Here is a 144,179-nt window from a genome sequence, read left to right as displayed (position 1 = left end):
CAAGGAATTGATATTCACAGGCAATTTATTGCAAAGCCATGATGAAATACTGTAAGCTGATTTTCTTTAAATGGAAATAAGGTCATGAGTTACGGTGTTAGAAATATTGTAGGGTAAGTCTTTCAATGATCTAATTCGACTGAAAACCATATTAAATGGTCTCATGCAAACATGCCTGAAATATTATTTGCAGAGTTATAGATATGCTCTCCTTTTGTGACAAGCTAGCACACGTGTATACCAGGCCCGGGTTTAAAAACCCGCAGGGAATAAATAAAAATTCTAAGTGACATTATTATATATACAACTTCTGAGATGGTCATTATTCTTATTTGACTGTTCACTGACTTCACCTAAACCAGAAGACTTTTTCAGACCCAAAAAGCCACATAGCTTAGTTATGATGGGGTACCAGATTTCTTAATTCATAAAACTTTGTAGTTGTTGTAACATTAAATATCCCACCAGACCTAAGCCAAGTCATTAGCCTGAGTGTGGTATGATATATTCAGCTTGAAAGTATATTAATATGTTTGAAAACGTTAATTGCTTGTAGTTCAGATCCAGAAGCTAACTTTCTATGAGAAAAGCAATGCCAGTTTTTTGTGGTAGGAGAATGACATCAGTACTTTCAGCCAAGCGTGACATAGGAAGTTCTGTGTTGCCTCATTTCTTAAGCAAAAGTTAAAGCCGCTGGTATGTTGCACATAAAGGGCCACATTATATTCCATCTTCTGGTGCATAACCTTCCACTGACACCCCCTCCTTCTGTACACGGGGTCAGGCTGTGTTCACTTTGAAACTGGTCGGGTTCATGAAGGATATTTTTCCTTCTATACAGGATTACCAAAGGGTAAAGTGGAATCAAAGCAGTTCTGTTTTGAAAATCTTCCATAAAGAGTGCTATGAAGTTCAGTACTACACTGGTTTTTTTACTGTTTATGTCACTCCAATTGTCTGTTTTAGGATGTTCCAGTCTGTCAGTTAATGCATTGGACAGGTAATTTTTATGACTCTTTTACCCTAGTAGGCAGTGACTTGTTTAGAGTTATTATACCGTACATTCAACTGATCAATAAAACACACTGATTCATTCAGGAACAAAAGAGTCTTCATGAGTGAATCGTAGATTTATTCACTCAGCTACAGTTGTTACAAACACGCCAGGTTCCACCTCCACACAATCACAACGCACACCCTCACCGGAGTTCTAAATCACATCCAGCTGATCCTCTTCACCAGCCTATCACTGCAGCACCATAAAAGCCACACACATGCACTCAAACATTGTCCGATCACATTCGCGACAAGATCATTCCTGTATGCTTACTATAAGGACTAACTCCTCTTCTACACTCTCCAGTGATTCTCTCCGAAGACCCAGTTCCCCAAGTGTGCGTGCGTGTGTGTGGCTCACCGTCCCTCCAAGAAGTCTTCACCCTACCTTCACGGATCCATCCTCATTGTCACTCATCACTACCCGCTCCTCTGCTTGTGTCTGTGTATAATAAACATCTTCATTCTGTTACTCCTCAGCTTCCTGAGTGATCCGTAACAGATGACTGGACCACCACCGCCAGGCACAAGCATGAGCCTCACGGACCCCTTTCAAGATCTGGTTGATGCACTCCGAGGAACACTCATGGCAACACCAGCACCTCCTACACCAGCGAGCACTTCCGCCGACCCTGTCATCACTTCCTCACCTGCCGTTCATGCCAGTCCCATGGCCAGGCCGGCGCCCTACTCTGGTTCGGCAGAGGAATGCAGCAGACCAGCTTGGGACTCTTCCATTGGTGAGAAGCTGTATAATCTAAAACAAGGAAAAATGTCTGTCAATGAATATGCCCTTCAGTTTAGGACTCTGGCGGCCTCCAGTGGATGGAACGAACAGGCTTTACTGACGACCTACCGTCAAGGATTGGAACCCCGAGTGCGGTTGCATCTCGCTGCATACGAGGATACCATCGGACTCGAGCGATTCATCCAGTTATCCATCTGTGTCGCCACTCGTATGCAGTCATGCTTAGAAGAGCACCAGGGCCAGTCGCATTCCTCCACACCACTCTGCCGACCAGAAAACGTCAGCCCCCCAGAACCAGCCAGCGAGCCTATGATCCTCGACTCCTACCGCCTCACTATGGCGGAGTGTCAGAGACGGCTGGCCCAGAATCTGTGCCTCTACTGTGCAGCCCCGGGGCATGCTATAGCAGTGTGCCCCGTCCTCCTCATCCTATGGTGAGTGCCATTCTCCCTTCAAGATACCAAATGAAACCACTCACCACTATTGTGACATTTACTGCAGCTGACATGTCTCTTCCAGTTTCCGCCCTCCTTGATTCTGGGTCAGCTGGCAACTTCATTTCCGGCGCCCTCTGCCGTCAGCTCAAACTCCCTACCATGGCCACGCCGTCAGCCTACCAGGTCCACACAATCACCGGCAGGCCGCTAAGCAGGAAGTGCGTGCGCCATAGTGAGGGCCCCATATCCTGCCAAACTGGACTACTCCATCACGAGGAGATCCATCTGCTGGTTCTGGAGGAATCCACCGCTGAAGTTATTCTAGGGCGCCCGTGGCTGGAGCAGCACAACTCCGTGATTTCCTGGAAGACGGGCGAGATCCTGAAGTGGGGCGACGCTTGTTTCCAATCATGCATCTCCGGTTGTCCAGTTCCAGTCACACCGTCCCCTGAACCTCTCCCAGTGTACTCCACGTCTATTGAGAGCCCAGTTGAAAATCAGTCCATTACCATTCCTCAATGCTACGCCCCCTTCAGCGACGTCTTCTGCCCTAAACGGGCCTCCAAGCTGCCTTCACACCGGCCGTGGGACTGCGCCATCGACTACTGGTTCCGGGAGAGCGAGAGGGTCTGGGACGCGGCACATCACCAACTTCAGCGGGCACTTCGCAGACGCAGGACGACAGCCGACCTTCGCCGATCCGAGGCTCCTAATTACCAACCCGGTCAGAAGGTCTGGCTGTCCACCCGGATTCACCCCACATTCCATGTGTCACTCCTGAAACCTCACCATCCTTCTGTCTCTCCCTCCACAGAACCTGGCGAAGCCGAAGCCTCTCCTCCTAGATGCCTACACAGTCAAGGACATCCTGGACTCCCGGCGGCGTGATGGGCAGCTGGAATACCTAGTGGACTGGGAAGGTTACGGTCTAGAGGAACATTCCTGGGTCCCACGCAACGACATCCTGGATCCCACCTTACTCGATACCTTCCACTCCAATCATCCCTCAGGAGCGGGCCGTGGGGAGGGGGGTACTGTTACAAACACGCCAGGTTCGCACACCCTCACCGGAGTTCTAAATCACATCCACCTGATCCTCATCACCAGCCTATCACCGCAGCACCATAAAAGCCACACACACGCACTCAAACATTGTCCGGTCACGTTCGCGACAAGACTATTCCTTTATGCTTACTATAAGGACTAACTCCTCTTCTACTCTCTCCAGCGATTCTCTCCGAAGACCCTGTTCCCCAAGTGTGTGTGGCTCACCGTCCCTCCAAGAAGTCTTCACCCTACCTTCACGGATCCATCCTCATTGTCACTCATCACTACCTGCTCCTCTGCTTGTGTCTGTGTATAATAAACATCTTCATTCTGTTACTCCTCAGCTTCCTTAGTGATCCGTAACAACAGTATCTTGTTTAGAGACATTGATTCATTGAGGAAGAAAAAAAAGTCTGTGAGTTAGTCATTGAATTATTCACTCAAACAATTCATTCAAAAGCAATTCAATCAGAAATTCCTCTGTGTGCTGCTCAGAAATAGGTTTTGTTTGGAAATATTTTTAGTAGTAAATATACAGTAGATTAAGAAACAATATTGTATCTAGACTATAATGTACTCAATATTTTTGATTATGAGGTTTAAAAAAAACAATATGGTGTGAATTAGATGTTGCTTAGATCTAATGTGTGTGTCTTGGATCAAATAGTTCTAAAAAATTTTAGGATTTCTTATTAATTTTAGTTTTTTTTTTTTGGTGTTAATTAATGGCAGAGTTTGGCTTTATGCCTGTAACTGTATAATGTTCATAGGAAGGATTCAGAGGTCAGGGCATGTGCGTCAATTGTTTCTCTTATAGTCTGTTGAATTCTGACAGTTAAATGGTCCTCAGTTGTTATTTGTCCCATTTTTCTCAAGAAGACATTGTTCTACATATGATAGAGCTTATCCATTCTTTTCCCTGAGGCTGTAATTACAGTCACAAGTGAACTGATGATTGAGTTAATCGATTCCACATGCTGAATTAAATCTTCCTGGGCCTCTCCAAGCACAAATCACATGTTGTTCTTGCCTATTTGTATTTAGTTTTTCATATTTGCACCCCGTTTCATCATTAGTCATCTCTGGTGTCACAAGAAGAACGATCGCACAGGAATCAAAAGTAGATTTTCTCATGAACATCAGATTTGAAATGAGTACAAGCCTAATTCCTTCAGTCTTTGTCATTTCTAAAATGATCCACAAGACATTTTATAATCGGAAACCATCTTTCTGACATTACACCAGAAGATATAATTTGAGTCTGTGTTGTGTTAGACAGGGCTTGGAATCACATTGTGTTCGCACAACTAGTCCCACTGTGTCAGCTACAGGTCTGTGATCAATGTGAAATGAAAAACCCTATATGTGAGGCAATAGCTATATATAATAGCCAGGCAATATATTATTTAAATTAAGCATCAAGCTGAGATGTAAAGAGGTCTACTCTTTTACTTATTTACTTCTTCTAGTCCAAAAATCTGGAACAACTAATACATTGTTTCTAACTTAACAGTTTACAGTTGCAAAGTGTATCATTTTGACAATTTGAGTGAAAAGGTGAAAATTACTGTAACTATTTTAATTTTATTTTTAGTGTCCCTTTTTGCTTTAATGACAGCAGCACTCGAGCTGCTCAAAAAGTTATATAAAACCTGATGATCATGTTCTCATGGTTTGAGAGTGATTCATAGAGCATCTTGTGCTTGTGCAATGGAAGCAAGGACATCTGACCATCTGTTCAAAACAGTTTACATGGTCTGTATCACAATATTTGACATGGAAACCTAAATAATTGATATCTTTTAAAAAATTCAAAACCTTAAACCTTCTTTAAATTTAGTTTTCTCAATGGGGTCTCAGGCTTAGATTTTATTGTGGACTGCTGTTCAATGGTTTGATCGTAATTTTTTTTAAAGATTTTATTCAGCAAGATTCATAATCATTAAATTGATTAAATGTGACTGTACAGACTTGTTACAAAATATTTCTTTTTTAAATAAAGACTGTTCTATTTAAATTTTAATTAAAGAATCTTTAAACCATAAGCATAAGATGATCATAATAGACTTCCAAAAACATTCATGAATTCTTTGCAGTAAAGCTTGGAAAACATAGCCTATTTATTTTTGAATGCTTTTCTGCATCGCCAAAGAGAGCAAACTTGTGCATGTAGCGTGAGGTCACGTTACAGATGTTTACTTTGTTTTTGCTGAATTAATGTTGTTGGGCAGTCTGCACGTGCCTCCAGTGCTCATCTCTTCTGAACATAGACTGTGAATTTAGAATTTAGTTCGGGACCATACTTTCATATCTCAAGGAAATTCTGAAAAACTGTTTTTGAAAGGTTAGTTCACCCCAAAATTAAAATTCTGTAATCATTTATTCACCCTAATGTTGTTTCAGACTTTATGTCTTGAGAAGAACACAAAAGGCTCATAAAGCAGAATATCTGAGCTGCTCTTTTCCATACAGTAAATGTGAATGGTAATCTTCAAACAAGTGTTTTTCTGTATGTTGTAACCTCCACTTTTCTAAAGATTCTGGATGTGTAAAGTATAAGATTTAGTGCTGTAACAGTCTGAAAGAGTTGTGCCTCTGTATTTTTCCAATCACGTGAGGCCGAATTCTCCACACGTGTCTCAAAGAGTGTTTTCCCTCTTTTAAGAGTTTCTATGACTCCAGTCATTATTGTATATTATGGTCTTACCTCAAAAATAAATGCTGATGATGATGTTGTTGGAAAAGCTCCATTGAAGTTCAGGGAAAAGTAAAAGTTGCATCTGATTTGGGAGCTATCATCCATACACTAAAGAGCAGGTTCTTAGGTCTGTCTCGATCATGAACCACACGACTGTCAAAACATCAAGTAGGTTTGCCATCAGGGTGGATCTGATCACTCTACAGCCCACCAGCTCTTGATATTTACATAACAGGATTCTGGAGAAATCTTTTTAGTTATATATGTATTTGAACTTGGTTAAACAAACCTCATGTGAGGCCCTCAAATCATCATCCGGACCTCCTTCAACCACCTGGCAAAGTCAAGACGGAAATGGTAACTTATATAATGGCAGAATATTACAGCCCATGTGTTTTAGTCTAAGAGCTTTAACATTGCCCTAGTGTTGGTGTCCAGCCTATATGGTGCTGCCAAGCTCTTCATCAATATTCAGTAGAGGAACTCTTGTGGTGGCTTAACAGCATTTCAACACATTAAAATTAATTTCATGCATGTGAAAGACTGACTGTAAGCAATTAAACTCATGAAATATTTGAAAATGCTAAATGAAGTTCTGAAGCTGTTGTTTACTTTAACATCAATTGTTGAGGCATAGACAAAGTTGAATGATTCAGTATGGAAGGCATGTTTTAATTCACGATCTATAATAATCTATTGTGCTAAAGTTTTTTGCTAGCTAAATGGCATTATGTCTTGTTTGGCTTTTAAAAATATATACTTTTCCTCTCAGCTCTTTTAAAGCCTAAGAAAATTCAAGTTTCTATTTTGAGGAGAGTTTTATATTTTGCACAATATTATATTAAGTGTCGGTCCCTTTAAACCTAAGACTATTTATTGACTATATATTGTGTATAGAATTTTCAAAATTTCATTTATTTATTTATTTTTTATTATTTATATATTTTTTGACAGTTTGGGCAATCATGCCTGGAAAAGCAGTTTTGAGTAGAGATTGAACAGTACTGCTTTATAACTAATACCTGTATGTATTAATATTTTGATATTAAATAAGTTTATTTCCATGTTAATGCCGTTCATCAATGGACCAGATATTGAAGGGCTATTAATTGTGAATGTCTGTAAGAAAAAAAAGTCATTCCAGTCTGTTTTGTTTTTCTTTTCTTCATTTTGGTCACATTTCCTCATGCTTTTATAGGAAACATATGCACTTTTTTACTTTCCTGCTAATTTTCTTCATGAACTGCCCTTGTGTTTTCAATCCATGAGGAGCGATTGGCTCAATAAACAGAGTTTCCTATGTGCCGTGACCGGCCAAACACAGGCACTCTGTGGCTGTGTGTTTATCTGCAGCTCTCAGTGCATTTCCACTGACATACCGTGTGTGTCTCCACAGGTGCGGATCGGTGCGTGAAATGCATAAAGAAGTGTCTGTGAGGATACTTCCACCAGCTTAACCACAAAATTCTCCCTGCCTTTTCATCGTTAAAGTCAGATGATGAAAAAATTAAGTGATGAGGACTTCAAAGTTTACAAATGTTATGAAGCACCTTTCATACATGAGGGCCCTCCTCTCTCTCCAAAATAATACTTCACTGTCTGGTTTCTCTGCACTGGCTCTTTGCCTGAAGCCTGGGACTCATCCTCAGAGTCATCCATCTGAACTTCTATAAACCTATCTACATTTATCCATCTCTGTAAGTAAGTTTCTTGTCTTATAAACTTAAGCAAACTCCAGTATCCCTCAGCCCTTTCCACAGAAAAAACACTTCCATAGATTGTGCCAGGATTCATTACTTCGAATGTAGTGCTGAGAGCGAAGAAAACTGCCCCCAGGAAGTTGAACTGAAGCGATGTGGAAATATTTACATGTCCACTGTCTAATACCTTCCATGGGCATTCCTGAACCTCCTCTGTAGTACAGAATGAGACCTTTGTGTGGTTGCAGTTAGGCAGCATCTCGACACAGCAGCTGCAACTATGCTGGATGACTCGGTTGCTGTGGCCTGCATTAATACAGTAAACACTGGCTACTTCATCTGAGGGTCACACTGATTTTTGGTAACAAGGTTTATAGTCTTTTGGCCTTTTGGTTTGTGTTGGGGAATTAAATTGTGAATTGTCTTGGGCATTGTTATGAAGTCAATGTCAAAGAACAGGGAGCCAGTAATGCCATGCATTTTAAGGTTGATTAAAATACTCATGGACTATTAAATAATTGTATATTGAATGTGCACTGTATGTGTCAACAGCTGTATTATTGTTTTGGAATTTTTATGTATTGCAACAGCATTATATTATATATATATATATATATATATATATATATATATATATATATATATATATATATATATATATATATATATATAAAAAAAATTTCATTTAACAAGTTTTCCACTGGAAACTAAAGGTGACTGCAATTGCTTTCACTTCCACAATCCAAAAAATATACATACAGGCCTACTGTGTATTTATATAACTTGGTATGCTTTGTAAAAACAATATAAAGGACTATGGAATTCTGTTAAAAGCCTGTTTTAAGTACAGACACTATTTATGTAACTAGAACAAAATGAGAAAAGCTCTTTATATGTATTTATATGATATTTTAGGATGTATTAAGAATTTTGATATTTTAAGTTGGCACATTAGTTGGTTTATAAATAGTTCAGGCCAAATATACACTTGATGATTTATAGCTGTCATCTAAATTCAAGCGTTTTATACTTATGACCATTTCACAGGAAATACCCCAAAGCCCATCGCTGACAGACAGCTTTATCTTGGCTGAAAGTATTTACTGTCACTGAAAGGTACTGAAAATTATTCTGAAGCCCTCCGAGCTGCTGTGAGTGTTGCATAACTCTGGTTCTTCAGCAGGTGGGACTATGTTTACGAAATGTCTATAAAATTTGTGAAAATGGACCTGAAAAAAGAATCACTACGTTGTTAGATGATATCAATATCAACCACCTAAGCCAGAGAGGAAGCTTGGGGCACATCTGGTCATTCTCATGATGCAAAAGTTCTAGAAAGAAATTCAAAAATGCAATAAAATTGATTGAGGTTGTTCTTTTTATAACAGAGGAATTAGCATGTCATTTTCTTGCTTGTGCAATGCAATATTTCAGTGAATGAAAACACACATATTTCAGCAAAGAATACTGTCCATAAAATTAGTTTTCTGATTGAAAATGTTTACATGAACCTTGTGGCTACTTTGGTGATTATGAGATGGATTTTGGTCCATTTGATGTTGTTTCCCAGTGTGTTCTCGATCCATTACAAACAAATGTTTTTTTTGTCTCCGTCTATGCAGAGGATCTTTTTTTAACTCCTCCTGTTTGAGATGTCAGCACTCCGTCTGCTTCTGTGTAGCTGTGCTTTGATCCTGACTCTATTTTAAACTGAAATATGTGTATTTTTCCCAAATAGTTCTCTGCAAATGTACCCAAATAACATTGCAATGTAACCTTTTGCACTTTCACGTTTCCATTTGAACATACCTTAGCCATACCACTCTTCCTTGTGCTCTGACATGTTGTGTTCGCAGTGTGTGTGTGTGTGTGTGTGTGTGTGTGTGCTCTCCCTCATTCCCCTGAACTCAGTGGCTCTCTGCATAAAGGTATCTTTGTGATAGCCTAAGGTCTAAAGTCATGCAAGGGGGGCCAGCAGTTGCAGCTGTGTTACTTTCCTTGGCTGGCCTGATTTTTCAGACCCTCTAACACCACAGACAGCCCAGTTATGCAAACACGTCTATCAAAAGACTCCTGCCCCTGTGGAAAAACAGACTGCTCTAAAAAGTCATGTTATCTCTTCCCAAAGGCACTGTGAGTATCAAGCCAAGAAAAAAGGGCAAAGTCTGAAGTTTCAGTACCAGTTAATTTTTTTTTAAATACTACTAGAACTGAATTATTTTCCAAGCGACCAGTGTAGTTTGATTACAGATAAAATGATTCATACGAGCCGGCCTTTTTTAACGAATAAAAAGAATAGGAGCATAACCAGTGTAGTACAATTCTTGAGCAAATTACTCTAATTACTACTATGAGTTGTTTGGTTGCTTTAGTGAATTAAACACATACAATGAAATCAGTGTTGTCTGATTCCCAAATGCATTAATCAGTGAATTTCAGTCAGTCAAAAACACACGCACGGCCAGTGTAGTCTGACTGCTCAACAAATGACACTGAAGCGGTTCTTTTTTAGTGAATCAAAAACATACATCACAAACGGTGTAGTCTGATTACAGGGAAAATGAGTCTTATGGACGATACATTTTAGTGTATTGAAAATATACAGTGTTATCATTGTAGTTCAAGCTTGAGTGAATGACACTATGAGTTGGGTGGATTTTATCAAACACATAATGTACAGTGAAATGTTGTATGATTACTAATCAAATGATTTTAATAAATTGGTTCTTTTTAAGGGAATCAAAAGCATTACCAGTGTTCAAAATGTTCTAATATTCTGTTCCACTGACAAAATAACACACAGGCATAACGGTATGACAGGATTTTCAATTTTGGTTGACATATTCCTTTAATGCCAAACACACAAATCACAGAACAAGGTCAGTCAAAGGATTTCAGACAGAGGATGTGGTTAAGATTATACTATATTGGCGTGAGAAATTGGTCAAAGGGTTTGGTTTTTAGATTGGTATCCAGATTTTGGTCTTAGTCTTTAATATTAGCTCATTCTTATGTGACAGCAGCTCTGCAGCCAGTTTGTTTCCATAGCATTGATCCTACAATCCTGAGAGACAGCGAGTGTCTCCGCTTCTCCTCCAGATGCGTGCTAAGAATCAATAGACAAGAGAACTCTTTTCATCTAATTGTAGTCAATAACAAGTGAGGAATGTTTCTCCAGTTTTTGAAGTCTTTCGTCAAAAGCTCACTGGATCTACAGGGGCCACCGTAGCATCTCTTTAGGGCTGCAGTAATCTGGCCTCATGGGGCAGAGGGGAGAAAACATTCCAGACATTTTTCTCAGTGACAATGATAATGACCCTAAGATTGAAATTTGTGTATGGGTACATGCTGTTCAGGGACTGTGGGCTGATATCCTCATACAAATCCTGCATGAAACGGCCAAGGAAAACCCCTCTGCTGTCCGTAAACGATACCTCCTTTGGTAGGTTTGACTGTTTCGATTGGTTGTCCTGCCAAGATGTACTGCCAGGAAAGGATTTGTGTGTATAATTAAATCTTTCCAGATTGCAGCGCTGCACAAACCTACAAGAGCCTGAAGAGTTTACATCATACAGATCAAAACCTAACATGCAAAAAACAGTATCCAATACGTCTTGCACTTGCTAGTGTTTTTTCATCTCTTCCAACTCCTTAAATGGTATACCACACTGTGATTATTCTGCGTGCGTTTCAGCCTTGTTTTTACTTCTTCAGCCTTTGAATTGCATTACAAATATTCTCAACTAATTATTCCTGCCTACATAGATGTTTTGGTATTTGAAGAAACATCTAAAGAGACACAAAATCCCTGGCTTAAGTTTAACACGCAAGCGCTGCATTCCTGCAAAGGTTGACGTCCCAAACGAATTCATTTCATCACCTGATCTTGTTCTGTTGAAACAGCTTGGACCCTCATATCACAAATACTTCCAGTTTTACTCCCATTTGAGGCCTGTGGGTGCCTCTTCAATCTGTAACCTCGCCATAGACCACATGTTAGATTGACTCCCTTGCTTTCCTTTTCTCCAGGCTTTCAGACAAATCTCTGTGCAAGTGTCAGGTTGTGTATACCTCAGCTGCTCTGTGGGCAAGACAAGCAGATCCCTGTTGACACTTGCTGTAGTCAATGGATTCAAGCTGACAGTCTAATGTGCTGGATTAATGGGTGCACTGGAATAAAAATATGGAGAGAAGGATGGATGCATGATGCTAGGGGTGTATACGTATAAAGGTTTTGTCTCCAGTTCCCCATCTTCCTTTATGCATCTTGCATGAATTGTAGAATCCTTTATACATTTCTTAAGATGGGCTTGAATGGTAGACCATGCTACATAAAATACACAGTAAAAAGTGTTTTTCTTACCTAGTGTTGTTTTCTTGTTTCCCCATTATGAATATATGTATAAAAAATTGTCCAAAAAAAGAATACAAATTAAGCAATAATCCAAAACAAGATATGTCAATGGGAAATCTTGTTGACAGATACTTGTTTTAAGCATAAACTCAATTTTGAAACATTTCTCAGAAAAATATAAACAAAACAAACAAAAGTAGTAAAAAAAAATCACTTTGGCGGTGTATTTGTATTTGAGTACAGTGTATTTACAGTATCTTTATTTCTTTAGCTTAGTCATTCTTAGTTATTTGATAGTATAGTATTTTTATAGGATTTATACACTTAAGAAACTTATTGTAAAAGGATTGTTTAAAAACACAATTTTGTTTAAAATATCTACAAAAAACATTTACATTCTTCTTTAAAAAATCAGGGTTCAAATTACACATTTGGATTTTATATATATATATATATATATATTATGAATAAAGCATCTTTTTCATTGTTTACAGCTAGAACATTTAGATGTAACATATAGAGAGTGAATTTCTTGTTTGTCATCCAACAGCTACAGATTTCTTAAGAGGATTTGTCAGGAGCACAGCTTTACTGTCGGCCTCAGTGGTGACGTCTGACCCAAATGTTCAACGGTGCAACAATTTGCGAAGGTGGCAGAATCATGCCTTTGATTTCACTCTACCCTGCAATCTATGGGAGCTTCATATTTGGTCTAAGGTCAGTAAGTGGATGGGAACAAGTCTCCCCTTGTGCCTGGCTTCAGCTTTGAACAGTCTCAGACTCCTACAGGCAGTGCCAGAGCAAAGGAGGTGCCAGTCACCCTGACCCGTCTGGCTGATGAAAGCGATGATCACATGCCAAGCGGGACTTCCAAACATCATATTAATGGAAAACGTTGGCACCTAATAGCTGTACCACAGTCCTGAAGAGCGGGCACTTAGAAACACCATAAACTAGAGCTACAAACTGCAACATAAAACAGGATTTATGAGACTGAACAAATGTTTACAAGCCCTTTGAGTTATTATGAATATTTATATGAAATTAAAAGCTAAATAAATATGTAGTAAGCTTAAAATGATGATGTGATCTTTCCATAGACCTCACTATTGGAGGTTTTCCTTGATAGTTTTGGAGACCTTAAGGAGCAGGGAGGACACTCTGTTTCATTACTCCCTTAATACCAGGAAACGGCTTCAAATACTTTAGCTTACAGTGAAAGAACTGAGTGAAGTACACTGTAAGCCTCACTAGATAATCACTGTCTGTCAAAATGGCAGAATAATGGGCCATTAAAACATCCTTCCTTTATTAAAGCATACATTTGATGATCTTAAAGCATTTATATCCTAAAGTCTTGAAATTACCAAAAAGGGGAGAAACTTGCGAGCCTGTTTTCACTTCAGAATAAAAAAAAGAAAAATTTACAACTAAAAAAAAAAATAAAATAAAAAAATGTCTCACAATGTAATTTTTACAACGGTACAACTGACTTTAAGGGGTAGTTCACCCAAAAATGAAAATTCTGTCTTTAATTACTCACCTTTACGTTTACTCCAAACTCATAAGACCTTTGTTCATCTTTGCAACACAAATTAAGATATTTTGGATGAAATCCAAGAGCTTTCTGACCCTCTATAGACAGCAATGCAATTACCATGTTACTTTTGTGAATGCACATCAAAGACTGACAAGGAAGAGAAGAAATTGTTCAGTAAAGTGGTTATTTTTGTTTTCTTTGCACACAAAACGTATTCTTGTAGCTTAACAAAATTACAGTTGAACCACTGATGCCATATGGACTATTTTAACAATGTTCTTAGTATGTTTCTGGGCTTTGAACGTGGTAGTTCCCTTGCTGTCAGAAAGCTCTCAGATTTCTTCAAACATACAGGTCATATAATTAGAATATCATCAAAATGTTTATTTATTTCACTAATTCCGTTCAAAAAGTGAAACTTGTATATTATATTCATTCATTACACTTAGACTGATATATTTCAAATGTTTATTTCTTTTAATTTTGATGATTATAACTGACAACTAAGGAAAATCCCAAATTCAGTATCTCAGAAAATTAGAATATAACTTAAGACCAATACAAAGAATTATGAATAAGACCAATTAAAGGATTTTTAGAAATATTGGCCAACTAAAAAGTATGAAAATGAAAAGTATGAGCATGTACAGCACTCAATAGTTGGGGCTCCTTTTGCCTGAATTACTGCAGCAATGCGGCATGGCATGGAGTCGATCAGTCTGTGGCACTGCTCAGGTGTTATGAGAGCCCAGGTTGCTCTGATAGTGGCCTTCAGCTCTTCTGCATTCTTGGGTCTGGCATATCGCATCTTCCTCTTCACAATACCCCATAGATGTTCTATGAGGTTAAGGTCAGGCGAGTTTGCTGGCCAATTAAGAACAGGGATACCATGGTCCTTAAACCAGGTACTGGAAGCTTTGGCACTGTGTGCAGGTGCCAAGTCCTGTTGAAAAATGAAATCTGCAACTCCATAAAGTTGGTCTGCAGCAGGAAGCATGAAGTGCTGTAAAACTTCCTGGTATACGGCTGCATTGACCTTGGACCTCAAAAAATACAGTGGACCAACACCAGCAGATGACATGGCACCCCAAACCATCGATGACTGTGGAAACTTTACACTGGACCTCAAGCAACGTGGATTGTGTGCCTCTCCTCTCTTCCTCCAGACTCTGGGACCCTGATATCCAAAGGAAATGCAAAATTTACTTTCATCAGAGAACATTACTTTGGACCACTCAGCAGCAGTCCAATCCTTTTTGTCTTTGGCGCTTCTGGTGCTGTCTGTTGTTCAAGAGTGGCTTGACACAAGGAATGCGACAGCTGAAACCCATGTCTTGCATAAGTTTGTGCATAGTGGTTCTTGAAGCACTGACTCCAGCTGCAGTCCACTCTTTGTGAATCTCCTCCACATTTTTAAATGGGTTTTGTTTCACAATCCTCTCCAGGGTGCAGTTATCCCTATTGCTTGCACACTTTTTTCTACCACATCTTTTCTTTACCTTCACCTCTCTATTAATGTCCTTGGACACAGTGCTCTATGAACAGCCAGCCTCTTTTGCAATGACCTTTTGTGTTTTGCGCTCCTTGTGCAAGGTGTCAATGGTCGTCTTTTGGACAACTGTCAAGTCAGCAGTCATCCCCATAATTCTGTAGCTGAGAGATCATTTAAAGGCCTTTGCAGGTGTTTTGAGTTAATTAGCTGATTAGAGTGTGGCACCAGGTGTCTTCAATATTGAACCTTTTTACAATATTCTTATTTTCTGAGATACTGAATTTGGGATTTTACTTAGTTGTCAGTTATAATCATCAAAATTAAAAGAAAGAAACATTTGAAATATATCTGTCTGTGTGTAATGAATGCATATAATATACAAGTTTCACTTTTTGAATGGAATTAGTGAAATAAATCTACTTTTTGATAATATTCTAATTATATGACCAGCACCTGTATCTTAATTTGTGTTACGAAGATGAGCAAAGATCTTGTGGGATTGGAACAACATGAGGGTGAGTAATTAATGACAGAATTTTCATTTTTGGGTGAATTATCCCCAGTTCACTCCCACTCCCTATCATTCCCAATTCTGAATTTATTTCTAATAATACAAAAGCATAGTGTGGAGGTGGCGGTTAGTCCCCACCTCCGGCATCCGATAATTTTGGGAACGAATTGACCCGTGTTTACGGTTTTATTGGGGTTGTTATGTGCGGATGCCTCTTGGGGAAATAAGGCACGGAAGGAGGCCGCGAGGGTGCAGGTGGGAGAAACTGAGCCAGGACCGCTGGGTTCTGCTTCAGAGGAACCGAGCGAAATCGGGAGACTTATTCTCTCGGAGCATGATGACTTTCCTCTGGAGCAGTCTCAGGATGAGACATTAAAACACGCATTTCAACAGGTCCGCTCCAGCGATGGCCAGCCTCTCCAACCTGCCCACCCGCTCACCTATCCGTATTTTGCCATTTTAAGAGATCGGTTGTATCGAGTGACCCAAGACGCTCGGACAAAAGTGAATACAACCCAGTTGTTGATTCTGAAGAGCCGCAGGGAAATGCTTTTCCATGCGGCTCATTCTAATCCTATGGCGGGCCATTTGGGACAGGGAGCAACACTGAATCGCCTCATGACCCGTTTCTTTTGGCCGGGCATTCACGACAACGTGCGCAGGTGGTGCGCGTCTTGTCTGGAATGTCAGTTGGTGAACCCACCGGCTGCCCCAAAAGCGCCTTTGCGCCCTCTTCCCTTAATGCAGGTCCCCTTCGAGAGAATTGGTATGGACCTCATCGGGCCATTAGAGCGATCTGCACGGGGACATCGCTTTGCATTAGTCATAGTTGACTATGCAACACGATATCCTGAAGCAGTGGCCCTCCGCAACATTTCTACTAAGAGTGTTGCGGATGCCCTGTTTGGTCTTATCTCCCGGGTGGGGGTTCTGAAAGAGATCCTCACCGATCAGGGCATGGCGTTTATGTCACGTGTCACATGCTAGGTGTACTGTGTTAACCTAACTGAGACTTGTTATAGCACTTATATATCATTGCTCTTTTTGTTGTTTTTGCTTCCACTGTCCTCTTCTGTAAGTCGCTTTGGATAAAAGCGTCTGCTAAATGAATAAATGTAAATGTAAATGTAATAAATTCGTCAGCAGTCCAGCCGACCCCTTTGTCCTCTTCCCTTCCTCTCATGAACTTACTACACATACATACATAAATATCAGACTGGAGAACAGAAAAACATTTAAATAGTAAGACTTAACATGACTGACACAGTAAGACTTTAAATAGAGAAGACTTGTGGCTGACACAGAAGAGCGTACGCTGCTTGCGTTCAGTTCATATTCTCCAAAATGGCGCTAAGGTGATGCGGAGAGACACAGAGAAGACGAACTGTTGAATAAAATTCATTATTTTTGTTTTCTTCGTATACAAAAAGAATTGTCATTACTTCATAACGTTGCGGTTGAACCACTGATGGCAGATTGACTATTCTAACGATGTCTTTAATATTTTTCTGGACCTTCACAGTGTAATTTACTTGGCAGTTAATGTGACAGTCACAAGCCACCCCGGTTTCTTCCAAAATATCTTAAATTGTGTTCTGAAGACGAACAAAGCTTTTCATTGTTTGGAACGACATGGGGATAAGTGATTAATGACAAAACTTTCATTTTGGGATGGAGTATCCCTTTAAGGCAGGACAAACAAACAAAATGTACAAGTACCAGGGAGCAACAAACCGTAGTTGCCATCTGCAGTGCCATCATAACCAGCTGCCATGAGCATTTTCATTTTATCACTATGTCCAGCCATGCATATGACTCCCACAGACTTTACTTACTGACATTACTGTCAGTACAGCCATGCATATGACTCCCATTGTGGGAATCTTACTAATGCATAGAGTCTATAAAAATTGTTTTTTATTATTAATGAGAGATGATGTTTATGAGGGGTGCATGCTTTTCCACAGAGTTCTTTCCTGGTGCGTGTCAGTCAATCCCACCCGACAGCTCAATGAGGTGTTAATGCAGCAGTTGATCTGATTGGACCGGGGACCTTCCAGTGGCTCTGAGGCCCACTGTGGTGGTAATGTTTTTATGTGTTGTTGGGTTTCATATGTCAAACACTTAAGTAACACCCTTTCGGGATCAAGCCACATCATGTGGAGAGGATACTGCTGGGTACAAAGGATTGCCTTGTTGTTGTCCCTGCATTTTATTGCTTCTTGCAATAAATTCTTTACCTTCTTGTGGTGTTGATGGGATATACTTGAAAGCACTGGGGTACACTATATACTTGAAAGCACTGGTTTCCTTCTCATGCAATCCCAACGGTTTCCTGTGCTAGCTTAAGGTACATAAGTGGCATTTGTGTGTGAATAGAGTTTAATCTCCTGCGCTTTTATTTATTCACCCTTATGTTGATACAATACTTGAATGAAGACTAGGTCTGTCAAGCATTGGAATATCAAAAAAAAGGATCATAAACGTATCATAAAAGTGCTCTGTATGATTTGTGTATTATACTGTAAGTGTTTTGAAGTTATACTACCATCAACCTCCATTCTGTCATTCAGCAGTAATGTCAGTAAGTAATGTCTGTAATGAAAAGAACCATTCACATAAATAAAAAAAATATCTATAAAGTTAGCATTCAAATTATATTGGAAAGAGAAGTTTACACCCCACCTATAACAAAAACAACATAGAGGAACAATATTTTTTTAAATTGCTTTCAAAACATTCAAAATGTGTTCCAGCTGATGAATGATAAAAACAGTGACAGCCAATCAGAATCCTTGCTTAAAGAGCCCCATATAATACAGTAACTGCAGTGTGCTCATAATACACAGAAAGTTATCATGCATTGAAGTGGATGCTAATATACATACGGTTCTTGGTGTGAACGGGCATTCAATCCAAAAAAATGCTATGTTTAACTCAAAGGGCTTCTCTACACTGCAACGAGTGTTCAGTATGCAAATGTTTATGCCTTGTAAGCCACTTATGAATAATGAATAAATAAATAATTTGTACTTCTGTGAGTTCCCAAAAAATGCTCTTCAACCTGTTTTGTCAAAGGTAAAAGGTTCACACATTACTTGCTGTCATTCCTCACACAGATTAAGGACACTGTTCAAAAGACCTAAATCCTTGCAGTACTGAACACTCTGGCTGAACACTCTCAGCTTACATATTAATACTTTATTTATTGTATTATTGTATTGCATTTTATGTAATTAATTGATTTTTATTTATTTTTTTGCAGACCACTGGAGGCGTGAGACCCCAGTTTCTAAACCTATTCATTTTTTTTTCTTTCCAAGAATAATTTTTGTCTTATTTTTATGCCGTTCATTTGTATTGATTTTATATAAATGTTTTTCAAAAGATCCCTTGAGCCTCATTCACTGTGGTGCCCTTTGAAAGCTGTGGCTGAGTGAAACCACAGGCTAATTGTCTGTTATATAACTGTGGGCTGAAGAGATGCACACTTTCAAAATGATCATGCTGCTTTATGCGCTGGTAAACCTCTTCATTTAGTAAGTCAAACACATTTCCATGCTGCTCAATCAAAAGAGCGAGTTTCATTTGAAGCCAAAGTACAAGAGTCTCCACCTCAGAGTGGAATCAGATGCTTCTCTGAACAAAACTCTTCAGGTGGGGGACACTCAGCCATGTTATTTCCAAAAGCCTAGAAGAAAAGAGTAATCTTATATGTTGATGGTGGCTCTGAATGTGGCTAACAATGTTGGCAGAAGGGCAGAACCTAAACCTAAGGTCTAGTCTCAGCTGCAAAAGTCAAACACCGGCTAAAATAACACCACCTAACAGTGCAAAATCAGACACCACTTTCTAGCACCATGGGGGCCCCTCTGTTCTCAGATTCACTCATCGAGGCCAATTGACCTACCCAGCTGGCAATGAAGGTGATATGTTTTGATGTTAATTTATTAGTGGAAGAGGTCAGCAGTGTATCTGTGGACCTGTGTCATGGAGAAAGAAAATGAAAGGGAAATATACAAGACCCATTGCATATCCGCTGGACAGGAATGAAATGTCTAAGTTCGGGGTTGTTTTTCATTTTTTCTTTTTTGAGCACAGTGGCCAAAAGAGATGTATTGTGCAAGGAAGCCTCGCCAGTCTAAGCAGAAAGTTCAATAAATTATGAGCAAAAACCTTATTGCTTTTTGCCTGATAAAGCAAAAAAAAAAGAAAAGGAAAAAAAAAAGCAATGCAGTAACAACAGTACTCGTTCATAGCAATATTATTAGGGTCAGAGACAAGATTCTTTTTTTTCTATTCTATTTGTCCTATAAAATTAATAACTAACAATTAAAATACATTTACAGCAGCTATTAATCTCCGTTAATTTCAGCATTTACTAATGCATTATTAAAATCAAAAGTTGTATATTTTAATACTATTTAATGGACCTGAACTAACATGAACTAACTTTTTAATAATTTTGTTAACTAACATAAATGAAGATTAATAAATACTGAAGCAAATATTTAGCTCATTGTTAACATTAGTTGATGCATTAACTAATTGGATGTTGTTGTAAAGTGTTACCAATAAAGTAAAAAAAAAAAGTGATTGACAAAGACCCATTAAGGGAATAAAATTCCTGAAAATAGTTTTTATTATAATTTTATTATTTTCCTATTCCCCTGAAACATTTGTGCATCAGTAGACATCCTGTTAACTTCACGTTCTGTTTGCTCCACTGCTGGTGGGATGGTTTTTGAAACAGATCCTTCGAGACACCAGCAGGAACTCTTTGTAGTGGAGTTTCCCCAACAATGTGGCACGTTGAGAACGAAGAGGACGAAGAGTGCCTGGATTGATGGGATTCCAAATCAGCACTTGAAAGAGAGTAAAATCTGCAAGCAACATTTTTCCTTTTTACCAAAGCCAGCTCATTAAGACAGACTGAGCTTCCAGGAAGAGCAAGTTTATGGAAGACTATTTGCTCTTCAATAAAGTCTTCTTGATCCCTACTCTATCAAACAACACAAATTAATGCCATCTCAGGGGAGTTTTCCAGCTGGTGAGAGTTCTGGTGAAGATAGGATAAGCAAGTTCTAAACACGGATTTGCCATGTGGATCTTTCCTACTGTTTGGAATCTCTTTTGATGACAGTGTTGTTTCTGGCTAAGCATTTTAGAAGAGGTGTTTATATTTTGCAAGATGACCTGTTTTATCTCCATGGACATGCTTCAGCACAGCCTAACTTTTAGAGAGTGTTTTGTTTTAGAAATGGCATATATTTGATTGTTAATATGGAATTTGTGTTTACAGTGTTTGCTTTCTTTTGTGACAGATCTCTTGTCCAAGTCCTGGAGATGAAGAAACATAGAGGAGTGTTCATTATATTTTATGCCAAATATGTGTGGGAAAAGAATAGGATCAACAACATTATGCATATGCACATCCGACACAAATTATGTATACATTTACTTAGAGATTAGGCCACCTGCGATATACTAAAAGTTGCTAAAATAGATTAGATGTATCTTCCAGTAATATGATAAATAATCAGTAAAAATAACTAATTGCATATATTCTGTATTAGGAACAGTATAGATTTTTATCTTGTTTCATTTTTAAGTATTTATTTATTTATTGTACTTTTTTATTTTTCCCTGTATTCTCAAATACTCTGGGGGAAGTCGTGGCCTGGTGGTTAGAGAATCGGACTCCCAATCGAAAGGTTGTGAGTTCGAGTCCCGGGCAGGCAGGAATTGTGGGTGGGGGGAGTGCATGTACAGTTCTCTCTGCACCCTCAATACCACGACTTAGGTGCCTTTGAGCAAGGCACCGAACCCCCAACTGCTCCCTGGGCGCCGCAGCATAAATGGCTGCCCACTGCTCTGGGTGTGTGTTCACAGTGTGTGTGTGTGTTCACTGCTCTGTGTGTGTGCACTTCGGATGGGTTAAATGCAGAGCACAAATTCTGAGTATGGGTCACCATACTTGGCCGAATGTCACTTCACTTCACTTCAAATACCAGGCACCAGATATGGATAAATTCATTATATTCAGGTGTCAACAAATTGCAAATGGGGTCATGAACAGAGAAATCAAAATTCCCTTCAACTCTTTTGATATATAAGAGGTCACTGTGCTATAAAAACCTCATCTAGGTTCCAGAATGCAAAACATTCCTATTAGTCTAAAAACTTATTGTATATATACAATATAAAACTTAAAAGCTTATTGTAGCAACAGGTTTAGGAATGTGCCACTTTCTGGAGTAATAGTGTCACTAAACACCGTTTTCAAAGAAGAAGATAATCTCATGTTTCTACATCACTGCCTGTTTAGCCCCGCCCACCGATTCAGGCATGTAGGTAAATGACAAGAGCATAACCAAAACCAAAAAACAATTACTATTGCTTTGTCTGTTATTACAGATTGTTTGATATAAACTGTTGCATTGTGTTTATGCATTTTTACCTAAATCACAGAATCGTCTGTCGGTGAGGGACATAGGCTGTCAAACATACAAAACTATTAGCCGCTCCAACCTGTCCTCCAACCAATACGCTCGTATAAGTCGTTTGTCCAAATCCCTGAAATACGACCCATAAGAGCGTATCCTACAATCCTCAGTTGATAGATTATTGCGTTATACCTTGATATGTAATCATGCTATCATGGGTTCGATCCCAGGGAACGGATATGCACGAAAATGTATATGCTCAATAAATCATAATTTAGCATGATTTCTGTGAGGGTTAGGTTTAGGGGTGGGGTTAGGTGTGGTCATTCGAACGAATAAGCAACCTAGTAAAATATGTAGGAAAAACTGTGAGATCGTGTGTAAAAAGCTCTCACATTGCATTTAAATAAACGTACGTTTTGATTGGTAATGACGTGATACGTCATTTCATGACGACAGACGCAACACGATACTGTCATTATTTTTACGCCTGCTAGAGGGCGCTTAACTTTAAAACGTAAATATAGGTCGTAATAAGGTGCTTGCACAAACGACCTATATGGTCGTTTTTTTGTTGGAGGACAGGCCCAGCCAATCATAGCAGTTATTTCAAGTCTACAATCCGCCACACCTATTCCAACAGAGCGTTATGATGAGGAGAGCCAAAAACAGGACAGAAAATAGCCTATTAATTCTAAACTTATAAAAATTTATAAGTGGGCCTCAAAGAACAGTGCAAAATAAAAAACGAAAGCAGTTCATGACCCCTTTAAATGCATATTTTTTCTTTGTTACAATTAGGTAAGTTTGACCAAATGAATAATGGTGGATCAGGTCATTATTCATAATGTTATGAGGAATAAAATGTCTTTATTTGAACCGTCATGTAATATATATGCCCTTGCACCCAGTTAATGAAGTTGTTGTGTAGGCTAACCCTTCTTGAGCCCTCTGCTTGAAATATTGCCTTGCAGGAAGGGGGTGATCTCTGCTTCAGGAGGAATTTGAAATCTGAACTTCAGAGAGGTGAACTGGATACTGTTTCAGACAGTTTATAATCATTTCATCTTAATGTTTAAAGTGTGTAAAAGGCCCAGAAATTCCAGTTTGGCAAGAGCAGCATAAATTAAAAAGGGTATTTTTATTAACCTAGGTAAGTATAGTTCGGATGTATTTCTTATGCCCAAATCATTCATAATTTTGCAAAAAGGTACATTGTGTGTTTCATCTTTCTGATTTATGTTACTAAACATGTTACTAAACTGTTCTCATGCTGAAATTTTTCTTTCCAGACATGTTTAACACATATGCTTTGTATTCGGCCATACATTGCTCTTTTGCTGCCAAAAGGATTCCCTCCATTCCACTCATGCTTTGAATCTTTTTATAATCCCTGATCTTAATGGACAGATGCAGCAGTAGAGGGTCAAAGGACAAGGAATTGTTGGTGTTTAAATTTTATGACTTAAAGTCAGTCCCTCTGTAACAACAAAGCTTGGGCTTTGCAGCTAAATCAATACAAGCAGTTTGTATGGCACACAGCCCTGAAATGTAATGCGTTTACTGGACATTTCAGATAATGTACACTACTATATTTTATTTTTAAAGATATTAATACTTTTACTCTGCATGGATGTATTACATTTATCGACAGTGACAGTGAAGACTTTCTACTCATTAAAGAATCCTGAAAAAATATATAGCACTTTTCTGCAAACATTAAGTAGCACGATTGTTTTCAACATTGATAATAATAAAAAAAAACATCACAATTTCTCACTTGATAGTTCTAGAACTTTGTGATTGTGAATTATTGTGTGGTAAGCGATGACAACAAGGATGCAGTGTCTCCTTTTTATTGAGATTTTACAACACAGTTACAGGCGGTGTTATCCTGGAACAGCCATAATTATATCCGCATCTAGGCTATATTCATAAATCACACACATCATGTCTGTGAGCAGAGGGAGATCAGCTTTCCACACGTGTTCTGCCTCTTTTTCACAGCGTTCTAACATTCAGTGGCTCATTCTACATTTTCCACATTAGATGTTTGTAACTCCACGGGGATTTGTAGCCATGCCGAACTGTTCTGGGAAACAAAAATGCCTTTGAGGTTCAGGCTATTAGCACGTAGCATGTGGCGATTGTTCTCATCACTCTATCGGACTGAGCTGCGTTTGTTCTAAGTTGTGTTTGTGTTTACAGGCCACTTGACAGCTGTTTCATGTCATTAAATGCCCTTAACTTTGAATAGCAAATATAAATGTTACCGTCCATGCCAACCCCTTAAAATTAATTACAATGAAGTAATGAAACACTCTAAACCTATCCTACTTATTTTTCTTCAGAACATTGATGTAAACTTTGGCAGACTCTGCATGAATGTGACCGAGTCCCTGCAGCCACAACACAGACAATTTACTGCACAAAATATGTAATTAAGTTAAGCATCTGATTCCATGTATTTTCTGATTCAAGTTAGGTAGGCATAATCATTCAATTGGTGTCATTACCATTAAGAAGGTACATAAAGCATTTCAGTGTTGCTTCCACTTAAACGAACATGGTCCTTTTCTTGGGGAATATGGAGGCAGCAGCTGCTCTATGATGTCAGTGACAGGAATTGGTCAAAATGAGAAACCTCTTCTGTTTGGAACAACAATGCAAGTCAGCTCTGAAGTCTCTGGTTGAGCTTTAAACCCAGGGCAGTAAACATGTGTTACATTTTATGAAAGAGGTTTTTTGTATTCACCAAGGCTACAATTATTTACTCAAAAATGCTGTAAATTTAACAGTAATATTGTTAAATATAATTACAATTCAAAGTAACTTTTTACATTTTAATATGTAATTTATTCTAGTGATGGCAAAGCTGAATTTTTTTGAAGCCATTACTCAAGTTTTAAGTGTCACATGATCATTCAGAAATCATTCTAATATGATTTGGTCCCCAGTGGATATATAATAATGAATAATAAAATAATAATTTATTATTATGATACATTTTCAGTTTTGTGAGGATCCTTTGATGAATAGAAAGTCTGAAAACAGAATTTATTTGAAATGGAAATCTTTTGTAAAATTATAAATGTCAGTACTGTCACTTTTTATCAATGTAATAAAAGTTAGAATAAAAGTATCAAATCCTTCCCCCCAAAAAAGAATAGAACCTCTCCCAGACGGTGTCATTGCATGTATGAGGGTCCAAGTTTACGTCTGTGTGTAATCAGAATGGAATCAGCCAACAGCTTCCACTTTGGCTCTGAGCGTGTGTGGGAGTTTAGTGTTAGTCAATATTTGTCCCAGTGTGTGAATTACGTGCATTGCTGTGTTTACATTGCCTCAAACATTTACAAGTAGCCTCAAACATTCTGTCGTTACAGTATTTTCCCATGCGCCTGTTTGTCTATCCGCCCTGATCACATTAACCTCAATGACAGACATGAAGGAAAATGGCTTGATTGTGCTGATCAAAATCATCTGTCAAAGCTAATTGGAAGTGTTTTTATGTAAATTTGTCACAGTGATGAGAAAAGAATGGTCTTTTAACATATCTTGGAGCATATTTGGACTAAAAGCTGAGGAAAAATGAACAGTTAGTGAATGGACAGAGGCAAAGTTTTGTTTTTCAGAGTAATTTTTTTGAGTATGTTCCAGAGTCAGGCTGCACGTGATCACTAGACAAGATCCTTCCCTCCTCTCATGGATAATCAAACAATTATTTACAAAAGCAGAGTTTGAAAGCTCTCATTCAAACAATAGCAGCAGTAGCTCTTCTTCTTCGATGACCCTAGATCCATGTCCCTGTTTGAACTTAAGAATTACATGGATTCAATAACAACTTCAAAGTGTTTTTTGGAGAGCAAAATTGATCAGCCTTTGCTACTGTCAGACTTGTGTTCCTGTTTCGTTGTGTTTCTGTCCCCATGTGCTCCCTGTGACCCAGTTTCTACCTTGTTTGATTGTGTTCATTTGATTCAGGTGCATGTGTCTTGTCAATTTCACTTGTTTCATCCTGTGTTTAAAGTGTTGTTTTCCCTATGTTCCCTGTCCAGTATTGTCCATCTCCTGAGGGTGCTACGTGTGTCTCCTGCATACCCTGTGAAAGCCCTTTGCTTGTCTATTAAAGAATATTATTCCTACAACTCCTACGTCTCCGTGTTCCTCGCTCCAACTCAGTACACATCGTGGCAGCTGCCTTCAAGTTGAACCTAGAAAGCCAAGTAATTTTTTATCACCTCAGTGAACAATTTACAGTAATATTAAATTATGTTTATTGTATCGCAAACAGAACTGTTATTTTGACTTGTTTAAAGGAATAGTTCACCTATAAATGACATTTCTGTTATCATTTACTCACCCCATACTTTATATCCAAACCTGTATTATCTTCATTGGAACATAAAAAATATTTGACACATTTCTTAGTGTTCTTTGTCCATTATGGAATACAATGGCAACCAAAAATCTGTAGTTACCAGTGTTCTCCAAAAAGTCATACACGTTTAGAACAACAAGAGCAAATAAGGAAATGTCGCTTTAATTTCCCAAATTATTCTTCTAATTGTACTGAAATGTGTTAAAACTTGAAATGTTTGCATTACCCAGATGTCTCTTTTGTCTGCTAGGCATGCAAACAACCAACAAAAAATACTGCAGAGCTGTGACTCTGGTTCTCATCTATTGGAAGTTCTGAACTTCAAGGCTTATACTCGCTCTGTCATTTTAGTTTCTGTATGAAATATGACAGTGAAGTCATGAGCAGCAAGCCAAAAGGTGACTCAGTGCCTGGATGCCCATGAAAAAGGAAGAAGAGATGAACTGATGCTGGGCTAGAGCCTCACTGCTTAGCGTGTGGCCTCAGGGCTTGTTGACAATTTGGTGGCCCTTTATAAATCTGTTATGGATTTATTGGTCTGAATGTGTCTGAAATTCTGAAAGTACGCCCAGAGTGATTCTGGTATCACTCAGACTACAGCTGGATCGTGTGTGCGGTCGTCGTGACTCCTATAACCATGTGGTAAAGATTTCACACTTTTAACCAACCTACACACAATACACAGGTTGGTGCATTAGGATGTAAGGATTATTAGTCTTATTACTTGAAAAAGTTGTCCTTCTTGTTACTGATAACAGTTTTTGACTGCTTTATAGTTGTTTCTGTAGCTAAATGGATAAAGCAGAGCACTAATAATGCTGAGCGGCCATAGGTTTGATTCCCAGAGAACACACTGACTTTTAAAATGTATATCAAATGAAGTTGCTTTAGTTAAGTGTCTTCCAAATGCAAGTCAATCAGCATTCTTAGCTCATCTGATATCCCACTCCTAAGTCCGTGCTGCATCATGCGTCAAAGGGTGGACTGCAAAAAAGCCAAATGGAAACTATTTTCTCTAAGTTTGTGGTAAATGTAATTTGTTGTGAAAAGGCACATTCGCGCGATCATATAAAAATGTGTGGCTGTTTGATGTCAGGGTCCTCTGAGGAACTTTGGCACAGTCAGGAAGTAACCCATCTTGTGAAAATCTACAGTACATTATCAATTCACTACACAAGGGAAACCGTACATTAAACAGAACAGCCTGCGTAATACATACGCAGATCTGCACGTGATTCAAAATGCTGGCATATGTGCTATTTGGCCAGACCCTAGTGTTTAGGTTGCACAAAAAGATGAAAGAAAGAAAGCATCTTTTGTATTAGATACCATTCACAGGGCTATACAAGCGTTAAAGCGATAGTTCACTCAATAGTTCACTCAGATTCTGTTTGTCAAAGTTTTTATTGTTTGTCAAAATCACATTTTGAAAGTGATTTAACAATGTTGTTGTGCTCATAGTCATTATCATTGTGGTCTTTCACTTCCCTATTCTCCAAAAATTAGATCAATCAGCAAACACTTAATCATAGTTATTGTCCTTGGCATGAACAGGCTTTTATGATAATCTGAATGTTTTCATCTATAAATGGTGTGAACAAGCCTCATTTTGTTCCAAACCTGTAACTTTCATAATGTGAGGTAAGTATCATGATTAAGTTATCACACTAAAGTCGCAATTACCTTTTGTTTATTTTTAAGGCAGTGTTCATACATTACTTATTGCTGCATTAAAATAATGTTGATCAATCTCTTTCAGGCGAAGTAAGTCTTGACACAGGCTTCCTGCTGAGGCAGGTTTCAATCAATGGGTAACTTTAAGATGAATTTATCGCTTCTGCAAGTTGGCAGATGAACTCTAAATTTGCATTCAAGGTTTATACACCACTCAAGATATCATCTTACCTCCCTGCAGAGAGGAGAGAGTCCGGCCAGCCTGTTCGGATCTGGAATCCCAGCCCTGTCAATCTTCTCTGACTGACTGACCTGGCTGAAAAACAACGGATTGTTTTCCTTCTCTCAATGCTGTTTTTTCCAGCACTTCCTCTTCAAATTTCTTCGCACAGCATTGTTTTGTCTCGTCTTAGCTCGTATGTGTGTTTATTTATTCAAACATGCCGTGAGTTGTAAGATTTTGAAAGAGCTGATCACATCTTAAGAGTTTTCAAATGTTTTTTCAGACCTCATTCCCTCTAACAAGTCAAAACAGATTTAAGTAAGGACCATGGATCATATTTGTAAAAACTTGTCTTGATTAATGCCTTTTGTTTTACCTTCTATGATGTTCCACATCCAAATGATTTTTCCCCCTGTGGAACACAAAAGATAAATTCTTGTAAAATATTTCGCCCACAATTCTTTAGTAAATGATGGAGGATGTCACATTTACAAAATGAGAAACGAACTCCTTAACATTTATGGAACATTTATGCAAAAAAAAAAAAAACAAGATTTTATAGTGGGTAAGGGTTCTGTAGATAATAATTTTTTTTTTTTTAAAGAAATGGTTTTCATACTAGTAAAAGTTGGTTCTTATATGTGTACTGTACTCTTAGGAGAACCAAAAAATTGTTCTTTTTTTTTTTTTTTTTTTAAACTTTATTTTTAAGAGAGTTTGCCATTTATTTGTTAAACCATATATTGTTGTCAAAAATCTTCTGAAGCCATATGCCATTTAGACAGACAGGATGCCAGTTGAAGAAAATATTGTTCTTATTGCGTGATAACAACATGCTTGACATGAGCACTAAAGTGTCAGTAATCGTGCACTTACTGAATTCAAAATATAAATGGAAAATGGGGAAAATTTAACCCTGTCTGACATTACTTGCAGAGAAATATGGCTTTTTGTTTAATTTTGAATCTGGTTTCTTCTAGGACACCTGTAAGATAAGTTTGAACTTTGAGATGTGACTAGGTGGATATTATAGAGGAAAGCTAAACAGTTGTGTTGAACATAATCTCATAAGTGTATTTATTCTAAGTCAGGTTTAATGTCAGGTTAACCAAACAGAGATGAGTTCAGAGGTCAAAGTTTATTTTAGGGTTGGTCAGAGGGTTTCTATGACAAAGAATGACTGGTTAAACTATCACTAAGGCTAATTTGAGATTTGAATTTGAGGTTCTCTTGTTTAAACAAATTGCAACATGTTCAAAAAATTATGGTTAGGCCACAAAAAATGTTTTAAGATGTGCTTAAAACACATCTCTTCTATCTTTATTTGAACCTCTAACTTTAACACTCACTATTCTAATTCTATTCTTTAAAAAAATCTAACAACCTTTCTAATCTTTTTATATTCTATTTTCTTTTCATTAATTATGCAATTGTATGTGTGTGTGTGTGTGTGTGTGTGTGTGTGTATGTGTAAAGACCTCTAACACTAGCTTGCTCTATTCTTTTTTTATTCTATCTGTTTTCTTCATATTATATTATTTAAAATCCCATGCTCGGTGTACTGTGTTAACCTAACTGAGACTTGTTATAGCACTTATATCATTGCTCTTTTTGTTGTTTTTGATTGCTTCCACTGTCCTCATCTGTAAGTCGCTTTGGATAAAAGCGTCTGCTAAATGAATAAATGTAAATGTAAATGTACAAAAGAACGTTTGAGATGGAGTTGTGACAGCTTATAAATAAGAGGTCATCTTTATACACTTCAGTTTCCTCAGCTTCACATCGCCATCTGCTGGATAAACAAAGTGTGGCGTTTTGGAAGCCGTCCAGAAGACACTCAAACTGAATTATCCTAGATCAGCTTTTGTCAGTTTTGAACATTCTGTACCTTATGGAACAAGAAAAAAGACAGTTGAAAGATTATCTTAAAATATAATGACTAATATTTATTTTGTCAATGTCAATCGTACAAGTAAGCACAAGGAACCATCCTGTAAATGACTGATACATAACTAAATAATTAATTCATATATTACTCTCTCTGGAGTCTCTAAGATGTAAGTGCTCAGATATCATAATACCCGAGCATCATAATATGTATGCTTTAAATGCAGCTAATCTTTCATATTTTTGATATATTTCACATAAGCAGAATCCTTCAGCCCATCAGCCTGATTCCAGGTTTTGCCATTAGAGGTGAAATAAAAGACCTCATACCAAAACCTCAGAGATCTCAACAATCTGATGAAGAGGAGAGCAGATGAGCAATACAGGAAAAGACAGATGGTAACTTGGTGTGTCAAAAACCCTCTTTACTTTTCATTTAATATGTTATATCACAGGTGGAGGTCTGCCTAGTCATGCTAATATAAAAGTCAGATTTGATATCCATTTAAGGAACAAAATTTTACAAGCCTGAATTGTTTCTATATCAAATGTCAGTTTGAATGCTTATACCTGCTGCAAAAGAAATATGAACTGGGACAGAAACTCGGCCTCCCTCACAGATATTATATAATCACGTGCAAATATCACATGTGTCTATAACATCTGTAAAACAGAGTATCTATGTGTTTATACTCTGTTCTTTAATTAAGTGGTAAGACAGACTGGCAGAAGGAACATAATGCTTTTATTCAGCAAACATGGATTAAATTGATCAAAAGCGACAGACATTTATAATGCCACAAAAGAATCTGAATCTGATGAAAATTCAGTTTTGCCATAAGAATAAAATACATTTTAAAACATATTTATTTAAATTGCACTAATATTTCACAACAGCATTATTTACAGTATTTTTTTTATCAAATCAGTGCAGCTTTGGTGAGCATGAGAGACTTTATTCAAAAAAAAAAAAAAAAAATGATACAGACCCCAGATGTTTGAACCGTAGTGTATATTTGAATCTTTTCACATTAATGCTGTAAAGTAAACGAAATCTCACATAAGTCAGTCAAATGTAATTCCAATATTTTGTTTTAAACTAGTGCAGTGAAAAAATCATTTTTGTTTCCTGTCTGCCATTTTCATTCCAGAAACTGAAAGTCTGTTTATCTTTTTTTGGTAAGACTATTTTTACACACATTGAAATAGTAGCTATGATTGCAGTCTAATAGTGACTCTTGAAAGAGTAACTATTATTATTATTTTTATTGAAAGACTTGTGCAACCCAAATAAGGGTGGAACTGGATGGTGAATTTTTGTGGCTGTCTGAATATGAGTCTTAATATCAGCTATTTTATTCAGTTTTCCCCATCAGTTCAACAGCTTTTTATTTGAACTGTGGTCAGATTTGTCTTCCATGAGACATTCTTTAAGATATGGCAATGCCTTTTTTGGCTTAACTTCAGAAATTATTTTAGAACAGAGAAGAAGAAAAAAAAAATTAAACATTGTCAGTGTCTGTGTGTTCAAATATATTTCAGTTCAGTATTTCAGTTCAAATATTCCTGCATTCACCGGTAGATCCTTCCAAGATGTAGTTTAATGACAATAATCACTGTATTTAAATCTGTATTTATAATAAATGAGTGATAGTCAGAGAACATCGGTGAAGGATAAATGAAGGATAATTCATAACTGAAAATTGCCTCTGCTTTCACGTGGGTTCTGTATGATGTCAACCTCAAACCTAAGTGCTATATCACAGTAATTATATGTCACATTACTGCAGTTTGTGGTTTCATGAAGCATTTCATGACCTAGTAATTACATCAGCACTACCATGATAGTCATCACCTTTGATCACACCTTTGAACTTAAGGTCAAGAGATGCCAAAGGATGTTACCAATAACAAAGAAGAAGTGTGAAGTGAAGTGAAGTGAAGTGAAGTGAAGTGAAGTGACATTCAGCCAAGTATGGTGACCCATACTCAGAATTTGTGCTCTGCATTTAACCCATCCGAAATGCACACACACAGAGCAGTGAACACACACACACACACTGTGAGCACACACCCGGAGCAGTGGGCAGCCATTTATGCTGCGGCACCCGGGGAGCAGTTGGGGGTCCGATGCCTTGCTCAAGGGCACCTAAGTCGTGGTCTTGAGGGTGGAGAGAGAACTGTACATGCACTCCCCCCACCCACAATTCCTGCCGGCCTGGGACTCGAACTCACAACCTTTCGATTGGGAGTCCGACTCTCTAACCATTAGGTTAAAGAATTTCATTTAGAATTTCATTCTAAAAAGATTCTTACTGAAAATTAAAGCACTATTAAATTACAATGAAATTATTATTATTAAGGCCCATTATTTGTGATATTCTTATTTTTTCTGTTCTGCGTCAAAAGACCTTTTTTTTCATCTAAAGACTTATGCTTTTCTTTTAAATAATATAAAACAGAGGTAGTCAACCAGAGGGCCAGGGCCCACTAGGGGCCTTAGCAAACCTCCAGAGGGGTTGCAGGTTGACTTCAAAGTATTTTAACTGATATATTATCATATTTATTTATATATATATATATATATATATATATATATATATATATATATATATATATATATATATATATATATTTAAATTAATTATATACATTTATTTTAATATTGTTTCATTCCAGAAACTTCTATAACTGTATAGAAAAATATTATATAGAAAAAAGCATTCCAGGATACTCCCCGTGACATTGGTTGAGAAATTTCTAAGAGAGTGCAATTTTAGCTGATGTTTCATGGAAAAACTAGTGGAATGTTTTTTTTTCCCTAAGCCAAGCATTTCCATTAATGCTCCATCAGATGTCGCTAAACCCTCAATCTTCTGGTGCTTCACCCATCCCAGCATTTCAAGTTTGTATTTATTTGAATGGTCCTTCCTTTCCTCTGAAATCTACTCAAATTACCGTTTCTTCCTGGTGGTGCATGGAAGCGCTCTCGGATATATAACGTGCTTTAGGATGCATAGACAACTTTACACAACGTTATGGTGGGTGCTTGCGAAATACGCGAGGTTTGACAGCGTTGTACAAGTTATCGATTTTGTACGTGCTAAGTCCTTGTTTGCTAGCTGGTGATTAGCCTGACTTGTTTGTTTAGCAGCTAGCTATCTGGTGTGTTTTCATCACATGCTTTGATATGCACAGGCCATTGTGAGTGTGGACTCATCTCTATACTTGTCTTTTTCAATTTAGTCAAAGATTATTGACTGTCTGTTTAAGTGTAACTTAGTTGACTTAATTAGCTCGCAGGGCTAACAGATCCTAAACCTAAACAGCAGCGTCACATCATTGGAGGCCTCGAGCTCCGTCTGACAGATGTCTAACGTTAGATGTTTACCAGGCAAGTTAGATTGTTAATCTAAAATGTATTCGTTTGGTTTGATTCAAACGATTCATAGATTCATTCTCTTCCTCTGACTCAGCGTAACGTGCTACGTGGTAAGACGTCCGTCTGAAAAATTACGAAGCATGTCTTGTGTATTTGGTAATGAATTATGTGATCTTCTTTACACTGACATATGGATGCCATGACTTGTACATAGCATATATGATATAGTATTGTCTAGATAGGTTTTGAAACAGCCCTTAGGAACCGATTTTATTCTAGCAATCCCAGAACTTCTCTTAACGTTAGCATATGGTCTCCGTTAGGTTATTTTTTGGAACCCAGTTAACGTTACCTTTTTTGGAACCCGGAGAAAACCTATAACGTTCTTTAGTGGTTATTTGGTTATTCTATAACCAAAACTACCGTTCACTGAACGTTCTGGATAGCAAAATATTATATAATCTGATAATGTGCCAGCCTTTCTAACAATAGCAAAAGCTTCACATTTAAATATTCCACGAAGATCAATTTGACTCGTTTTAGTACGAATTTGATTATATGATTCTTATCTCTAAAGGAGAGGCTACACAATGGAGGCTTTGAACAAACAAACCACAGCTATTTGCTTTAACAACATCATGAGCCGGCTAATGTGTTTTTTGTCATTGTGTTTTAGAGTGCCTTATTATGGCCACTGGAAGTCATGTTGGAAGTAATGCAGAAGTCCACAGGCTCAAGCAGGCCCAGCCCCACCATCTTCCCAAACAAATGGTTTGTTCTGGAGATGAGAAGAACATGAGGGAGGTAAGGAAAAATCGCCTTAGAAAAATATTTGTAAGGTTTGTGCTGTGTGGGATCAATAGGGGATAATTTTCAGTTTACAAATACAATATTAAATATTTTAAAGAGGTCATGTGATGATGCTAAAATTTTGTGTATTTGGTGTAATGCAATCTGTTTACACGGTTTAAGGTTATAAAACATTATTTTCCACATAACGTACATTTATTATTGTTCCTCTCTGCCTCACCTTTCTGAAACGCATCAAGTTTTTACAAAGATTTTAGTCTTTGCAACTTTCTGTATCTTTTATATGGACAAAAAGCTTGTAACGCTCCCAAGGAAAAACAAACTTGAATGCATCACATAACCCCTTTAATTCTGGAATGCACTACACAATATTTGCCCCACTTTTGCAGTTTGGACGTGTCAACAGCAAAACCACATATTATATGATGGATGTATCAGTGTGTGATGATCCTCAGGCATGTAGTGTATGATGAACAGTTTTTCTGTTATCATTTACAAAATGGGCAAGTGTATGATGTCTAGTGTTTTAAAATCTGACAGATTTAAAATGCTAGCTTCTAACTGTTGTCTCTTTTCAGGTGGATTATTCATTTAAGGAAGAAACCGATCAAGAGAGGTATGTTTTTGGTCCATGGCGATGCAAACTTAATGACCTTTCATATTATTCCTTGTTTTGACAAGCTGGGCGTGCATTATTCTCCATCCCACAGATTTCCAGTGGGCCATTGTGTGCACAAATACAGCAAAGCGAAGCGAGTGGTGGTTAGCAAGAAGAAAACGCGTCACTCTGGGGTGGGATCAAGAGCATGTCGGAGATCGCCCACCGCAAGCAGGACATCTGACATGGCAAACAAAGAAAATGAACTGACCTGTGCTGATGACGTGCAGGCTATTCTTTACAGTGACAACTGTGGGTTCCCTGTGAACTCTACAGACTCCTCAAAAATGGCAGGAGCTGGCTCCAAATACAGTGATTATTTCACTGAGGTGAGATATGCTGCACGCATGTGCTTGTGTTGACTATGTTCTTGTCATTCTGAGCTTAAGCTTTCCTGTGTTTATTCTTATTCCTGATTGTCCACATGTGAAAATGTATATAGTGATCAACTCCTCTATTTCTACAGAATCAATCATGGCAAAATAGTGATATATCATCATATTATAATATTTGCACTAACCTAATCATTTGTTGAATTTCAGTTATCAAAGGACCATGATGCAATGACTCATGTGCTCTTTGGAAGAAATCTGAGACTGAATGTTGCATTGACTCTTTGGCAGAAAAACGCAAGTGAACTTGTGGCATACTTGAACAGGTTAGCATTTTGAAGTTTGACATTAATATTTCACAATATTACTGTTTTTGGTATTTTGGTATTTTGATCAAATAAATGAAGTATTGGATGAGCATAGGAGACTTCTTTCAAAAACATTAAATCTTAGATTCAGTTTTTGAAAAGTAATGTAAATATTGCAAGTATAAATAGATTTGTGTTTACAGCTTGTTGAATCATTTCAAATCACATTTTTTGGCATAATTGATGCTTTCAATTCTACATTTTATTAATACGTTAACCAACTTTTCCCCCAGAATACAAGACACAGGGGTGGTTGTTGACTGTCTGCCTATACTCACTAAAAGGTATCCTTTTTAAGATCTGTTTAAAATTCTGAGTTTGTCATTGTTGTCACATTGTAGATTTGATGGATATGTTTCATACCAGTTTCTCCTTCTATAGTCTTCAGGAAGAACAGCCATGTATTTCAATAGGCTGTTGTGTTGACCTTTTACCACAAGTGAAAATGATTCTTAACACTAAATATGAAGAGTAAGTATTTAGTCCTGTATTTGCTATCGTTGTTTATTGTCATTTATACATTTTGCTCAAGTTTAAATTAATCTTTTAAATGGTTGTTCTTTTCCAGACACCTCATCGTAGCTTTACACTGGGTTCAAACTATCATTAAAAAATGGTGGTCTGAGCTCTCCGCAAACAACAAAAGCATGCACGATGGCTTTCCAAATGACAGGTGCTTCATTTTTATATGAATACACAGAAATTAAATGACAGAACATCTTATAAATGTTAGCTGGAAGCTGTAATTGAATATGTTTGCATCCAGCAGGAATGTTCAGGTAATGAAGACCACGCTTCTTGAACTGTGGGAGGGGAAGAAACACTTAAGCTCAGTTCCAGGAACTGTAGGAGAAACAGCGAAGGTGTTTTATTTTTTCCTAGTCAAATGAAGAATTGCAATTGTTCACAAAAATCTGTCTTAACTTATTTCCTTTATCATCCTCTCTTCTGCAGATTATAGAATCATACGTTTCACAACTGCGCTGATGTATTGTTATAGCACACTATGGAGATAACCACTACAAACCCTTGGTGCATTTTAAGCTTTTGATTGGCTTGGAGCTGGTGAATCTGAAGCTCGGTAGGCTATGGTGAATTGGGGATAGATGAACTAAACAATTCAGACACTCCGAAATCAGCACTGGAGGAGGAACTCTTCCAGCAGGCACTGAATGACTGCTTCACATTGAAGTGGACTTGCTTAGGGGCACATAATCAACTCCATGAGACTGGAATCAGGCAACTCACTGAAGTGCCAAGCAGAAGTTTTAACTGTTGCACTTGTAGTGCTGTGGTGTGAATCTGCTTAAGTGGATGTGATTGTGTAAGTGTATCTTTATCAGATGTGTTTTTTTTTTTTCTTTCAGTCATGCACTTGAATTGCAGGAGTTTTAAGTTATTAGTGTGTTGTTGTCCATTGCCTGATCATGAATGGATATTTGAGTGTAATGTGTACATAGTGATTTTTCTTTTAATCCACTTTCAAATAAACCTACATAAACAAAAAGTTTTTTGAAGTTTAAATGAATATTTACGTTTTATTCACGTTGAATAAGATTTTAAAAATACCATAACAATAATGTGCATGCACAACCCCAGTCATAAGTGATATGACGTCCGAAAAGTTTCTGAATGATTAAGACTGAAAAACAACCTGTGCTAAGTTTGCAGAGAAAAGGCAATGTCAATGCAATGTCCAGTAGACATGCAACTATAATTCACAAAACCAGTCTGAACTCAAGTCTGACGGAACCGTTCCAAGTCGACTCGCTTGACTCATTAAGCTGAGAACGGATTTTTGAGTTGACCCCATACATACAGTGTGTAGGTTGACACGTGTGTAACGTAAATATAAAATAAAGACAATTCGTATCAATTCGTATTTATATATATATATATATATATATATATATATATATTTACTGTACCGGACTGATGTAAAGGATATTTTAATTTAAACCATTCATTCAACACGATATATTTCAAAGAACCGATTCAAAAAGAAGACTCGGAATACTATTCGAACCCCCCGCCCATAGAAATAGACCCGCCTCAAAGATAATCACGTGGTGTAACATGTTCTTCCGGTCTTTGCGAACTGAGTTCCGTTTACCGTTCACTTCCTTTAGCTGAGTCCTATTCCCGTGGTCCGGTTCGACGCAGAGTGAAAAATTGTTCATTTTAAACGTTATATATATCGTGTGCCCAAACGCGATGCAACAAATGAAACGTCTGTTAGATGTATATGTGGCGCTGCAGGCTCTGTTTGCGTTGTCATGTTGTTTTTCCGACGCAGAGCCGGGGCCTGTAGCAGGTTCTCAGTCAAACGGAGACCGCTTCAGAATCGAAGGACGAGCGATCGTTCCCGGAGTGAAAACACAAGACTGGATCTCCACAGCCCGAATCCTGTTGGAAGGAGAAGAATATGTTGGTTTTCTCAAGTGAGTTATCACCAGCAATGCTAACGTCAAAAAGCGATATAAATATTCAATTGTGTATGTCAGTCCTCGATTTACTGAAGCTTTCTCTTGTATAACAACGTTATACAGCGTTCATAACGAGCCATTAAACGTTTTGCCAAGATTACACAATTAACCACATACATTTCTCTTACAGGACTGATGGGAGCTTTACTGTCAACGATGTGCCTTCTGGCTCATATGTGGTTGAAATCGTATCACCGTCTTTCAGATTTGATCCTGTTCGTGTGGATATTACCTCCAAAGGGAAAATGAGGTAGCTAACATTCCCATATCTTACCTTCTTCTAATATGTGATTTCAAGAGCACTAAGTTAATATCTGAATGTTATTGAACCATAGGGCACGCTTGGTGAATTACATCAAAACCTCTGAAGTTGTTAGACAGCCATACCCTCTTCAGATCAGATCCAGTGGTCCACACACGTACTTCATGAAGCGAGAAACCTGGGGCTGGACTGATTTTCTGATGAACCCAATGGTATGATCATATAATTGTTTTTTTCAAATGCATGCGGATGGACTTCATTCACTGGAAATTAATCATTTATTCTTAAACTAAATTTTTAATGTCCTCTAGTTTAGATTAGCTAAAGTATTAAGGCACATTTTCAGAGCCATTTATAATAATGATTTAGTTATGACATAAGTGTTATTGAAGGTTTCTTATAGCTGTTGTGACTTATTTTGTCGTCCGTAGGTCATGATGATGGTTCTTCCCTTATTAATCATCGTCCTGCTCCCAAAGGTGGTAAATACGAATGATCCTGAGATGAGAAAGGTAATGCAAAACAAGAAGTCGTATCTATAAGTATTACATCCTGAACAGACAGTCTCATCCACTGTATATTGCTTTATTTATACAATTTAATGTCTGTTTTTTCCCTCAGGAAATGGAGCAATCTATGAACATGTTGAACCCTAACCCAGAATTGCCAGATGTTTCTGAATTCATGACTAAATTGTTCTCCAAGGGCTCCAGTAAGTCTAGCGGAGGCAACAAAGGCAGCAGAAGTGTTGCTCCGAAGAGGAGGTAGTGCCGTGTATTTTGTCGGTTTTCTTTAACACTGTTTTACTGGGTTTCCTCTTTTATATATATGAACAGTTTCTTTTTCAACTGAAACGCTTGACGAAGCAAGACTGGGTTTGCACTGTACTACTTTTCCATGCTTAATTGTCTTCTTTGGATGCATTGTTAATATTTAGATCATTTTAGTCATTGTGGTGATACTCTGAAAACTATATATAAAATGTATTAATGGATAAAACCAATACAGATCAAGCAAGGCATGAATGTCTTTTTTTGTTTTAGAGCACAATTAGGATGTTTTAACTTTAAAAGTAGAATGAGTGAGAGCAAGAGGAGACGATTGCAGAGATATTCAGTTTTGCTATAACATTTCAATACCATGTAATGCAATTAACATGATAGTAGTCTATGCTTTTACTGCTGCTGCGCAAAAGATCACACAGATATGATTCCTTCACAGAATTGAAGTCAATGCAGTTTCACCTCAGTTAGGACTTGAATAAAAGTGAGAATTAAATCTTCAAAGGTAAAATTTAGCATGTTGTTGATTGGTTGTTTAGTTCTTTGGGTTGATGCAATAGCTGCATTAAGGCTGAATAAGAAGCCAAAATCAGATGCAGAAGTTAGTACTTACTGTATGTAGTTGTTTTGCTCAGTTTGTTTCAAGCAATTTGGGATATTTCCAAAACACACAAGTTTAAGGGTGAAGATAGATGCAAAATATATATGAGGGTCCATCTTTGCAGTGATTCCATGTGTATTTCCAGATCAGTCCAAGGAGGTGATGTTGACCCCAATTTTGTTTAATAACTACTTGAAATAAAGCTTTTAGGTTATAACATTTACTATATCTTGTTGGGTTTGTACAAGACTGTGAATGAAGATGAGAAATGCATAAGATTTAAGCTATGAAGTATAATCTTATTTAATTGCATGGTAAAATGTATAGACATCAACGTTTAATAGCACATTTCATAAGTAACTGGTAAACAGATGCTAGTATGCCAGTGGGTGGCTTTAAATCTTTAGTTTGACTGAAGACAATAAAAGATGGAACCCCTGCCAAATCCAGATTGATGTTTCAATTAGTTGGGTTAATTTCATCTTAAAACATTTATTTCACATTAAATTAAATGGCATGTCATCACAAGAGAAGGAGCAGAGACTTATTAATATGAATGGAAAACAGCCAGGCAACATTTAGAAATGAGTTTATATGATGTGTTAATGTTGAAGTAAGTTCAGATCTAATTCACAACAATTATGAAAGTTTTTTTTAGAACTGTAAAATGTTATTGAATCTCTGCCATAAATGAATTTAACATCCAGAGGGAAGCTACAATCTTTTTGTGTGTTTCTCTACAGTGATACTGTAATACTGTCCAATTCTGCAAACGTAATACGTCAACATTGCTTTGCACACCAGATATTTCGATAAACGTTTCTATGCATGCAGTGTCACTGACATGAACAAGGCTTACAATATATAAAAAATAATTTTATCACATAATGTTAAGTAAAATTATGTGTTAGGTATTTATATTTTCACAATCCATATATTTATTTAATGTCCTCATCATCCCTAGCCTTAAGGCATTTGACAATATAACAATATTGTGTAAACATGTTAAGTGATCTTTAAACTTTGAAAACAGAATCTAAATTAAATACTATTAATAAATTCTATAACTTTTTCAAATCAACTTGGCAATATAAACAATATGTACACACAAATATTGCCAAGAACATGGCAACGAATAAGGTCTGTGGCACTGTATGCACATCATAAGCTCAAATATAATTTTAATGCCCATTTAATATAACACTTGTTCTTGAACATTCATCATGCTCTACAGTCTGCGATTTCTGCTAATTAATGGTTTCTGTTAATTAATAGTTTCGGCCACACCAATACAGTTTCTCCTCTCCTCTGTTCTTCTTCCACTTGCAGAGGACTAACATCCTAAAGGTCTTCTGGAAGGTTTTGTTGCATAGGGCATAACACATGGGGTTGACGGTGCTGTTGACATAGCAGAGCCAGTAGCCCAGATGCCAGAGGGACACTGGAATGCATTCAGAACAGAAGGTGGAGATGAGCACCATGATGTTGTATGGGGTCCAGGTGAGGAGGAATGCCAGAAGAATGGCACTGAGAGTCTGAGCAGCCTTTTTCTCCTTGATAAGGACCATTCGTTTCCGCTTGGTCATCTGGATCTTCAAGTTTGGATCTTCTGGTTTGGTAGAAGAGGATGTGGATGAAGAAGCCTGTGGCTCTGAGGACTGACAATGATCTGTGTTTGTGTGATTGGCTTCGGTACTACCTTGCAAAGCAGTGATGTCGCTAAGGATTGGCTTGAACTTATATGACATACATTTTTTATTGTTTGTCTGAGAGCATTTTACAAGATCACGTAGGTATTTGCTGTCTTCACAACAGACCAGCTGTCCATTTTTATTGACTGTCGATTCTTGGTTCTTGAATGATTCACGTGGGGTTGATTCAGAGACTGACCGCTCGTCATCCTCTGATGATGTGTAACTGTTCAGGGTGGTGACCTGCTCTGATTTTGTCCACAAGTCTTCAGACTGCAAAGTTGTCTTAGTTACGTAACTCTGGTTGGATGAGGACCATGATGCTTGAGTCCCGTCCCTCTTGCTTTGAAAGCTAAAGCATCTTAGTATTGGCTTTCGTACTTTAGGGTCTTCATGGCTATCCAGCGATGGATATCCTTGGAGTTCTGCTAAGTTCTTAGTACGTTTTTCTGTTTCTTTGTAGATTTTGCAATATAAGATTGTCATTATGGATACCGGTACATAAAAGGCTGCTATGGCTGTACCAAATGTGATTATGGGTTCTGAGAAAAACTGGATCTGGCATTGGTCAGGAGGAACCTTTCTCTCTCCAACAAAGTACTGCCAGCACAGAATGGGTGGAGCCCATAATATAAACGATATCAACCATGCTAAGCCAATCATGATGCCTGCACGTTTCGGGGTCCGTTTAGCCCTGTAGGTAAGTGGTCTTGTAATAGAAAAATATCTGTCAAAGCTGATGACCAGCAAGTTCATCACAGATGCGTTACTTGCAACATAGTCAAGTGCCAACCACAGATCACATGCTATATTTCCTAAAGACCAGTATCCCATAAGAATGTAGGATGTGTACAGGTTCATTGAGAACACGCCGATAATGAGGTCTGCAAAAGCTAAACTGAGTAAGTAGTAATTATTAACAGTCTTAAGTTGGCTGTTGACCTTGAAAGAGAGCATCACCAGTACATTCCCCACTATTGTGATGAGACTCACGACTGCTGATACTGTTGCAATGATTATGACTTCCAAAAGACTGTATGAGGTAGGCAGGATAGCGAAGCCATTTCCACTTGCGGTTACATTTTGAATATCCATGTTCATTCTGTTACTGTTGATCGGTTAGAAAACTGATGAAATTTTCATGGTATTCTTCGTGTTTTCTTGGCAATGGATAGTCTGAAAACACAATAAAGGGAATGAATACTTCAAAAACAGAAAAATTTAACAGAGAAAAATGCATGTTTTGTGTGTGATGCCTTCATCAATTTTCTAAAAGGTTTAAGAAGAGGTTTGCATATATATATAGGACAGACCAAAAGTTTGGACACACCTCATTCAAAGAGTTTTCTTTATTTTCATGACTATGAAAATTGTAGAGTCACACTGAAGGCATCAAGGGCTGTTTGACCAAGAAGGAGAGTGATGGGGTGCTGCGCCAGATGACCTGGCCTCCACAGTCACCGGACCTGAACCCAATCGAGATGGTTTAGGGGTGAGCTGGACCGCAGACAGAAGGCAAAAGGGCCAACAAGTGCCAAGCATCTCTCGGGGAACTCCTTCAAGACTGTTGGAAGACCATTTCAGGTGACTACCTCTTGAAGCTCATCAAGAGAACCCCAAGAGTGTGCAAAGCAGTAATCAAAGCAAAAGGTGGCTACTTTGAAGAACCTAGAATATGATATATTTTCAGTTGTTTCACACTTTTTTGTTATGTATATAATTCCATAATAATTCCACGTGTGTTGATCCATAGTTTTGATGCCTTCAGTGTGAATCTACAATTTTCATAGTCATGAAAATAAAGAAAACTCTTTGAATGAGAAGGTGTGTCCAAACTTTTGGTCTGTACTGTATATATATATATATATATATAAACCTTTAACTCTTAATATGTCAACTTATTCCATATTCAGATTTCAGAAATATATGCAGATTAGTTCACTGGCCTATCTAATGAGCGCATCATTTGCGTATTTAAACATAAACATAAAAAAACATGTAATACACAAATATTTCCTTAATGTACTGTGATTGATCAACTATAAGTACGGTGATATCTATTGATATAAGCTTTTTACTTATTATTGTTTTTTGTTGTTGTTTGCAATATGTCAATATTTAAGTCCTGATATTAAATAATATATATTTGAATATTTGAAGTTAATCCTTCAGAATACATTCTCTTAAGCAAAGGAATAAGCACCAAGCCAGATCTCACATTACCCACACAACGTTGCTTCTACTGCTTGCTTCTACTGCTACTAATCATGCTCATACTGTTTTCATTTCCTAGTTTGACTAGCTTAAACTTTGGATTTGATGCACATTTGTCAATCGATAAACTCGCATTTATGATTGGGCATAACTAGTTAAACGGGCAAAATGTTTCCCCATTGAAAAGGGTTCTCTTTTAAGTAACAACAGTGTTTTTATACAGTCTATGGGTGTTACACGATTACAGTCTGGGCATTAGTTCAAATTTTCATGTTGAGCTATGAAAGGCAGACACAGTCGGGGAGGTGATGCTGAGACCGGCAGACCGGGAGAGCACCGGGGTCGCGGAAGAGGGGGACACCACCATTGTTGAAGAGGCAAACGGGATCATCGTAGAGGAAGAGGACAAGAGTTTGGACCTCTTGCAGATTTTCGACGAGTAAGTGTTAACCATGTAAAACTCTGCTAACTTAGTACGAGGCACAAATAGCATTTAAATAAATACGAGAAATATGAAAATGGAATAAAGTGACAAGCATTTATAGAGACTCCCCACACTCTTTTAATGAGTTTAATTTATAATAATCAATTTATTGTATTAACGTAAGTATTGTACAACATTGTTTCCCCTTTTTTTATAAAGGTTTTCATTGTTTCTAATAAACTTTCACAGTAAAACAATTGTATTGTGTCATGCTTGGTCACTGTCATCTTTTTTTTTTTGACTGCTTTCCAGAATCAAGATGACAATGAAAACAAAGAAAACTTTGAGAAAGAGGAAGAGGACAACATCTTCTCTAGGCAAAAGCTTGAGTCCATCTGGGACTGTTATGAGGAAGCTGAGAAATAAGAAATGAATGAAGATGCTCCGGCACAGACTATCATGTCCTGCTCACTTCAGCTGGCGAGACATGACCACCCACTTAAATCTGTGTCATATCCCCGTGTCATATCGCATCATCCAAGTGGATGCTGGACACTGGTGGTGGTTGAGGAGAGACCCTCCACATGATTGTAAAGCACTTTGGGTATACAAAAATACCAAATAAAGTGCTATATAAATGCATCATTCATTCATTCATTCATTTATACAGGGTTGAATCTGATTAATGGAGGACTCATCTCATGAGCAACAGTTTTTGCTAAACTACCATTACCATGAAGGTTGATTTCAAGCTGCCTGAATGAGAAGTTTAAAGTCAGTATAATTTTTTTTTCAAATTACAGTAATATTCTAATTCTAAATGAACCCCTGTGTGGTGTTCGTATTTTGTTATTCAGCCAGTGTTCATGGGTCTTTTGGACCTTTTTTGGGTTTTTAATTCAACACAAACATTTTATGTTGAAATACTCAACAGATGTTTACATCATCCAAATTACAAGCAATATAAACCGGCATATATGGTTCATATTTGCCCTTTACCTTTGTTAGATCACATTTATTAACTGAAGTGTTACAACCTTGAGTGGGAATGGCAGGGCTAGAAACCACTGATCTTTATATAATGATTGTAGGTCAGTGGCAGAAACGCAAAACTCACTCACACTCTCACAGACTCTCTCTCTCTTACACACACTCACACACACACACACATTTGTTTTTGTGAAAAGTGGGGACATCCCATGGGTGTAATGGTTTTTATACTGTACAAACTGTATATTCTATGGCTCTACACCAACCCTACACCTAACCCTCACAGGGAACTTTTTGCATTTTTACTTTCTCAAAAAAACTCATTCTGTATGATTTATAAGCGTTTTGAAAAATGGGGACATGGGTTATGTCCTCATAAGTCACCCTCTCCTTGTAATACCTGTATCATACCCATGTCATTATACAGAGTTGTGTCCTGATATGTCACAAAAACAAGAGCACACACAAACACACACATAAACACAAACTAATACCAGGCCCCGACAATAGGAGGACAGAGTGAAGGTACACAGGACCTAAATTTTCCACACTTTTATTAAAGTCGGGTCACCTTAGTGGACCCGAACATCCTGTATGTAATATAAATGTGTAGGTGGGTGTACAGTCCGTGGTCATTGAAAATTTGCTCTGATAAATGTTCTTCACGGAAAATTAGCCAAGGCCAATGAATCTGAGTTTGAAAAAGAATATTAATCGTATTTTGTTCTTTTGACAAAAGTGAAATGGACCCCATTACCATACAAGGGTTAATGTATATATATATATATATGTTCAGCAAGGGTGTGTTAAATCAAAAACCAAAAGTGACAGTCAAAATAGTTGTGTAATGTTACAAAAGATTTATATTTCCCATAAATGCTGTTCTCTTGAACTTTCTATTCAAAGAATCGTAAAAAAAAAAAAATTATTACATGTCCACAAAAAAATTAAGCAGAACAACTGTTTTTGATATTATGACGACAAGAAATGTTTCTTAAGCAATGAATCAATATAATAAAATGATTTCTGAAGGATTATTTGACACTGAAGACTGCAGTAATGGCTGCTGAAAATGCAGCTTTGCCATCACAGCATTAAATTACATTTTAAAATGTAAACTGTAGAAAACAGTTACCAAGAACTAATATTTCACAGTATTGCAGTTTTCGCTGTATTTTGAACAAATCAGTGCAACCTTGGTGAGCATAAAATAATTCTTTTAATACAATTTTAAAAAATCTATCACCTCCAAACATTTGATTAAAAGTGTAAGCAAGTTAAAATAGTTCAAAATTTGAGTTAAGTTCTTTTTTTAATAACCATGGAAATTCATGTAATGGATAGTCAGGAAATACCCATAGCCAAAAGAATACAAGTTTTTATTTAATATGTCATGTTGATGCAGAGAGTTTACATGTTCAAGGGTAGGTCATTAACACAACTGTTAATGTTCAAAAATGAACCATCACAGAAGCATTTGTTCCTCAAGTTTAATGAGCCTAAATCCAGTGTAAGTGCAGAATACGTTTCCATTACGCTCTTCTCTTGAGGGAATTTTCTTTGCTCAATTTGCCTCCCATTTCCCTTATCTGCTTCCTCAAAAGCCACATTGATATTCATGAGATATATTTGTGTCATCTAATTTTACGACAGCGAAGTACTGTAGGACTGCTCTGCCTCTTGTGGTATTGCAAGAGAAAGACTTTATATATCACTGATGAATCTCTTGGCAAACAAACATAGCAGAAATGTCATTTGTAACAATCTGTTTCTGTTGGTTGTAGTACAAACCATTAAAGTTGTACTCCACACAAAATTAGAGCACTTAATCTGTTTTGTTGCGCTCCACTTTTTTTCCTGTACATTTGCGATTAGTCATCAGAGGTTCAAACTCGCTGATCCCTGTGAATGTGGGTGGAAAGCGTATCTGTTCTCCAGAGCAAGAATTGTATCCATGACTTCAGGAATTGTGTAGGACAGCTTGTCCATCAAAATGATGTGGTTGTGCAGCACCACTATGGACACTTTGTCATATGACAACAACAAAAGAAGGTTGGTGCTTATTATAGGACTTAAAAATTATTCAGTGCTTTAGCTTGACTGCTTTGAAGAAGAATCTTTTCTGTCTTTCATATTTTTAACCATGAAAAAATATCTTTAAATGTTTTATTTGACTTTGCAAGATATATACGGTAAATATGGTCACACCTCATGGTCAAATATTGCTATATAATGACTTCAGGCTGTTCCGGTTTGTTCAGTTTTTCAGAGTTGCCCAACCTCCCCTGCGATACTCGACATACTGTCCTTTATTGCATTATGATCCTGCCAGCAGGCTCTGATTAGTGTTGTGGTGGTAATGGACTGATTAGGTACAAAATAAGTGTAATTCAGCTTTCACCAGGGAGTGGAATAAAGTGGAGGAACATCCTTCCCTTACCCTTGAGGTTTCTCACAAATTACCTAAATCATAACTTAATCTGCATTCTTTAAAGGGTTTGTGTGCCTAAAAATAAAAATTGTCATCATTTAGTCACCCTCAAATTCCTACAGGCTTCAAACTACATGCTGACGCAATTTTTATCATTCTTTTAAAAACGTTTTTAATAATTGTATTCCCACTTTTGACATTTTCATTTCCATAGCTCTCGTGTAACTTGCAGTTACACCTACATCCTTATTGCTTTATTCAAATAACAAGAGAAACCGATTCATTAGCAGATGAGTTTCCTTCTTCATCATAGCAGGTGCTTGCACAGGGTAGTTAGTTTAATCAGTGAGTTCGTGTAAGGAAATCCTTATGCGATTCATAGAAACCGCATTCTGGCGGTTAAGCATTCCTTGCCACATACAGTAAGACTGGTGTAGAGAGCTGAGACCGTGTTTCATAAGGTATGAATTTGCATACAGCAGCAAGATTTCTGTTATCTGTTGACTTGCTCTGATCTGTTATTGTGCATGTCAAATTATGGTCTCCAGCAGCCCTATCTCTTAAGCTGTCAATGTAGAGAAAACTACATCTTTCAGATAACTTAAAATCATATTACTTTCACACAAATGGGTAATTTCATTTAGACTAATCTCATATCTGTTTGCAGATTAATCTGTCAGACACTCTCAATAACATCTTTGAATTTGGATGGCATCATCCAATCCTTGTCACTATGTTGGTGAATTTGTTTGCTAAACCCAGCATCATAGGGCAGTGCTTAAGCACTGGGGCCCTTTTTTCATTTTTTAAAATGAACCTGAAACTCACATTGGTTTGAAGACACACTATGAGGACGAGTGTAGTAGTTGATATATTGTAATATAAGGTAATAATGATCTCCTTCAGATGAAAATGATGTGGAGCTCCCTCAGAAGGCGGCACAATTTCCCATTTAAGGTGGTTGAATATTTAAAAAGGCTGTAAGCACAGCCATATTAGCTTTGCATTGATTTCTGGTTTCGGTAAAGAGTGTATTTTAAACATAATGCAGAAAATTGTATGTACAGGTAATAAAAAATAAGAGTGCATGCAGATAAAATGTTTATGATCTAATATTTATAATTAATATATTTATATTTAATATTTAACACAAAGGTTAATTTTTTTTTATCATTGATCCATTGTACCATGGACATTTTTACTGCCTTTGTCAGTCACATTACATGAACTAATATTGATTTATACAACTCAAGTGTTTAATTATTAGTAAATGAAAAAAAAAACTAAACATAAAAACATTAACCTATAAACAGATGCAAAATTATTGGTAATGGTCTGTTTATGAAAGCTATTGCATTCATGTATGTATGTACTTATTTATCACCCAAAAATGAAAACATTATTTTTTCTCCCTTCAGTATGACTTTCTTAAAAAACATATAAGTAGATATTATGAGAAATCTCTCAAATTACATTAAACCTTATCGTCTTACTTTGGATGGACAAAAAACAGAATGTCTGCTTTTGTGTTCCACAGGTCTGAAACAACATGTGGGTGAGAAAATGATGACAGAATTTTTTCAAACCTTTAAAATGAAACATAATGAATTCTTTAAAATGTCAGTCAGTGATATCTATTGTCTTTCTTTAATAATGTTGACCTAATATTCACCGACACTAGAAATTACTACCTTGTCTTTTTATCAATCATATAAGATGTATGTCTTCAGTACTCACTGTTTTCATCGCTCAGCCTTGAACTCCATCTACAGATCTGTCCTGGTCAGACTGTCACTCCTCCCAAACCTTTTCCTCTCTTGAAGACTCAGGATGCGTGTCTAGATGCTTCTTCTACATCCACTCACTAGCCTGGTCTTAAATTATATAATCCTCAAAGTAGTAGTAACATGTTCTCCATTGTTTTTGGATGGTTTTCTTAAGGAAGAATCAAAGTAAAAAGGCTCAAATTGTGACAGTCATACTAAAGTCCATAACATTCAATGGTAAGCACCTCCTTTTCTCTCGGTGGTGGAGGATGATGGTTAAATGCTGCTGCTGCTGTTTCTCTGGATGATTATGTGCTGCTGCCTGTGGATGCACTGACAGACACAGATGTGAATGGCTGGGAGGAGGTCATTCCCACTGGGCTGGGATGATCGTCATGATTTGGGGCAGTGAACAACAGGCAGACGCCAAGAATGGGAGGAGGAAGAGGTGAAGAGCGGGGGCCGAGCCAAAGCAGAAGTGAGGGGATGAAGGTTAGACCATTTATACTCATATTATAGACAGTGTGTGTGTGTGAAGGGGCGGCATTATGCTTACTAAAACATTGTGGAGGCAATAATTACTCTCTTTTGACACAAATATCATGCCTGCGAGCAAATAAGTAGGTGGAAAGGATGGGTTAACTGGAAATACAGACGTGAGAGGGTCATTTCATGACATTTTGGTATATCCGTGGAAGCTACTTTAGTTTAAATCAAAGTAAAATGGTCATGTAAAATATTACAAGCTATTAAGGTTCCTAGTGAATTGTTTATATATATATATATATATATATATATGTATGGTATGTATGTGTGTATATATATATATATATATATATATATATATATATATATATATATATATATATATATATATATATATATATATATATATATATATATATATATATATATATATAAAAAGTATATATTTCAGCATTTAGGTGCTTTAACATTTTTTATTCATAATAGCATTCAAAGGTTTTAAAGTTTTTGAAAGAAATTAATACTTATGTATTAAATTGATTCACAAGTGACATTAAAGATGTACAGTGTGTAGATTTACACTTGTTTTCAACATTGATAATAATGAGAAATATTTCTTGAGCAGTAAAGCAGCATATCTGAATGATTTCTGAAACATCATGTGACCCTGAAGACTGGAATAATGCTGCTGAAAATTCAGCTTTGCCATCACAGGAATAAATTAAATATTAAAATATATTAAATATATACAATTTTTATTATAACTTGTAATCAAATTACACAAACATTACTTTATTTACTGTATTTTTATCAAATTGTATTCTATTTTGTATTCAAAAATCACTTTTTTAAGGGTTGGCCTCAATACATTTTCCTATAAATTGTCTGGATGACTGGACTCTATAGAAGTGTGGTTTGATCTCTCTAATTCTACTCTCACAGCTGCATGGGTATAATTAGTTACATCATGACTAATCAAACATGAAGTTTGTATTGAGTGTGTTAAGGGTTGTCTGAGCTGGGATTAAGTACAGATCGACCAATTCAGGATTGTTTCTTTTCACGCATTTCCTTTTGTCAGAAGCAGCACAGTATCACTTGTTCATGTCGTCCAGTCAGGTTGACAGGAAATGGCTTATATAAGATATTACCATATAGGGCAGGATTTCCAGGCCTCCAAGTTTATTGATTATAATGAGATCATAATGGAGGATATGAGCCATATCACATACCCTGGAGGAGGACTAATAACGAAGGGCATAGATATAGAGTGACAGCTCCGCTGTGTTTGCCTGCATCTGTGTGTCTGTCGTAACGTAGTATGTCTCCTCTGGGTCTCAGATGGCCAGCAGACACAACTCAGCCCTACACGCCACATACTCGGGTTACACTTGACGGTGAGAGCAGACTAAATGTTGCCTGAATTTCATGACCTTGTTTAGCTATTGACTGCACTCCAGTATGTCTGTGTCCCTGCAGAGAGGGAAAGACATGCTAATTCATTACCCATTTATTTACCTGCACCTGTAGGAAACCGACACCCCCCCCCCCCCCCCCCCCCCCCCCAGACATTTTCTCCTTTATTTCAGTTCCTTGGGTCTCCACTTGTGGCCCTGGTAATGTCAGTTTCACCAGCTGGACCCTCCAAAAATGACTACACCCTGTTGGGCCAAAGCACTCTATATTGTCTCTCTTTTTATAGCTCTTGTTGGAAAGTAGCAGTCTTATCTTGCACAAACTCAGCCATTGAAATGTAACTTGCTAAATATTATTGTCTTATCCTGTAGCTCAATTGGTATAGCTTTGCGTTATCAAGCGCAAGGTTGGGGGTTTGATTCCCTGGGAACACATGATAAGTAAAAATTGATAGCCTGAATGCACTGTAAGTCGCTTTGGATAAAAGCGTCTGCTAAATGCATACATTTAATTTAATTTAGTAAGGGTGGGTGATATACTGGTAGACACGATTAACCGGTAAAATTGTCAACTGGTAAAGATTTTTTGTATCTTTTGTATCATTTTTTGGGTGCGATTGTAGTACTAGACTACATAGTAGGGTCTTACCAGCACAACTACTTCTTCTACTTCTTCTTATTGTTTTATGGTGGGTGGCATCCAACGTTAAGGTGCATTACTGCCACCTTTTATACTGGAGTATGGACCATAGTGACTAACAGAACTTTAATAATAATAATAATAATAATAATAATAATAAAAACTATGGTGTATTGTGAAGAGGAAAATGCGATATACCAGACCCAAGAATGCAGAAGAGCTGAAGGCCACTATCAGAGCCACCTGGGCTCTCATAACACCTGAGCAGTGCCACAGACTGATCGACTCCATGCCATGCCGCATTGCTGCAGTAATTCAGGCAAAAGGAACCCCAACTAAGTATTGAGTGCTGTACATGCTCATACTTTTCATGTTCATACTTTTCATTTGGCCAAGCTTTCTAAAAATCCTTTCTTTGTATTGGTCTTAAGTAATATTCTAATTTTCTGAGATACTGAATTTGGGATTTTCCTTAGTTGTCAGTTATAATCATCAAAATTAAAAGAAATAAACATTTGAAATATATTGGTCTGTGTGTAATGAATGAATATAATATACAAGTTTCACTTTTTGAATGGAATTAGTGAAATAAATCAATTTTCTGATGATATTCTAATTATATGACCAGCACCTGTATATCATTACTGTGAAATAAAATTACTCATATTGTGGTATAAGGTTTTGGTCATATCGCCCACCCCTAATAGTTAGGATATTCATTTTACACCTTATTTTTTCTGAATATGAGCCTAGTTGATTCAAGCACGTGTGCTACAGAATAGATCATACTCAAAATGTGTAGCTACAGAATTTTGCCAAGCCGTATAGAAGTTATGCTTTTTCAAAAGGCATATTGAATTCAGTATGTTTGTATGATCCCATAAATCTTTTTTTTTCAGCACTAACTGGTGTTTATGAAAGAACACTGGATCTTTCTTCCCTTAAATGCTCAGCACCTGTGCGTGTGTGCCATTGTTTTTGATCACACATACTGTGACTATAGTCCCTGGCATGAAGCATTGGACAGTAATTATGATGCGGGGGGGTGTTTTCACCCACACAGAGCATAGAATGTCATCTCATCAATAATGTGTAACAGTAACAGCCACTGTGTTAATGACTTGCTCTCTTCTCTCTCTGCTGTTGTTACCATAACACCTGTGCAATTTGCATGAGGCTCATTATTTTAAACAATTTTGTATCCTTTAGACACCTTTATGAATGCTTGGAAGTGCAACAGAGGCCACTTGTTTCTAATAATTTACATATTGGCTTTCACTATCTTTTCATCTGTCCACCATAACTTACTCCTTGTGAATTTCCTGTGGTAGAGAGACAATTGTTCCCTTTTTGCCACATCACTGAAATGTGCCAGGTTTTTTCAAATCATATTTACAGGTTAAAGGTTCAAGTTACATTTTTGCATTAATATATGATTGTGTAATGATAGATTTTAGTTATAAATAGGCTGAATGGTCTAATATTATGTCCCCAATGAACCTGTTTTGTAATGCTGCCAGGAAATGGTCCCCTGATTGTCCCTTCGAGTTCATGTTTGCCCAGAGATGCATTATTTGGGGCAGTGTTGATATTTGGGGCATGAAGTCCTTTGGTATTTGGTTGCAAGTGGATGTTTTTAACGGGCGTTGTCATTGAAATGCCTCAGTTTATTCCTCTGTAATTTGAATTCTAGATTGGGAAGTCTATCATTAGAGATGAAAGAGAAATATTTCAAGATATTTTCAACAGGTTTTTTTGTATGCCATGTATTTGGTACACTCACTTAGATCTGTCTTGAAATTCATTACAGTCCAAGTCAAGTCAAGTCTGCTTTATTGTCAATTCTTCCACATGTACAGTACATACATACAGAGAATTGAAATTGCATTACTCTCAGACCCTTGGTGCGTACAGATAACACTACTGCGGGTCAGAGTTCATTGGGGCATGGGGAAATAGACGAGTGGGGGGGCAAGGATGGGAGGGAGTTCAGCTTCCTGACAGCCTGATGGATGAAGCTGTCCTTCAGTCTGCTGGTCCTGGCCTGTAGTCTCCTTCCTGATGGCAGCAGACTGAAGAAGATGTGTGAAGGCTGGGTGGGATCACCTGCGATGCAGAGGGCTTTATAGGTGAGACAGGTTCCATAAATGCCCTGGAGGGAGGGGAGAGAGACACCAACAATCTTCTCAGCTGCTCTCACTATGCGTTGAAGAGTCTTCTGGCAGGACGCATTGCAGGCGCCATACCACACAGTGATGCAGCTCGTCAGGATGCTCTCGATGGTGCCTCTGTAGAAGGTGCACTTGATGGGGGCCAGGGCTCTGGATCTTCTCAGTTTGTGGAGGAAGTAGAGATGCTACTGTGCTTTATTGGCCAGTGCTGTGGTGTTGTCAGTCCAGGAAAGATCCTCTGTGATGTGCACACCCAGGAACTTGGTGCTGCTCACTCTCTCAACAGACGTACCATTGATGGTCAGAGGAGCATGTTGAGTGTGCGCTCTCCTGAACTCAACAACAATCTCCTTCGTCTTCTTCACATTCAGAGAGAGATTGTTGTCACTACACCACCCGGCCTGGCGGCTAACCTCGCTCCTGTAGTTTGTCTCATCTCTGTTGCTAATGAGACCCACCACAGTCGTGTCATCTGCAAACAGGCTCCGAGCGTCTCTTAGCCTCTCTGATGCCGCAGGATAGGTTGGCCCTAGCTGTCCTCAGGCCCACCTCATCTCCAGCTTTGAAGGCAGCGTTCCGAGCCTTCAGGAGTCTGTAGACCTCCCCTGTCATCCACGGCTTCTGGTTGGCCTGGACAGTGATGGTCTTTGTGACAGTTACATCATCAGTACACTTGGTGATGTAGGCAGTGACAGTCTCTGAGTACTCTTGGAGGTCTGTGACGTTATTGTATGTGGCAGCCTCCTTAAACATATTCCAGTCAGTGGTGTCAAAACAGTCTTGAAAAGTCTCTGATGACACTTCCGGCCACACTGAACTGTTTGGGCAACTTTAATGAGCGTTCTGTATGCAGGCATTAGCATGACAGTGGTCGAAGGCACCGAGATGGAGGAGGGGAAGGGCTTTGTAAGCTCCGTTATGGGAGGTGTAAACAAAATCCAAAATGTTTTTACCTCGTCTTGGAAATTTAATGTGTTGGTGTATTTTTGGGAACACACTCTTCAAGTCTGCATGGTTGAAATCTCCAGCTATGATGAGAAAAGCATCAGGGTGGGCTGTCTGCTGCTCACTGATGTGCGGTACAGTTCATTTAGTACATCGTTCCTGTTGTTGCTGTTGGAGCTGAAAGGAATGTAAACAGCAATGAGCAGTATGCTTGAATATTCCCTCGGCATATAGAATGGCTGGCACTTAATAATCATAAGCTCCACCAGGGATGAGCAGTTTTTGCAGACAGCATCGGGGCACCACGCATCATTGATGTAAACACAAAGCCTGCCGCTGCGTTATTTACCTCCCACGACGAGGACTCTGTCCGCTCGATAGCATGTCAGCTGATCGAACTGAAAAATATGTATTTTGGTTTTAAATGATCCAAAACTAACAGAATTTATTTATTTATTTTGTATAAATTTTGTACTGTTTTAGGATCCCCCACCCCCCACACACATCTTTATTACACTTTTGGTGTTTCTGGTCAAAAATGGCCAACCTACAAATAAAATATTATGCTATATAATTAAAAATACTTGTTTTATTGAGTGTCTGTGAGAGTGGAAAACTCATCTCTCATGAGACTCTTTGCCTGCTGATCACTGATTCAACATCAACTTTCCCAATTTCAAAATGAGAGTTTATTTGTTCTTTATGCCTCGATGATGCCATATGATTAACAAGCTCTAGTTCCAGCCAGTTCAAATGCGAATTATCTTTTTATCATTTCTGGTTTAGGAAGCTCAGATCACTTTATAAACATAATGATTTGAAGGTTACACAACAGTTTATTCAGTATCCCACTTACTGATCAGAAATGAAAGCAGAGCGTAGACCTTTAATGATTTGAAGGTAAACATTTTTACTTTGTTTACTTTTTTTTTTTGTTTTTTTTTTTTGTGTGCAAATTTCATATTTAAAGATGTGTTTTTAAATGAACCATGTGTGTGGACTTTACAGTTCTTTCCTTTCAAGTCTAGACACTAATTGTTAAACTCTTGGTGTTCTGCATGGCAGCGGTGACGTATAATAAATAATCTTATTGTTTGGAATTTTCAGCTTGAAATGTTTTAATTGCAATCATAACAGACTGATTTATTTTGATGGTTCAGTTCGTTATGGAGTTGCTTTGTGTTAATTGGCTTAGCAATGATTTTGCTCAAGAGCCGTGACGACAAAGCAAATTAGCAGCTTCTTTCAAAGGGCTGTAGCCCCCCTGCATTAAGTGGCATTTAATGACTAGCAGTGGATGGCCTGTGCTCTTTTTAATACGGTTGGGCTTGTAGGTCCACAGCATTCCATGGTCCTGGTGTCAGTGTTTTATAGGGCCCTTAAAAAAGCAACGAACGGTGGCCAGATTTGGGTTGGCAGGCTGCATACATAATGCCACTCTCTGAGGGGAAATGACCTGTACTTGTAGCGCTGCTTCCTGTGGTACTGCTCTCCCACATTCAGAGAACGCCAGCCTGCAGAGAGACACACATCTGCCACACTGACTTTCTTCCACTGCACCAGAGATGCTACTGTACACTTATTTTTCGTTCACATCAGCCTTTTTTACCTGTATGCCTATTTGCTATTAGGTTGTGTAAAAAGTAGGAATGCACATTGCAAATATCGACCAATTATTAATAGGACAGTACTGAAAGCAGCTTCAAGCCATCTGTGCACTAGTATCGTACACTAGTTTTGTGTGAGGTGGCCTATTTATTGCTTATTGTTTTTGATGAACTGAATTCAGCTTATTTAATTCATGTTTAATCAATGAAAATAATTATTCAGTATTTTTAAATGTTACATTTAAACGATATATCGTTTTATACTCAATTTAAAATGTAAATAATTTACATTTTTATGAAAGTAAAATTATTTGCAATATGGATTAAGATAAAGAATTGGCCAGTGACTACGGTGGCCCTGTAGTGCACAATACAATAAAATCGCCACAGCACATAGGACTAATTCATTGTGCTGTGCTAACTTCATTGTGCTGCGACTTGTTTCCATTGTTTTGTGATAATTTTTCTGGTTATGCGGTCCTGGGTCGCACATAGTTTGTTTCTTATTAAGATATTTAATTACAGTTTAAAAAGTGAAAAAAAATATATTTTTTTTTAAATGAAAAACCTTGATTGATTATATATATTTTAACTGTATACTTATTTTATTGTAATTTGAATTAATAATTAAAGAAAAATTATTGTTAACATTTGTTTGTAATTCTCATTATGCTTAGAGATGATTCACTGCATTTTTCATTCATTTTTTATTTTGGAGTAAAATATGACCCAGAATGATCCTGCAGAGGTGAGTAAATAATTGAAAAAATTACTTTTAATTAATTATAGTCTCGACATGTTAAGCTGAGAGAAAGTATTTGACCATTATTCACAGGAGAATTTGTTTAAGTCAACTTTTGTATGAAAGAAGTGCTGAATATCAGCATTCCTTCATCCGTAATAAAACACAACTTTATTGTTTATCAATCATAACAGAAAAATAATTATTCGCTTTTGATCCAGCACATTATATTTTTGAATCCCTACTAAACGGTGTCCATATGATAATTTCTTAATTTATTCCTGCACTTGTACAAACAATGTGTTTATCATAAGTAATGCATAGCAGTATGTCACATGCAGCTGGTTTGTTATACGCACTAGCCACACTACTTGCTATGTTAAAGCTACGCTGCCCCTCATTGCACATGCTGACAGGACCTTTGCTTATTGTTATGGCAGCAGTTTCCATGGCGCTGTCACTGCCAGTGAAGGGAACATGATGAAATTGCCTGGATGGCATCTCCTGTCCGCAGCTCCACTCATAACAGAGTTTCTACACTGATGACTTCAAGTACTGCGTACTTGGCAGTCTGCTCAGCTTTAGCAGGATAATCTTGTTTCCTGTGACGTTGCTTCTGAGTCAGTGGGATGCTAGATAGACAAAAACTTTAATAGTAGCATGTTGTTGTTTTTAATTGCAGCAGTTTATCTTTTTAACACATTATATGAAGTTGCAGAATGCTTCTGAAGTGCTCTTTTGAAGAAGGATTGCTCCTCTTGACCCTGCGACCCTGCTCTGTATCATCCGTGTCGGTTTGGCCGACTGTAGTTGGCAAGTATGTCTCGAGTGAAAGAGCATTTCTGAGGCAGGAGCACTGAGTATTCAGGCCGGGACAGCTGTGCGTGACAGACCCACGTCTTCTTTCTTCAGCTGTCCCAACTTGCTGCCGCCTCAGAATTCACACTGCTTGTGTCAAGGTGAAAATGACTTCAAAAGATGACACACGCTGAGCTGCTGCTTCTGTGAAAGTGCGCCGTGAACTGAGTGTTTACAATATGGAGATGTGAGAGTTGTTTTTCTTGGCTAATGATTGAACTAAGTCATAGATATGTTTGTCACTGCAATAAAGGGGCTAGGAAGGTGAGCTATAGTACAGTGGTTATTGTTAATGAAAACTATTACAAATGTTTAATTTAAAAAATAAATAAAATGAAAAACAAATATTAAAGTGGTTGTATGATACTTTTTTAAAGATCATTATTTTGTGTATTTGGTGTAACAGAATATGTTGACATAGTTTAATGTTCAATTTGGGTGGTGTTGGTGCAGTGGATAAGACACATGCCTTTGGTGTGAGAGACCCGGGTTCAAATCCAATGTGCCCCTGAGCAAGACACTTAACCCCTAGTTGCTCCAGAGGTGTGACTTTGGATAAAGGTGTCAGGTAAATGTTCAAAAAACACATTATTTTTCAAATACTGTACATTATTGTAGGTCCTCTATACTCCGCCTCTCTCAAACGTATTGTTTTACACATAATATCTCTTTTTCCGACAAGCGCAGTCTGCTCTGATTGGCCAACTGACCCAGTGCATTGTGATTGGCCGAACACGCAAGCACTCATTGGAAATGCAATGCCCCTTTCCATAATCACAAGCTTATTCTTTCAGAATAAATGTAAAGACAAAACACAGCTAATAATTTAGCTGTATGAATTAAAAACTAATAATTTCCTTAGTTTTACCATCAGTTCAAGCCCGCACACACAAACACACACACGATGCGCAGGACTCCACATTTGAACAGTCAATAGCAAATACTTAAACTAATAACATACTTACATTAACTGATTTAGGAGCACCAGATTGTCAAAGCAAAGTCAGAATTACCTCCTCTTCTAGGTTCACGAAACGGTCATCCATAAAATGCATTGCTGTTCTGTTGTAAGTGATCTTAAAGATTCCTAAATGCATCTACGTTCAAAAGGACAAATAAAGTGCTTTCACCTAGACCCACACAGCATCTCCCTGACATGGCTGCTTCAACACTAACTGTGGTTACTGAAACCATGCCGCCTTTTTTTGCATGAACAATTGGGCGGCATTACACAAATCTTCCCACATGACGTAGAGATGTGGGGGCATGTTTGAGCGAGCCATTTTAGGGGTGCGTGGCAAAGTCTTAACTTTGATAAACAAAGGATCTCTTTGGATTTGAGACTTCAGTCTCAACTTTACAGACCAAGAGCTTGTAACACTCTAAAGAGAAAGGGAAAATTTAAATCACATCATATGACCCCTTTAAATAAAACAACTGAAACTAAATTTGAAACCTTGCCTTTCCAAAATGAAAAATAAATTTCAAGTACTAAAATTGCTAATGCTAAATCATTAGCAATTTCGAAATTCAAATAAGTATTAAAAAAATAATAATAAAAATGCCAAAAGTACTTAAGAAAACTTCAATTAAAATGGAAATTTAACATATAGAAATAAAAGCTCATTTAAATTACTGTAATAGTATATGAATAATACCAAAATAGCATTAGTATTTATATAAATAGTATTTATTTCCAATTAAATTTTTTACAGCTGGATAATCAGCAGAAAGTGTACATAATGTGATATATAACATTATAATATTGATTTTAGAAATGTAATTAAACCAAATGTTATCAATGAATGATAATTTCATATTTAATCATAACAATAATAAGTTATATTAATAAAATACATAATCTGACAAATATTCATATTGTGTATATATATATATATATATATATATATATATATATATATATATGTGTGTGTGTGTAATTGTGTGTGTGTGCGTGTGTGTGTAAATAAAAATAAAAAATTCAGTAAAGTGGAACATCAGCAAATTTCACTAAAATAATGAATTCAATCTAAGCTTCCTAAAAGTGTCAAAGCAAAACTAATACATTACCCGGTGACTCACCGAATTTACTTTGATTTAACTCCAAGTGATATATAAAAACATATATTTTTTCTGTGTTTTTTTAATCTGTTTCAGAGGACTCATTTACACAGTTCAGGTTCTCTGATGAGAAGGACTGGGAGATGGACTCACTAGCAAAAAATCAGGTGCCAGCTTTAACTCAGTCACTTCAAGAGCTTCCACTGCACACAAGACTGAACCTGGAGGCTGAGCTTGTGCAGGTAGATCAATTGCTTTTGAAATACTTACTAGTACCAGTGAAGAATGTGCTAGCGTTTTAATATGTTTCAAGTGACAACCCCCGTTGAACTTCAATCCCTGACAGTGCCTCACAGAACCGACTCGACTCCAACAGCTGGACTGAAAGCTCCTCAGGTTCCAGGTATCACACCGACTCTCAGTGTCTCCACAGCCATCCCTCCTGCAACAGATGATACTGACCAGGAGCTCGACCTTCTCCTCGACTTGCAGAAACCCATCACAGAAATGACTTCAGTCGAATCACATGCTACAACAGATGACCTGCTAAACAGCCCAAAACAAGGTCGGTATATGTTTGTTCTTTTTTTTTTTTTTTTTTTGTTAAAAAGTGATGCCGTGTAGTTTAACTAATTGAAATTAGTATTAGTAGTAACTTCCAATAATAAGCTACATAAGTAATGTTTGTGTTAAGGAGAAGAAGAGAGAAAGTATCAAATGGTTGATATGAAAGACACATAGCCCAAAGTGGAAAGTGGAAAGTGAAGCTAAACCTACGAGGCAGGAAGTGACAGAGGAGGATCTGGAGGACTGGCTGGACAGCATGATCTCCTGATCCTGTTGTGGATTAAATCAGCCCATGCAGCTTTGCTAATGCTGACATAGCGTTACTTCTGTGTGGACGTGAACATCATACCGCGACACTTCATTAAGTCTTCTAATAGCCAAGACTAATTCAGTCACGTGGAATATAAAATGCTTTATCAAAGTATTACTGATTAAAAGTGATGTAATGCGGTTTAACACTTTTCAGACCCATCATATTCGCTCTCATCACTTGACTCTGATTAAAAGCAGCTATGACCAGTTTGGATTTATTGCATTAGCTACTTTATTTTCATTCCCCCTGCTCAAAACAAATGCAAATCACCAAAGCTACTTCATACATACAATAGCAGTTTAGTGTATTGACTTCTGTTCAATAAATGTAATTGTTTTTGTCCTCGAATGTAGATTCCTATTGTTTTGCAATCGTGCTTCATAAATGATCTGGCAGACACGATTTCAGTGATTTAACCTTAACCAAACATTAAAAAAGCAGTGTAATGGTTACTCATGAACAAACGTCAACTAAAGCTACAAAACTACTAACCCAGGTGAGGCAGTCAGTGATAGTCGAAACTAAACTGCAAATAGCAAAAAATATGAGCAGGAACAAAATGTTTGCATAGTCTCTTGTCATAAGGCACTTTTCTGTAGGAGAAACAGCTAGTGGACTGAAGCAGATGATGTTATATTGCTCATTCCACTAGTCAGGTTACCATCCTTTATGGCATTGCACATTCTTCATAGTCTTTTTTTGTTTTGTTTTTTAAATCAAACAGACAGAAATTGTGTTTGGCACTCATTGAATCCTATCCTAAGAAGGTATTCTTGTGCATATTTGTGTAGACGCTCATTCAACATCAAAAGACATACATATGTTAACATATCTCACAAGTTTGTGTGCATTTGTGAGTTAAGCAAATGAGGCATTTTCCCATGTTTCTTAATCAAACATGGCTTCGTGTCTTAATTTGACAATGTGTGCTACATGTTTTTTTTTTCATCGCAGTGTTGCATTTGAGTTCACATTTTTGGCTCGATCACAATGAGTTCTCAGTATGTCGCTGTCATTTCTGGTAAAGAAATGATTGAGGTTGTTTTGATTGGATGAATTAGTGAGCAGCAGATGATGAGAGCTAGGTTAAGATGTTGTGTCCAACCTGTACAAGGTCCTAAAATCCATGTGGATATTAGGAGCTCATATAGGTTCTCTCATATTGGGACTGAGGACAACATGTCCTCTAGCCCAGCAGGTCCTCGTATTGCTTCCGGAAACAGTCTCCAGCAGGGAAGAAATCCCAGCATCTCTCCTGATACATCTTCCAAACATACGACTCCTGGAATAAAATAAGAAGAAGAAGATATAATTGATTAAATATAATAATATACAATAATGGTATACTATAATAGACAAGTCTGGGTTCACACATTTTTCTAAAGATGAAATTAATATTTTAATTTAGCAAGGATGCATTTAATCCATTAAACATGACAGAAAAAGACATTTATAATTTGATTTTCAAAAAATTGTATTTAAAAAAAAAAAAGCTGTTATTTTGAAGCTTAATCTTAAGAAAAAATCTTTCCACAAAAATATCAATGAATGTTTTCAACAATAATACTAGGAAATGTTTCTAGAGCACCAAATCACAATAATTTCTGAAGGATTATGGGAGGCTAAAGACTGGAGTAATGGCTGCCGAACATTCAGTTTTACCATAGAGATACATTTTGACTCATAAGTTTACATACCCCTTGCAGAATGTGTAAAAATGCTACTAATTTCAACAAAATAAGATGGATGGTGATTTAATTTAGTGCTGTCCTGAATAAGCTTATCATTAAATGAATAAGTGGTGGACCATCCAGGTAATGAAACTGTATTAAGATTCAAGGGTATGTAAACTTTTGAGCCAGTTTTATAATTTCAGTTATTTTGTGTTGTGAAGTATATGCTTGTTCACAAAAGCTTGTTAAATAAAAAAAATAACGTCAATTATTATGATCCTTCTAATTTTATTTCGTTTTCAACATTTTGCATATTCTGCATATACAATCATATGAGCAGAACTGTAAATTACATTTTAAAATCTATATAAATAGAAAAGCTATTTTGAGTGGTATTTATATTTCACAATATTACTGTTTAACTGTGTTTTTGCTCAAATAAATGCAGCCTTATTAGTGAGCACAAGAGAATTATTTCCGAAATATAAAAAAAAAATCTTACCGACCCCAAACATCTTGAAAGGTAGTGTATACTGATTTTAATAAACAAGGCACTAGTCTTAATTGGATTAGTAGATTACCTGACCAGTGTATTCAGTCTCATCTTTGTTGATAAGATACATCAGGAAGAATCTGTTAGAAAGGAATATTTGAATATTCAGACGTGTTTAGTCGATAAATTATGCATTATAACAACAATGCAAAGTTTGTCTTTGTATATGACATAACTTAAACATCTGATATGCAGTGTTTACTCACAAATAGTTGGCCAGATTGTGCTCTTGTAAGGTATGGGTCTCAAAGCCGTGCGGAATTCTGTCAAAATAGTCATTCCCGATTCCACAGATGAAGCATTTTGTCTACAACAAAGATAAAAAAGTTCAAATAATAGAAGTCTGTGCTCTTTTTAGACCTTATAATGAGGACATGTGACAGCGCTCACCTCCATGTCCTCTTTCACCTGCTCCTGCTGGTCTCTCAACTCACCGAAGGCATCAATGATCAAACCTGGTTTGAAAATGAAAGCATTTACCAGTATGTAGGTGTTCTGAATGTGCACAGTATTGACTGAGATTCTGATGAGTTGAGTAGTTTCGTGCTATTTAAGATCAGTGTGGCTTAAAAAGGATACCCTGAATGATGGCCAGCAGAATGACGATGACGAAGAAGAAGAAGGTGATGTCAAACAGAATGCGGTAGAGCTCGGACGGGTCACCGGCCGGGTCCTCGATTTCATCACCGATGCCACCGCCAGCTCTCACACCCACGTACATGTGGAACAGGTAGCACTGAGGAGTCATGGGTTATTAATAGTTATTTTTAATGATCTAGCAAAGCAGTTTGGACATTACATACACAATACTGTTCAAGGTTTGAGGTTTGTAGAATGCTTTTTCAACAAGGCTGCTTTTATTTGTTAAAAAATACAGTAAAAAGATATTGATAAAATTTTTGAAATATTATTACAACCCGAATTCCGGAAAAGTTGGGACGTTTTTTAAATTTTAATAAAATGAAAACTAAAAGACTTTCAAATCACATGAGCCAATATTTTATTCACAATAGAACATAGATAACATAGCAAATGTTTAAACTGCGAAAGTTTACAATTTTATGCACAAAATGAGCTCATTTCAATTTTGATTTCTGCTACAGGTCTCAAAATAGTTGGGACGGGGCATGTTTACCATGGTGTAGCATCTCCTTTTCTTTTCAAAACAGTTTGAAGACGTCTGGGCATTGAGGCTATGAGTTGCTGGAGTTTTGCTGTTGGAATTTGGTCCCATTCTTGCCTTATATAGATTTCCAGCTGCTGAAGAGTTCGTGGTCGTCTTTGACGTATTTTTCGTTTAATGATGCGCCAAATGTTCTCTATAGGTGAAAGATCTGGACTGCAGGCAGGCCAGGTTAGCACCCGGACTCTTCTACGACGAAGCCATGCTGTTGTTATAGCTGCAGTATGTGGTTTTGCATTGTCCTGCTGAAATAAACAAGGCCTTCCCTGAAATAGACGTTGTTTGGAGGGAAGCATATGTTGCTCTAAAACCTTTATATACCTTTCAGCATTCACAGAGCCTTCCAAAACATGCAAGCTGCCCATACCGTATGCACTTATGTACCCCCATACCATCAGAGATGCTGGCTTTTGAACTGAACGCTGATAACATGCTGGAAGGTCTCCCTCCTCTTTAGAGGACACGGCGTCCGTGATTTCCAACAAGAATGTCAAATTTGGACTCGTCTGACCATAAAACACTATTCCACTTTGAAATAGTCCATTTTAAATGAGCCTTGGCCCACAGGACACGACGGCGCTTCTGGACCATGTTCACATATGGCTTCCTTTTTGCATGATAGAGCTTTAGTTGGCATCTGCTGATGGCACGGCGGATTGTGTTTACCAACAGTGGTTTCTGAAAGTATTCCTGGGCCCATTTAGTAATGTCATTGACACAATCATGCCGATGAGTGATGCAGTGTCGTCTGAGAGCCCGAAGACCACGGGCATCCAATAAAGGTCTCCGGCCTTGTCCCTTACGCACAGAGATTTCTCCAGTTTCTCTGAATCTTTTGATGATGTTATGCACTGTAGATGATGAGATTTGCAAAGCCTTTGCAATTTGACGTTGAGGAACATTGTTTTTAAAGTTTTCCAAAATTTTTTTACGCAGTCTTTCACAGATTGGAGAGCCTCTGCCCATCTTTACTTCTGAGAGACTCTGCTTCTCTAAGACAAAGCTTTTATAGCTAATCATGTTACAGACCTGATATCAATTAACTTAATTAATCACTAGATGTTCTCCCAGCTGAATCTTTTCAAAACTGCTTGCTTTTTTAGCCATTTGTTGCCCCCGTGCCAACTTTTTTGAGACCTCTAGCAGGCATTAAATTTTAAATGAGCTAATTAAGTGGATAAAAGTGTAAACTTTCTCAGTTTAAACATTTGCTACGTTATCTATGTTCTATTGTGAATGAAATATTGGCTCATGTGATTTGAAATTCCTTTAGTTTTCATTTTATTAAAATTTAAAAAACGTCCCAACTTTTCCGGAATTCGGGTTGTACAATTTAAATGAACCACTTTAAATTGTAATATATTTTACATTTAATTTATATCCGTAATTTAACAATTTGATCAAGTAACATTTATTTTTCGATATCATTTTTTAAAACAGTTGTGCTGCTTAATACTTTTATTTATCAGATACTTTGCTTTCTCTTTACTGTCACTTTTGATCAATTTAATGCACCAATGCTGAATAGAATGATTCATTTCTTTAAAAAAAAAAAAAAAAAATTACTGACCCCAAACGTTTGAACATAATACATATGTCTATTAAATAATAAAATATAAAAGTAAAAATGTAAAAACTCTTAATATTTGCCTCATAAAACTGGAAAATTTCTTTTTAAAAGTGTTAAGAAGAAATCAATGGTATCTTTCTAATTAAAAAATAAAATTGCATGCGGGTCACCTAAGCATTTGATATGACCTGACAACATTATCTCACTGAATAAATTATTAATTCCTAAAAGTAAATAGTGCATTTCTGCATTCATGAAAAATTTAGTGTTTTGCAATAATGCCTTAACACCAATAGTCATAATAAGTCAAAGATGACTTCCAGATCAGCCAGATGGAAAACAACATAGTAAATGTCCTTCAAGGATCTTCTCAAAATTAAAAAAGCTAAACTCACAGTCATCATATCATCACACTTCATATCAGGTGCGTCCTCATCCTCGCTCTTGTTGTAGAACTTGCGGAAGAAGTTAAAAGCCACCACGGTGTACAGGTAGACCACAACTGCCAGGAGGCCCACAGTCAACACCAGCTGTTTGAAGCAGATGAAGAAGATACTCTCATCATATCAGAAGTATCTTGGCGTGAAGCTGTACTACAGTCACCCTCAGCTGGAGAGGACTAACCTGTTTGCCATTGTGGGTCACAGAAGACAGGATGGTCCTCAGTGTCTTGACGCCCATGGCAATGTCCAGCAAATGAGCGGCAAAGAAGAAGTTATTGTAATGTCCCAGAATAGACATGGTAGTGTACCAGATCAGGTAGAGGAAAGACTACAAATAAAAGACAAAGGGTTATTGTCCTGATACAGAATATATTCCTCTTAATGTGTTCTAATCTGAACCATACTCACGTTGTCCGTCAGCACCACCCCCATTTTCCACATGTGGTACTTGGTATCAATTGAGCTCAACCTGCAATTAAGAACCAAAACATGACTGAATGCAGTAATGCTCTTTCAAACCAAATGTTTTCATGTCCCGTCAGCTCACCAGGACAGCAGGGAGGCCTCCTTCACCACGGCCTCTTCAGTGGGATCGAAGTCCAGAGCACTCTTATCCAGACCCAGGAGTTCAGCTATGCGCTCGGCCCCGTACAAGTCCCCATATTTATTGATGACCTACAGAGGACAGTGGAAATTAAATATGCAGACAGTCCAATGAACACAAGCACCATCAAGTTGTGTGTGATTCTGCTTACCTTCCTCTTAACAAATTTGTCCCAGTAATTGTTAGGGAAGGACCTGAAAGGAAGTAAGGAAAGTGTGTAAGTAATCATGCTCTGAACAACTGATGGATTGATTTATCAATTACTTCATGATGAACAGCATGTGGTTAGTTAAAACTGATATTGAAAGAAAACTGATACTGAAATCAATCAAAGGAAAAGTGTATATATTTGGTCCAGTAACTGGTCACAATTAACTTTCAGTATTTCCTTTTTGAATCATGTTTGTCTTCACTATTTCTTTTTAAATAGTCCTGTAATGTTACAATCACAATTTATTCATGTACAAATACTGATTGCAGTTTCTTAATTGATATGTAATCATTAAAGCAATAAAAATTTGGTTTAAAATAATTTTGCAGTGTGTATGTTTGACTGAAAAGTCAAGTATTTCTGTTGATAATTTGACCATTGTCCATTTTATGCATATTTATTGTAGTGCTAGTGCAGCATATTAACTTCTCATATTTCATGTCAATGTACATACATTATTATTTGTAAAAGTTTGAGGTCAGTAAGCTTTAAATAGAAATTAATACTTTACATTAAGCGGAACAAAAGTGACATTCAGTTATAATCTTACAAAAGATTTCTGTTCTTTTGAACTTTCTGTTCATTGAAGCATAATGAAATGTAAAAATGTGCCATTGTTTCCACAAAAATACTAAGCAGCACAACTGTTTTTAACATAATAACTAATGTTTCCGTCGACCCGGGTTTGATTCCCGACTCTTTTGCTGATCCTGATTCTTTCTGTCTGCGCCATGCTTTCCTTGCTGATCTTTACTGTTATATCCAAAAAAGGCCAAAAACATAACTTAAAAAAAGTAACTTATGAACAGTAGTATAATGTGTAATTATGTGATACTGATGTATGTGGAACTATTGTTGCTATATAGAACTGTTGAGTGCTATATTAAATAAGTATAATAATATCTGACACTGTAATGTAAATGTAGCGTGAGGGACTGAATGAAAGAGAATGTCTAAAGTGTTTCTTACGGAGTTGCAATGACCAAACGATCCCACTGTCCTTTGATGTCATCATCCGACGGCTGCTCGGTAATATACAAACCATCAAACTCAAGCTTCCTGGCGATCTCCTTCTCCCGCTTGAACACCACTAAAGGAACCTACAGCGAGGAGAAAACAAGGTTACATCAATACTGCTGTGCAGAATCTGGCTTTGAAATATTCGTAAAAACAATATGATAGCAATCAGTATAAACCTTAAGGCAGTAATATCCAACGACACAGAGTAAAGAGACGATCGTGTGCAGCAAAGCCAAGAATGTCAATGTGGGTGCCATGTAGCCAGTGCTCTCCTGAAGAGTGAAGTATTCCATTCCTTCCTCATCTTCATCAGCTTCCTCCTCTTCACCACCCCAGGATCCCTCCTCTTCCTCATCATCGAATTCCCCAGTCACCTTTATAGAGCAGCAATATTTAAAATTATACAAATGACCAAATAGGTGATTATTCATTAATTCAATGTCGGCTTCACATTCATTAGCACATTTAAAGTTAATACAATGGTTATCTGCAAAACACCTTGTAGAAGAGCAGGATGAAGTTGATGGCGAAGGCCATAAACAAGGCCAGAAGACGAAGGGTGTAGAAATTGCGAGCCAGGTAGTTCTACAGAGGAAGAGATGACTGTTAACATTTCCTCATTGCCACTCAAACAAAATTTCCTGCAGGACAAAGTTTAATAAAAAATGTGAAAAGCTTTTCTTACCAGCATTTTGGCTTTGTAGACTTCGAGCCTTGCAAAGAAGCTGGCCATAAATGCTGGAGCTGCTTCCTTTGTTGAGCCACGTTTGGCTTTTGGAGCTGGTTTTGCTGCGGCTGGTTCCTCAGGAGTTTCCTCTTTAGCCTTGTCTTCTTTCTCTTGATTCTCAGTGCTAAAAAACATCACCATGTATGAACATTTTGATAAAGTAATGATCAGACAACATCTAATTAGTCAACTTACTCCGCTTTTTCTGGCTCTGATTCTGGCTTCTCTGTTGCTACTTTCTGTGTGGTGAAAAACAAGGTTACACTTTATTTTGATAGTCCACTTTAGACATTCTACTAACTATAAGTACCTTTGTAACTACATGTTAACTACATGTCAACTACATATCAACTAAATCTCATTATTTGCAACTACATGTCTACTGACTCCAAGAGTAGACTGTTAGGGTAGGTTTAGGGTTAGTTGAATAAGTTGACAAAGTGTTAGAAGATATTAAGCAGACAGTCTACTAATACTCTACTAACTACTAGTTGACATGTAGTTGCAAAATTACTTACTGTTAGTAGAATGTCTGAAGTGGAAAGTTTTACAATTTTACAAATTTACAAATTGCAAAAAACACTGCAGTGTGTCACATGTTTGATTCAAATACTAAAATACATTATATTTATGCTTTAAGGGAGATGAAAACAAGGTGCTAAGGGATAGAATTAAAACATGTATGTTTAGCTGATGGAACATATTTAAAAAAAAAACGTTCAGTTCACAAATACTTCATAAAAGAATTATATTAGTTGAGAAAATGACGTGATCTAGGGCCTAAAATGCCATTGTAAAAACTGCCAGTCTAGGCCTCTTTTTCATTCACATTAAATTCATTATGGCGTCTACACAGACTAAGGTATGTAGATACCTGGCTCTTCTTTTTCTCAACAGGGGCGCTAGACTCTGACAGGACTTCACAGACATCCCCCAGACCAGGTTCTGCCCCATGCTTCCCCTCTTTCTTCACAGTTGGATTAAGTAGATCCATGACCACATCTGTTTCCAGCTTCTCAGCACCAGCTCCAGTCAGCTGCACCATATCTGCCGACACCACCAATTCGCTGCTCTCTGGTTTTTCTGCTTCCATTACATCACCATGGATCCCAAACTGTGTTGGATCCGGCATGTTACCCAAGATATCTGTCACTTTCATGTTTTTAGCACCCTCCACAAGACCCCCTCCAAACATGGAGGACCAAATAATATGAAAGAACCCGAAGATGATGGCAAAAATGCCTTTGAAGAACCCGGTGAAGAGCATCCAGAAGAAGGAGAAGAACCCTGTGATCATTTCCCTGATGGTAAGTTTCCTGAATTTTTTTAACTGTTTCTTCATACTCTTAAACGTCAGCATTTTACGGAAATTAGACATGCTCTTCTTCACAGAAGCGCAGGCTGCAGTGAAGGCCGAGGTGGACTTAAGGGATGAGTCTTCCTCCTCAGACAATCCTTCAAGCAGACTATGCAACTCCTCGTCTTCTTCCTCTGCAGGTCGTTCTGCGGAGTCTGGCTCAGAGATCTGAGAGGCCAACTGCATCTCAAAGATGGTGTCTTCACAGAAGTTCACAAATAACTCCATCTTCTCACTCTCACCGCCTTCGTTGACCACATCGAAGATGAATTGCCGTTTGGACTCTTTGACCTGAGGCTTTTCCCATTGGGTTCTGCTAGACTCGCTGATTTCAAAGTAAACCCTCTCAATCCTCTTGCCACCCCCCATGATCTCAATACGGCCCAGGTATGGCTCAAAGTAACTGAGAACGCTCTCAGCCAGGTCTAAGAAGGTGGACAGGTGAGAGTCGTGAGGCATGTGTTCTGAAAGGTTAGTAAGAAGCACAGCCACGTTGAAGCTGATGTCCTTGGCTGGTTCATGGAAGCGTTCCACAAACTCCTTGTAGTTGAACATATCATTTTCATCAGCCTCCACACAGGAGAGGAGAAACTCGATCTCAGACTGTGTGTATTGCTTTTGGCTATCCATAGACTTCTGGAACTCCTTCTTGGATATAACGCCTTTGCAATCTGGGTCGTACTCCTTGAAGTTATCAGATGTAGTGAGGTCCTTCAGTTTGAGGAACATGTCGAAGAACTTGAGGATCATTTCCACATTGCTGGAGGACTCCACTAATGTGTCAACCATCTGCTTGCCGATAGTTCCATTCACCACATTACCTGTAACATGCATGCAGTTGATGCATTAACCATTGCTAGTCCCTTACTAGTTCTATTATGTTTGAAAGAAAAAAGAACTCTCACCTTCCAATAGAGATAACATCATGACCACCATATCTTTCTGCAAATCCATCAGCTCTTTCAATAGCTCGATTTGACTTGAATCCTGAAACAAATAACATGTTGAGAGGGAACTTATTTGGTAATTGCTGCACATTAACAGTGGCCTGACTGGTTACCTGTGACAGTTTCATTTGCATGTTGGCGAAAACATGCAGGAAACCAACCACTGCGTCCCACAACCTGCTGTGTGCCAAACTTTGCTGATTCCCTATACAAGGGCCCTAAAATGAGAAAATACAGTCCCATGAAATGCAAAGACATCCACTGAATTCTAAAATAGAGTACTAGTGTAGAGTATATGCATTACCTGAATGTACTCAGTGAGTGAGTTAAAGATTTGTTTGGCTACTGCCAAAGCTTTGGAGAAGTTAAGTTGCCCAGCCTCATCCATGATATCTTTCCCAGAGTAATACCAGTAGAAATCACTTATAGATTCCTGGTGGTGAGAACAAGTTTGACCATTACAGAGAACTCAAGTTGAGCAGATTCATGAGAATTCAAAGCTATGTAGCACGTATGTACGTATGTACAGTATTTAGTTTGTGTTACCTGTAGACGTAATAGGTAGTCCACAGTGCTAATGATGATGTTGACTGTAGTTGTGTTTCCAGTCTGGGTCCGCAAGAAGTTTTGGAAATCTGGTGAGGACATTTCAAATGTAAATAGAAAATAGTCAAGGATATGCAGTGAATCAAAGTTTTTCTGCAAAATCTTAATTCTTGTTTCATTGGTAATGCCTTGCAAATCATTGTTTCTTAAAAGTATGATAAGTTCATATTTTTACTTAGTATTAAAAAAAAGTAGCATTGCATAGAAAAAATGCACAATTTTTCAGTCTTACCATTATTGTGCCCCTCGCACAGAAGTTGCAAAAACCTAAACAGATCCTTTGTAAAGTCATCATTTTGTAGTACTTTGGAACCTTAAAACATGACAGAATTGCAATTATTTCTGGGCCATATTTTTAAAGCCAAACTAAATGACACATCTACATCAGTCTCAGCAAGCAGGTGACTAGCACATTTTTTGGGAGCTTGCTTCACTTAGGATGAAGAGCTTTAGATTGCAGGCTCGCAACTGCATCCCAAGAACTGACTGGAAAAAGAAAGGCTTGTCGATTAATACACAGAAATGACAGAAATTTCAAGAAGCTGGGTTAGCGAGGTAACTTTTACAAGAACGGTGTACAGAAATACTTGACAAGATTTGAATGATTCTGTTTTATTATATTGTACACAAAATCATCCTTGTGAAAGTTAGTCATGTGAGGAACCAGCTTTGTGAAATAGCCCCAGATTCACAGCATGGCAGAGCTTTGCTCATTTTGTAACTGTGTTATAATCTTTAGATGAGTGTACACTTCTTTGAACATATCTGAGTTTTTTTCAACACTGTATGACTACAGATGATTCGTAAAGTTCACACAGAAGACAAAATGTTCCCATTTAGTGAACTAGTTTAGTAAAGTTAGGTTAGGTAAATGAGCCTGGCTTTATTCTTAGTTCTGTCTTAATTCTGTGTCAGCATGCATTAGTCTCTACAAGCCATCCCTGAAGAGTAGTGCATTCATATCACCAATGGCAGGGGAGAGGAAAAAGTTTCGAGAAATTGCGACATGCCAGGGAAATGAGTAGCTAAACTATATTTACCCCGCTCTCTCATGTTGACTGCAGTCCAGTAAAAAATGATGGAAAACAAACAAAGAAAGCAGACATAAGCAAATGGAGAAAGTCTGAATTTCAGAAAGAAATCAGAAGAGTCATTGAACTTTTAGTGAGAGGATGGACATGCAGTTACAGATGTAGACAGAGTTTAGACGTGTTTTATGGAATGTAAGACCTCTTGTCTTTATTAAGATGCAATCCATAACAAAATGAAATTGAAGCAGGACCACATAATGTGGAACACATAAACATCAGATTATTCACTGGGATCAGACAAGGCTTTATTTGTTTAGTTGTGAGTATAGGGTCAACCTGCAAAATCAGTAATTAAAGAAGGTGTTAGTATTATTTCTAGTGCAGGGGTTTTAGTCATGTTCTGTATCATACTCAATATCTGTTGCCTTTCAGCAATTCAGCAATATGGCTAATAAAAGCTATTACTGTAGGTCAAACTCTCAAAGCCTTTCAGGAATATATCTAGGTTGTGTTTCTATATATTTGGGTTGTATTCATCTGGGTTTTATTTCACCCCAAAATCAAAAGTGTAAAAAAAGAAAATCAGAAATTAGAAATTTACTGTATATAAAGTTGTATAAAAATGTACTCAAAATACTTTCATTAAAGTAAGGCTAAAAATCAAATACTCAAATATAATACATGGACATTTTTGTTCCACTGGGTATAATTTTAATAAAAAATGGATGGGATGATTCTCATTACAGTACTTATAATCAGATTAATGAAAAGTTAAATAAATGAATAAAACATACAGAGAGATTCCAGTATGCTTTGGTACTTTTCAAGAAAATTATGTGCCAAAGCAATTCTTTTCCCATTTTGGGGTGAATCAGCCAAACTAAAAGCTCACATTCACCTTAACCCTGTCAAAAATGTATTTATCAAAATTATTATTATTTTAGAGTAAAAGCAAACCAAACAATGAAGAAAAAACCCTAAAATATTTACCTCAGCCCTATCAGAAATATCTTCAGTAACAATATTCATTTTTACATATTTTAAATTCCTGGGAATTAATGAAGTGTGTCCTAATTATTTTTATTTTTATTTTTTTTCTCTCTAAAGTTGTTGTGCATAGCATAATCACACCACATTGGGCCTTCATTTCACCTTTGAAGGTGAAGCCCTTTAAATGACTGGACAATGAAACATTTAATGTTAATGGCATCCCATAGACATTTGACACTGCATGAGGAGAATACTGCAACTTCCACTGTTGCAGTGAAAACATGTACACACATTATTAAAAGTGCACTTCACAGAGTTATCAGAGTGCAGCCTTTGGCAGCTAGCCAAAGGAAGAGCTAAAACTGATACCACTCCCAATGATGTACAGTACTAAAAAGAAGCTAATATACAAATACAGTATACAAACGCAAAACTTGTGTTTTGTAGTCTAGTGGCAGGAGAGATATAATGCAGATGTTATCAAAAACATTGACTAATTAATCACAGTACTCAGTAAATAGTGCATATAGAGAAGAATAAATCTTATTGGCTTACTTGACCCCTCTTCAGTCACCATTCCTAGACTTTCTGCCTTATTTTGTCTTTCAAATGCATTTAAATCCAGCACACTGCCAGAGATACAGAGTCACAGAGTCAATTAATAATCACAGTAGGGCAAAATGGATAAGAAACGCAAAACTGTTCACACCCACCTGCAAGACATCATTAGTCCAGATAAACTTTTAAAGAAGCCCGCATCTCGTTTTTCCTTCAAATAATCCAGCATTTTCTAAAGATTATAAAGCATTAACACATTTTCTGAGCTCAGTATCCTCTGTGAGACAATACTAACAGTTTCTCAATCAGTTTTACAGAGCTTTACCTGCTGGACAAGAACGTTGCCTCCATTTAGGATAGAAATGCCCAGTTTAAGGGTGCCAGTCACCATAGGACCAAGTCGGCCTGCAAGCAAATGCTGTTTTAGGAAATCCAATGAATTAAGACTTTAGAGAGAGTAAATGGGGAGAAATGGAGACGTGTACCTTTACTGGCACTGATCATCTGTAGCACCATCTCAGCAGCCCCTCGGGCATGAAGTCTGGCCTGCTGGTACAGAATCTTCTGCTTCTCCATTTCTTTTTCCTGTGAGAGACAACAAAAGTGTTGAAATTTACACTGCTTACAGTCCATTAAACATCATATGCACTACTTCATTTTCATTTCTTTGCATTTCATTTCTTTGCTCCTTTAATTAAAATCCAGGATTTTAATGCCTCAAAAGTTTTTTCTTTTCCCTCCTCTTCCTCTTCTTCTTCCTCATTCTCGGCACAGCTCTGTAAATTAAAATATTGATTCAACTGAAACTCTTTAAAACATTTACGAATTAATTAAGAGCGATTAATATAAATTAAGCTTTCATTTAATTAAATACAGCACTGACCTTTGCCATCATGTCAGCATATGCAATGTAGAGAGGATCCTCTTCTAGAAAACTACAAAAAGAAAAAGGAGTTGTTTATCTATTATTGAATAAGAATTTACTTCTATGTACTTGTATATGAAAATGTCACCTTCTCTCCGTCAGAGCATTGTGACTGAAGTGAAGGATGAGCTGATTAAGAGGGTCTGGCTGAACTTCGGCTTCTTCTTCCTCTTCTTCCTCTACCACATTCATGGGAGTTTTCTGCAGGAAGAGCCACAGGAGTTATAAAAACAGAATTTTTCTGCAATCCGTTAATCACCAGCTTTCTTTTTCTTTCTAACCAAACCAAATGATGATGCACAAACACACTCTGACACTGCAATCACCTTTTCACTCAAACCATGCTCATCTACCTTATTACCAGGGCTGGGCTCAATTCAGAATTTAAGAATTGGCTCCATTTCATTTAAGTGTAAATTTGAATTCTGTTGGCCATGACCCATAGGATGATGAATTGGAACTACAAGTAAAGGAAACAACTGAATTGCAATACAAAGAAATTCAACAGTTGCCAACACTACAGCAAAATATTAATAGCAGATCAAATTATAGCAGTCTGGAAAATAAAGCATACCTCATATGTTGAATGTAATAATAACTTGTGTAATTCATACTGAAAACATGAAATGTATTCAAAACTACTAGGAATTTTTTTTGAACCCATTCAGTTTAATTCTACTTCAGTTCAAATGTAGGAGCTAAATTCTCAATTCTCAATGGTACACAGCCAAAAAGAAATAACTTCTTCAGTATTACAATTCAAGCTTTTACATCACATACACCAAAAAACCTTAATAAAACACTTAAAGCTATTTCTCCCTGATATGACAATAAACATTTGAAATAAACACATTTGTCACTTTATGCAATTTAGTTTCATTCCAGTCATTTTCAGCAGCATGACTCCAATAGTTTGCTTTCTGATCTTGCGGCAAGAGGCTCTGGATTTGAATTAGACATGCCGTTATTTTACACAAAGACACACTTAAATGTAATCAAGATCAGTGTCTCCTGTTCAGGCCCAGTGAAGCCACTTTAAATCTAATCTTTCATCTTGGATCAGATGTGCTTCACAACTGACCTATCGGTAAATCCCACCCCCCTTAGTTACTGTTGCACATTTTATTTATGTATTTTTGCCTTAACTACACTGTACATGATGTGACAACAGTGAGCTATTTAGGTGTGTACGTTAGTAACTTTAACATTAGTTTTAGCCAGAGATACCTTGCTGAAGCACAAGATGACATTAACGTTTTGCTTGAGCAGATTAAAAACGGTAATTTAATGAGAGTATGGCAACAAGAAAATTATGGTTTTCATTTTCATTGGGATTGGGATTGAATGCTTAGGGACATTTTTGCTCTGTTTTGTTTGGGTTTAGGAAATGTAATAAAATAAATGACATTGCCTCTCCTCTCAGGACACCTGGAATCAGTGTTTCAAGTAACCCAGGTACATCGGTTTTCCATTTTTGTAGCATAAACACCATCAAATCACATTGGAAGATCTTGGATGTCCACTGGGCCTCAGCTGAGAAACACTTGTTGGGATGAAAGTGGCCTGAGCATGGTCACTGGAGTCTGATCAGATACTCCAGAATTACACAGAGACCAATGACCAGCTCAGGATCAACATGCAAAATCACATGGAGACCAATGGAAAATGGCTTTGCAGTGTGTGTTAAGTGTTACATACTACTGAAAACAGTATTCATTTTGAGAGCAAATTTTGATTTAGTTTTAGTGATAGTCTTTTGACTAAAATGCCATTTAGTTTTAGTCGTATTTTAGTCACCTGAATTGTTTTTAGTTTTAGTCTAGTTTTAGTCAACTAAATATCATAAGTCATTTCAGTTGACTCAATCTACAGTAAATTTAGTCAGCTTAATCTAATGGGTTTAGTTGCAGTGTAATGCATTTATTAAGCATTTCTCATTATATAAATTTTGATATTAAGGTTTTATCATGATAGACACAGATTTAACTGTTGTGATAAACAACATGCCTTTATGTTAAAATTAAATAAATACACTTCTCATAAAGAACAAGAACATGGTCTTTGTTTTAATGAGATACCTAGGCTAATTATGCATTCTTTATAGCAACTTGTTTACCATATTTTCCATTCTTTCAAGCAGACATATTTATTTATATAAATAAATTTAGATTAATCGTTAGGGCTACTAAAGTTTTTTTATTTTACTAAATTAGGCTGCTGTCCCTTGCACGGATGCAATGCCCTGATACACTTTCTCCCTACTGTCTATGTTCACTTACACGAATAATCGTCAAAACGGACAATTCGATATAATTTTGTGTGTAATTCATGCAATGCGAAAGAGTACTCGTGTGCTTTGAAACGAACTTTCTGTTTTTGGATCAGTGTCTGCACTCAGAAAACTGGATCGAATTGAGTTCTCTCTTGCGTCGTCAGATTTATCTGTATATCTACTCTTCTCGTACTCCCACATATTGACATTTTGAACGTTTTATGAAACATGCAGCAAGTGTATTTTAGCTTATGTCCCGCCGGTTCATATGTACGCATCTAACCTCCTAACCACACAGCCGATTCATTCTGAAATCGTCCCTTCCTAACATTTTCATCTCACTTTTATTCATTGACGAAAATGTCAATTTATTTCCTTCATAGTTTTTGTCATTTAAAAAGAGTTTCAGTTCGTTGTCGTCTTGTCAGTGCATTTTTTTTTGGCGAACATTATGACGAAAATTATTCGTCAACGAAATAAACACTGATTGAAAACAGATTTTTTCATTATTAAACAAATATTAATAAATGGGTGTCCTCACAAGATGTGAATGAGTGCCAAATTATCAGTGTTTACCATTAATAACAATAACATTAAGAATTTATTCCAGTCAATTAAATATTTAATCAGGACTCAAAATAATTCCTGATCATTATTGAATATATTCTTAATTAGGACGTGCAAATCAAATGGGTCGATTTACACTGCAGACTGAACTTCAGCTGACACATGATCTCTACATGAGGTGAACATGCCACTGACTCGCACAACAAACGAGACTTACGAAAGAAAGACGACACCCAAAGAACAAAGCAGAGCGTCGCGGGAAACGTCTGCTCCTCTTACCACAGCTGCGCCGAAACGAACTGCTTTTCTAGTGAGATGGCGGGAACTGAGGCTCAGCCGAAAGTCATGCATGCCTTGGCTGCTGTGCCTCGGTCGGTAGTGTGTCACGTAACCAGCAGAGCTGAACACAGGCCAGGATGAGTACATGAGGCGGGCAGAGACGTGCTCCCGCACCTTAGCGGGCACGGTGCTGGCCACAGTGCATTCAGCCGCCGAGAAGGCACCAGCGGGCACACACAGCACACGGGGCAGCGCTGATGCCAGCCCGGTACTTACTGCCAGGTCCTGCACTAGCTTCTCCTCAAAGGAGTACTCCTCTGTCTCTATCCAAAGTCTCTGATACCCACTGAGGAAGAGGTTAATTGAGCGATGCCTGAAGAGTGGGGGGGAGAGGGAGGTTAAAAGGAAGATGAAGGAAGGAGGTGTGAGAGGAAGATGTACATTCCATGGCCTCATCTGACTGGTCACCTTAATGAGGAAGTCCATGAAAGCTACCATTTAAATGATCACTGCTGCACAAAGAACTCTTAAGGTCAAGAACATTCTACCCACCCTGAAACTTCCCGTCGCTACATAAAAGCAAAGAGACTCGGAAAAAAACGAAGGTGACCATTCAGAGTGGTGGCGCTAACTGTATGCTTGTGCTCAGCCCTTAGCTTGGAGAATGGAAGAGGATGAGGAGGACGAGGAGGTTGGGATCATGAGTTCTCTTAGTCTGACATTACCGTTAGCATGGAGAACAGACGATCAAAGCTGGAGGTATGGTACACCTTTTCCAGCCAAACGTACCGATAGCCATTCAGGAAGTAATTATTATTTTTGTATCTGAAGTGTGTTATGGAGACAACAGAAAGGCACAGGTTTTAGGAGGAGGAAGAAAGGAGCACGGAAAAGCACCAAGTAAAACACTTTGCAGCACATTTAAACAGGATAGAGGGAGTATAGAATGCATTCAGGTGCATTTGGAAGGAAGGAATAGCTATCAAGGAAACTTTCAGAAGTTCCTATTGAGTCAGTATATTTTAAAGCTGAATGCTGTGAATGAATATTGCAAAGCTGTAATTCTAATTTAAAGGTTTCCAAGGACATACCTTGGTAAGTTGTAGAGTGGTGCCATGCGGAAACAGGCCACCACGGCACGCTTTCTTTGCTTTGACAGCAATTTTTGAAACACCATCTTCTTGTTCCTCAGCGGCTGTTCAACCTGAGAGTTAAATATATGTAAAATTTTATACAAATAAATGTTTTATTTCCTAGTGTTATAAAGTAAAATGTATTCATCTACTCGCTGTTGAAGACAAAAATAGGCAGTACAAGACTGATCAAGATACTGTAACATCTTTGGGTAAATAAATCACAATTTGTTATTTTATCAGAAGTAGTGGTCAGGTATCATCAGGTATCATTGACTAACAATAAACATATATTAATCTAGGTGTTTATTAATTTAAAAAAAATTATTATGTGATTAATCTTGATAAATTAAGATTACATTAAGATTTGTAATTATAAATATATTTTCACATTGAATCTCCAAACTGATGTAGAAACAACATAAATTCAGTATTATAAATATTGGATATATTAAATATATTACAAATATAATAAATATATTTGTTTAATGGCATATTTTTACAAACTAGGCCTAACTATGAATTACAGGCACATTATATAGGTTTTATTTTTAATTTATTAACAATTACAGAACGTTAAAAATATTATAACTTTTAAAAGTCATAACATATTTTTTTATAAATGTTTATATATAAATATTTTTATAAATTAATTTTTAATTTAAGTGAACCTAAAACATGAACACAACACAGATAACGTGATCATATACTGTAATGCTAGCCAAAGGATGTGGAGAAAATAAAGAAAAAAAATCTTTAACATGTACAAATATTAATCACATAAATTAATGATTTTTCTTAGCCCTAAATAAAATGTTAAAAACATATGTGTAGAAATGAACATTAACCAAGATTAATACATATTTTAAAAGTGTTGCTCATTGTTAGTTCATGATACCAAAAGTTAACAAACTGAACTTTACTGTGAAGTGTTAACCAATTAATAAGTTTGCTGACACAGTGTGGGCAGATGAGGAAATGACATTACATATCATGAGTGGATTTCATTTTTATGCCTGCTGTACCTGATCAAGGTGGTAGACAGCAGCGGAGATGGCCTGAACTCTCTCCACATTATGTTCTGGGTCTGGGGGTCCCTCACTCTTCACCACAACATCTTTGTAGAGATTCACCTGCCACTGCACTGCTGGATCTGCTGACTACGATGGGACAAGAAACACCAATAAGCATACCTGGACGGCAAAATCCGTGAGTCCTCCAGTGGTGGTAGTTGGGCGGGGGGGGGGGATTTTTGGGTCTAATTGTACGTTTTTTTTTTTATCTGTTTTAACTGGATTGATTTGTTTATACAATATACTTTTTTATCACAGAATAAGGCAGATAATATATTGTTTAGTTTCTATACTGTAGGTTAATGTTATAAATGCTCTGCATCATTCAGATACTTTATTTATTACCTGGATTTACTTGAAAAACAGACATAAACCATATGTAAACCGATTATGAATGAAACATAAACAGCATGAGAGTGTTTAGCACTCCATTTCAGATACGAATAAAACACCAGGTCATGCATAGACTTTTTTTTTTTGAGACGGAGCACCACCCAAGTCTTCTCCTCCCATTGCACTTGATTCTCACATATGCTACCTGTGCAAACATCAACAGCGCAACTGGGTTTTAGGTTGCCAGGTTGAGGTCACAAATGGGTTGAAATTTGCATGATGTATCGATTGTGTGAGTACGATGTGTTTCATACAAGATCAGGCAACTAGACAACCTTGGGATAATATATTGATGCGATCCTTCATATAACGAGGTTTGGGCCACGCAAATTATGGGAGTTTCAAACAAAGCTGGAAGGGTGTGGGAGATGGAAAAACAGGAGACTGAAATACAGGAGACTCCCGGGAAAAACGGGTGTGTTGTCAGGTATGCTAATACTTCAGCATTGTGATTTGTTTCTCCAGACCTTCTCCTGAAGATGGAGGTTCTTCCTCAGGTAATCCTTAACCTCATCATCTGTGTCTTTCTGTTAAAGAGGGGAAATTGTTAAGAGGTTTGTTCTGTAGATCTCCAATAAAGCATATCTAAGGCAACAAGGATCACACTCACCAGACTGTAACGGATCTTGGCAAGGGAAATGAGCTCCTGGTCTCCAGGAGTGCACATGTTCAGACCAATGGGCAGCATCTTCTTGTGAGCTGCTATGATAAGGGAAGTCTGGATGGAGTACAACTCTCCTCTTCTCCTTTTTCCTCTTCTCTCTTGGTCCTGACCTCCAGACTGGTTTTTAAAAAGCAATATATCACACATAAAACACATGGCTGTAGCTATTCTAATGCCTTTTTGTTTTCATTAACACTGAAGATATTTCCTCTTTAGCTCCAATTACCTATAGCTAGCAATTACTAAATATCACACTTACCTTTGACATCTTCGTCTTGCTGTCTCCAGTGAGGAACGCCAGGTTGTTAATTTCATTTTGCACCACAAAATTTTGCTCTTCCCTTTTAAAGTTCTATGAACAAAGAGCAGAAATAAGCTCTGGATATCTTGAAATAATTGCAAATTCTTGAAAATATTGGATGGAGACATACGGAGAACTTACGTGAGATTTACACCAAAGGATGAAAATCTCTGACACCATTTTGAAAAGTTCAGTTGAATCCGAATCTGGCTCCTTCAACCATTTGGATCTAGTCAAAAGTCAAATTAACTTATGAACAAAAGTGCAATTAACTTATCTCTGTTGATTGTACCACTTTTTAGCAGCAATTAAACTTTAATAGTTTCATATGTACTGGGTTAAAGTATTTGCAGTTGCCATCAAAATTGTTTAGCAGTTTCCTTTCAGGTCGCGGTGTAATACCTGTTGTTGTCTACATAACGAATGAGCATTGGATAGAAGGCATACAGATCCCTGCAGAGAACAGCAAACTCATCCAGAATCTGCAGTTCAGCTTCCTGAGTGTCTGCCCTGCTTTCAGCCCTCAGCAGCTCCTCTTCAGCCACTACCTTCACTGTTTTCTTCTTCAGTTTCTCAAGTGTGGGCAGGAAATGCATTCTAAGAAGATCTGGGCTAGCCTTGCTAATGATAGGCTGGCTATATACTACATAGAAGAGAGTTTACAGATATTTGAGAAGGCATTGCAATCATCCTGTATCAAAGCATGCTAATCACTATCAGTTCAAGTTCTCCCTCACCTGCAAGTCTTTTCATCCAAGGGGCATTTTCAATTCCAAGGTTGTTATTGAGAATCTTAAGGATATTGCCCAGGATTAGGCTGAGATGCTCAGATGTGACAGTTGTGCAGCAATTGGTATCAACTGGGGAGTTTTCTGGGCCTTTTGCCCACCAATAAGACAGATAGTTACACAACATGGGCAGCATGACCTCAATGACCTGTGGCATCTCTGTGTAGCGTGCTCCGGATTCAGAAATGTCGCCAATGTCCTTCATCAGGCCGTCCAGATGAGGCATCTCAGGACACATCTCATCCACAGTGTCTGGCATGCTCAAAACTGTAAAATTATTCAGTATTAAGGCAGTGAATTTAATAAATTATGTTTTTCGTTTAAAAAAAAAGAAAAAAAGAATGCCACTGTCATCAAAAGATCAATCTGCTTATTATGATTGGCTGCAAATGAACCATATTTTCATTATATGGTTTCTCAACGAACACCCGAAGATTTCAAATAGTCTCCGATCCTGCCGAATATACTCACTAGCTCGTTCTCTTGGTGTCTTGGTGTTGAAGACAGATTGAGGGTTGTGCATATTTAGGTGGGGCTCCAGGAAGGCAACAGGCATGGCTCCAACCAGTGTGGATAAACATTCACCCAGAACTGGAAGCTGTCTGTAAAAACCCAACATAATCGTCTCAGTTTCATGAAGAAACAGACAGAGAACAAAACCAAAAGTTCCCTCAGAAAAGAAGTTTTTTTGTACTTTTCCACATAGAGGTTCTTGCCAGTGCCCAAAGAGTAGAGGCTGGTCAGGATGCGGTAGCAGGACAGCTGAATGTCATCCACTGAAACATACAAATACAATTCTTTTGAGAAATATATGGCATATTGAAGTAGGCATTGAGATCCATCTCCTAATGATTCTGGTTCTTTACATTAAATATTATTTTAGTACTTTTCACAAAAATATGAGATAATTTGGATACAAATACATTGAAAAAAGTAACTCTTGCAAAACGTGTGCTTACACAAACTTTTTAATTAATTCTCTTTGAGAATTCCTGTTTCCTTGTTGCCTGTTTATCCCATTTATGTAGCAGTTCAGTAATAAATATAAACTCTGGAAAAATATATAATTCTGGAAGTCAGCATAATGAAAAACTTCCTTATAATTATGGCTTAGCATCTCATTAAATTGAGATTGTTTTCTCACAATAATAACTAAGCATACAGGTATCTTCCCATAATTAATACTGAGGACAATTATGACTTAGTATCTCATATTAATGCAAGACTTTCTTTTAATAATAACTTAATTCCTCATTATTAAGAGATGATAAGTCATTATAAAAAAAACGTTTCATTTTAATGAAGATTCTCAATTTAATGATTCTTTTTTTTACATAAGTTTCTCATTATGAGATGTTTTAAGAATCGACTCATGAAAACAAACATCATACTGTAGGTCAAAAAACACCTGACTCACATAGCAGCTCTGCTCCGAACTGGTGTTGGGTGATATGCTGAAAGAGAACCGTCAGGATGGGCAGCAGGGCCGCTGAGGTGTAGCTGATGATCTGGGTAACACCCTTCATCTGGGTGCGTGACTGACCCAACTTCCCCAACTTCAAGTTCTCCAGTGTCTTCTCCAGGTCTTCTGCTGCATTCTCAAAGAACGTCCTGACACCAGCCTTCACCAGCTCTGAGCCGGACTTCATCACAGTCCTACGGGTCATAACAGAATCATTTTAAAACGACTGAAGCATTAACCATCGTTAGCTGGTCAATGATTCAGGCTGCACTGAGATTTTCTCACTACCTGAAGTCCAGTGAGCGTGACAGGATGTGCAAGCAGCTCACCATGGTGGTGGAGTCACTTCCTGAAAGAACAGAGAGTCTTAAAGTTGTGGAATGAGATTCGTCAGGCAAAATGAAGCTCAGTTATAAAAAGCATTTGAATACTCTTGAGAAGTCTTACCAAAGAGTGATATTCTATGTCTGACAAGGGCTGCCAGCTTACAGAATAGACTAAGGAAGAATGATTCAAGTTAGCATGAATGTACATAAAACAATCCTTGCATCCGAATATGCAAACAAATGTCAGAGAACTCCAAGCTTGAAGGCTTAAAATGTAGGTACCACCTCATGAAAAGTTGAAAAGTCTGCACTGAATTCTGTATATACACTGAAGGAATAGGGATTCTGACACATCCTGGATAAATATGTTTAGACTATTATATGTTGAAAGTTATCACATTAAGTATTATTACATTTTTTCAGTATGCATTTATATATTGTGGATAATTTGGCAGCACCTGGTGATCATCTCCTTCTCTTTGTTAGATGCATAGCCACTGCTGCTCAGGTTGATACTGGGAGATGACAGGAAGTACAAGCAGTGGTTCTTGAAGTACAGGTCTATGAGGGGAAGCAGCACCTGCATTGTAAGCAATCAAGAAAAAAAGAACTGGCCTTTAACTTCGGTGGAATATTAAACTTCTGCGTAAGAAAGTGTTTGCTTGAAAACTGAACACTGCCTTAGCAAAGAACTTGATCTCTTGATCATGAGGAGATTTTTCTGTCTTCCCACTGGTAGCCAAAGCCTCTGAAAAAGTTATGCAGAGAAAACAACTGTTCAGCTTGATATGTTATTAGTCCATCAATCTGTTATATTCATCAGTTTTTCTCACCAAGATGGGCGATAAACTCCTGTGCAGAATCTACATATTTCAAGAGCCTCTTGAGGAACTTATAGGCAATCCTCTTTTCCATAGAAGAGGAATCCTGCTCTATGTCCTTCAGACCCCTGCGTATGCACAGGAAAACGTTAATAAAGAGATCACATACTAATGCAAACATCCTGTGGTATAGTGGTTCTGGATTTGTTTTAAGACCCAGACTGGAAATTAACAAAGTACCATAATTGTTTGTAATACAAAAATAGCAATAATTTCCTGAAAGTCAAACATATTATATTACACAGGGTACAAACATTGAAGCACTATTATTATTATTATTACAATTTCTAATATATTTTTAAGAGAACACTGACCTGCTGATGGCATATCCATTGACCTGCAGGAATTTAAAGAGTTCTTGGGCCTTCTCTCGATCTCTGTACTTCTCTTTTGCTGTCAGTGTGTCGTACGGTACCAACAATGGATGACTTCCTCCTCCTTTTGTTGACAACACACAGTTAGTCAATGCATCTGGGACAGCTAAGACAGGATTGAGCCAAACTAAAAAAAAAAAAAAAAGCTTCACCTTTACTGTCAAGTTCCTTTTTCTTCTTCTTTGCCCAAATGTTGTGGTAATTTTCTGCAACTGTTTCAACCATTGCCTGTTGAAATGATTTCAATGAAAATACAGATTTAATACACAACATATGAAATATGGGTAACACTTTAATATCCGAAATAGGCAGTGTTTGTAACAATTCGATTCACACTTACCTGTAGTTCTCTTGATAGAATAACATTTTCCAAATCTTGTGGGGCTGGACTAAATTCACCCTGTAAAGTGGAGACGAGGCAACAAAATGTGCTAAATGCTTTGATTTGTTGACAGACACTACAAAGAATTAAGCACCTTCCTGCTGTCTAACATTACCTGAGAGGACTCTGATATCTTGCGCTGTTTTTCTGTTTCCCTTTGCTGGAACATGGCCTCTCCTTCTTTGGTCCTCTCAATGTTCCATCCCATTGCCAACATGCTCTTCAGAGTCTCTTTCACAGGATAGCGGTAAGTCTCCCTTTCCTGTGCAAAGCGACAAATTTAAAGAGATGAAAATTCATCCTTTGAAACTGGCATTTGTGTTAGAGACAAAAATCAATATGGAAGAATGTGATCCGGTTTTATGTGTACCTTTTCACTCAGTGCTTTGTACGCTTTCAGAAGTGGATGAGTTTTAGCTTTGTCGTCTACTTTATCTCCCGCACTCCAGCCAAGAGCGATCTATCACCATACAAGATAAAACAAGCAGTCATGCTTTGTCTAATTCAACAGAAGAATAGATCGAGATTAATTGGATGAGTTTTAACAATGTCTAACCTTCTCAGAAGACCATTTCTCATGGGAATGCTCAGCAAACTTGCTTGCTATGTAATCTAGCTTTTCAGGCAGCGAGATGCTAAAAGACAAAGATTATGTTGTGAAGTCCACTGAAAGGTCAAATGAAAGGATTTCTACATGTGGTTTCATGGCCAGCATTTCAGTGGTACTTACTTCGCAGTGTTAATAGGCTGGGGGTCGAAGTTGCCTTGTGCATCCATAGAGGCCTGCTTAACTAATGTGGAACCTGGGCTGGAGTCGACATAATCAGGTGGTATGGCACCAGCTATGGCACTCAGACATGGCATGGCCATTTTAAAAAGCTCTGCATCATATTTCTGTGAAACAGACAATGGAGTCAGGTTTGTACAGTTTATAGTGGTGCTTTCAGTTTGGTGTTTTAATCATTAAATTACGTTCTTAGTTAAATATGTTTTCATTTACATCAAAATAAAATAAATTGTATAAAAATAATCTGATTATTAATGAACAGAAATAATCATGCCCCTTTAATTATACATTATTTCTATAGTAAGAGATTTTACCAAAATGCAGACTTTTGCAGACTTCCAAGTCTATTCTATGAATGTTTGTGTCACAACAATATAATTTAATAATATAGTTTTCGAATGATCTTAATGTGGGGGCTTTTGCAGTAAATATAAACATTTTCTATTAACCCAAACATTTAAACTCTGTCGATCCTTTGTGTCTTTCTAAACCGGTGTGACTTTCTTTCTCCTGTGGAACACAAAAGATATTTTGGAAATTGTTGGTAACCAAACAACTTTGGTGACCACTGATGTGTGCACAAAAAAAAAAAAAAATAACAGAGCAATCTCTAAAAAGAAAGTCATACAGGTTTGAAATGGCATGAGGTTGAGTGAACAAAGACAAAACATTTTAGGTAATTTAACAGCTTTACTTATTCGCATAAAAAAACAACTGTTTATTTGAATACATTGTTTGCTTAACAGACAGCCCAGATTTATACTGAAGCATACTTGTACCTTTTGAGAAAGAGCATCAAAAAGTCCCCAGAAGAGTTTTTTGGTGAGGTGGAGTTCCTCCTCTGATGCCATCCCGTAGCTGCCCAGGCCTGTTGGCAGACAGTAGTACTTCCAGTTCTGCTCATAGTGATTGGTCAACAGCTGCAAGAGTAAACAGATCAGAATACTTTAAATTATACTCTTAAAACAGGTTGTGTTAAATATCCCTCATTATCTAGAGTAAGAATATTGAATTTATTTATTTATTTATTTATTTTTGTTGCTGCCATGATCAACAGCAAATGTAGATAAACATCTTTTTAATATCATTAAAAGACCACAATAATTGCATCATGAAAATAGTGCTTAGTTTGGTGAATAAGTTGGAATTTCCATAGTAATTTCCACAGAAATATGTTGTGTTGCATTCAAAAGAATGATAATGAATATGCACCATTTTACTGCCCAACTGTTTAGGGAATTTTTATCTGGAGGCCTTATTCAAATTAATAATGTAACCAAATAGTAAAAAGGATTAATTGTACACTTCCATTTGGGTTTAGTGTATTTTAGTTTTTTTGAAAGAAATTATTTCTTTTATTTAGTAAGGATGCATTCAAATGAGCAAAAGTGAATGTAAAAGTTTCAAAACATTTCTATTTTAACTGAACGCTGTTCTTTTCAACATTCTATTAATCAAAGAATCCTGAAATAATTTATCAGGATTTCCACAGAGATATTAAGAAGCACAACTGTTTTCACCGTTGATAAATAATATATTTATCAATTTATTCTCTAGCTGGATGAATGACCATCACCTTCAGCTTAACCTTACGAAGACAGAACTCCTGGTGATTCCAGCTAACCCATTGCTTCATCACAACTTCTCTATACAGCTGGGCTCATCAACCATTACTCCTTCGAGGACAGCTAGAAACCTAGGAGTTGTGATGGATCATCAGTTAAGCTTCACAGACCACATTGCTACAACGACCCGGTCCTGCAGGTTTGTCTTATACAACATTAGGAAGATTAGACCCTTCCTGTCAGAGCAAGCAACCCAACTTCTTGTCCAAGCTCTTGTTCTCTCCATACTGGACTATTGTAATGCTCTCCTGGCGGGCCTTCCTGCATGTACTGTCAAGCCTCTGCAATTGATCCAGAATGCAGCAGCAAGGGTTGTCTTCAATGAGCCAAAAAAAGCTCACGTTACTCCTCTCCTCATCAGGTTACACTGGCTACCAGTAGCCGCTCGCATCAAATTCAAGGTACTGATGCTAGCCTACAAGACGACCACTGGCATGGCACCAACATACCTAAACTCATTGGTTAAATCTTATGTGCCCTCCAGAAGTTTGCGCTCTGCAAGTGATCGACGCCTTGTGGGGCCATCCCAAAGAAGTTCAAAATCACTCTCACGGACCTTTTCCTGGACTGTGCCGAGCTGGTGGAATGACCTCCCAATCTCAATTCGTACAGCTGAGTCTTTACTCATTTTCAAGAAACAGCTAAAGACTCATCTTTTTTGCCTGCACTTAACCAACTAACACTAGCACTTTTCCTTTTCTTGTCTTTTAATTAAAAAAAAAAATATATATATATATATACCTACGCATTCTATACTAGACTAACTGAGACTTGTCATGGCACTTGTATACTGTTGTTGCTCTCTTGTTGACCTGACTGCTTCTATTGTTCTCATTTGTAAGTCGCTTTGGATAAAAGCGTCTGCTAAATGATTAAATGTAAATGTAAATGTAAATATATAAATAATAATAAAAAACGTTGCTTGAAGATATAATTAGTTGTCAGTGACACTGACAACTTTCAGTTTCAGACTTATTTGTGTTTCTAAAGGCTTTGCTATCACAGGAATAAATGATACTATAAATACATTAAAATAAAAAAAAGTTATTTCAGATTGTAATAATATTTCACAATATTACAGTTTTACAGTAGTTTTGATCAAATAAATGCAGCCTTGGTGAACAAAAAAAGTTTTCTTACAAAAACATTTTAAAAACTTTTGAATAGTAGTGTACTTATACAGTATTTACTGTTTACTAAACTCACCTGAATGGGCATCTTGCAGTACTCTGTAAGCTGTGGAACATCAAACACAAGACGACGTAAAAGTTGCTGTAGCATTGATGGCCTCAGATGCCTAAAGAAAGTATAAATAACATCAGATGATACCTAACCTACATTCCAGCAATTTCGTAAAAGGAAATAGTATGGTAATCTATAGTACGAAAATGCCATTTTAATTTCCTGAGCTGTAGAAACCAACCCAGCCATGTAAGAGGTTCTTACATGCAAATGGCCAGTAGACATTCATCAATAGCATCTCTCTGGGCCTTGGTGAGTGATCGGCCCTTTGAGAGGCGATAGATGGTGTGTAGCGTAGAGTCAACGAGCGTTGCATAGTGCTCAGTGTGAGCGAACAGATGAGCACAGCGGGTCAACAGAGGAAGCACTGCAGATCCAATGTAGCGGTTCATGGCCAGAGCTGTCTCTGTGGTCCTGAGCACCTCCTGATGGATGCACAAACAACAAGAAACACAAATCATTGTGTAAATGAGTTGAATGCTTACATTGATTAAATGTGAATAAATAAAAAAGAAAATTTTAATAATACAAAACCACAAAATAAACTCTTAATTTGTAGCTAAATTAAATGGGTTCTTTTCAATATTCATACACTATCCACTTTTTGCCTCTGCTGAATCACCATATTAAACGGTTGGCATCACATGAACCTTTTTGGCTTTTTCACACGAGGCATGATAAATTTATGTCTGTGACTTTTCTTTTTTTTGCCCTGCAAAGCACCCTTACCGAGTCCAAGGAGGCTGATGCTCGCAGGTCTGGCAGGAAGCCCACCTCCAGCAGGTGCATCAAGAAGCTCTGATCGTCAATACCATAGACACGGTCCAGGAAAAGCACCATAGGTGCCTTATGCTCCGGACAGAAGCTGGCATTCATATCTGGCTCTGTCACAGTGCCATCTAAGCAAACGAGAGAGTTAAAACAAAAAGACATTAGGGTTGTAATGACTCCGGAACAAGCAGCACAGATAATGAGACACAAAGGGATGAAGATGACGTCAAAAGAGTAATAGCATCAATCAATCTTAGGCACATACTGAGTTTCAGAGATTATGTCTTCAGACACTTTCAAAGGCATCTACTGACATGTACAAACCTTTATTGACGACCGGCATTTTGAGTGGAATACTGATAATTCCCACCAAATCTTTAGTGGGAACTAAGGAACGGAGGATGGCACGGATACGCAGTGCTTCGCCCTTGCCTTTGTTTATAAGCTGTAAAACAGCATCGGTATAATATTAAAGTGAAGCAATGTACAATGCAAGAGCACTATCGTGATGCAAACTGAAAGTTTTGCCCCTAGCTTGGTAAATCAATAAAATGTGGCAGAAATGAGCACTCACATGCATCTCAGGTGCACAGCGGCCCAGAAGATCAATAAGGGCTGAGTAGAAAGACATAATAGAGTTGCCCATGTGGGCGACCTCCTCCTCTTCTTCATCCTCTCCAATGCTGTCAAAACAAAGAGGGAACATGTTTATTTTAAGTCATGCATGCTCATTCCTGAGGTGGTAGGACAACTCAAACTACAGCTCAGGCTTTCAACTCAATTCACCCAACATAAAATGGCAAATAATGTAGATCTGATGGAAGAACTTACATGGGTGCAGCCCCCTCGGGTAATTTAGGCAGGTCTAAAGCAGGATCTTCTGAGATCTTGATGGCTTCCTTCATGGCCGCGAGTAAACCTTGCCCTCCTTCTCCTCTGAGAGCAGGTCCAAAGCACTCCGGACGCCTGATCAAAAGCTTCACCACTACATTAGCGTTCTCTTCAACACTCTCACCTGAGATGACCAGAACATACGCAGTGATACATAACATAATGTTTACATAATGATATAAGTCCTTTTCCATTAACCAAGACACAAGACATGAAAACTCATCTCTGTGGTCAAATAAACTAACCATTGACAAAGACAGCAAACCGTAGAAAGGATAAATAGCGTTCTCCTTCGATTGGGTTCCAGCCAATGTCTGGGTATCCCCTGGCAATGAGCATTGGGCAGTTCTGTAAGCCACAGCCTGCCAGATATGTCACCACCTGAAAACACACATGGACAGAATCCAAAAGGAAACTAATGGCACTAAAGATTGGATTAGCCAAATTTATCTGGCAACCATTCAGCCAGTAACATTATTTGGCAGTGCAACACAATACATCAATTACCATAGCTTGATCCATGCTGCTTTTTAATTCGATGAAGCTCTACTAAATATTCTTTCAACTTTTCTACCTAAATTTACCATCAAAAGTTTATTTAGTATGGCTAAACTGTTTTGTTTTTTTTTTTGTTTTTCTTCTATATAAATTCCATGTAATTTTATAGAATCTTACTAAGCGCTGTCCTATGAGAAGAGATGATGTTATACTGTTGTTAAACTGTTACCTTCTCAAGATCAGGTTCCTCGAGTGCCAGAGCTAAACTGTTGTTGTCCATCACAGAGGAGGCAGCCACATCTAAAGGTGTAGAGCCTCTCATCGCAGGGCAAGCTAGAGAAATAGGAAACAAAGTGGAACATATGGAACATATTTCCATTTGGCCAACAGGGATAGCAGATTTTTAATAAGGCAAAATCACCAACAGATGGCAGGCTTTCCTTTTTTCCGATTAGGTCTCTCATCCTCTTGTCCATGTTATCATATTATGCTAAGCAAATCGAAAAGTTTTCTGAAATATCTACAGTTTAGCAATTATAAAGTGTCATTTTTATTAATTATTGTTTACAACCATACATTTCAGCATATTTGGATGGATTTCTGATTACAACCTAATTCTGCTGCTTTTCACATACCAGTCGGTAAGCTTGTATTAACAAAAAACGTAATAACAAACACTTTAGCTGCATAATACTATATATGCAACATGAATAAATGTTAACATAAAATTGTACATCTGTAGATCTTCATCTGATCTGATCTGATCTGTCCTGTCATTGATCTGGGGGTGATAAGGCCTATAAAGGGGTAAGTGGGCTCTCAGCTGCTCATTAATGTGCTGTTATAGGAAACGACCCCTGCAGATTCAGGTGCTCTCAGCTGCACAAGCTATTATTCAACAACGTAAGTTTTGTTAGAAGGGAAGTGTTTATGGTTTAAGGATAAGGTTTGTTTTAAAGAAAAGATTTTAAAGGTTTTAAAGTGACAGTAAAATAAATAATAACGTTATAAAAGAGTTCCTTTTTTTAAAGGGAGCATGTGGCTGAAGTACCGGTAATGCTTTCTGAAAATTCAACTTTGCAGTCTCAGGAATAAATTACATTTTAAAATATATTAAAACAGAAAAAAAGCTATTTTCAATTGTAGCAATATTTTACAATATTACTGTTTTACTGTACATTCGTATCAAATAAATGTAGTGTCAGTGAGCATATAAGACTTATATGGAAAGAATAGGGAAATAATAAATAAAAACAGGAGCTAAGGACAAACAAACTACAGTGATTAATAATAATTAGCATTGTGTGGCTCAAACAGCAGGTGGGGATATTTCATAACTGCTATTAGAGACCTTTATTGTGCTCTGGAGACCAAACACAGAGTTGTAACTACCCAATTTTTATTGGGTATGTACAGTAACACAACATTTGCCACTCCCCTTTGAGTTGCTGTCATCAGCATTGTATATCTCATTTTTGTGCCAACAGCTAGCACTGCAAGCTGAAATACGTGATTGTGGTTGTAAAATGATACCTTAATACCCCTTTTTTCGCTTTAATAAGTGGACATGGCAACACATACACAGTGTGTGTGTGTGCGTGTGTGTGTGTGTGTGTGTGTGTGTGTATGATTACCCAGCCCCACGCTGCTGTTCTCCAGGAGGTAGCTCAGGTGGTCAAACATAGCCTTCTGGTTCTGACGACTGATGCGACAGAAGTAGCAGAGGAAGCGACAACAGCTGGCCACCATCTTGGGGAAGGCAATCTCCTGAGAGTTAAAAACAGCATTCATTTCACCTCTGCACAGACGGAGATCGTTTCCTTCACACTTCAAATTAATCGTTCAACTTTTTCGCATGCATGCCCTCACACGGCTACTAAATGTGTGTAATGTAACATACTCCAGATATCGAAAGAACCCCCCCCAGACAGCTAAACCAGACTGAAATATGAGACGCAAGGCAAATACAAGCAAATATGTTTTGTACTTCATCTGAGCAGGGAATATGGTCACCCTTAATGTCTGCAACCCACGTCACTTTGCGTGAGGGCTCTTTAATGAGGCTGCCAAGCAGAAATGAGAGACACTGTGGCAGTGTCATATCTGGCATAGTCAGTGGTATTAATTCACATCTCAGACTCTTGACAAACCCCAAAAAGGACTGGCATGAGAAGCGATCCATTCCTTCTGTTCTTGTCTTAGCGTTCGCCCTATTGCCACCCCAAATACATAAGAAGGTATTATGGTGTATATTCCTATGGACTACGTGTTATCCCTCTAGATATCGTGTTTAGTTTAAGAAGGTTTGGCTAAGGTTTGGCCTGGACGCACAAGTGTCTAACTGAATCATGGGGTCTTATTATAATCATAAACAATATTATCTGAAGTCTAAACATTTACATTTATGCATTCAGCAAATGATTATCCAAAGTGGTATACAAGAGGAACAACTATAAGTTGATAAAATGGACAGAAGAAACTTATTAAGCATGTGCATTACAACTGAAGTCACACGATCAGGATATAATAAATTACATAAACTGAACATAACCAGAGCATCCCACGCCAGAAAAGCACCTTTTGGGGCAGTATGGCTAAAAAAAAAGTACCTTATCCTTGCCTCCTCCCAGCACATTGACCATGACCTCCATTACTGTCTCATGCATGCCAAGAACACGCATCAGATTTGGATGCTGGTAAAACACTTTGTTGTTCATGATGTCCCTGAGTGCAAGAATAAGACAAACACTTTATAGGATGTAGCTGTACAGTGAAGGGATGCTTTGATATAAAAAATCTGGCTAATGTGATCTGGCAAAGATGATGGTTGATTTGCAAATTCTGTACTATTTTGTCCAAATAAATGTAAAACAAAACAGGAAGTGGGAGAGTAAGTGAGTGTTAGATGATGGCAAGGGCAATCTAAATGTATAGTAGGATGTAAACTTCTTAAAGAATGGAAGATGAAATTTTACCCCAGGCCATCGATCATAAGCTGGCCTTCCTCTTCCCCCATGCGGACGCTAAGTAGTGAACGGATCTGGCCCAGCGAGGCCAGCAGGTTTATCGCGTCCCCTACAGACTTGGCACTGACGGTGTAGCTCTTCCTCAAGGCCCTGAGCAGCTCACCGATGCCATCATACTGCCTTCTCAAAAGGCTGAACATGCTGCGGACCAGTGCCGGGTCTTGGATCTTGCACTCCTGAGCCCAAGTAACCATAGTCTGAGATATCAGCTCCTTCAGGTTCGCTGGAGAAGACAATAGCAGACAGACTTGGATAAAAATGTATTTGCATGGTTTGTTTTTTCATTTTTAATTAGATCTTTGCAATATAATGCTTACTTATGCTTTAACTGTTGAACTGGTGTATTGTATTATACTGCATAAAGTATACTAATATTAATAAATTAATTAGGGTGATATGGAACCGTGATTACTAATATTAAATTAAAAATGGCCCTCCATGTAGAAGAGATTTCAGACCCCGTGCTCTAGTCATGTGTTAGGACCATTAGTGTATGTCGTTACATCTATTAATATTTTCTTTTCACAAATTGCCCCTGTTTGCTGTTCTTAGAATAGCTGCTCTAATCACATACTTCTCTCATCAAGAGAGAGTGCAGGACTGGCGCTTTTATCCAACATCTGCAATTTACATCCATTTTAATACGTACTGTCTACACATGGCTGGTAACATGATTTAAGTCAATGCTAATATCCTTGCCACCTTAATACCCTTTTATGCTGATTTGGAGCACAGTACTGACTTGCTTTTTATTTCAGAGGGTTTATAAAACAAACACAGTACAAACAATGTTTCTGATCATAAGCCATTTATTATTTACTCTTTACTAAAATATACTAAATATACTAAAAATATACTTTAAAAAAACAATATCTGTAGTGCATGTAATGTTGCTAGAAATGTCGTTCTAAACCATAGCTTGGTTTAGAATGTTCTGGCCCTCAGGATATAGTCTTTTTTTGATCCAGGTACAGCGGAACAAAGGTATAATGAAACACTATGAAATATAAAACGTTTACAGAATCTATTTTTAACAAGCCTTACTAGGAGCAGCCTGTTCTTGCTCTGTTGGTTTTTCCTCAGTTTTTTGGGGACGACCTTTAATCTTGTATACCATGGACATTAGGCGGCCTTTAAGAGATGTGTCCTGTTCCTCCTCTTCCTCTTCCATAGGGATTCCTGTGTATATACACAAAAATGAAAACTGTATCTGCATCTTCTGATTATTTGTGCAGCAAATGACAATTCATGATATCAGGGTTGTGCACCATTCAGAACTGAATTAATTATGCCTTTAAAACCCTTGAATTTGAATTGTGGTAAAACAGGCTGTAGATTTGTAATTTAAACTTGCATTTAAGGAAGTATAATTACAACTAAATGAAACTGAAAGAACATCACAAGATTATATGATGTAGAATTTGAAAATGAGTTGACTTTTTAAACTGAGTACAGTTACATAGAGAGAAATAGGTTGAGAATGCAGGTAAACAATGGAAAGAATGGATAAATATATACCACAATGTAGTCGCAGGTCATCATGGAAGCTCTGAAGCTCCTCTTGCAGCTCCTCAGGGCAGGTGCAATCATCACCCGCACTGAAGTTCAACAACATGTTTATCTGCAATTAAAAATATATATGCTGCTTCAGGGGGGAGGGGAAACATCACTTCACCACAACCAAAACTTAGAAGTAATCTGAAATCTTTTTTTAAATATGATGGATTATGAAATACAGATTTCATAAGCCTAACCTTTGACAGAAGTAATGTAACATTCTCATGGAAATCAGCTGTATCTGTAAAATACCTTTCTGTTGCCCTGGTTACAGAGACAAACCAGTTTATTTCCGCATTCTTTTCAGTTACCAAAAAAGTCCACTCTGACTCTGAGGCCTGGAGCTGTGCTAAGCACAAATCAAAAGACAATCATTCAAGACCTTGGCATGGGTTTATCAGTAATACTGCTGTACACCTTGAGTTAAAAGCTGAAAATCTGTTGTGATGCCAAGGTGTTTATTTTCTCACTCCCATTCACGATGATGCAGTTTGCATTCAGAAATTAGCAGTTACATGGCGACAGCAGGAGGAGCAATCTTCTGTCAACAAAATGTGTTAATTTTGTATAATAAAACCAAATATAAAGTATTTGGAATTATACAACAGGAAAAGTGAACACATTATGAGCTACATTTGCTGAAGACAATGGGATGGTTTTGATGTCTTTCATTCAAGTGTTCAAGTGTCATTAAAGGACTTTTCTGGACATTCTGAGATCTATGAAGAATGAGGCTTTATATGAGTCTATGAAGATGGCTTACCTGCTCTTGAGGAGGTGAACGGAACTCTCTTGTCTTCTTGGCAGTTACAGCAGCTGACATGTTGAGGGCTAGCATCAACTCATTGTAACGGAACTTCTGATTGAATTGCAGCTTGGACACAAAATCATCTGAGAAGGCCACTATAGCCTCAATGCGCTGCTTCAGCTCACAGTCACAGAAATAGTGCAGCAGTTCACACATCTGCACAACCACACAAAATCTCACTTCATTTGAATGCATATACAGTATCTCAGTCAAATTATTTTAGAGGTACAGTTGAGGCCTAAAAAATGGAAATATACACCTCCACAGGAAGATTGTGTAATTCCTATACTCATTCATACTCACTCACCTTGGTTAAATGCACAAGAACCATGTAAATATCTCATGCAAATGCAACTGGCAACTGGCAACTGGCATATTATTTATTTCGTGTAATTTTGTAATTACAATTTGTTAACTCAGACTTGTACCACCTGACTGCTGTATCACACAATTACATAATAATTGAATAAAATAAATTACATTTCTGTCTCAAGTCAAGAGCAAGTATCCTTCAATCACTGAAGAGCTTGTAAACAACTTGTTAACCACAATGTGGACCTTAATTGTAAAGTAATATGAATGCGAACAACAGGCCATAATGAACAAGATAACAAGTAACTCACCTGCCGTTTGACTGACTCAGGCAAACTTTTCTCTAGAAGACCTTTGGGAGACAGCTTGGCCTCTTTACTCTCCTCCTCCCCTGCCTCCACAGCCTTCTCTTCATTACTGGCGGCCTCCTCTTTCTCCGCTCCCAATTCAGCCACTGCAGTTTGCTCCTCCTCCTCCTTCCCATCCCCAAACACAACAGGGTCAATGAGAAGCAGGATGGTCCTCACCTCATCGCTGGTCATCGCACCCATTATCAGCAGGGTGCCAATCAGCTTGAGAATGGGCACGAACTGATACTCAACGCTTCCGCCTACAGGATCTCGAATGTGGGCGCCTCCGCCCTGCACAGCTTCCGTAAGCATACTGATGGCTTTCTCCTTCAGGATACCCAGAGGGATCTGAGGGCTGAAGAGAAGCTGATCGCGCTTGGGGGTAATGAAATACGGAGGGGAGAAGTTGAGGCGAGTGGTCAGTGAAGTGCTCAAGCCTACACCAGGAAGAGAGTGACGCTTAGAGTCGTCAGGGAAGAGGCGGATGCTCCTCGTCTCATCTGTTACTGGTATTATAAACTCATTGTTCATCATGAGATGGGCCTCTTTGCTCGTCTCCAGGTGAATGCTGATGAGGACATCGTAAAAGCCTTCACGCAGTTGACCGGACAGGTACTGGTTATCAATGGTATACAGGAGCTGTGATTGGTCAAGATGGCTACAGAGGGCGTGAGCAACGCGAGTATTGCCCAATGCACAAAGGGCGCAGAAGAGCTTTAAAGTGTGATAGTGGAATTGGCGTAGATCTTCGTTTTCTGATAGTTCCATGATATCGATACACCTAAGGCAGTGGCAAACAGGAAAAAGGTTAAGATCTTCATTCAAGCCAGCTGACATTAAAGCCAAAAGAGCACTTAAGGGGTTTTATTTCAATGAAAGGTCACATTCCCAGGAATACAAAGTTGACAGGCATTGCATTTGGAAAACAGTGTGTATGAGTAATGCATCACCTGTTCTCCTCTGGGATATGAACAGCCATCATCTGCAGGGGCTCCAGACACTGCACCACCCAGCCATGCCTCTCACTGACACGGGCCGTCTCCACCGACAGGAAGGTGTTGGGCATTCTGCTCCACAACACGGACACTATTGTCTGCACATCCAGCCGAGGAGGACACTGGGGCTCTGGGTTTCTTTGTAAACTCTTAAAGATGGCTGAAGACAGGGGCATTGCATCCTGTGTGAGGATTGATGCAGATCATGTCAGTGAATTATAATGTGTGAAATGGAGGAACTTGAAAACATTAATAATACTTACTGGGATTTTAGGAAACTCAAACTGGAAGAGGTTTGGACTTGTGGGTTGAACAAACACAGCAGGGAAGAGCTTAGTGTTAGGCTCAACCTAAAAGAAGGCAGTAGAAAGCACATGAAGTCTATTCTGACAAGTTTACTTGCTTTACTTGGACAACCTAGTGTTGCACACTACTTAGGATTAATGTAAATCCAGACTGCTCAGGCATGATACAGCTTTTTAAATATTTGCTGTTGTAAGTCTCCTTCGAAAATCAGAGCCTGAGGCAAACTAAGACTAGAAAAGCACAGAGATTCATTAAAAAAACACTTCCCCAAAGTTTGGAATTACATTCCAAATATTTTTCATTTAAATAAATCCCTTTACATTGAGCCAACTTTTAAAAAGAAAATCAAACTGGAATGTACTAAAAATGCATTAAGTGATGGCATATTGGCTGCATCCAAAAAAAAACATATGAGTCCCTACTATACTACTACACTATATTATGTGAAAAGAGTAGTACATATGTCTGATACATCCAGAATGCATTCATATTAAACACATTAACAATATAGAGAACATACTTTTTGTAAGTACTTAACCTAATCAAAAAAAAAAAAAAAATTTGGGACACATCTATTTTGTCACCTCTTGGTTTTTTGCATTTATTCCATTGTTCCATTATTTTACTGGGTAACGCTACACATTGTGATACATTAGTACAAAACAACTGCACATTAAACAACAAACTGGCTGCAATTGTGCCACTGAAATCCTCATTTGCAATTATAATAGATCTACTTAAACTTAATTTTAATAAGAAAAAGTTGAAGTTTCTCTAGGATTTAAACTTCAGACTTTTGTCACCACTATAATAAGAAGCATAACGGCATTGTCACTTATTTTATTATCTCCTCTAGGAAGCCTTAGAAGCATTAATCGTCAACTTAAAAACCCTGAAATTGTAAAGTGAATTGAAGTATGTAAGCTTTGCATTATGATTCGATACTAACGGGCTAATATTTAGTCTACTGAGTATGATTTATTTACTAGCAATGGTATTGTATCTTATTTTGTTAAACGTTAGGAGCTGAGATTACCTGGTATGCAGTAGGCAGATCTCTGCCATTTGCAGTGAATGAGACCAGGCCTGAGGCCAGATCAATGGAGCAGCCTATCTCCAGATCAGTGTTACTACGGCCTGGGGAGCCGCTGACAACATCCCCAGCGCAGACCATGTAACAATTACTCCTCCTCACACTGAGTTAAAAGAGATGACAAAAAGACAACACACAATTCAATCAGGGGAAATTTCCAATACGTCTGGGATATACGAAAAAGGCTGTGTGAAAACAACAGTGGTCTGAAATAATGGGTTTCTTTTGGAAGTGTGAACCAGTCTTTTGAACCGACCTCTCGTGAACACGTCCCCGCTCGTCTCCCAGCGTTACAGTGACAGTGCGAACTGTGCTGAGGCTGAAGTGCTTGCTATAGTAGTGATAGTCTGGTGTCACCCAGCCCACCCAAACAGATGATGGATCTTGTCCAGCAAACACTCTCACAGAGTAGAAGTACTTAAGCACAAGTACATCAAAAGTCAAATGAGTACAATAATAAGGTTCTTTCATTATTCTCAATGTATAAGTCAACATTGATTAGCATTAACAAGATGTCAAATATTTTTACCTTTGTAATGCTGCAATAATCAGTCTTGCCTCCATCATCCTTCTTGGCTCTTTGGTCCTCAGCAATCACCTCATTGATATCAGTGATCTTACGAGGGCCAGAGTGGAATTCAACAGGCATGCTTAGACGACAGCAGACCATGTCGTCATTGCTGGTCTGGGTCCCATATGTCTTGTGTGTCACCTTTAGACAAGGAGGTGTGTCCACAGTCCCATCTATTCTAGTAACCTAAATGCAAAACGGATGCAGTTTAAAGAATCCACCAGTATTTTCTCCAGCATTTTCCAAGAGAGTGAAAAGGTATAATTCAGCACATCTGTTTGTACCTCAATATGGGGGTGGTCCTCCGGTACATTAACAAATGTAGGTAGGCGTTTGCTGAACCACATGGTGACTTCTCGATTCATGTTAACAGCAAAGGGTTCAAAGCCCTCTTGAAGGCCAAACATAGTGTAGTACTTAAAAGTACTAGCGTCTTTTCCTAAATTCATGCGGCCAATTTGGGAAAGACCCAGGCTGCACACTGGGATGAATCCTATGGTGACAAAGGTCAGTGTGTATCAGTTCAAAGCATGTCTTAAAAAAATCGAGCTGAAATTTTGATGACCAATTACTTCAACAACAAAAAACCATCTATGCCTCCTTCTTTTACTTTTCATTCTTATAATAAGTGATGTGCATATATATACAGTAATACATTACAGATCCTTTGTGCTTATGATGATTATTGTCTGTTTACCATCTTCAGTTTCAAAGTCAGCAAAGCAGAGCTCAGAGCCCTTGTTGGTGATTATGATCTCTCCATTCAGGGTGAATATCATGGATTTGTCCTCCATGTTGATCATGCAGCCCACCACATCTCCTTTAGTCCACGTCCTCCCAAAGAAATGACTGCCCATATGAACTCGGCGGCCCTGGGAGTGATTTTTAGAAGCCTTTCAAATCATTACTCCTCGACTAAAACAATATTAGCAAGGTAGTCTTGTGACAGAATATAAGATTTCAAACTAGTTAGATTCATCAGAATATTCTTCTGCTTTGTTCTATATATTCTGAATGTGTTGACAGATTGAAAATGTTTTGAACTCCATTGTTTGCTTAGCTTGTGCCAGAAACAAAAATAAAACAGTGCCAGTATCAGATAATTACCCTGAAGCCATCAAAGACAAAGGACTGGTCATCTAGTCCCAGTTCTACATCAGGTCTGCATCCGGGCCGTGCCCAGCCCACCCGCATGTCACCTCCAGTGAGCGCCTCAAACTCAAAATACCACTTCCCTGTCTTTACAGCATAGGTCTTCTCCACACGGAAGAGACGGATGGATTCAATGCCCTCCTTCTCTATATTGTGAGCAGCTACAGAATGGAAAAAAATGGGAAAGTTATGATCAAGACAAACTATATATATATAGTCACTGAATAGTAAAAACATTAAAACTCACTCTCTTGATCAGGTGGGTCAATAAAATAGCCATATCCAACCAGAGTACGGATGGCCTCTCGAAGACTGTCTCTGTTTGATTTCTTAGTGCGTTCGTCTAATAAAGCATATGGCACCAGCCGTGGATTACGACGGTTTTTCAAATCCTTTGAATAAAATGCAAAAGTAATTATGTTACACAACTTAATTGACTTTTTCATTGTCATTCTTAACAGGTTTGTCAATGCACTTCAGGAAAACGGACAAATCCAATGTCATATCTTATGAATATTAAACAAGACATTGTTACCTGCTGAATGCCATAGGTCCATCCTTGTTTGATGCGATCTTTGGCCCAAACATTGTGAGCATTTTCAGCCAATTTATCAACTAGAACCTCTTGACCAGGTGTCAGTTTCACATCAGAAAGGTCTAGTGGTGTAGGTTTATAACCATTCGCCATCATGTAGCTTTAAAAAGGAGGATATAAATGAGAAAAGGTCAAACATTTCACAGTACTAAAACTTGTCAGTCAAACTTCATTTAGGCAGATAGTTGAAACAGAAAGATTTTCATTTTGGTTTTACTTCTTGGGGAGTTTCATTTTTTTCAGGTCGTCTTCAGCATTTAGGTTGACTTGTGCAACATGGCATCCCAAAGCAAGTAGGGTCCTGAAATTAAATAACTTTTAGAAAACTGAGGAAATTGACAAGTACTGCATTACAGTATTTATCAAAAGAAATGAATCTGTTCAACACCTCATTGAGCTGGTTAATGAATTTCAATCGAAATACTGCTGAGTCTAGAGAGTCTATAGGGATTAAATGAATTTTGCAGCCACAGCTTATCAATATTTACTGACATACATTTAATGACCATAAGCATTTTAATAATAATGGCCTCATCTACAGCCATTTATATGCACGGCATTGCGGTAATACTCACTTCAAAGTTTCAGTTGACATCTGCAGGTTATAATTCTTTTCTGTTTCTGGCAGTTTAGAAAAGTCAACAAGACAAGGGTGCTGTCTCTTGTTGTCATCCCGGACCTGATAAAAAGCAAATATTATCAAAATACCAGCAAATCACTGTACAATGAATAACAAAATGTGATACATTCTAAATTTATGAAAGTAAAAACATTTAGAAAACTCACAGAAAACTAGCATCTTATATTTGCTAGGAGAATGATTTCAAATTTTTACACTAGCTGATGTATAAAATACAGTACAGTACCAAAAAGTTTGAGGACAGCAAGATTTGCTAAATTAATAAATGTAACAATTAATACATTGTAAATTAATCGTTTTTTGAGCAATGATGCATCAAAATGATCAAAACTGACAGTAAAGACATTTATAATTTTCTTTCTAAAAGATTTATGTTTCATATAAATGCTGTTCTTTTGAACATAATCTAATCATCAAAGAATCTTGAAAAATGTACCACAATGAATAAATATTTCCACAAAAATATTAAGTAGCACAACTGCTTTTAATATTGATAATAAAAAGAAATGCTTGCTTTTCAGATTACATTTTAAAATCTAAAATTCTAGTGTTTCAACTTAGATCTATTTCTGCACAGTTATTTGATTAATTAGCGAGTGACAGGAATGAATCAGCAAGAGCAGTGATATGATTTAAGTCAAACTAATACCGCTCTTTCATGACCCGTAAAACTCTCTACAGTAGATTGATGTAACGCGAGAGAGAATGCTAAAGCGTTTAGGATTGAATAATGATGGCAGAATGCAAGTAGAGTTTTTCTTGCCTAGCTGATCCTGTCCTGTAACCCCACATGCTCACAAAAATGCCACCTTGAGCCAGCTAAGTCTAATTAAAATCTGATTAATCAGAGACCAGCTGGGTCTCTGAAATATTTGTTCTTAATAAATGCTAAGATCCGACCCCAGGAGTAACGGCAGCACTCAACCATAATTCATTTCTCTGGCAAGCTCTTGGACAGCATGCTCCTCATTAAGGTTGTTTTAACTACTGTGATACTGCAAAGCTCTGTCATCAGAGTCATTTTCCATTGTGCTCTGCAATTTCTGCAGTTAATCTCATGCAGCGATCAGTGGAAGGCATAAAACCGGATCAAAGTAGCTTCCTTTTGCCCTTAAAATAGATCTGCATCCCCATCTGCTGTTGCTACTTGGAATGCTTAAATATTCATTTAAGCTGTGCCCAAGGACTCTCAATTTAGGTTGACATTTTCAATTATCCTCCTCTGAGTTAAAGTCCCACATCAGTAATGATCCTGACATCAGTGCTTGTGTCATACAGAGATGATCGTGTTTCTGCTGAGAAACTCTGATCATGCTGGTAAGTATTTTTATAGTGTCTCTTAAATGTTTTCTTACCTTGCCATACATCCAGCCAAGCTCTATTTTGTTCATGCCCCAGAGCTCATGGATGTTCTCAGCTAACTTGTCCCGCACATTTTCAAGATGTGGAGGCAGGACAATCTGTATTACAGGACAATAAAATAAGAACAAATGCAAACCTTCATATAATATTTAAGATTTGAACAGCACAAATCAAATAACAGTACAAGAGTTATTAAAAATTGTAAACAATATAAGAATACTTTTTAAATATTTAATTTTAAAATAAACACTATCAAGTTTTAATAATAATAATTATTATAAATTAGAAATATTATTTTAATAAAATATGAAATATTATTATAAATATTATTATTTTACAGTGCAGCTGTATACCATAGCAAAATAGCAATCTTTGATTAAGTTTGAATTAATTATGCTGCCATGGCAATATAAGAATTATTACTTTTGTAATATTTCATTGTAAAAAAAATAATAGTAGTAACAATGATAATAATTATCATAATATAAAAATTGTAAACAAAACAAGAAATAATATTTTTCACTATAAAATAATAATTATACATTTTCTTTTCTTTTTTTTATAATTATAAATCACTGTATATTATAGCCATATCGCAATATTTGATAAAATTTGGATTAATTATGCTGCCATGGAAGAACAGGTAGAATAGAGTGTAAAAACACAGTGAATTACTGTGAGTTACTGATATCATATCACCTGGCTGGTGTCAACAGGAACGGGAATGAAGGAAGCCTGGGACAGGAACTCTGTGGTGCCCAGCAGATTTCTCACTCCCTCCAGGTCTCTTTTATACTCCTTCACAGGCTCCACACGCATCTTTTCTTTGGGGAGCAAGGCTTCATAACATGGTGCATAGCCTGCTGGAGGAAGGAACTTAAAGTCTCCATGGCGTCCACCCAACAAGAAACGGACCCTTGAGGAAAAAAAAAAACATGAAAAAGGCATTTAAACTCTTGATCAATTACTTGATTAATCCTAATAGCAACACTGGGTTGTCCAAAAAATGTCTTGGTGCTACTTAATTTGTTTGGAGTTGGTTGAGAAGTCAAGTGAGTAATGGCCTGTCTCTGTTGATTGAACATAAAGTGCTTTAGGGCGGATACAGCGCAAAAAAGAAGAAAGGGTTCATTTGTCACATAGCACAACTCCTGTACAATCACTGAAGACGTGCTACCCTCAAAGTGAAAACTGTAGAAAAACACGTTAAAAGATTGCTACAGAATGTTGTCCTCATTAATATTAAAATATATGTATGCTAAATCTAACCATATTCCTTCTTGCTATATATGTATAACTCTTACTCCATGTAGGGTACTTTATATTAGAGAAACTCACTTGACCCCTGCAGAGAAACTGACGACGGGAAAGAAGAAGCCATCTACGTTGAAGTCTTCAAACATGCCTTGAACAGGCTGACCGTTGATTCGGAAAGACATGCTAGGGGCTCCGAGATCAAGACAACAGCTCACAACATCATCTGAATTCAGCAAGTGCTGGTTTATAGAGGCCACGGCCCGTGGGATTCGGCCTATCAGATGTGAAGAGCATAACAGTTTAGTAGATTTTTGTGAATACTACTGTCAAACAAGAGTATCGGAAATTATTTAGATGAAGTCATGTTCATATATGCATTTTTCAGAATGACATATTAGATCAGGCAGTGAGGAACATGGGTAAAACAGCCTTAAAAGTACCTGACCACAGATGAAGCCCGTCAAAACCATAGGAGTAAAGATCATCACCCACACCGTTTCCTCCCCAGCCCTCTCCACCCCCAGGATAGGGGGCGTAGCCTTTGGTGGTGGCCCAGCCAACACGAAGGTGGGTGGGTTCACTGGTCACATAGTGGTCTACTTGATCGATGATCAGCTCAAAGTACCATTTCTTATACTGTGCCGAGCCCTCACTCATGCCCAGGAAGATGTTGGGTCTCATACTGTAAATAAACATTTGAATTACAGAAAAATAAATTCAATTCATTATTAAAATAAATCAAATACATACAATTTTTTGCAAATTTAGCACACACAAAAAAAATCCATTAAGAAGGTTTGTGTGTTGACAGTGACTGCCAGGTTAATTGAAAAAATTTAATTTTATTTAATTCTATTTGTAATTTTGTATTGTATTACTATCTCACAAAACTACAAGCGACAGACTTGTAAGTCATTCATTTCCATTTGAGATTAGGGCGGGAGATGCGTGGAGTTCCGAACATATGCAGATGTCTGTTCATTCATACTATAGGACCGAAAGTGTGTGTTACGTGACCATTCATGCACAGAGTAGCATCAAGCTACTTAACACAATAAATAAAATTTATATTCCACTTTTACTCAAAAATCACTTTAAACCACCATCGAGTGTTTGTAATTACTTCCGATTGCCATCTAATGTGTGTTTTGGCCATGTTATGTTGCTGAAATATGTAATTACCTCTGATTCAGAGCAGCGATCATGAAAGAGAGAACACAGGCAGACAGTGCTGAAAGCTCATCAGTAGATCAGTGGAAAAAGGAATGGAAATGATGATTCTGTCTGAGCGATGCATTTTAAAATGAACACGCACTATTGTAAATGCAGCCTAACAGATGTGTAAACTTAAAACTATTTGCACTGATTTATTGTGTTCGTTACATTTCATTTCTGTGCAGTGGCTCAAGAGATGAGTATTCGAGTCTGTATAAACATCAACAAGCTAAAAAATAAAGTTTTTCAGTTAAAAAAAGAAAGTTATAAAAAGAATTTTTTTTTGATAATGTAATCTTCTGAAAATTGATTTACTAAAATTGGTATCGAAAAACATATATTTCAGGAACCTGTATCGAAGTCAAGGTATTGACATTTTTGAAAGATGCCCAGCCTTAATAACTAGTAATAAGTAATATATTACATTCTTTGAGTAATTAGGATTTGTAAATTAAATAAATGCTACCTTAGTTAGCATAAGACAATTTTCACAAATATTTTAATAACTTACCGCCCCCAAACTTTTGAACAGTAGTGTAATTTTAGTGAAAAACAAACATTCTGATTTAGAAAACTGTGTTTGTGGTTGTCTACCTTTGGACATCATTGATCAGTCGTGTCTGGAGCAGCAGGTCTCTCCTGGGAAGCAGGTGGTCACAGATGAAGTTCTGATTGGCTCTCACAGCCACACCATTGCAGACACACAGGGAACAGAGAACATCTAAAATCTGTAAGGGAGTACAGGAGGCACTGTAATAATGCAGTGGTTTTATTGCTTTAAACTAAATTTATACTGCATATTCCCCTATTCACAACTTTCTAGTCTTGTGCCTGCATATTCTCAAGTGCATACTTTAGAGTGTTTGCTATCATAACATGCTGTGCAGCTCCTAAAATGTATTTACGAGTTTGCATGACACACATTTTATAAGATCGAGGAATTCTCAAGTCAAGTAGCAAGGGTCTACATCAGCAAACACCTGCCCCTTGTTAAAATGTCTGAATGTTTGCACCATGAAAACTAGGGTGGCCATATGTCCTCTTTTTTTAAGACAATGTCTCAAATGTCCAAGATTTGGCTTTGTTTTCCTATTGAAATGCTCTACAGTCTTGGTACAGTACATTATATACACATATTTGCATTGCTTTGACCGTTCTCTGTAAATCCCAACTTCTCAAATCATGATTTGGTGGATTATATACAATGCCTGCACACCATTGGTCAAACTACTTTTCAGTCAGTACCTTTAGCAATAGAAAAACAATAGGAAAACAAATCTAAACCCTAGCCATTTTAGGCAGTTTAGAAATTCTGTCCAGGAAAATGAGCACAAATGGTCATACTACCTTCACCTTTCAAACGTTTTAGGTCAGGAAAGTTACTGTACACTAATCAAAAGTTAAAGACATTTCTAATGTTACAGATAAAAATTAAAAAATCTGTTTCTAGAATGAATTCTGAAGGATCTTCCTTGTCTGTGATAGTCTGTGTCTCTCTATAATACAGAAATAAACACATGTACACTAAATGGAAGATAGATATAAGGGTTTATATACAGAACTGGAAAAAACTGCATTTTCAGCTCTTCATATAATATTCATAGTATTCACGGTGGCAGGTATTAGTTTCCATCTTAAGGCTTTGGATGGCCAGCAACATCCTTTATATTCCACACTCATCTGTGTTTGTGTGTGTGTGTAGAAACAGCAAATGCTGACCTTGTGGTTGCGTCCATGCTTGTACAGCAGAGAAATAATGGATTTGATGTGGGCCTTCTGGATGATGTTCAGAGATTCTGGACTCTCGATTAGGATACAGTGAAGCACCTCTAAAATGCCTGTATAGAATTGCTTTATTAATATTGCATCGCATAAACACAAGGAATGATAAAGGCATTATATAATCAGATAGCAGAGAGTTGTTTATGCAAATGACTATAGATTTCTTTATAAAAAAAAGTATCTATTGCTCCTATGCTGCTATGCATCTGTAATTCTGGTGTGACAGAGCTTGAGCTAAAATCATTGATCTGTGCAGATGCTGATGGTTGATCGCTCAGTTTATGTCTACGTAAGACAGACTGGTTAATGTATAACGCCTCTGTAATCAGTGCTAATGTACAGTATGTGTCCGATTTGAAGTATAGTGGTATTTACCTGATGAGGACTCCAGTCTCTCTAGCTTGCTGACCAGCCAATCCAGCTTGCGAGAGAACTGTGTGCAGTTGGTCCTGTTGCCTCGAATCAGAGCAGCTAATGGACAAAAATCAATGGCAATCAGCTCAATGTTACACCGTTATTCCTACATACCTCACACTTACACCTGCAATCCCTTTCGCCATCCTTCACACAAGGTTTCCCACCTACGTTGTGATATTCTGAAATAAATGCAACTCCGGTGTGAGTAAAATACTAAATGGGAGTAATCTTAAACTAGACTGTATTTCAGAGAGCAATCAATCAAACTCAAGCCCAGAGCTAAAGGCACTCTGTGGAAAGATTGTCTAGGCAGTTTTGAAGCCCAAACACCCAGAGAAGAGCTGTTTCCTGCGGCAGCAAATGCATCCGTATGGAGATGTTAAAAACTGACTGTTGTCACCAGCATAATGTATCATGCTACTGTTGCCAGACAGACTCAGCAAGGCACCTCTCGAGGGTGACCTCAATGACTCTGAGCGAGCAAAATTCGGAACGAGCCTCGATGGGGGCTCTGATAAATGTCGAGCCAGTCAAGGTGAACTGAGAAGAGCGTTCATGCTCACTGAATACTCATGCGATGTTAACATTTCAAACTGAATTAAAAAACTTTGGCCAGATCAATTGCCCCAAAGCCAGTGTTTTTTAATGGGTCTGTGGTTAAAACAAGCTCAAGATATTTTCATATTTTAGTCTAAAATATCAAATACACCAGAAATACCCACTCATGTTTTTACCATTTTTACATCTCTACCAACTGGCCAAATCGGACTACAGAGGATGTCAGGAACATAAATAGCCAAATTTACTAAAAAGGCCAAATTAGCATTAGACCACAATTCCATAAAATCCTGATAGTATCATTTTAACCCCAAAAGACGGTTTGCGATGGCACAAGCTGTTAGTAAATCTGGTCCTAAACGTCATCACGTCAAACAGGAAAACTAATTTATACCTTTACAACCTTCTGCTTATAATCACGTTCAAGCAAACTTTTATAATTTTTTTTTTTTAATTTGCCTCTAGATTTTAAAATAGCGTTGTCGCAAACATAATGGTGCTGACATTAAAATAATGCATACGTGGTGTAGTTTGTTTATTCTGCTAGTTTTTAGGCTTTAAAGATCAAGTGTTCATTTGCGAAGATTATCTTGATGACCACAAGTAAGAAATATAAACCTTTTTACTTACAGAGTTTATTTTCTGCAATAACCCAAAAGCAAATGAAAAAATTCTATTGGCTTTTTGTCAAGGGAACCAGGATGATGCTAACTTTTGTGTTGGCTTCTGCAGCACTCTATATATAGAAGCAGTATTAAAAAATGCTTCAGGAGAAAAATTGAAACAGTAGCAGAAATTAAATGGTCTTCATATAAGATTTCTAAAGCAATTTTGCTTCATGCTGAACTTTTAATATCTTGAACAAGGTCCTCTCTTTCTAACTTTATGTTTGCCTTCCATAAATCAGGCCTGGAGACAACAACAAGGTGATAAAAGAGAATAGAATAGCTGTTTAACTGCCTCTAATAACTGTCATGTCTCTCCATCATCACCCTCGGTGAACAGCTGAAGGCTGCAGACGTGTGATTGCATTCTTACCCAGAAGTTCATAGAGGAGGTTGAGAATGTCCTTCCAGGCCTCTCCAGCCTCCTCGCCTGCTAACTCCTCAAACTCAGCGGCACTGTTGTACACGTTTAGACGATCGATGCAGTTTGAGACCAGGGTTAGCATTCCCTGAAATAATCATAATAAGTGTCAGCCTGTACATTTGCATGTATTATCATGAGTCTAATATGACACATTTAAGTTGTATTTAACCTCTTCTTTGAAGAGATCTTGGCGCTTGATGAGGGATCGGAGCTGCCTCTGTTTCTCCTCATGTTCGAGCTCAGAGTCAGGCTGCTGGAAGTACACGATGAGGTCGTCTAGTGTCTGCAGCACTTCACACACAGGCAGTGTCACCTCTGTAGTCTTCTCCCCATTCAAACCATCCAGACCCCTGAGTCAAAGAAAATAATATTTAAATTAGAAATATTTAATTCAATAATAATTTAAGTATTTTAATGCTAAACATCAGAAATGTAATAATACACTAGTCTTGCATTGTTCTTGTTCCAAATGGCACTTATTTACGATGGGACGAACGTTTGTATTGTGCTAGGCTGCACTTGAGCCTTTGGGTCTGCTGTACCTGATGAACTGAGTGAAGAGGCGAGTGGTATTACGAATGATGCGAGCCGCCCGGGACTCTTCGTGCTGGCAAAGCTGCAGAGTCAGCCCATCATCCATATGGCCCTCAAGAGACAGGACAGCCTGCACACATCGTAAATGTACATTAACACTCACTGCAAGTATAACAGCTGACTTGGAACTGACCTCAAACCACATTGTAGGTTTAGGTTTAGATTAGATCAGATTAGATTAGATTCAACTTTATTGTCATTATGCAGAGTACAAGTACAGAGCTAATGAAATTCAGTTAGCATCTAACCAGAAGTGCAAGAATATAGTGTTTTATATACAGTACATATAAGTGCAGAGTAAGTGAAGCTATGATTTACAGAATGTACAGTGGAGTTGCTATATACAGTATTAAGCAGAGTATTTACAGAATATAATCATCATCAATTGGCTGCGAACAAGGTAGGTTGACAGTCGGTCACTAATTTTGTCCATTCTTTGCGGTTGCTGGCAGCTTCTCGTAGTTCGCTCACTGTTGCTGGTACGTCCTTATTGATGAGTTCGCCAATATATTGGTGGTATAGCTTTCGCGCTCTGCCTCGACTTCTTTTGCCATGCCGCTGTTGTGGCGCATACAAAACATACTTGTTGATCAAGTCGCTCTCATGTCTTCTTAGGCAGTGTCCTACAAATCTTAGCTGCCTCTGTTGTACTTGAAAAACGAGTTGGTTGCGGCCGACTATTTCATAAATCTCTTTATTGCTCTTCTTGTCCAGACGCTTTATGCCATGCATGATTCTGTAGCAGTTGGTGGCAAAACTGTTGAGTTGGTCTCTGAGTTTGCTGCTAAGGATCCAGCTCTCGCAACCATAGAGCAGGATTGAGACACATGCAGATTCGAATATGTTGATCTTGAGTGTAATTGGAAGACTTCTTGACTGAAACATGTTCTTCATCTTCCAGAAGGCCCCCCATGCTTGGCCTTTTCGTATTTTGATGTCGGATTCGCTAGAGGCGATGTGGGAACTAAGATATTTGAAGTTCTTGGTCCATTCGATGGCTGTCCATCTAGCTGTATGTGCTGATGATTGTGTATTGCCATGTCCAGACCGGCATATTCTTGGTTACTCAGTGCTTCTGTTTTACCTACATTGACTTGAAGGCCTACTCTCCTGGCCCACTTTGCTGTTGTTGTGAGTTGTTCCTGTGCTCTGTCCAGGGTGTTTTCAAATAGGGCGATGTCATCAGCGAAATCCAGGTCAAATAGTGATACTTCTGGATTTCTGCTGGATTCTTTTAAGTGTGTTACGATTCCGCGCGATAATGTGTTCTTTGCATGCTCTTTTTCGGCTCGAGTTAATACATAGTCTATGGTGATTATGAATAGGAAGGGAGCTAGGGTATCGCCTTGTAGGACGCCTGTTGTAATGTCGAAGTGGTCTGATAGCTTCCCTTCAACTAGTACGTGACTCTTTGACTTGTTGTAGATTGTGCGGATCGCTCTTACTGTTTTGTCTGGGATTCCATAATGTCTTAGTATGTCGAACATGGTTGATCTCTTGATGGAATCGAATGCCTTCTTGAAATCCACAAAGGTGATATAATAATCAAGTTTCTTGTCTTGAAAGCCTTCGATTATTCTATGCAGGATGTGGACTTGTTCTGTACATCCTCTCCCTCTTCTAAAGCCAGCTTGATTGGCGCGTAGAATCTTGTCGATCGGGTCTCTTATTCGGTAAAGAAGGACCCTGTTGTATACTTTGGCGACGACCGACATCAAGTTAATCCCTCTGTAGTTGTTCATTAGGGTGAGGTCTCCTCTCTTTGGCAGTGGTACTATCAGATTCGTGGTGAACTGTTCTGGTGCTTTTTCTTGACAGTATACATCGTTGCAGATGTTGCAGATGAGATCGGCAACATAGTCTCCTCCATATTTCAGTGCCTCTGGTGTGATTGCATAATCGCAGCCAGGTGATTTGCCATTCTTCAGTTCTTCAATTGGGCACTTTATCTCTATGATAGTGAATGGACTTGTGTTGATGTCAAGATCCTGGGCAGCTGGTTCGATTGGCAAATCGTCAGTGATTATGTTGTTGTTTAACAAGGTTTTAAAGTATTGTTGCCACTCCTTTAGCAGTTCTTGTGATGATTTGATGTCTCTTCCGTCTGCTCTTTTCATCTTGTGTTTGTTTGTTGACTTAGTCTTGCCGCTGATCTCTTTGACTATCTCCCAAGTTGTTCTTAGTTTATTTGCTTTTGCTGCTTCTTTTGCTGCTGTCGCTGTAGTTTTTCCTCCAAGTAGTTGATCCTGTCCTGCTCATATGAATCAAGCAGATCTTGACTGAGTTGTTTCATGTTCGCACACTTGTTTCTCTTAGATTTATTCCGTGCTTTGAGAAGTTCGATCGTTTTGCTCGAAACCCAGTTCTTTGGTGCTTTTTTCCTGACTAGGCCGACCATGCTCTTTGCAGCTTCTTCGATGGCTGTTACGAATCTATCATATTTTGGCTGCATATCATCTTGGTCGTCTTCTCTCCTAAGTGCGTTGTAACTATTTTGGATAGTGACGGTATATTGTTCTTGTAGCTCTTCGTTGTCTTTGAGCTTTCTCCAGTCGAACTTGAGGCGCTTGTTCTTGGTTTCTCTTGGCGCTCTCAGGCTGATCTTGATCTCTGCGCTTACTATTCTGTGGTCTGACCCAAGACCGAACGTGAGTTGCTCTCACGTTCTTCACCGAATTGATCCACTTGCCGTTGATGAGTATGTGATCTAGTTGAGCTCTGTTTTTCCCGTCTTTTGCGTTTCTATTGGCATCCGGTTGCCACGTCCAGATTCTGGATTTTGGATGAGGGAATCTGGGCTGTGTTGGCCTTGTATTTGTTGCTTCACAGAACTCAACTAGTCTACTTCCATTGTCATTTGTTGCTTTGTGCAGAACGTGTTTGGCTATAACTCTTGGATTTGACTGATGGCTGTCTTCTCCAATTCTTGCATTGAAGTCGCCTGCAATGACGAGCATATTGTGTGGCGATGTTTCGTTTTCACATTTGATGAGCTGGTTATAGAAGTTGTCTTTCTCTGTCTTTGGTTTTTCTTCTGTCGGGGCATAGGCTACGATGACTGTTGTTAAAGGGTTGCCCGCAAATGTTGCTGTCATTATCCGCTCAGACACTAGTTGTTGCTGTCAGGGATTTGGCGGCATTTTTGTTCGTTAAGAGCCCTATTCCTCCGACGTGATTGCCTTGGGTTGTTTTTGTGGCTGAGCAGAAGTCGAATCTCTATTCTTTGTTGTTGTAGATTTCGATGTACGTGTTAATGCCATCGGCTGCTGGTAGTCGGTGCTCTTGTATGGTTACGATATCGATTCCTTTCTCTTCACACCCATGAATGAGCTGATGGAACCGGTCAGATTGTTTAAATGTTGGTGTTTCTTGGTTGCCTCTCTTTTCTGTTTCTCGTAGAGTACGGACGTTGTAGGTACCAATGATGGTTGGTTTGCGATGAGAAAATTGACGCTGCTTGGTTGTGTTGATGGTGCTTGTTCGTTGACATTGCATGATCGGGAGCAGATGGCTGCCCCTTCATACGCGATGGAATCGCGAAGCGACGTGGCAAAGACGATTTTTGCCCGGAATGGGTACTTCATTTGTGACTTTCGAAGTAATTTGTTAAAACCAAGCGGGTTACTAGCCCTGCATGGAGTGGGTCAGTTTAATGTCATAGCCCAGGACACAATATAAATAGAATATAAATAGGAATGCAATGTAGGGATTATATGTACATTATGCACAGCAGCAATGTAAGAACAGTGGTAATAAAGTTGGATGAGTGTGCAATAGTATTGTTAATCAATGTATTCTATGCAAAATACATAGAAATTACATGAAGAAAGTTTGATTCATGTACATTCAAAGTTTGAGTTGAATTTCAGAGTATTAATATTTGTAATATTTCTGCTTAATAATGAACATCTGACCTAGATATTATTGCAGAATCTGAATTAATTTTTATTTGACCTTTTTTTTTTTTGCATTTTGCATCCCAGATTTTACATTTGAACCCAGAATGTTGTACACCACAGCATATCAGATTTAATAACAAAAATATTTTGGTAAAATAGTAATATGAGATATGAGATATTATCACAAATTCTTTATTTTACAATTTCACAAATTTATATTTTAATATACTTAAAAATGTAACTCAATCCTGTGATGGCAAAAGCTGAATTTTCAGCAGCCTTCAGAGTCACATGATCATTCAGAAAATATTCTAATATGCTGATTTAATTGTCAAGAGAATGTTCTTATTATTAACTTATTTTGAAAATGTTTTGTGATTAATGCACATCCTAAAAGTGGCCTTGTCAACGATTGTTGTGTTTATCTTCTCTACAGCAACTGTAGAACTTGTCTTTGGGTTTTATCTTTAACTCGGCACCTCTTCCACACATAAGTGGCAGAGTCTGTCTAGCAGACTTCATAAGCTACAAAAATGAAAGAGTGTTTTAATATTTTCGAAGTGAAAATCGAATCGAGTGTCACCAAAGTTACGGCTTTGGCTGACTGGGCTGTGCGTAAAGGTTGCGTGCTTTTTCTGGCCTTTAGCCCAGACTTAAGCTGCATACCACAGCGCTGGAAAGATGTGCAGTCCATTTAAACAAGTAATCCTGACCACTCCCCAAAAACTCACTGTCACCATGCCTACCTCATTATCACATTTAAACCATGGCCTCGTATATCCTACACTCTACACAGAAGCCACTGCGGTTAAGCTTGAGCCAACATTAGACCATCCTGAGAGCCCATAATCTTTAACAGGATCATAACTTACAGCACATGATGTCATTAAAGATGTACATGCTATTCAAAGTTGTTGTAATCATGTAATCGTGACCACAAGGACACTATCTCTCACCCTTCTCTTCAGTGGTCCCAGGCGAGAAGATTTGGCATCAGGTGCCTGGTAGGACAACCACAGGCCAGTGGACACATGCATGATGAAGCAGAAGGAATCGCCGTATTTGATTTCTGCAACCCCCATACCATCAATATCACGCTTTGGGCCAGAGTCAATCTTTTCCTGTGGAGGGAAAGACAAATCGCATGAGTACTGCCTTTGCAGTGCCAAATATTGTCATCTGTTCAGTTTGGACAGTCACAGTCAATAATTTTGTGAGCCTATTTTAAGTGTTATTGAGATAAAATACACAGTAGGACAGCTGGGCTTGTGATCTCTCAGCTTGTTGCAGCAGAGGAGGGCTAATGAAACTCCAATACAGTAATATTGCACTGAGGATTAGTAATAGGGAAACAGATGTAGCAATTACAGACTCTAATCTCTGACTAGCAGGGCTACAATCTTATCAAGCCAATTTGTCCATGATGATGATGCGGTGTAGCTATGAACGTCATTGATTCATCTGATTTACTGATTAATTAAATTTAAGGAATGTTCCTTATTCGGTACAAGTTAAGCTGAGTCATAATGTTGATTAGCGAAAAAAATAACAATGAGGCATTTACAGTGGACATTTTGGGTGGAAATTTAACAACAAAAACATGAAGCTTACACTAGTGACAAATAAATATACTAAGATACATTTGATATACATTTATTTTATGCTAAGTATACTACAAATACATTTACATATTTATTTACTTTATAAAAACCTGCAATTGTACTTTTGGTATAATAAGCTGGTATACTTAAAGTCTGCTAAATTGGAACAACTAATGTTGTGCTTAATGCACTTTAATTGTGCGGAAGTAGTGCAGAGGTCCAACTGTATGTATAAACATATATAAGTATGTTCAATTATATTTGATTGTGCTAAAGTGGAACTAAGTATAATTCAGGTTCACTTTATTATTCAAAGACCATACAATCCTAATCAACAGTGACATTAAAACACATTTTAGATTTAATAATAATAAATATGCATTGTGCACAAGTAACACTCAAAATAAAGTTTGATTATATATATATATATATTTTTTTTTTTACGTCTTGAGCAATAAGTCAGTAAATATGTTAATAGATCTGAACTATACTTAGTATGAAATTAATTTATTTTATATATATATATATATATATATAACTTTTTACTAGGGTATAATTTCATAAAATATTAGAACTGCATGCAACTTTTTACAGAAAACTTTTTTTATACTACATTTGTGTTAACACATACACTATACTTTGTCTCCACTATTGAAATGGTGGGTACTTTAACGTTTACTAAAGGCCCATTCCTTTCAATGTAACCCAATCAGATTAGGTTGTGGTAAATAACATTACGCTGCAAATGCTGTTGGTTGAGTTTAACTTATATTTCTTTCATCTGTAGACAACTTTAAAATAAATGGATCAAACCTTGCTTGACCGGAAACAGAAGGCTGTTGCAGTGGTGTCAGACTTCTCTCTGTCCAGCAGTATCAGGCCATTGTCCTCTGTATGGCCCAGGTAGTGACCGGTGGAGAGATGGCGGAGGCGGAAGGGCTGACCCCATCTGATGTGACTCCCGCTCCAGCTATAATTCAAGAAAAAGACTCCCCTGTGAGTATGCAATTTTTTTTTCATTTTTCCACACAATCCATTAAATATGAGTTGTTAACCATTTTAATGCTTAATCAATCAGTCATGGATTAGATGCACTGCTCACTGACCTGACTTTGAACTACCCTTTTGTGCATAATTGGAAAAGACAGCAAAGGAACACCAAGTCTGGGTCATCAAAAATTTACTGCAGTTTACTGCAACCCAAAGTGTGTGTGTGTGTGTGCGTGCACAGAAGAAGGTAAGTAAGTATTTGATTTCACCTTATCCGAAGAGGCTCCAGTCTCCATAAAGACCTGGCCTTGGACCCTCCTTTGCCAGTCTCATAGTTCACCACTCTATAGGAAATAATGTCACAATGTCATGTCATATCAATAGATCGATCGATAGAATGACAGATAGATTAATTGATTCACCTCTGTTGCTCTAGGCTTTGCTCGGATCCTGGTATGGTGAGGCTCTCGTCGTGCCCATGGAACAAGCGTATCACATGCCCACCCAGAAGAAATCCTACAGAGACAAGGGAACAGTGAGACCATTCCTAATATCAATTGAACTCTTAAAATAGTACAGCAAGACAAAAGAAGTACATTTTGACTTTGAACTCACCCACTTCCATGTTGCTTCTGGAGCAGGTTGGCTGAACGTTCCACAATGTTTGCATGAATGAAGCATCCACTTGAATACTTCCATTGGAGATGGAGAGGTGCTACAAAATAGGGAAAGACACAAGAGTTTTACCAAACTACCTATGCATGTGTGTTTTTAATTTAATTAACTTATAGAATCTAAAAAAGAGGAAGGCAGTGATTAAGGGAGACAGAGCGAAATAGATATAGCAAAGCAGAACAGGAAGAGAGATACTGGCATGTGGCCTTGATGTTGCTAGCCTGTCTGTGTTGTCAGCAGCTGAGTTACAAATCTGTTTTTAAAAGATTACTGTCTAGAAAACAAACAGCGAATGTCTTTCCCAGGACTACAGACTCTGCATGAGCAGCTCTGGAAACCGTTCCAAGAGACTCCAGTTAATTCATAGCTGGAACTAAACATTGCAACTGACCTAAACAAACTGGGATTCTGTTATCCGAATTATATAATGACTTTCATGGGTTTGAACTATTTCTGAGGAATTTAAGTAATGTTTCAAATTATATTTGTCTGTACACTACCCACTAAGATTTTTTTTAAAGAAATTAATACTTTTATTCAGCACTCTTTCATTTTTTGATCAAAAGAGACATTAAAGACATTTACATTGCTATCAATATTTCTATTTCAAATAAACTGTTAGTTTGAACTTTTATTCATCAAATCCTAAAAAATCTACCATGGTTTCCACAAAAATATTAAGCAGCACAACTGTTTTCAACATTGATATTAATTAAATTTGTATTTATTATTTTTTTATTTTATTTAATTGTTATAATTTGATATTTTTTGCAGCAAATCAGCATTTTAGAATTTATTCTGAAGGATCGTGTGACACTAAAGACTGGAGTAAAAGATCCTGAATATTCAGCTTTAACACCACAGGAATAAACAACATTTTGAAATGTCTTAAAATAGAAAAGAGCTATTTGAAAAAGTTGTGCACAGAAGTATATTTCATAAGAACACAAACAATTTTATTGGTGTTAAAACCTTTGTTAGGGGTTTCCAAGTTACCCATAATTTGCACATGGTCAGTCAAATATAATCCTATATTTCTGAAAAGTCTGCCTATTTGTCCATTCTCCACAAGTACATCTATTGGAAGGCTGAGCACGTCACCATGACAACTTACTTGATTAAACCTGATGGTCTCCCTCTGTATGAAAGAGGTATATTAACTGTCAGCACATATGGCGAAGCACAAATGAAATTATAATGAGAAATTATGGAAAAACTTTTTCTTTTCATTTTTTTTTCTTCTAGAGACAACCAGTATATGTACAATTTGCAAAAGTTTATCTGAGAAATTTTAAACGCTGACTGTGGGGGACTGAATCCATTAAAGGAATAGATCAGCCAAAATTTTCCACACAACGGCAGTTTGTAAGGACTACACCTGTCGAGCTCCCAAAAGTATGAAAACTGATTAACATTAATAAACAACATTAAAAACTAACACATTATTTGTGAATTCTTTTGTGAAGTCTTTTACTTGCACAAAGCTATCATACGACTTCAGAAGACTTGGAATATACTGTAGCACATGAGTTTGATGGACTGTTTATACTGTGTTTTAGTGGAGCTTGAAAGACATGCTCAATATGACTGTATTGTATGGAAATTGCTGCATTGGACACACCAGATACTCACCAGGTACCTCTCAGAGGACACACTGACCAAGATGAGGTCATCTCCAATGCGCACCTTCTCACCCTCTGACCTCTGCTTAGATGCCGGGTGAATTGTCCACCAACAAGCTTCCCCTTTGATAGTACAAATCATCAGTTAGAGGAAACTCCTCAAATGTAAATAAAAAGACAGATTATCAATGTCCAACAGCTGTTAAAAAATTTAATCAATCTTTGACATTGATGAACTGAATTCACCTTTCTGATGTTTACAAACTTAGATGTTGATACCGATATTCATGTGACACAATACACAAAAATAGTAAGATATCTATGTTTAATTTTGGATCTATTTTCAAAGTTTGGGAAGTAGTCCTAGCACTGCATCTGTTACCTACGGTTCAAATGTCACAGTTTAATAAAATAATTAAAAACGTTTAAAAAAATGAGAAAGGTTGCCTTGGAAACTACATTGAAATAAGATTAAGGACTAAAATTACTAAAACTGAAATAAAAATAAAAAGAATAGAATATATTATTTATCAAATGTAAATGTAAAAGTAAAATGAAAATATCAAAATTAAAGCTGTTTCAAAATATTAATAAATACTAAAATAGCACTGTTGTTGTTACCAGTTGAATCCTCTTGAAGGCCAACATCAAAAGACAGTTTGTCTGTCAGAGACCTGGAAGTCTTTAGGCATGTTAGGTACTATGGAAAAACAAAAAAACAGGTGTAAATTCTACTAACAAATTATGACAAATAAGGTTCCCTAAACTTCGGCAAAGACCCCCAGAAGACCGAGTTCAGTAAGCTTCAAGCTTTATAGTTAATGTTTATCGATAATATAAAACAATTATCCCATTAAAACATAAGCTGTCCTGTCATTCATGATGTTAAACCATTTTCACTCCTCCCCATATACCCCAAATATTCTGTAGGGAGTCAGTGATCATGAAGCTGATGTGTTTTAGCCGTAAGCTGTGACAGGCTGCCTAATCCTTCTCCCCACGGGGTTCAATTTGTGTATCGCATTCTCACCATTCCACTGAAGGAATGCCTAAGGAGGATGGCGTGACCGTAGAGCAGTGTCCGATGTCCACCGCCCTGTGCTGCCTACAGAAGAGAGAGTACAATGTTGTTAGCAACTCAAGGCAAGGGTTCAGAGACGTGGACAGAACGTTCACTATTAAAATAAAGAGTCACTGAATCAGAAACATTGGCACTGGGAAGAACATGCTGAACGGATGTTAAAGGGAAATTTCTCATTCAGTTGTTTGAACGAGAAAAAAATTTCGTTGTTGTACCGTAGATGAGGAAATGTTAGGAGTGTGTGGGAAAAAAAAGGACCACAAGAAAGAGAGGAACAGAGTAATATACTTACCCGTCTTATAAGCCTCTGAGTGCATAGGGAAAAAAGATGTTTCTCTTAATTAAAAAAGACCATAATATCTGACTGTTTCATCTGAACTTCTCAATGATAGTCTAAAAACGAATGACTTTGACAAAGAGGAAAGTTAAAACTTGTGTTCCCTACTCCCAGCAGCATCTGTAAGAGTTTGTCTGCTGTCTTGCTGAAACATCAGATGATAAACAACAGTCCTTGGCTGAGTCACTGTGATATTGCACAGTTAGCTGCACATTTAAGCAGAAACTGACTCTTCTAGACAGTTTCAAGTTGACAGCCTAGTAAAAATGGCAAGATCTTTGGACTGCTGATAAAAAAGATCCCATAGAAACCATCCTGATGTAAAAAAAAAAAAAAAAAAAAAAAAAAATTAATTAACATATACTGCCATTCAAAAGTTTGGGGTCAGTATGATTTTTTTATGGTTTTTTATGGTTTTTGAAACAAATCTCTTATGTTCACCAAAGCTGCATTTATTTGATCAAAAATACAGCAGTGATACACCAAAATCAGCAAAACTGTGAAATATTACAATATATTATAAAATTACTTTTATTTAAATATATATTTTTCACCGTAATTCATGTCTGTGATGCCAAGCTGAATTTTCAGCAGTCATTACTCCAGTCTTCAGTGTCACATGATGCATCAGAAATTATTTTATTATGATTTCTTATTATTATTAATGTTGAAAACCATTTTTTGCTTAATATGTTTGTGAAAATGTTTACACAACATATATGTTTTTTTTCTTCTTCAAAATTCTTTGAAAAATAGATGTTCAAAGGAACAGCATTTATTTTAAATAAAAACATTTTGAAACAATGCTAAAGTCAATTTTGATCTAACTTTAAACGTTTGAATGGTAGCATATATTACACTCTGAAGGTAGCATGGTATACTAAAAAATAAGAAGTGAAACATCCAAAAAAAAAAAAAAGTGAACGTTATGGTACATATCAAGAAGCATTCATTCTGGAATCAACATTCCAGATCATTTCCTCGTCATTGGTACTCCTGAAATTTGAGAGTGTTAGAGTCCAAATGCAAGAAGAAACAGATCACATCTCAAACTACACATTATCATCACAAAAAAAGGCATTAAAGAGAGAATTCATTAAATAGATGACACACATCCGTAGGGATTTTTACAGTGAAATACTGTATAATGCTTCTCCAACAGAACCCTTTCTCTCCTAGACATTAATGTTAGCGCAACAGATACACTTCACTGGGCCAATAAATTATATGCTGTTGCAATCTCATTTCAAAATATCGAGCATGCCATTTTGTACTGAAGGGAGGGCAAATAAAGCATTCAAATGGCCCCATTCACAACATGCTTAGCCAGTAGATTTTATTCTGGGCTTTGCATAATTAAGGGCCACTAGGTTCTAGGTTTGACAAGTTAATTCATCTTCTTTGGGCTACAGGAACATTTTCACACTCTCAATCATAAAATAAAAATGGAAAGAGGGAGACAAGCCTGAGATAAAGGAGAGAGACCTTGATTTTCTGACAGGGTTAGCACTGTGAACTGTATTAGTTGGGTAATGCCACGAGTTAAGGCACACTTAAAAATCCAGTTTAGTTAAAGAAGTGGTTGGGATGCTTAAAAAGGAGCAGTAGGTATAATTATGTGAGTCAAATATATTTTTTACACAATTCCGATTGACATTCATGCATACTTTTTGGTCAACAAATTGTGAACATACCCATTGCTCATGATCAGGATTCTTGCAACAATGAACAAAGATACAAATATGATTAAAAAAGGCAGTTGGAAATCCCTCGCCACTTTGGCACATTCAATTCATTATGTCTTACCAAATTAATTAATTAAACCCACTCTTGCTACTGTTTTTAGAAATCAAAATCAAGTATTTATATTGGTTGGATACGATATAATGAACTGAATGATGCCCATAAGCAAAAAACACTTAAAAATAACTTCGATAAAATATATATTGTGAAGTGCATTTCATAAAAAAAATCAGGACTATGAAACAAAAAAAATAATAATTTGACCTTCTACAGGCAACTGAAAGCATAATAGACATGGAGCGGTATACAGTAATTAGTCTATGCAAAGCAGAAGGTGAGGTACCATACTATCACAGACATTAAAAAAGATGACAATATTTGATCCATTTATGACAATATATACCTCACCTGCATTTGTTAGTAAGTAGATGTTTAAATGATTAAGGGATAACGGATTTGCATTACTATCATGTTGAAAATCTAAAGCAATTGGAATAACATCCAATTCATAAAACTGTTCAAATCAGACATGCTAGTGTGAATTCTGGTTTTCTAATATCAGTGTCATCATTCTTGATTACTTACTTGGTCATATAGAATGCAGAAGAACTAGAGTCAATGGAGTAGTTTTGGAAATATGTATATACACTGTCTTTCCATGACAGTGCACTATTAAATTTCCCTATTGACATTTAAATGCACTCAAAAGTGAAAGATTTTGAAGTATACTTAGTAGAAAGGTCTAGATATATTCAGTATAGTAAGTAACCCTGTAATGACTGTGATTTGTTTACTTACCCCATCACCGCTCTGCCCAGCAAGCATCTCCTGCAGGGCCCGCACTGAGAGCGACTGCTCCAGCACAAAGTTGCAGATGCATAGGTCAGGAGGAAAATACTGTGAAGAGATATTGTGGGTGTAGTTGCTTATTTGTATTTTGATTATGGATAAAGTCAGATAATTGGTACAGTGTTTATGTTTACAGATTAAAGCCCTTCATTAATCCCAAATAGATGTTCTGTTTTCAATATGTGTTCATTAGGATTAGCTTGAGAGGCCAGTAAGGATTAACATTAGCAAGTGGTGAGCTCCACCTTTGGTCTAGAGACGTCTACTCCCACCCTGCATCTGTTTATCAGGCTGCTATTTAAAGCCCCTCGACTGTCTGATTCAGCTATCCTGAGAAAGTGAACATTCTGTCACCTTCTGATAACATATAGAGTCTGAATCACGTACAGACTTACTGAGCGTATACTTTAAAAGCACTTTCCTACTAAACTCTTTCTTTGTGTTGAGAAATAAGAGAAACCAGCCATGACTTAAGGTGACCAGTGCCCTTTCAAGTTTTAATATGACATGTGAGTGGGGAAAATGTGCTAAGTAGAGTGACAGATGCCTCTGGGGAAAGTCATCTGCAGCCATAAAATACAAAATAATAATAATAATAATACTATAGAAGTATAACGTCTCAGTCAGGTTAGAAATCCCTCTACACATCTCCATTCGAAGGTATGCAACTCACACATTATATGATACCCTAGAAACTATTTTTATAGATATTTTATAATTTTGAATAAGTTATATATATATGTGATAGTAATACATATAATATGTAATAGTAACAAAATGTAACATATATATACATATATATATATATATATATATATATATATATATATATATATATGTGTGTGTTACATTTTATTACTATTACATATAATATGTATTACTATTTTATCATATATATAAAACCCTACCCCTAACCCTATACATTGTCATTAAAATATTATTATTAAATAATTATAAAATGCATTATTTTATTGTAGAATTATATATGTGTGTGTGTGTGTGTGTGTGTGTGTGTGTGTGTGTGTGTGTGTGTGTGTGTGTGTGTGTGTGTGTGTGTGTGTGTAATCATTTATATATCTTAAAATCCACACTGAGCACTTAATTGGCCCCTATATGAACACTGCACACATGAGACTCAACAATAAAAACTTGATGACCTTGATTATGACCCATATATATGAACCCTAACCTCTATATATGCTTCACATAAAAAACCTTTCTATTTATAGTTTGAAATATGCATCTGAGAGACCAGAGAGATGGTAAAGCATGATGGTAAATAATGACAGTTTTATATTCTACGTACGTCACTCAGGCAATTACAGCAGATGTCTCAGCGTCACTCAGGATTATCCATTATGCATTGCACGTGAATCCATAAGGATTAATTTATAGATTTTTATGAAGAAGACCAATACTTTATATGATAATAGAAAGATTATCATCATTATCCACCTTCATTTTTACAATGTATGAAGAAGGTCAGTCTCGGTAGATACACCGCACATTACCACAGAGATGCCCACACATCTTCTAGTGCCTTTCCTCCTAATGCATAGAAAATATGGTGCAGAGCACTAGGATCACTTGCTGTTGCCATGGTTTTCAACTACATGAACATATCAAAGGCCAATATGTATAAGTCTCCCTGCTTCACATATTTTTAATCATGCAATTTTCTTAACACATAAAGAGGTACAGTGTTTAAAGTATTCCTTAATCAGCATACTGAAAAAAAAACATATTGTGTAATATTAAAATTATGCACTTGTATATTGTAGCTGTCTAAAGCTGTTTTTCTAAACTGCTTTGCTTCAATTTCTGCATTGGGAGATGTGTGGAAAGCTTTAGGGATATTGAAGCAGTGATTAGTTTCTCTGAACACATGGGGCTTTACCTTCGCCTCTGATGTGGGCTCTAGATAACACAGGCGGTTTCCGAGTCCCTCTGCTGTAAGACAGAATTTGCGATTCTCCTTCTGAATGGCGGCGACACACTGCAGTACCACCTCATCATCCTGTCAAGACAAAAACAATGAAATAAATGTATGCTTAAAACACTCCAAGCACTTTCATTCAATGCAGTCCTAAAAACTTAGTAAAACATAAAGCCGAAGTGTGTCATTTCTGTGAAACCAACCTCACCAAACTGATATTAAAATTAGGTCCGTTTTCAAATAGGTTTCCTGGCCACTCCCCCTACCTGCTATTGGCCAGCCAAAGTAATAATACTGCCCCAAACTCACACTACCTGAGCCATTGTTGCTGTGTCAGGTTTATTGAGAAGCTTAAAAGGAGCAATTTTTTGATAGCGGAAAAATACACATTTCAGTTACACAATGTTTTTTTGGCAGCGATGCTGATAGCAAAAATGGCTATCTATAGCTAAACGTGAAATATATAATACAATTTCTACAAATAAATTAGCTACAGATACAAAAAAGCACTTGAAAAAGCTGAACTTCTGTCAGGTCATAATAAGTTTAAATTTATTAATGAGGTAACAGCTAAATTACCTCAAAACTGTCACTGGAGGAAAGGAAGAAAAGTGAAGACACGTATGTCATTAAAATCCACATTCAATCTCTGTACATCCTTATTTTCTCTGAGGAGGAAAATATTGATTTCTGTCTCATTTGTGTTTCCTCTTCTTGTGCTCCAGCTCACGTATCAAATTAATCCAAGCTAATGGTTGCCATAATTCTGATGAACACCATCAGAGCTGTAACAATTCCTTTACACAGTCACAGTGTGTAAGTTCATATTTTATATTTCATTCATAAGGTTTAAGATGCATTAATGAGATGACAGTTAACAAGAAGATCCAGCATTTTGAATAGACACATAATAGCCTGTGTGTATTTGGGCTTGAGTTATGCTAATTAATGTTGGTTGTCTGGCTCTGTTGTCTAAGCTACAGTATGATAAAAATGAAGAATGACAACAGGAACTCTGTTACTCTGACAGTAAAGCAGTGGTGCACCTAGTAACATATTACAGATGCCAAACCAACCACTGATGTAAACAAATAAGTCTACATTACCTTAAACTCTGTATGTTAATCAGTTAATAAGATTTTTTTAAACAATAAATGATCAATGAAAAAAAATGCATACATTGATAAAATATACAAACATCACTAAAATATACAGTATATGTGGTATATAGATGGGCCCTATCTTTGGAAGGAGTTTCCCTTGTCTATGCCTGACAATGTCAGATTCTCCTATCTCCATCCCGTCTTCTCGGATACGTTTGTGAAAACCGTTTTCCTGCCGGTGAATGCATGTGGCGGATCAAGTCCCCAAAGTTTTTGCTGTAACTCTCAGGATGGCACTGGTAAATGCTCATTCAATAACTAATAAAACTCTTGTTCTGAATGATATTGTTAAAACCAAGGAGCTGAATTTTTTTTGTTTATGACTGAAACCTAGCAGAGAAATTTGGAAAATGCTCCCCTTAAGGAAATTTGTCCAAAGGATTATACATTTATTACTCTGCCTAGACTTTCAGGCCGTGATGGAGGACTTGCTGCTGTGTTTAGAAAATGATTTTTTTGGATGGTAAATGTTGGGTCTTTTTGAATTGCATGTTGGTCATACAGATCCCTTTTAGTGTATTTTAAGTTATCGTCCTCCTGGCCAAAACAGCTGCTTCTTAGATGAATCTAGTGATTTTTTTATCATCTATTCTTAGGGTCACTAAAATTGTGATTGTTGGTGACTTCAACATTCATATTGATGATGTTTCTAATTTAAAAAAAAAAATGTTTTACACTAGGGATGTCCCGATCAGGTTTTTTGCCCTCGAGTCCGAGTCCGAGTCATTTGATTTTCAGTATCTACCGATACCAAGTACCGATCCGATACTTCTATAATACATAAAAAAAGAATAAAGAAGAGTGAAAAAACAGATCCAGGATGTTCAATAAATTACATTTTGAAATATATTCAAATAGAAAACAGCTATTTTAAATAGGATAGTAAATATATTTCAAAATTTTACTGTTTTGCTGTACTTTGGATCAAATAAATGCAGACTTGGTGAACAGAAGAGACTTCTTTAAACAACATTAACAAGCTTACTCTTCTAAAACTTCTGACTGGTAGTATAGGCAACTTACATTTTTCTCTAATTTTTTGCTTTTAATTGGCTTAGAAATCTATAACTGCTGGGCGATAACAAATAATAATTATTTGTTTTTAATAATGATTTTACTACAAACACTGTTTATCACATAATAAGGCAGAATAGTTTGTATACTGTAATAAATGCTATGTCAATCAGCACTGCATTGTTCATATACTTTATTTATTACCTGCTGGAGATGACTTGAAAAACCATATACTATTGTCATAATCGTATATTAATGTCTTCGCGTTTTCAAAAGTTTCTGTTTTTCTATGAAAACAACTGTTTTCTTACAGCGATATCTGGATGCTTTTGTCCATATTAGGAATTTCCTGATATGACTTTATGTGCGAGAGCGCCCTCTGGCGTCGAGTATGAATGAAACGCACACTGCAGGAGTGTTTGGCGCTCCGTGATGTTCATCTCTCCTTATTCTGGGTCTGAATAAAACACCAGATCATGCGCAGACTATCCTGTATCTTTGAGTTTAAATCTATATTTATTCACACCTTTATTATATATATATATATATATATATATATATATATATATATATATATATATATATATATATATATATATGAGTGCAACAGTTTACACCTTTTTTTTCATAGATAAGATAAATAATATACAAAATAATATTACTCCCTATCTTTCACTTCAAATACCTTGTGTCTTCAGGCCAGTAACCCTGGAGAATTTCCTTCCAATAACAATTGATGATCTTACAGTTACTTAGTTTTAAATGAAAAGTTATTCTAGTCCTCTGGATGTGGTACCAACTTCCTTGTTAAAAAAGGTTTGCATCTGTCTGCATTTTCCACATCGCAGAAAGATAGAGCATAGGGCTCTAATGTTATCATTTTTGCCTAGATCGTGAGCAGTCTCAAAAACTGCTACTGCATATCAGTGGATGCATATCATAACTGGGGTGCATTTGGGTGCATTTTTATTTGGTGATTCTACTGGAACGGAGAGCAGACCACATAGCAGATTTGGTGTCTAATGTATGTAGCATACTGACATTATATGCAAATAAGTTTGAATCAAGTAAATTTTCTGAATGGAGCTGGAATGCATGTACTGCATCTAAATTGAAGCCTACAAAACTGACAAACAAATTGCCAGCAATTTCCAAATTGTTCTGGCCCAATTTAGTCCCTCATAACCTGAAACAAATGTGTTCAATGCTCGCCTATGCACTTAAAAGTATCGGTCTTGTATTTGACTTTAAATAATAATCCATAGATCAATCAAGGCTGCTGAGCAAGGACAGCTTGAGATCCTGAGATAGATCTCTTCACAGTGGAAAATAAACCAAGCCAAACTGTTAATGCCAGGTCCAATTCCAACTGATGAACCCTTTTATATAGGTTACTGCTGCAAACTGAGCAAATCAAAGGATGAGTTTTTTTGTTGTTGTTTTTCTGTTTTTTGTCCATATAGTGAAAGGTCTAGTATTGTTTTGGACCTCACTGACAGGACTAAGACAATTGATTTTTTTTTATATATATATACATTCATTTGTGTACCACAGAAGTCAAGTCATAAAGGTTTGGAACAACATTAAGGTGGGTAAATTGACACAATTTTCATTGTAGGACAAACTATTCCCTTACCATATTATCAGCATAATATCATGTACAATAGTGTCACTGTGCAAAAAAATCTCATATGCGATATGCAAATTAAATCATATTTATTAAACTATATATACTGTACTTATGTGACCCTGGACCACAAAACCAGTCATAAGTTTATGGGGTATATTTATAGCAATACCCAAAAATATATTTTGGGGTCAAATTTTTTGTTTTTTTCTTTTATGCAAAAAATCATTAGGATATTAAGTAAAGACCATGTTCCATGAAGATATTTTGTAAATTTCCTAATAAATATATCAAAACTTATTTTTGAGTAGTATTATGCATTATACAATATTTATTCAACTTTCATTTTTTAATCCATACATTGCCCCTTATGACTGCTTTGTGATCCAGGGTCACATATCGTGATATATTCTGTGTACAACATTTAAAAAATATGGTTATCGGTGCTTCGTTATTACTCTCTATATATATTATACTATTTTTATTTTTGGCAGTAGCTTATTCTGATTCCGACAGTATTAGGATTTTGGGATGAACTATTCCTTTACCATTTGGCATAATATCATGTTCAATAGTACAACTGTGCAACACATCGAATATGCAATATTCAAAATCAAACCGATTTGTTAAACTGCATACATACCATCACAAATTCTGGGCACTTTGCACATAAAACACATGCATATAGGTATATATGTGCTTTGGGTATATATTCTGCAAATATTCTGTTTACTTACATATTTAGTTGATTTATTTTTTGCAAAAAAGACCATTCTGATTCTGAATAATACACAGCGTTAGTATAAGTGAGACAAATGTTTGTGTTTGGGTCTACAGTGATCTGCAGATGTATGCATGTATCTATATTTACAATACAGCGGTATACACTAATGCAGTAGAGTGGACTCCTCCTAAAAGAGGAGATCTTCCCTTTCTTAGGTCCCACCTAGATCCCCTGCCAAGGAATCTGGTGAATCTGCAGCAAAGTGATCCGGGGGGAGCCGCAAAGCCATCTGCAAAACAGCTAAGGGGCAGAGTCACAGTCTATCTATAGGGGTGTTGCGTGTTTAAGGATGCGGGGGGTGGGGTGCGTCCGCTCCGAATCACAAGGGCAAAAACCAGAACTCTCCAAAGTCTCTGTTATGTGTCCATATTCTGTACGCATGACTGCCTGGACCTTCTGCCAAACCAATATGTGCCTGACAGACCGACCCTATTCAAGCCAACGTGGCTGTGAATTTAAACACAGGTGCAGCAGAGTAATATGGGTCGCTCCACCCCCCTTCAACATGCTCCGTTTGTGTCTTTAAGGACATGAACAGGTGTGGGTGTGTGGCCTGAAGACTTCAGAGGCTGTAACCCGAGAGGTCCTGATGTGCTCTGGTGCCAAATAAATGCTCACGACTCACCCGGCCCTGCCACTGACATGAACTTGAGAAAAGGGGAACACACAAAACTGCCCCTCCCACAATGCTATTTTGAAATGTACGCACATGCTCAGTCAGCCCAGGTCTCAAACACTGCAGAATTTTTCAGTCGTCTGAAATACATAATAAATAATTTTAAGTACAGTGTTGTCTACAATTCTGAGGCCACTACGGAAGATTTTTTTTTTTTTTTATTAAAAGTTAATTTTATATTAACAGCATAACAATTAACACATATATAGCCTCAACATTTCTCACATTATATCGCAGTTTATTCACTATATTTTAGAAAATGGTAATACAATATGACAAGAACTCAGAGTTAAACTGTCAGAACAAATTCATCTTCATAATGTCAGATAAATTTGATAGAAAGGTATGTAATGGATAACAATCAACCAAAAACTATTCAGCTGTTAAGTTTACATACAAATTTAGATAATACCAATTTAGGTCAACCAATTACCAAGCAATGTTTATTTTTGTTCAGTCTGTGGTGTAAAAAGGTTGCACTGGCAATTAAAGAAAAAACACTTAAACTAAACATGGTCAGGTCAAAGTGTCTGAATAATTTTTGATCCCACATTTTACTGCTAGTCTACTATATGAAGAATTTTGGTGTATAATATGTCACTATTCACTTTATTTTGCTACCCTCACTTACATTTATGAACTATAGTGTCCTGCACCCACTCATAAAAATATATATATATATATATATATATATATATCAGTTTGAATCATTTTGGTTTGACTTTATATACGGTATGTATGTATATACATATATATATATATATAGAGAGAGAGAGAGAGAGAGAGAGAGAGAGAGAGAGATTTAATATACAATAACAAATATAGCAGGTTTTTTTTATATATTTTAGACTACTTCAGACTTCACACTCCACTGACAACTTGTCAATAAAAAGAACAATTTAGAGCATTCCGTGACTCTCACCTAAAGTGGGAGTTTGAAGAGATGGTTCTTTGTCTTTTTCCTCATCTCAGCTAATCTCTAATTCCTTAAATAACTCAAATTTATTGCCAGCTACTGCACTTTACCAAGCAGGTGGCTCACGCTCCTGTATGTGACAGCTTAATGAGATGGTTGAATGAGCTGCATCTTTATCACCTCCATATCTACATCCGGTTAACCTGCAAAATCCTTCAATAATGCTCTATAAAAAATATGCTCACCTTGAACTAAAGGTAGGAAAAAGCTAAAAAGGATTTCTCAAACTTTTAAAGGCCAAAAACCTTGATTATGAACTGCTGACAGACACCCATTCAGGAGAAGCCAATAGCCAATTATGTTATTTTTTTATTTTTTTTTATTAATAATTAATTTATAATTAAGTTGTGAATCTGTTGAAATATGAAAGGAGAGAATAAATGGAAAGTATGGGGAAGCCCTCTGCACTCTAATCACACTGCTTGCTATGGTCTTATAATTTGATTTTTCATTTACAAATCAAGAATTTTCAACAGAGCCTTTGGCTATCTGAGACTGAGAAACTCTAATACAGAAGCGCTGTGTGCAAGAATCACTTTTTGTGCTCTATAAAATCCATGTCTAACTATGGATGAATGATACTAATTTAATGTATCTAATTTCACACTTAGATACATTAATTATAATAAGCCATTTTGAAATTAGAGTTTGAGATCTTTGTTGGTGATCAGACTCTCGAAGAGCCAGCATCTTTCACATAAGATCCGAAGTTACAAAGAAAAGCTGAAACACAAGAGGCCATTCTAAGAAAATTGATTAAAAGTGCAAAAGCCTTTTTCACCAGTGCTGTCAAGCATCCTTACAGAGACGTTTCCCTCTTTACTCCTTGAGTGACACTATCCACATATATGCTATGATGTAAAAAAAAAAAAAAAAAGGAGTCTGAGAGCACTGCTAAAAATGTGATTGGGTCACGGAGACAAGCTTCAGGGTGTTTGAGACCGAGAGGCAAGAATTGTGCCTTCTGCTACAGCCAAATTACAAATTGTATTACTCTGCAGTCTAGGCTCACTTAGCATGCATACTGCTCGGAAAAATAGCCTCACGCAATAGAAAATGGCTCGCATGCATGCCTGAGTGACCTCCATCTACACTAACAAATGAATTCAGAGACTCCCAGTAGACAGAGATATCTCTGGATGAGGATAAAATACTGATGCATCAAATGAGGTTTGGTCAGAAAAGAACAATTAATTTATGCTAGAGGTGCACAATAAATATCAGCCGATAATTAATGCGCATCTCGTCAGTAAAGCCGGTTATCTAATCAGCGGAAAATTCCATCAGGTGTGTGATTTCACATAGAGCAGCTGTTACTACACAAAGCCGTTTTTAACTGACAAGCTGCGCAAATTCATGTTCATTATCAGTGTGGAATTGCAAGTATATGTCCGTGCATGAAAGAAATGGGAATTACCAGATCAGGGTGTTTTTAGACCATGATACCTGATTGGCTGACATCATAGTGACTGTAGGTTTAGGGGTAGGGTAAGTTAAGGGGGATCATTTTGATTGCATGATTTAGAAACACCCAGCAGTTTGAAAACACCCACAAGGTCATAAACGCCCACTTTTGCTCTGCAGAGACCTAAAGCTGTTTCTCAATATGCGTACTTGTCTGGACTTGTGGACTTGTGAAACGTCATCAGTCGCTGTCCAAGTACTGATCCAATTTAAAGTTCACATCTAGCCAAGTCCAGTCCAAATCCCCGGATGTTTTCTTGCTCCGCCCCTTTTACAGAGGATGCATGGAGAGGTGACTTGTGCGGACTTGATACGGGCCATAACCCAGAATTCATTTCGCACCAGGTTAGCATCAATGGCGGAGGAGAAAACTCACAACTGTAAGTAATACATTTCGAAATACTATTGTTGTTTTATCACAAAATGTAACGTAGTTCTAAGAGTTTTGATGCCAGAATGTTGTTTAAACTTCAAAGCTACCGTTGAATTTTAAGGTTATAGCAACTATTTTAATATTTGCTCAGACGATTTCGTTACGAGTTGAAAACTCCAGGCAATTCGGCGGTGGTGTAAGTAACCCTCGGCAAGTCCTCTTAAAAAGTAGCTAGGCCCTGTAACATTTTGTAAAATATGGGGCTGCCTGTGTTGATTCTGTAGTGGATAAACATTTGATATATTGTGCTTTGGGTATATCTAATGGGCAATTGTTTTGCCTGAGGGAAAAGTTTCCTAACTAACGTTTGCCTACTTATATCAAATGCAAACCTTATTTACAATCATGCAGTTAAATCTCAAGAAGAACATGCCAACATTAAGAAAACGTATAGATGTATCTATATCCATCTACTTGCACATTTATTCATACCTATCTTTCTAATTAATGTCATAGCTAATATTTTAACTGTTTATGTTCCTCTTTTAATGAACATGACAACATCTGGAAAGGTTTACTGTCTAGATGTAGTCATGTTCAGTTAGACACCCAGGCAGTTCCACAGGAGAAGAGAGCTGAGCAGCCAGACGTCCTCGGAGATGGTTCCCTGATAGGTCCCTCTCACCCAATGCTGCATTCTCACCGTCCTCGCTGTCTTCTTGTCTTTGGCATTCCTCCTCCTCCTCCTCCTCCAAGAGATCACCTCCCATCACACCGATGTTGTGGAGGATACAACAGGCACCAATCACCTTTGGGGCGAACAGTGGCCTGATCTCCAGGGCCCGCAAGAAAATTGCACACATCCCAAAAGTGCGCTCAATTATGTTCCGTGCTTGTGCATGATGCCTGTTGTATCGGGCTTCAACTTGGCCTGTTAATCAAAAATCGTGTAGAAAATGTGTAGTGTATTGCAAATTCATGACGGTAACAATTTGGTTTATCGTGTGTGTCTGTCTGTCTGACATAAAAAAAAGTGTTCTTACTTGCGACAGGCGGGCGGTATGGGGTCATGATTGCAATAGGATGCTGCAAGCAAGGGTATCCACCATCTCCCAAAAGATAGTATCCAGCTGGTGGATACAGATCCTGCTGGTACATTGGTGATCTGCGCAGCACAAGGGCATCGTGTACAGAGCCTGGATTGCCAATATACACATCTATAAATGTGCCTTTAGCATCGCAGGTGCTCTGTAGAATGATGGAAGGGAAGATCTTTCTATTTTTGTAGCATCTTTTTTGTGGCATTGCAGGAGGAACCATCCTGATGTGGCACCCGTCGATGGCACCAGCAGCACAGCGGAATGCCTCATGGCCAGCAAGGTGAGCAAAGCCACCCCCGACCTCATCCATTTCCTCTGCTTTTGGAAAATGAATAATTTTGTGTAGGATGGTCATCATCTCCTCCACAACATTGTGAACAGCCCTACAAACTGTTCAAAGTGGCATGATGAAGTTATCTGATGTGACCCTGTAGGATGCTCCACAGGCAAGCCAATAAACCGTAACAAGTACTTCAATTTCACGGCTCCATCCATGGGCTTTTTGACGGGGCAGCATCTGTACCAACATGTTGATGCTGTTCCTGGAGAGCCTGAAAGCTGGCTTTAAATCCTCTCCAGAAAAAACCTGGACCAGGATTGGTACCTGGTCAACCGTTTTTCCCGCTTTTTTTATTTAAATTGTAGCTGAGTGGGTTTATTGCTAGATTGTTCTTAATGAAAAGAGGCAGTTGTTTCCACATATTTTATTTATTTTAAACGACGTAAATATAATCACAGTATTAATGTTACCTGAACCACATATTAATGTTTAATAGTTTTTAAAATAAAAAAGAGACAGTTGTTTAATATTATATTCAATTTCATTATAAATATAAAGTGAAAATAATCAGAGTAGGTACATATTAGTTTTTTAATACTAATATATTTAATATCTTGAAAATAAAAAAGAAGTTAATTCAAGTAAAACATGCCTGCTGAGTGACGCTATCAAGTACGCTGCTGTTCCATTTGTAGAATGACTGGACTCGCGTCCTCCTGTCCTCGAGAGTTCGTTCTTCTGAGTCAAACTTGGCAAGTCCAAACTCGGAAGGACGGAAGTCCAGACTCTGCGAACTTGGTATTGAGAAACGCCTTAAGTCTCTGGAATTGCGCAGCTTGTCATTTGAAATCACGCACCTGATGGAATTTACCACTGATTATAAAACCGGCTTTACTGACAAGATGCGCAGTAATTCTCATCCGATATTTATCCTGGACCCCTAATTTATGCACTGGGAAAGATCCCAAAATGTCATCATTTGCTCACCTTCATGTTGTTATAAATGTGGACAGTCACTTTAAATCAATTTAATGCATCTCAGCCTAATTGAACTATCACATATTTTTCAAAAAGATAAATAATATATAAATCTTACTGACCCCAAAATGTTGACCTTTTGAAAAGCACTGTATTTCAGAATATTTTTCCAAAAACTACTTTTTGTGTTTTAGAGGGAAAAAAAAGTCAAGAAGGTGAATAAATATTACAGAAATTTGATTTACATGTGAACTATCCCTTTAAGATCTTGCTTGGGTGCTTCCTCTGACCAATGCAGTTGTGCTCTTGAGTAAGCTTTCAGCTCCTGAGGTCCCAAAGGCCATCTCACTGCCATGAGGCCCATATGTCAGACAAGCAAAAGCTATCCCACATATGTGCTGACTTTGCTGAGACAAGAATTCCTGTGTAATCACACTAAAACTAATTGCCTCAAGTGGATTTTATAACTGTTAACGAGCTCAACCTATGCAACCATGGAATCCTGTCATATGAATAATACACTAAACATGCTCTACAAATGTAAGTAAAATAAACACCCACACAAACACACTTGAGTCTGAGCGCTTGTGTTGTCCTATAGCACAGATGGCTTGTTCCCTTTGGGATCAACCAATGCCACAGGCCACAACAAAAGCAGTGACATCAGTCTGGGTTTAATTCATCTGAAGGAAGCTCAATGAGCTGAGGCGGCCACATGAAGCTCATAGACCACAGACGAGTCACTCATCAGCAGCCTTACACAAACAGCACAGGAATGCGCACACACGATTCAATTCACGTACTGCGGATTTCATCTGTGGCCCAAAGCTCTGTGGTTTACATTTTACCTGGGCGCCTCTCATTACTCACAGTCACTGAAGCTATCAACACTCAGCATAGCCTCAGTGATGGTGAAATAGTGAAAGCAGATCAGCACAAAACGCTTTCAAATCTCCACTTCAATTGCTGATCAAAGATACACATGCTAAGACCTGTCAAAACAGCACAGTGTGCTGCAAGTGTACTAGTGTAAATTAAAGGTTATCTCTAGTAGATGTTTCCTAAACGTGAATTTCCTGAACTGAATTTTGAAGAAACAAGAAATAACACACAAAATGAAACAAAATACCCCAGTGTATATAACTATTAACAACAAAAACATCAATTTAAATAAATATAGGCTAGTTGAGTATATAATTTGTATATGATGATAATGATGATGATGATGAATAATGCAGTACAAACACCTGAAATTATTATATTATGCTATAAAACAATGCTGCGTGTTAAAAAATGATGTGCAAAATACAACTCTACAATATAATTATTATTACAGTTTTGCCAAACAATTGATTACACATTTACATTGTGAAATACAATATAAGAGAGAGATCTTATGCCTGTACTCTTCATGCATAGATGATCAATATCTGCAACAGTTCTTTGAATGGCATTCAGGGTGCATGAATAACTCTTATGTCAGCATATATTTCCTGATACCCACAATGTCTTATGCGTCAGAGCAATTAAAATGAACAAGTAAATGGCAGCCCATGAGGAGAAGTTATGCAATTTACTCTTTTCGGGATAATTCAACTTGTTTAATTTCAATATGCATATTCTCTATAAACATTTGTTGTACTCGAAACATAGCATGGAAAACAATATGACAGCGTTAAATCAAATTCAGTGAATAACAAATGTTTGTTTAAATGATTGCAAGGTGTGAAACAGTACATTACTATGCAGAAAACAATCAACCATAAATAACAAACAAAATTACTAATTATTTTACAATCCCATTTACTTTTCATATACTATTTCGATAGCATAGCTGTAATGGATAATTTCTTGCTCTATTTTAAATTATGTTTTAAGCATGTTAACGGATTTCTAACAGCTCCTTCTTCTTCTTAAGCAATGTTTATTTTTCTTGCTTTAAGCATGGCCTCCTGCCTAGGTTTAATGCTCACTATAAAATTAATACTGAAGTACTCTGAGGCAATTTTACTATAGTCACAGAGAAAAAATGCAGGGTCACATTTACAGTTTATAGCTAATATATTACAATGCAGCCATCATTATACAGATATTCAACCAATCAATGACAATGCCACAATCAAGCTTTCCAGAGCACTGTGTAGTAAGATGATGATGTGTTATACTAATCTATATTTGCAATACTCTTTGCAGTATTTTTTTAAATATTTTAGCACATGTTGTGGCAGTAGTTGACTTTAAAATACAATACTGTGCAAATAAAAACGGTGTTGAAACATCAGTGGCTTAGCTTGTTAAACTAGCTGATGCAATAACCTATGGAGCAGGAGCCTGAGAACTGTGTGCGTATGTGCGGTGGAAGTATTAACTTTTAAGAGGCTAAATTTAAACCCTGGAATGCAGAAGACTTCCAGAACAACATAAACTCCAAATAAGCCTAGTGCTACTGTACTGGTGAACTCTACATCTGGATTTATAGAAGTGTGCTTAAACAACACTGTCAAGTCTCATAAGACCAACAGTGCACATTGGACACTGTATTTTTTTTGCCATTTTTCTAAAGAGAGCTGCTTAAGTCTTAAGTCTGGTTCACTGTGAAACTATATTTTTAGTTTTGTTTTTAATATTTACATTTACAATAAATTCTATGTTTTGCCATGGGTGCTTACTCTACACTTATTTTATATAACTTGATTATATGCTGCCCACTATTGATGTCCTTCAGAGTAAATTGCCTAGATTATCTGAGCCACCTTTCTGATTAAATAACAAATGATTTTCTACTAACTAAACAAAAAGAAGCCCAGTAGATTGAATAACATCTGGATGCATATAAAATGCCCAGTAACTGGAGTGTGAAAACTATGCGACTGTGCAGTCACCCAACAGCAAAGACAGAATTGGGACACCTTTCACAGAGGTCTAGGGTGCACTAATGTCCGCTATTTAGTGAGACTGTAACCTTCACTGCCAGAGTTCTCACTCTAACGCTTTAACAGGGAACCGAGATGTCACACACCTGCCTCATGAAAGATGCTATAACAGACTGCAATAAATTGGTGTGATAGATTTGATCGATGTTGCATATGCAAATTAAAACAATGCTGACAAAAATTCATCAAGACAACAACTCAATATATATTTTACACTCTTTTTTAGATATCTAACTGGAGTACCCAAAACCTTTTGTATGTATAATTTAAGGCACTGTGCTCCAACCAAATCTGTGACTTGTCTCAATAATCAGCTGTTTCATTAGATGTCATGGGGCATCTAATGTGTAAGGGTTGCTCTATTCCTGCTCAAATTTCTGTATAAAATTGTAATGCTGGATAAAATTCAGACTAAATTATTCCTGTGCAGAGCCACTTTGGCCCTGAATATTGAAATATACAGAGGTATTTTTTGTAAAGACATTTATGCCACCTCTGAGCAGCATGTGCAAAGATACCAAAATGTCAATTCAGAAGCACTTCTATAGCACCTGTAAATTTGGCAATAGTTCTGGAATCTGTACATAGCTATACAGGTAACTTTGTCTATTGATTATGCATATCAGATTATTTTATAAGGTTTTTGCTTAGCCTTGTCACTGATAATCACAAAGGCTGGTACAGCACCCCATCTAAACACCCAGTTTGTATGCAAAATATCCTACTTATCAACAGTTTGCAATTTAAGATGTTAGCTGCTGAAATTGAAAATTAGATTTTTCCAAATTGCTGTGAAAAAATAATAAATAAAATAATTAAGTATTAATAATAATAAAGTATTAATTGCTTTGTAAATAATGCACTATGCATGTCCATTTACACTATCCACAATATGGTAGTGTATGATTTTTAAAAAGCTAGTGTCACCTCAAATCAAACTTGCCAAAAATGATATTTGCACTATATTGTGAATTGGTGTACAATATAGAGCAGATGTACAGTAGGCAACATGGGACAGACCTACAGTACTTGCAGACATGAGGAGATGGTGAGATTTGTGACTATCCCAGCAAGTTCGGGATGTTTGCCATTTTAAGTCTCTTTTGTTCAGATAATTGCAGAAAAATCAAAAATCATAATGAAGAAAATGCTGCTTGGATCCCTCATGAGTGTAGGCTACATGAATACATTAAAAATATGTCAAGGAGACCACACAACACCATTACCCAACTGCCTCTACATTTTCATAACTAACTCCAGTGTGACAGTAATTCACACCACGGTGTCATATCCTATCATATCATTTACACAGGTAACTGCCATGCGCCATGGCATCTATGTAACCAATCTGCGTCTAACCACCGAAATAGAAAAGTCCTAAAGAAGATGAGAGGATCGTATCAGATGCAATCGCGTATAGGAGAACACACAAACAAGGCACTTCTTTATGGAATGAAAAATACTGCAGAATTATGCTCGGCAAACAGCGCACGAGCGCCAACTGGATTTATTTACTAATCGCGCGCTCAGTAAAGCGTTGGAGACTATTAAAACAAACACTAAAACACATTTGTTCGTTCTTAGACAGACATGCACATCACACTTTGCAAAAAATAACAATAATAATAATTTAAAGGGGCATAAACATAATTTGTCCTTGCACCTGCCTGATGCTCATTTAATTCCCATTCACGCGCGTCGACTACAGGTGCATCGCGAGCGCAAACTCGCACCTGACTCAAGTTCCAAATAAGGGAATAATACTCTACATAGCAGCTAATAAGACATCTTGCTATTATATATGCCTAAGGATGCCAAATAAATCAATTTGATCACAAAGAGAAGCCAAGCAGCGTTGCTTTAAACCCGGTGTACGAGCCAACATTTTTGATGTCTCAGCATTGCACTGTCTTTATCGTAATTAATCAACAAGAATGCGCCAAAAAAAAAAAAAAAAAAAACATATTGCATTTGAAAATTTAAAAAACAGTGTTTTTACTTACAGTTCGTAAGAACTGAACCTCATCTTCCCCTTCTCCACCTTCGGCCATGGCTGTAGAAGAGCCTGCCTAGACTCTGAAGCCACCACTGACAGCAGAGAGCGGAGTGGAGCTTCTCCTGCCCTGCCGATATTAGCATAGCGCTCCATCCACAGCCATATAGGGGAGAGCGGGCTAGCCCACTGCCGCTGCTGTCACTCCCTCACTCTCACTGCCAGGACGGTCTGCATCTACAACGATGCTTCTATCAAATGGAAAATATGAGTGGGTTAAGTCAGCATGTAAAAAGACTCTGAACTGCAATATTAAACGTCTTACAAACAGGCTTAACTGGTTGAATGTGAGAAGGAAGGACGCTGTTAATGCTTTTTGGCTTAATTAAAGGCACTGGGACAGTGTTATACAAACACAGCAGACATAACAGAAATAATTGCATTTTACTTGGTACATGAAGCAAGACTGAAACTAACAGTCTAGTGTTATTTCTAATAGATAAAAGCATTCGAGCTCTTTATAAACTAATTTTTAATTTCTGATGTACTTAACTGTGATTACTGTTTTAGCCTATGTCGTATTGTAAAAAATATTACTAAAAACAGTGAAAAGACAAATGATAAAAGATAAAGGTGCCAGTAATAAAATAATATTGATAATAAAATAATTAAGAAATACAAAAAAAAAGTTAAAGTTAAACAAAAAATAAATAATGAGTAGGCTAATCTCATAAAATTAAATCAAAACTGGAATAGGATACAAATACAAGAATATTCTGACAACTCCTAACAAAAGATAAAATGCCCTACATCATTGGCATAATTTACATACTGCTACATCATCACTGTGACAGGTGAAATAAAATATAAAATACCAGTATTCTGAATAAATAAAAGAGAATAATAACCTACTATAATAAACAAGAAAAGGCTAAGACATAGCCTGCATTTTTAGACAACATTTCAAAGATAAGATGAAAATAAAGATAGTTTATTATTATTAAAGTAGATATTTAAAATAGACATTTAACAAACAAGACGTTTCTGAGGATATGCATTTTTAAACATGAGAAATATTCAGATGAATAGCATAGCAATTTATGCTGGTTTTACATGTCTAGTAATGTCAGGGCAACATTCTCATAGTTCTACAGCTACTCGGTTGGGTCTCCAAATGAAATTCTGGGGTAATAGTTCCACCTGGCGGCAAACTCTAAACTGCAGTCGCTGGATTCCAGTATTCTTTTACTGGCCAGTGCAGCGCATTTTCACCAGCTAGCATGGCAAACTATCATGATCACTAATTCCCCCTGCTAGATCATGTATCCAAAACCTTTTATTAAACAATTATTTAGATTTTCTTGAAAAATGTACACTTCTGCCTGTATGCCCAGTTATTATATTCTTTTTTCATTTTTACACAATACCGTAACACTGACCTCAGAGATTGGATTAGGATGAATGCTTTTTAGAGTCGGTTCTGATTGGACAGTTATCCATCAATCACATCCAGAGGAGACAACATATGAAAGACATGGGAATGACGAGACTACAGCTCAAACGAATTCCAGTAAAGTAGCCAGTGGCTGATGGTAAGAATTCAGTTTTGCATTCCAGATTACTGAGATTAGAATATAAATTGTGTGTATTAAAAATACTTTTCCTTTCCTTATTTTGCAACCTTTTAATAGCAACTACTTTAATTTGTACCTTTGTTAAAGCAAGTCACAAGAGCTTATAAATGAGTAAAACTAAAACCAGTGTAAAGTTAACAGAAATTATATCAAATATACACACTCAAATAATAGCTCAGATGTTGTCATTTAAAATAATAAAGTTAACTAATTTTGATATTTTCTTTCTTAGCAGGACCCTCATAAGACTGTCATGGAGGGCAGCAGCACTGTTCTTCCGCTTTACAAATTAATCAGAAAGAAAAAACAGATACCTAAGTCTCTCCCAGTCATTAACGGTCCAGTCTCTGTGAAGAATGGAAGGGCAGCTCTTAAGGGTAAAGCTTTGATTAGTCCTGGCATGAAGGAGGTGGGACCAATGATGAATGAGCACAAGGGTCTCCTTAAGATAAATGATGTCAGAAATAAG

The 144,179-nt window shown here is 37.4% G+C and overlaps 4 protein-coding genes and 1 pseudogene across 9 annotated transcripts; 3 read left to right on the top strand and 2 right to left on the bottom strand.

The window, feature by feature from the left end:
- The first annotated feature begins 33,074 nt into the window (after positions 1-33,074).
- On the top strand, positions 33,075-37,251 carry LOC132106751 (KATNB1-like protein 1). 6 transcript variants are annotated; one of them, XM_059512718.1, is made up of 10 exons: positions 33,075-33,235; positions 34,253-34,380; positions 34,965-35,002; positions 35,097-35,373; positions 35,587-35,702; positions 35,978-36,028; positions 36,126-36,215; positions 36,313-36,417; positions 36,511-36,607; positions 36,699-37,251. In XM_059512718.1, exons 2-10 carry the CDS (start codon positions 34,264-34,266, stop codon positions 36,729-36,731), a joined length of 924 nt encoding a protein of 307 aa, XP_059368701.1. In that variant the 5' UTR covers positions 33,075-33,235; positions 34,253-34,263; the 3' UTR covers positions 36,732-37,251. The 6 variants fall into 6 exon arrangements, with proteins under 6 accessions (XP_059368701.1, XP_059368703.1, XP_059368700.1 ...); XM_059512720.1 differs by having other exon boundaries at positions 33,078-33,290; XM_059512717.1 differs by lacking the exon at positions 33,075-33,235 and adding an exon at positions 33,366-33,588.
- Positions 37,252-37,824: 573 nt separating this feature from the next.
- Positions 37,825-39,505, top strand: LOC132106750 (ER membrane protein complex subunit 7-like). The gene is made up of 5 exons (XM_059512713.1): positions 37,825-38,185; positions 38,361-38,480; positions 38,566-38,704; positions 38,924-39,004; positions 39,114-39,505. Exons 1-5 carry the CDS (start codon positions 37,959-37,961, stop codon positions 39,258-39,260), a joined length of 714 nt encoding a protein of 237 aa, XP_059368696.1. The 5' UTR covers positions 37,825-37,958; the 3' UTR covers positions 39,261-39,505.
- A 1,468-nt stretch (positions 39,506-40,973) lies between these two features.
- Positions 40,974-42,702, bottom strand: chrm5b (cholinergic receptor, muscarinic 5b). The gene has a single exon (XM_059512711.1). It carries the CDS (start codon positions 42,665-42,667, stop codon positions 41,144-41,146), a length of 1,524 nt encoding a protein of 507 aa, XP_059368694.1. The 5' UTR covers positions 42,668-42,702; the 3' UTR covers positions 40,974-41,143.
- Positions 42,703-44,060: 1,358 nt separating this feature from the next.
- LOC132107408 (cell death regulator Aven-like) lies at positions 44,061-61,276 on the top strand (annotated as a pseudogene).
- A 133-nt stretch (positions 61,277-61,409) lies between these two features.
- ryr3 (ryanodine receptor 3) lies at positions 61,410-142,235 on the bottom strand. Its single transcript, XM_059512712.1, has 103 exons — positions 142,087-142,235; positions 126,677-126,796; positions 124,729-124,827; positions 123,882-123,902; positions 121,800-121,874; positions 121,391-121,469; positions 120,780-120,892; positions 119,088-119,187; positions 118,895-118,988; positions 118,742-118,816; positions 118,296-118,452; positions 116,838-117,002; positions 111,931-112,052; positions 111,558-111,738; positions 111,338-111,473; positions 109,700-109,795; positions 109,262-109,380; positions 108,137-108,270; positions 106,768-107,009; positions 106,409-106,601; positions 105,770-105,986; positions 105,064-105,168; positions 103,644-103,747; positions 103,286-103,369; positions 103,009-103,168; positions 102,721-102,865; positions 102,429-102,634; positions 102,019-102,193; positions 101,606-101,814; positions 101,280-101,507; positions 101,007-101,167; positions 100,694-100,853; positions 99,615-99,701; positions 99,307-99,533; positions 98,318-99,137; positions 97,650-97,850; positions 96,848-96,950; positions 96,374-96,508; positions 95,279-95,552; positions 94,913-95,027; positions 93,938-94,070; positions 92,533-92,636; positions 92,051-92,186; positions 91,746-91,929; positions 91,489-91,597; positions 91,239-91,359; positions 90,873-91,042; positions 90,348-90,568; positions 90,108-90,198; positions 88,056-88,196; positions 87,220-87,383; positions 87,046-87,124; positions 86,860-86,949; positions 86,605-86,751; positions 86,448-86,507; positions 86,260-86,335; positions 86,048-86,171; positions 85,686-85,801; positions 85,533-85,600; positions 85,311-85,432; positions 84,974-85,023; positions 84,815-84,875; positions 84,482-84,720; positions 83,759-83,840; positions 83,536-83,666; positions 83,014-83,331; positions 82,679-82,919; positions 82,418-82,505; positions 82,235-82,327; positions 81,922-82,092; positions 81,779-81,838; positions 80,871-81,005; positions 79,804-79,916; positions 78,989-79,085; positions 75,683-75,795; positions 75,553-75,604; positions 75,386-75,445; positions 75,155-75,254; positions 74,995-75,074; positions 74,825-74,901; positions 74,667-74,740; positions 73,131-73,148; positions 72,323-72,403; positions 72,031-72,119; positions 71,789-71,917; positions 71,598-71,702; positions 71,443-71,524; positions 70,055-71,358; positions 69,376-69,419; positions 69,139-69,304; positions 68,952-69,038; positions 68,630-68,827; positions 68,403-68,533; positions 67,374-67,416; positions 67,166-67,293; positions 67,027-67,087; positions 66,800-66,946; positions 66,571-66,705; positions 64,002-64,158; positions 63,813-63,877; positions 63,629-63,729; positions 63,451-63,502; positions 61,410-62,478 (listed from the first exon to the last, which is right to left on the bottom strand). Exons 1-103 carry the CDS (start codon positions 142,132-142,134, stop codon positions 62,383-62,385), a joined length of 14,595 nt encoding a protein of 4,864 aa, XP_059368695.1. The 5' UTR covers positions 142,135-142,235; the 3' UTR covers positions 61,410-62,382.
- Between the last annotated feature and the right edge of the window lie 1,944 nt (positions 142,236-144,179).

The sequence above is a fragment of the Carassius carassius genome, chromosome 27 (genome assembly GCF_963082965.1).
Source record: "Carassius carassius chromosome 27, fCarCar2.1, whole genome shotgun sequence".
Lineage (NCBI taxonomy): Eukaryota > Metazoa > Chordata > Actinopteri > Cypriniformes > Cyprinidae > Carassius > Carassius carassius.
The sequence above is the reverse complement of the archived record's forward strand: the minus strand, read 5'-3'. Positions and strand labels throughout refer to the sequence as shown.

Excerpts from the sequence above, each read along its gene's own strand:
- LOC132106750 (XM_059512713.1), top strand. The coding sequence starts at position 37,959 with ATGCAACAAATGAAACGTCTGTTAGATGTATATGTGGCGCTGCAGGCT. Across the intron at positions 38,705-38,923 it reads ATTTTCTGATGAACCCAATG|GTCATGATGATGGTTCTTCC; the intron begins GTATGATCATAT and ends TGTCGTCCGTAG. Across the intron at positions 39,005-39,113 it reads ATGATCCTGAGATGAGAAAG|GAAATGGAGCAATCTATGAA; the intron begins GTAATGCAAAAC and ends TTTTTCCCTCAG.
- chrm5b (XM_059512711.1), bottom strand. The coding sequence starts at position 42,667 with ATGAACATGGATATTCAAAATGTAACCGCAAGTGGAAATGGCTTCGCT.
- LOC132106751 (XM_059512717.1), top strand. The coding sequence starts at position 33,564 with ATGTCTAACGTTAGATGTTTACCAG. Across the intron at positions 36,029-36,125 it reads CTGCCTATACTCACTAAAAG|TCTTCAGGAAGAACAGCCAT; the intron begins GTATCCTTTTTA and ends CTCCTTCTATAG. Across the intron at positions 36,608-36,698 it reads CTGTAGGAGAAACAGCGAAG|ATTATAGAATCATACGTTTC; the intron begins GTGTTTTATTTT and ends TCTCTTCTGCAG.
- ryr3 (XM_059512712.1), bottom strand. The coding sequence starts at position 142,134 with ATGGCCGAAGGTGGAGAAGGGGAAGATGAGGTTCAGTTCTTACGAACT. Across the intron at positions 119,188-120,779 it reads TGTCCTCTGAGAGGTACCTG|CACCTCTCCATCTCCAATGG; the intron begins GTGAGTATCTGG and ends CCTATTTTGTAG. Across the intron at positions 67,417-68,402 it reads CGTTTGGTCATTGCAACTCC|GTCCTTCCCTAACAATTACT; the intron begins GTAAGAAACACT and ends ACTTCCTTTCAG.